The sequence below is a fragment of the Nelumbo nucifera genome, chromosome 1, assembly GCF_055504915.1.
Source record: "Nelumbo nucifera cultivar China Antique chromosome 1, China Antique-T2T, whole genome shotgun sequence".
Taxonomy (NCBI): Eukaryota; Viridiplantae; Streptophyta; class Magnoliopsida; order Proteales; family Nelumbonaceae; genus Nelumbo; species Nelumbo nucifera.
This window is the reverse complement of record NC_142649.1, coordinates 10,620,566-10,764,744: the sequence shown is the minus strand read 5'-3', so window position 1 is coordinate 10,764,744 and position 144,179 is coordinate 10,620,566. Positions and strand designations below refer to the sequence as shown.

Genomic DNA, 144,179 nt, shown 5'->3' with positions numbered 1-144,179 from the left:
GAATAACACGTGAGAGCGCTACCGTCCGGAGGAGAAAGTACTTCGCATAAAACAAGGTGCCAGCGTCTGTCTCACTCAGCAGAAAAGTCACCACTCACGAGGATTTGATTCGAATTTTGAGAAGCATGACGCAGGCCTTGTACGAAGAAAGGACTGATGTTCCCATGAGAAACGCTCCCGCCCGTACTCCCGCGTGATCCCTAGCGCGTCTATCGGTTATTGGCTTTTTTTTAGTTTTTCTCTTTCCGAACCAATGACCGATCGAAACGTTAGGGTAACACATGAGGGCGATCCCGTCAGAGAACCTCGTGTAAAGAAAATGCCAGCACCGGATCTGCCCTAAATAAAGGCTCCATGTACGACCGGCTACTGCTCAGTGGGGGTTGGATTCGAATCTTATCATCATCACTTATTAACTTGCAGCTGACAGCTAGCGGCAGTGATGATTGTCCACCAAAAAAGTTCTTTTCAGACGGATGACTTGGACAAAAGTCCATGGAAAAGTACTTTTCATGGTGGGTTCCTGCTGACATGGCAGAAAGCCATAAGAAATCTGTCATTCAGAGGGATGACGTGGATGGAGATTGTAAATCTTATCTATTTTGAGGGGGGGGGGGGGGGGGGACAAGAAAGATAGGGTTCCTAAAGTTGACTCTTGTGGTTCAGACATCACTCACCTTGATGGTGTTTGCTATCATGGAAGTTGCCACATCAGCACCTTGGACTAGGTTGGATTGGGAATTTATTTAATTTTCAATGGATTCGAGCTTCAAATTGGGCAACCAAATTTGTACCCACTACAAGAAAATTATAATAAAAATCATATTCTGAACATAATGTTATTTTACCAAAAACAATAAATTAATGGGTGATAAAATGAAAGGAAGTAGGCTGAGGTGGTTTGATCACATGTCATTCAGAGGGATCACATGTATACGGTTTGCCACCCATATTTATTGATGTTAGTGGGTCACATCCCACCTTGTCTCACTCCATATGACCCATTTGACCCACCCTAACTTAAACTGTGACATTTTTTTTTTTATTTTTTCTCTATTTAATATCATCAACTAAGTTTTCATAAAAATGATAAAAAGTTCAAACAATATTTTTTAAATAAAAATAAAAATGCACATGACACTGAAAAATGAATATAAAACATAAAACTTATAGGAAAACTAAAAATTTAAATGAAAGTATCATTTCACATTTTTACATAAAAACAGAAAATTATAAAAAAACAAAGAAAATTGCAAAAAATACAAAATGCAGAAATTAAGAAAAATATAAAATATGAAAATAGAAATTACATAAAAACCAAAGAAATTATAAAAATATAGAAAAAAACACAAAAAGTACAAATAAATAACAAAAAATAGGAAATGTATAAGATGCAAAAAAGCAACAAAAAGTTATGAAACATTTAGAAAAATGATAAAATGCAAAGAAAATAAAAAATTACAAGAAACAAAATATTGGAAAAATATAAAAAATGCAAGAAAAAGAAAAAATTATAATAAAGCAAAAAAATGCAAATAAAGAAAAAAAGTACAAGAAACCAAATATAAAAATGTAGGAAAATTATATAAATTTATAGATATTTCCTGAATTTTTCAATGCAAGAAAATAAAGTGTAAAAATGTAGGAAAATTTTTTGATAGAAGTTTTCATCATTTTCATTTTATGAATTAATAGAAAATTTCAAAAAACGTACGAAAATATAAGAAAAATTGAAAAAGTATATCAGATTCCGTCTTTTTTACATGTGAACCCAGATCCGTCTTCATTGTGGAATATGAGTATACGATGAACACAAATTTGGGTTTGAACCAGATCTATTGCGATCTCCTCCCCTCTACAGGTGGTGGATCTGTTTAGCGAAACCAGATCTATATTAACATATGAAGATGATGAAGTTTTGAAACAGATTTGTGATCTCTTCCTTTACAGGCGGTGGATCTATGTTTTCAAACCTAGATCTGTCTTCACCCTATCTTCAATAGAGGAAAACAATGAACACAGATCTGGGTTTGAACCAGATCTAGTGCGAATCTGATATTGAACGCAACCTCTGCTATGGTGGAAAGAGCAGAGAGAGATTTGTTATGCGAACTAAACCCCTCTCATGGCAGAAAAAGCAGAGAGAGAGAGAGAGAGAGATCTGCTATGCGAGCCCAAGCTTTAGAAGAAGAAGAATAAGAAATAGAGAATGAAATGGGTTGGGGGTCAATATGTCCACCCCTAAAGATCTGTTACAAATTGAATATGGGGCTTAAAGAGATAGGGGCAGACCGAACAGGATTTGGGTGAACCTAGTAAGAAATGATTTAAGTGCCCATAATTCAATAATGGATATAACACTTGGTGTAGTTTGAGCCAAACCAAATGGCTTAAACAAGATTCATGTAACTAACACCCCATATAGTTGAGATAAGGCTTAAGTGATGATGTATAATTAATAAAATAAGGTTACAAGGATGAGTTTGATGCCCAAAACAAGGCAGAAAGCTAGACAATCCAATGCTTTCAAGGTTGTACAAACAAAGTAACTTTGCTAGGAAAACAAATTTGCCTTGGTAGTTTTGATACAATTGACCCCATTAATTTGTTTCATCATTGTAATTGCAAATAAGCCTATCACAATAGCACATGGATAACTCCACACAATGATGCTTAACACCACATGAGCCACACTATTGGACATGGATTCCTTCCACAGTAGTGCGCCTCTAGCATCAGTCAATTGCAACAACATTCTTCTAAGGGGGCGCTTCTTTTTTGGATTTTGAGGGGGGGGGGGGGGAGTAGGTCAATGGGATTTTTGGTTCCCATTGACCAAGAATTTCATGTTCTTTTTTCAGATTAATGTGGGGACTAGGGAAAGTTTATTTCCCTAGATACCCATATTCTAGGTGGATAGATAACTATACTTGAATGGGACAAAAATGCCCTTTTTAATAATGGATTTTTATGGTTAAAATGGTCATTTCCTTTTTTACTTGGGAAATAAAAGAATATGGGTAAATACACTTACTTGGGTAAGTGTTTCCCAAGGAAAACTTACCTAGGTAACTGACTAAATAACTTACCGAAAAGTGAATGGGGCCTAAGTAACAATAGCCTACCTGAATAGTTGCCAATGCCAGAAAAAAAGGAAAGAAAAATGATGGTTATGCATGGATTACATACATTATAGTTTAATCAATCTCTTTCTTATGTCTAGAAAGTTTTAATCCATCTTAATTTCTTTTTGTGAGAATTTTATTCATTTGGCTCAGTTTGGAAGGAGTATAAATACAAACATGTAGACTGTAAAACCTTGTATTTTGTATGTATTTGCACTGTATACATATTTGTTTTGTTCTCTTTCCAAACTCAGACTTTAGGATCTATTTGTTTATAGGTGAAGAACTTTTCAATATGCAAAATTTCAAATTTATGGTCTACCTCTTTTATGGTCAAAACTTTGTTTTGCCTCCCTTTTATCTTGAAATGAACAGAACCCTGAGAAAAAGAAGTTATAAAAAAAAAAAATAAAATTCTATGGTTATTAAAGCTTTTTCTTGCAACTGGTCCTCATTATTTGTTTTAATTCCTCCCGTGTTTTGAATTTAAAACAAATGGAAATCATGTCTATACTTTACTGGCAGTCACAAGAAAATACTGCCAAGATAGTTGCAACCAAGGTTCAAAATGTCGCAATGTATTAGTGCATATTATATAATATGTATCAAATTTTGAATTTAATGAAGACTATTTATATAGATTTGGGGGGTGTTTTTGTGTGTTCAAATATAAGAACCCTCCTAATATATTCTTAACCCTAAAACATCAGCTCGAAGAAAAATAGAGTATCGACCTATAAAAATGCATTTATGAAACACAATTTTTTTTGCGTTTCGCACGTATCGATGCTTTGCACCATGGTTGCAACATTATGCTAGCTTATTTTTCCATGCGACCCTCTTTTATATGGCATTTAATTAATTATTATTTTTTTCATATGGAAGATATAGATAATCCTATATCATGAAGCAGAAAACTCTCAGAAAATTAAGGACTATAATTTGTAATGAAAAAGACTATGCATCATGAAGGTGGTAGGCTGGTAGCTAGCATTGTCTACTAGTAAAGTTTGTGCAGAAATTCTTCTTCTACAACCTCCACAATAATATATAATTGCCAGCTAACAGCATTAACATTTGCCAACCACAGAAAATGTGTCTCTCATAGACCCATACTTCGGTTTAGGGTTGATGTGGGGCATGAAACCATACATGACCAGTAGAGGGTCCCTGATCATTAGATATGTTTTCAGCCCAAAACAAGTCACAAAACTCAACGTGTAGTACCTTCACCATTTCTTCAATAAAAAAATTATTATGAGCTAAGAAAAGGAAAAGTTTGGGAAAAAAAACAAAAGGGTATAGGGTTATATATGTTTTTATCTGTTTTGATGGGTCAAGGGTTATATATGTCAGGGTTGAAATTAGCAACTTTCATCACTCTAAAAGGATGATTTAGGGATTAAGAGTAGCAATAAGAGACATGACAATGTTTTATAGGCTGAGGTATGTGCTAGTCAAGTCATTTAGATAAATTGTCCCAAGAGACATGACCAACATGATTGTGTGTTGTTGTCTCCATCCTGAACTCATGTGGCAAGTGCAGTCCTAAAGAATTTTTTTAAGGGTTTTGAATAAGAAAGTAAAGCTTTTAATGGCTAAGATCACTTGCAAATTAAGCTATATCACCTCTTTAAGTGGCAAAACTAAGGTGGGTTGATAGAAGTAGCCTTAGTCATGTAGGGAAAAACTTGCTAAGCAACTAAATTTAACCTATTTAGAATCCCTTGGATTGTCTTGATAGGGACCCTCTAGATCAGTCAATTATTCACTTCCCTATCCCACTTTTAATCAGAGTTCTTCAAACTATATATAGTAATCAATAATTAGAAAATAGAGCTTATTTGGACTATGTGCTATTGTTTCTAAGCTGCAATTCACCTTGTGGCCAAAAAGTGATAATAATTAGATGTCTTGCATTCTAAGGGATTTCTTAAAAGCAAAACAGGGTCAAATGGGTCCAAACCATATGTGAAATTTGAACATTCATAGTTTGCTCAGGGCTATTTTAGATAACTGTTGTTATATATTACTTGAATTAGGAATAAATAGAAAGACATAACTAGGTGGCAGAACTAGCTTGTTCACTAGGGTTTTAATTTGTTGAATCGTGAATAGTGAGATTTTGCAGAGTTTCATCTATATATAGGTTTTGGGTGAATAGTGAGATTTTGTTTTTGGGTGAAAAAAAAAAGAATTTGACACTTGAAAGATCACTGCATACTTTGAATTTCTTCACCACACAATTCAGTTGATTGTGTGTACACTTGGCAGTTATAGGCAAACTTTTGTCTTTACTACATGTACATTACAACTTCTGCCCTATTATATTTTTCTTGGTGTTATAAGGCTTAGTTTGGAAAGAGTACAAATACAGAGTGCAAAATCTTGTATTTTGTATTATTTTGAATGTATTTGCACTGTACATTTTTTGTATTTGTACTCCTTTCAAACTGAACCTAAAGAAAGAAGATTGGAATCAATTCAAATTCCAAAATCCAATTTACTCTTTTAGGAAAAGGAGGGAGGAGTCGATTTTGAGGTGTATATTGTTGTAAAAGTGGGAATTGGCAAATCTTAGTGTTGAGATAGTGGGAGGCGCATCTTTATTAACCCAAGTCCTGAGAGAGAGAGAGAGAGAGGAGTCTTGATCATAAACACTCCTACATGAAGCATATTTTGTGTATGTTCAAAGTTGATTTTGCCTTTTTCATTTGGAAAGAGTGCAAATACAAATGGTGTCATTTTCATCATGAACCTTGAATATTTGTATTTGCACTGAATATATATTTGTATTTTCATTCTTCCCAAATGGAACAAAGGAAACCAAGTTTGACACAAGAAGGGATTAATAACCCATTTATATAATTTATAGCTTTGATTTAAAAATCAATGATATAACTGATTGTATCAATAACATTGACAAGAAAACAATTAGAATAAACAAGTAATCTGTGAAAGGTCTTTCTACATGCACCCTACTTTTGGTATATTTTATTTTTTCTCCTAATGGAATTTTGACTAAATTCCTTGAATGGTGCAAATTAAATTAAACAAAATGCCTTTGAACTACTATTGACCCCAATTTAGGGTTCTTGGAGGGTGGGGGGGGGGGGGGGGGCTTTTTTGGGGATTTCATCAGGTTTTTATATAGTTCCTTTATTCCCCACCTGTCAAACTCACACAGAAAAACCAACCAAACAGTTGAACTCATATTTCAAGCAAAGAAGCTGATTTTCAGTATGGAAGCCGTGGCAAATTAGAGCCAAACTGTTTTATCGGTCATGTGGTCCAGACCTAATTGAGTTTTTGGGCAGTTTGGATTCTTTCAAGGGTGAAGATTCAATGAATCCAGAGATTTTAGAAACCTGAATGAAAAGAGCAAGGTCATGGGGGCTCGTCTTCATGAGCCCCACTAACAATTACATAACAAAGGCAAGTATCATTTGTTGTCATCATCATCTACACCCACAAATGGCTAAGATGGGACATTAATTTCCTCTATCCATCCTTGGCTCTTCTGGTTATTGGAGAGTACAAACCATATCACATCTCTGTACATAGTTTGTTTTTTATATATAGATACCATTTACTTTATTTTATTTGTGGAGAAATATATGCTTAATTTATTTGTTAAGCAGAGCTTATTCCTTGAAAGAAATAGTAGAGAACTGGGTAGAGATAAGTTTAGAACCTACCATTGAATTAATGGTTCCTACATGCTTTTGACCATTTAATTTGATTATTTTTAAGCATGGTGAAAATTTTCCTTTTTCTTCATCTTAATTTCCTGTCATTTGATAATTCTTGTAGTTATAGCAAGCGATCTTAATTGTTTGTTGGATCTAGTTACTAAATAGTTGATCTGATTCTTTATATGTGGGACGAATTAAATCTGAGGAAGGCATCTCATTGCTCTTACATTGAAGATGTGTTTAATTAACACTGTTTAATGGGTTTGCTTAAATAAAAAGTGGAGTTGAACTTCATGAATCATTGAAATTAATGCATTTGTTTCTTTGGTTCTTAGTTCTTACTTGAATTCTTCTCTTTAATTAGAACTGAGAACCCTTAGTGTCTTGTTATACATTGTATACTGCACACAGTGAGTAAAGCTTTGGGATTAAGTAGCTATATCATTAGATGTCTTCAGAAGAAAAAAAATTCAGCTTATTTATTTATTTATTCATTCAAATTTGGGTCGTTACCAAAGTTCAAAGTATCGATACGATATACCCCATATCGAGTGTATCGTATTGTATTTTTGGGGGTCCGATACACCTGTTTACAGGTGTTTTGGGACCCATTCTTTTTTAATAAAAAATATGCTTGAATATCTTCCCAAAAACCAAAATTTGAAAAAAAAACTAATAAAAAATATTTCCGTTTGTATCTAAGTAGCGATACGCCTCTGCCGATACATAGAGGCGTATCAATACTTTAAACTTCGGTTGTTACCATTAACAATAGTGGTAGTGGTGGCTATGGATTTTTGAATGTAAAGCATATAGGGGATTGATAAGGATCACCTTATGTGTTCTTGTAAGTCATCCTCATTGGTCATTGCAAACTCATTTTCTATTCAAAAGAAAAGGTTCGTGAAAGAGATTTAGGGATAGCTGTTTATAGTTTTCATATGGTTATCTTATGCAGATAAGGTTGCCAAAAAAAAACAAAAAGAAAAGAAAAAAAGACCTCACGTGTCTCCACTTTACCCCAAAATAATTCATTGTATTTGCCACTTCCTACCTCTTCCTTCTTATCTCCTACAAGTAATGTTGAATTATTTCTTACTTTACCCCAAAATAATTCATTGTATTTGCCACTTCCTACCTCTTCCTTTTTATCTCCTACAAGTAATATTGAATTATTTCTTATCGTTGGAAATTCAATGACACTCAATCCTTTGATTCTCTGAATATGGATACATTGTTTTCATATCTTCCCTCTCTATCTAGAAATCATGAACTCACTTTGTTATATCTTATTATTACTACATTAGTCTCATAGCATTTGGCGTTTTCAAATTAAATGGTTTTAAGTATGGATATGTCGATATCACCAGAATTATTATTATTATTATTATTATTATTATTTTTTTTGGGGGGGTAGTTAAAGAATAATTAAGTCTATAGAGCTCAAAAAGTCAATAACCCATGAGAAGAATCACTTCTGGATCAAAGCTCACTCTTGAAATATTCAATATAAGTGATTCTTTGTGTTTGAAATGATGCCAACACTCTTGAAATCATCTTTTTTTGTCCCTCTCATGAGAAATAAGCCTTACAAGTTAAACATTATGACTTTATGAGAAAAGAGATGCAACATGATGGGTTATGAATTTGCCTTGAATGAGAAACAAATATATTAATTCCAACTCTGAATTTGATGAAAGGATTGGATTCACTAAATCATCCCTACATTTACCTCACCATGCATAAGTCCCTTCTAAAAAAATTCAGTGTCTGAAATTTCAACTTCATTGACATAAAAAACTTAGAAAGATTGACTTCCTTTGCCACATTTGGCTACAACTAGTCTAAAGTCCTTGTTTTCTGTTTGGTCTTTGATAAAATTACATAATATCTCTTATGATAGTTTTTTATTTACATAAGTTATAAACATATAAACAATGAGGAAATTGAAACTTTGTAAAGATTTAATTAGTGTCTTTGTATTCTTAATTAAGTTTGGTTGATTTAGGGGGTGCTGACTAATATGTATATTTTATTTTTCATGATTTAGGGGGTGCTGACTAATATGTATATTTCCATATACATCAGCAAGAACAATATAATTTTGCTGACATGGCAGTTATTTTTGTTTTGAAAAAACAAAATCATACATACACATGGGAGAAAATTCCCTTTGTTTTGGAAAACAAAATCATACATATAAGTGATTGATAGCTACTGATAGTGATTGCAAAAAAAATGTCTCACCCACCATCCTTAACAAAATTAAGTAAATGTTCTTAAAAAAAACATGTTTCACCTACTATCATCAACAAAATTAATAAGTAAATGATCTTATGAAGTTTCTTGTCAAGAATATCTTTGTTATTTAAAATTTTCCCCTACCTAATATATCATTATATTAAATTATGTGATTATTATTTGCATTGGCTATTGTCTTTGAGCCAAGTTTTTTTTTTTTTCCTTTTTAACATTTTCTAGACCATTTATTTGAAAATTGTTATTATTATTATTATTATTGTTATTATGATGATGATGATGATGATGATGGTGATGTATACTTAATTGTTACACCACATCATTTTGCACATGATCTGACCCTAGTATGTGAAAAGGGGAATGAACTTTGTTTCTCTTGGATCCATGACATAATCAACCATGAACCTCCTATAAATGTAGAAAAGAACAGAAAATGTTGTATCAATTTCTTTAGTTAATCGATGATAATCACCTTTATTACCATATTCTAAACCATGCTTTATTGCCACCAACACTTCAATAGATATATATGGCTTGCTTTTATATTGTTAAACTTTTAAATCTATAATAATTAATTTGTTCCACATCTTTACTGTTCACCCAGTCAGGTAGGTGGTCTCTAAAGTTTTTATCAATTTGATGATGCAGAGACTTACAACCCTCAGTCTCCTCAGTCTGCTATCACCTTAATTAGTTAGCTGCAGGGAAACTCAAGGGCCATACAATCATCCTGTGAGTAGGGGTGGCATTTTTTGGAACCAAATTGATACTACTAGTTTTTTGAAAATCGGTAATCGAAATTGAACTGAAGTCAGTTAGTTAATTGATTGACCAGTTCGATTAACTATCGATTTGATTTATCGGTTTTTTGGTTTTACAATTTTTACAATATATATTATAAAATTATATTAATTAATTGTTGATTTTTTATATTAGTTAACTGAAATCGAATCAATACCTTTGGTTTTTTAAAAACACCAAACAGAAATTAAACCAACCGATTCAGTTTTAATCGATTTTTTTGATCGATTATTCGGTTTTTAGGCTTTTTTTTGCTCAACCCTACCTGTGAGGTTTCATAAAACCTAATAACAAGAAACAAGTTAAAGTTGAAGTATTCCTCTACCCTTCAATTCATTGCTGTTGCTTCTGTTGCTATTGCTGAATTCAGAAACTCGATGTGGGGTGATGGGAACACACCCAGCGCCACATGCATGGTGTTGTGGACAGATCCCCACCACCAAAGTGGAATTTAGGTGGTGGTGCCCACTGTCTGTTTCTGCTGGAAGGATGGGAGTTGGGAAGTGGGAAGAGGTTGACTACTTTGATCAGCCCAGGTGAGAGAAAACATGACGACGCTTACAGTTTCATTTGGGATCAAGTTCGGCCGGTGGAGAATAATTTGGCCTAGTCTGGTCAGATTATTCTCAAGTTGAAGCAACTATATTTTAAGGGCTTCACATTTGACCGGGCCATCAATAAATTTTGGTTCCTGTAAACCTGCCTACTCTTTCGACCGGGCCAGATATGGACCTGATTAGGGAAAGAACCCGACCAGTATGGGGTCTGGGTCAGGCCAAATTATCATCCTTAAATTGCAATTAAGATTTAAAGTATCGATACATATCGATTTTCAGGATCACCTAAATGCTAAAATTGAAGATTTTGGAGGTTTTTATTGGTTTAAACGTTAGAGACCCTTCTGATATATTTACTCGTGAATTAATGGAACTGAAAAAAAAAAGAGTATTGATGGTATTAGATGCTCCATACTGAAAACATCAGTGTCGAATGTATCAAGGGATGGGCTTCCCTGCAAGCACCCAACCACACATTTAGAATATCTTCTCATAAATTTTAGATACATGTATGGAGATATTCCATTATGTGACTGGATGTTATATGCGCAGGGTTTTTTCTTGCAGGAGATTTAACCTTGTGTATCGATACTTTCAAGCATGAGTTCAATGAGTATGGGAAATGACTGAGTTCATGAGTTCAAGGGAAAATTACTAAGTGGGCACTTATAAACTTTAGGAATGTGAATTAAAGTCTTTTACACAAATTTCCTTCACGGAAACTTTTGCTCATTTGATCCTTTTTATATTCAACTTCTGCCTAGCTACTTCTATAAAGGTTTTCATCTTTTTTCTTTTATATTGTCCTTTTCTACAAATCAAATTGCCAAAGTACTTTTTTCTATTTTTCTTTTCGACTTTTCCTTTTATTTGATTAATATTCAATTGGGTTTTCAATAACATAATTCTAGGAAGTTAAGTTTCAATCAGAATAACACAAGAAAAGGAACTTAATAAGTAATTTTCTTTTTATTCTTGACCGATAAAATATTAAGTAATATAAAATGGGGTTTATGCTAGATTTAGGGCTTAATTTTCATAACTTTAGTTTTTTTTTTTGCTGCAAAATTTGCATTACTTTAGTTGGTATAGAGATTAAAATCATACTTTAGTTGGTATAGAGAATTAATGCAAAAAGTTTAATGCACTATTCTTAGTTGGTATAGAGAATTAAAATCATACCTTTTTTAGTAATTTTCCCTTTACCCAAATCTAATTCGATTAAAATCTGAATTTGATAATATCAATTTGTGGATATATCTATTTAAAATTTGACATTAAATCAAAGCCTCACACCGTCCTTGCAGCCACTTGCAGCTGTGCATTGCGAATATCCTATGAATAAAAATATATAAGTATGGAGATATTCTCAATACATGGTTGCAAGTAGATATGAATACGGTACACGGTCTTGTTAGGACTAAATCCAATCTCTAAACAGGTGGGCTAGCACTTCTCCCTAGACCCTAGAACATGTGGGGAAAAATGATTAAATAAATTTTAATTCAAGATGATATGCAGAGTGACATTGGTCCACTCTAACAAAAATAAATCAGAATTTACATCCAAATCATTTTCACAATCAATGTTTAACATCAGTGCAAATAAATTTATGCTTTATAAACCACTTTATTATAGAGGGTGCAAATAATTAATTAATTCAAACTACCACCATCTTTAGACTCCCGATCTCTTGCCCATGAGAACTTGGCTCACATCTACCCACAATACACTACCTCGTGAATTGAAAATATCTCCCCTTGCATAATACTATGTAGGAGAATGAGATATTCTCCATGTGTGACTACGATATTGTATGAGTAGACGTGGGCAGAAGATCCGGACTCCCACCTTTATAGCAGATGGAGTTTCAAATTGAAAATTATGATTCAGTTTCTTTTCTTTGATGGAGTCTGAAAATTAATTGAAGTATATAACTATTCTTTGACCTAAACAGAAGGAATGCAATGCATCTAGACAATGTAGCCTTTTACAACAAATTAATATCAGATGTGTGAACACAAAAGAACACACAAATAGAAAGAGATTGCTGCCATGGAGATTAAATCTCCATGACAAATGTATCTGCAGGTGGCAAATTAACATTCGTGGGTAAATTGTCATCACCCACGTTGAAGTCGATCTCATGTCCTCCTTTCAGGAACACAAGATTCTGCTTCCATGGATATGGTGCCTTCATCGTGGCAATACTCATTAACACTAGGGTTGCTTTCTTTAAGCTGAAATTGTTGAATTGACAATTGATGGGTTTTCAGTATTAATACTAATGTGATCCATTGGAGATTGAGCCTTCTATCTCTGAAATTTTAGTTCTATAAGCTAAGAAATTGACAATGACCTGGTCGATCAGTTGGCATCCTTCCTATTGATGTTGTGAGCTAAGGGACAGTGGGCCATGTATACATCATCCCTTTCACCAACTCCATTAATTAACTTGCTAAGTACTGGTTTATCATATAACACCTTGCCAAAAATTGAATTACATATCACAATGTATCGACGCATATCATATGATACTTATTTGGTTTTCAGGGTTAATTGATACATTCAATACTTTGAATTGATTAAAATGCACAAAATTAAATAAAATTAATAATGATAAAGTAAAAATATATGAATTTTTAGATCAAGAAAAAATAAAATGTCATACTTAAAACATTCAATACTTTGAACCTTGATCTTATTCTACCGGCGTATTAATCTGTATCGATACTTTGAACCTTATATCTACTCACAAGACAATATAACTATACATTAAGAACATCTTCCATATTTATGTATTACCACGGAACATCTTCCATATATATATATTGTGGGAGATGTGTCCTTATGTGTAAGAGATCGGGATTTGCTTTTGACCCCTTAACATAAAATCTTGCCTCTATCCCTATTTATTAAGGCAGTCTGTATTTGCACATTCAGATCTTACTTCCCAAAAATCTTGATATTTTATTAATGTTTTTGATGGATCCAGTAGGGTTGCCAGTAGGGACGCCACATGTCCCAATGGCTTACACAATGTATAGGACTGTAAATGAGTCGAGCCAACCCAATAGAACCGAGCCGACCAAATTGATTCTGTTGGTTTGGTTCTGTATTTTTTTTTTGATTAATTATAATTGGGTTGGACCCAAATTGGTTGTATTATATAAAGATTTTAAAAAATATAAATGGGTTAGACACGATTGTCCCATTAATAAATGGGATGGTTATGGGTCTACAATATGGGGATAATTTTGATTGTTGGGGACCAACAACCTATGTTGTTGATAGCGTTTTTTGGGCCGGACAAGTTTACTCATTTACGCTCATATTTATTTTTTGGTCAAAAGAAAATAGGAGGCAATTACTATTTTATCCCATACTCATGGTAATGTGACATTTACAAGAATATTCTCAACAACATAGGCCGTTGGCCCCCAAGAGCCAAAGTTTTTCCAACAATATAAAACCCATTATTAATCAGTTTGCAATGAAACCGGTAAAGTCTGTTCTGAATCAGACCCAACCCATTAACAGCTCTAATAATATCATATCAAGGGAGAGGTGTTTACCTTTTCTCATGGTTTTAAGCTCAAACTTTTGCTTCCGATCTACTGCCCACATCATTAGCATTTCTTGTATTTGATGTTGCCATTGACATGACGGGGAAATATTTTTGATGTATGGCTGTAATGTCTTGTGGGTAGCAGGTTGTGTTCTTAATTTGATCAAAAGACCTTAATACCCCTCATCTTGTTGTGCAATTACTAGTGGTATCTTTTTTAAATGATCACTTGTTTTGTCTCCCATTTTGGCTAGAAGTGATCAACAAGGATCCAGTAATGCCATATCAACTAATAGGGGAGGTTTTAGTAAATCTTTTAAAAAAAATGGAGAAAATTTTAATACTTATTGAGTGTCTAAACAAATGTTTTAATGTGAATTTATTTATGCCATGAATGAAGTTCTGAAGTTAGTTTCCTGGACAACTGGAAAGGGATGCCATCATCATCATAGCATTAAAAACACCAACTTATTTAACACGAATCAAACACATCAAGTACAAAAATGGATTTTTGCTGACCTGGTTGCACCCATAAATTGATCCTTTAATTGTCACATGGGCCTTTTTAACACCAAAAGAGTCATCGAGGTGAACGGGCTTCAGAGGTCGACGATTTAAGGCCCTGTTTGGAAAGGAAGAAGCTTTGATTAAGTTGCTTTCATTGAATGACCTTGAAATAATTACAAATGAAGTTTCATCGGAAACAATGTATTTGGGCTCACTAGATTCTAGATTTTTCATCAAAACATAACCAAACGGACAATAAGAATGGGGGGGGGGGGGGATTTGGTAGATTGCATAAAGCTTCACATGAAGGGTTAGGAACAGAAAACAATTGGGTAAGAGTGCAAATATAAGTATTTTGTATTTCTAAACCTGTATTTGCACTTTATATATTTGTATTTGTAATCTTTTCAAACAGAGCTTAAGAATCTCAATTTTCACTTGTAACAATGTGTCCTATACTATGTCCACTCCCAATTGCAAGTGTATTGATATACTTTGAGCCTTGGTGAAGGGTAAATCTATGATGGGAGAAAGATATGATACCAGAAGAACTTTGATTAATCAAGACACCTTGCGAATTTTGATGAATATGAACTGATCAATGGCTACCACTTTTATGATATCAGTTGATTGGTTAGAAGATTTTGGACAAGGTAACTGACTGCAACTACTGAATCATGAACACCATAAGCAAAAATCTGTGGTGTCCAAATTTTGATTGGCAGTTCTTCTGTCTGGTTACCAAGAAATCTTCTTGTGGTGGGTTTTTGCCTGTTTGGTTCTCTTCCAATAAACAGCTCTCTTTCCATCTCCAAAATCTGATTTTCATCAACAAGGGTGAGAAGATACTTCATTTTCATTCCATCTCTTCCCTATTTTCTTTGTCCATTTCCTTTACTTCCCTTCCTTTTTGGCCTAAAGGGACTTTTGAAAAAGCCATTTTCTGAACGGGCTTTTGAAAAATAAAAAACACTTTCACCAAACCATCTGTTGGGGTTTTGGCTGCTTCTCCAATCTGAAAAGCCTGAAAAAAAAAAAACTCGTGGAAGAAGCACTCCCAAACGCAGCCCATTTGTGAAGCAGATGGCATAAAACACGAGGATAATCATTCAATTAGTTGAGCTTGAATCTTTTCCACTTAGAATATTGATTGCGTCCCTTCGGAATCTGATATATATAGCTCTTGACTCTTGAAGAATTTGAAGGGGCGCCTCTATAAGCTCCTGATGGGCGCTTTATTTATTACTTTACTTCTGTTTGTGTCATCTTCTTAAATAAACAAAAGATTGATTTTGATTTCTGTCCCCCTCGGCCCTCCCCCAAATGAATTCCTTCACCATTTTTAATTTTGCACTTTCTGCTGGCATCACTGCCTACCTATGTTGTTGTATCAACTGTAGCAACCCTTTTCTTTACTTGGCACATTAATTGCACTCATTGTCACTTTGTCAAAGAGAGATGAAGATTTGTTATCAGTTATGTGGCTACTGGTGGGGAAGATAATTGAGGGAACTTGGTACCAATTCTTTGAATTTTTTATCCTTGGGATTTGTATTTTTCAGAAGTAGGGTGAAGTGGGATTCTCTTAGCTCTCATCACATATCTCATGTGTGGAGGATCAGAGCAATGCATTGAATGGGTCCCTCCTAAGTCCTAGAGGGTGGATTGCTTCTTTATGGATTTATCAATCATCTATGGCTTTTGGTTCACTTATGTGTGCATTTTCTTTCTAGGGAAGGAATGTGGAAGCAATGGTAAGGCTGATGAAAGCATTTGAGGAAAGATGTGGGGAAGAAGATGATGAAGTTTGGAGAAGAAAGAGGAAGGTGGAAGTTCTTTAAGGTTTCTCTTTTTAAGAAATCCAAGATAATGCAGGCCATATGTGGGCTGCAACTGATTCTGAAAGTATTAAATAACAAAAAAATGGTTATGCGTTTAAAACCCCTAAAATGCTAAAAGCTCATTTATCAATGGAACCATGGGGTTTGATTATTTTGAGATTTTTCTCATGGATTCATTAGTGAGTCACATTGGAGCTGATACATAAAAGCCTATAATCTAGGGGGTGCAACTTGGGCAAGCCAAGATGGAGAATTTGTTAAAATTTGAAGGGGTATGGCCTGAGCGCCTAAGCTTGATGTTAAGGGTGCTAGGGCTGCAAGTCTGACTTCTCTAACTTAAAAAAAAAAATGTAACTACATCGGATTTGGATTAGGGTTTGGGTCCATTGAAAATTTAACAAATTTCCAACCTAACCCAACCCAAGTTGATCCACCCCTGGTTTGAGTTTATACAGCATTGGGCCCATACCTTCGGGCAGGGTCCATTCAAGTTTTAATAAATGCTCAATACAAAATTGTCCAACTCGTAGCCCTTCCTGATGTAGAGTAAATTCTTCAAATTAGGTACCTAACTTGCACCTCTACGGTAATTAATCAAATCTTAACAACATTGTGTGAGTGTGCAAGAAACTTTGTGGCTCCAAAGGAGTCATCGGGTAACTCTCTACTTCAATTACATCTACCTAAAAAGTACTTAGCATGTGATTAATGTAACTTATTCTCCACTGATTGATTATTGCCATTTCCTTATTGATTAAAAACCTACCAATCAATCTTATAGGAATCATCTAAAAGTGTAGTATATGTTAGAGAATAAAAACATATTCGGGGACCTCACTAATAGATTAAGCATTTAGGTTGGATGGTTTTTTGAGATGGTATCAGAGCCGATTTGATCAAGTGGTTTAGCATTTGATTTTCATTGGCCCATTATAACTAATTAAATTTCAGCACAAGATGTGAGTGGGCCTGTGCTTGTCTATGCTTCAAGCCCAATAAAAAAAAATTGTAGGAGTGTTCACAGTTCGGTTGAGCTAATTTTTGAAACTGAACCGGGGTTGCCGGTTTTTGGAAAACCAGTAACTGAAACCGAACTGAAACCGATTGGTTAACCGGTTGACCAGTCCGGTTCGTCAGTTTTTTGGTTTTTTATTATTTACAATATTTATTATAGAAAAATATATAAATATATAATAAAATACTAGAAATATATATAATATTATATTTTAAATAATAAATAATATATTGTATATTATAAATATAATGCATATTTATTAATTTATAATGTATAAAAAAAATAAAATATACAATATATATACAAATATACATAAAATATATATATAAATATGTATACCGGTCGATTCGATTAACCACCAGTTTTCTATTTTGATTAACCAAAACCGAACCAGTACCTTCAATTTTTTTAAAATACTGAACCGAAACCGAACCGATTGATTTATTTAACCGAATTAGTTTTTTTGCTCACCCCTACCTGTTTGACTAAGTGATTTAGTATTTGATTCTCTCATCGCTTCCATTATAATTCATTAAATTTGAACACAAGGAATAAATGGGCCTTGCTTATCCAAAATTTAAACCCAGTAGACTTCTGTGTGAGGGGAGTGTACTAATTACCTAACAGCTTAAACTATTAGGTTGAACGGTTACTCGAGAGTAAAAGGTAAAAAGACTTAAATTAGAAGAAGAAAAGGAGCCCTCGTATCCCTTTTGGCTCCCTTTGTGGAATGAATCGTGCTTAATTATAATATGTTTAATAGAACTCCTTTCTTATCAGTTTATTGTTTTGTCATTTCTTAATATATCTATTAGTAAGTTAGAATTAGTACATAGAAACTTATAACCAATCAATCTTAATAGGGTTATTTTAAGAACTCTTCAATTTTCTTTTTTTTTTATTATTTTCTATCAATCAAACACAACCAACTAGTGGCCGAGAGCTCTGTGGACATCTATCCCTCTAGCACTTTCACCATTTCATGGGGTTCGTAGGGACTAATGTGTCACATAGATAGAGTCTTGTGGATAGTACAGGCCGTTGAGTGTAAAACAGTCAATATTATTTCTTTTAGCTTAAAAAGACAAAACTATTTGGCTCTTATATTCATCCAATCAAATGTATTTAAACCCCATTGACAATAAATTACTTATATGCATCTACCCGAATAAATATATTTACCAGTATTTTTTTACAGAGAAATTTTAATTGGGTGAATAAGAGAATTTTCTAAAATATCCTTAATTTTTATTTGATAGCAAAATATTTTAATATTAAGGAGGCACTTTTTTTTTGGGGGGGGGGGATTTTGAGAGGGGGAAAGTTGGTCAATGGGATTTTGGTTCCCATTGACTAAGAATTCCATATTCTTTTTTCATATTTATGTGGGGATCGGGGAAAGTTTATTTTCCTGGGTATACCCATATTTTAAGTGGGTAAATAACTTTCCCACCTAGGGGGAAGGTTGCCAACACTTAAATGGGACAAGAATGCCCCTTTTAATAATAGATTTTTATGGCTAAAATGGTCATTGCCTTTTTTACTTAGGAAATGAAAGAACATAGATAAATGCATTTACCCGGATAAGTATTTCTCAGAAAAAACTTACACAGGTAATTACATTTACTCGAATAAATAACTTACCAAAAAGTGAACAGAGCCTAAATAGTATGACCTAATTTCTCCCTTTATGGATAAATAACCTACCCCACCTATGGGAGATGGGAAAAACTTTCCTAAGTAAATTGCCAAAAAAAAAAACAATTTACCTAGGAGAAAGTTGATCAAATTTCGCCACCTAAACTTACCACCAAATGAACAGTCACCACATGATAGGAATACTACTTTTATTTGTAAATCAAGAGGTACGTAGTCGGACACATTTGATTGTCATGATAGGAATATTATTACAATTCAAAAACAATCACCACATGTTTAATTAATGGGTTTACAATTTAAAAAATAATCACCACATGATTACCTGATAAAAAACGAATGGAAGTTTAATGGCTGTGATCACATAGGGGAAGGTCTTGGCCTGTAGAAGTTAGTGCTCATGCCGGCCCAATTCTTATTGGATCTGAAAAATTGGACCCAAAACCAAAAAGCTTGGACTAGTATGGGTCTCTTGGGTTGACCCCCAGCCCATTAACAGGTCTATTAATTCACTTGGGAGCTCAGATATCTGTCCATGATATTCACTTGGTAGGGGGGATGCTTTTGGATTTGTCTAAGGTTATGTTTGGTTTGAAGGAAAAGGTAGGGAAATTTTTACAAATCTTGTATTGGCTTCCCTGTCTTTCCCTTCCTTTTCCTACCTTTTCCTTCAAACCAAACATAGTCTAAATGTTTGTTGCCCAAGTCCACATTATCTTTGTAAATTATTGCCTCTTTGTTGTAGACACCAATGGCAGCAGTTCAGAGTCCGGATGTAATAGGCATGTTAGGTAAGCGCAATGAATGAGCACATAATAACTATGTGACACGTCCTAGTTAATGTGCCTTTCATTTAAACGTTTTTATTCCGTTAGACAGAAATTATCCATTATTTTATTATTTTTGTCAAAATAATTAAAAATAAAAACAAAGAAAAAGGAAAACCTAAACATGTTGGGAATTAGGACTCATTTACGTTTTGTTTTTTCATTGTTTTTTTATTTTTAATTATTTTGACAAAGATAATAAAATAATGGATAATTTCTGTCTAACGAAGCAAAAACGTTTGGATGAAAAGCACTTTAACTGGGACATGTGTCACACAATTATTACTTGTTCACTTATTGTGCTTACCTAACATGCCTACTACATCCGAATCTGTAGTAATGAGGTTTTGATTTTGGATGCTAATATAGTCTTGTATTCTTATATACCAATGTACTTCGCCTTTATTCAAGTTCAACTGATCAGACCAACCTATCATTTACTTAAAATGCTTGGTGGGTAAAGGTGGGCAAAGGTATAGCCCGATCATTTCTATGTGAAAATAATTTCAGCCACTGAAAATAAATCTAAGTGTCCATTTGGGAGGGGGCTTTCACACAGTGGCTTTTGGCGTTACATGAGTTGAGAAACCCGGAATGCTACGAATCTATGCTTGGTAATTAAAAACCCGGAAATTCAAAAATAGACTTACAGAAGTTGCAAAATTGACTTTTCGGTTAGCTCCTCCGAAGCAGTTCATGCAATGTCGAAACCCTCCCAAACAGCCTCTAAAACAAATAATTGAAGCTTGAGCAACAAAAGCAAGGTTTCTAACAAAAGAATCCAAATACCATCAACTTAGATATTTAAAAGAGGAAAAACAACCAACTCCATTCCATATACATTGGATTCTTTTTTTTTGTGTGTGTGTGGACAATCTTAGATTTCCTGTCTATGTCTCACATACCAATAAGGTGAGGGTACTATTAATTATTTTGAAATTTATTTTGGTTTGAAGCCTTGAAAGCTTAGATAGGGTGGAAGATCTTGCTGTCATTATTTTATTAAAATCTGGGGTAGTTATGGTTTTGCTTAATATACGTACTAATTGTTAAATCCTTTTTTCGTTTTTTACATTTTAAACTTGGACCAAGTTTGCAATCAGATTTAGATTGTAATAAGTTATTGAATTGGGACTTCAGACTTGCTGCAGCATATCTGCTTGTTTGCCCTTCCAATGGAGTAAATCCATTCAACTTATAACATTTCTCCTTAGTATGTCTTGGTTTTTGATGTGGTATTTGCATCAATTGAGTAAACATTTACAAAATTGGCTTTATGCAAATTGAGACCGCTACAAGACATGTAAGAAGTGGAAATGATGGCACCGACCCAACTTAGTAAATAATTACCAAGTTAGCATCATTGTGGAATTTCTATCTTAGTTCTTTTTTACCAAGTTAGCACCATCAAATGATTTCTATCTTAGTTCATATTTACCAAGTTAGAGTTAGGGCAAGATTTTTGAATTTGTATCCAATTAGGACTTTTTTTTTTTGAAGAGATTTGGTAGGATTAAAATGAAGACTGTTTTATTAGATTAGGAAACTTCTTTGTAGGAGGCATAAAGGTGTAAGTTTATATAAAAACTAGTTAGGGCAAAGTTAGGAGGAGTTTTGATGTTGATTTTTCATAATTATTCAGTGAAGAATTCTTCTTCCTCATATTTATTTTGGCCTTTTCTCTTTTCTATGAAACTTCTCTCAACATGGTTTGTTTCTATACTGCGCCAATTTCTTACAGTACTCACAAACAACAACATCCCTATCATCCTCTTGAACCACTCTTCTTAGGATTTAGCTTACTGGGTGGATAGGTCATCTGATCAGCAACCTTCTACTTGAGTTTGAAGATTTAGATTTTAGCTATCATATTCAAGACAGTTAATGATGCATAAACATTCAATGAACCTACTCCATTTTGATTTTAATTGTTTAGCTTTGACAAGTTATTGCTAATGGGGTGGGTTCCATTTTATTGGAGTACACAAGCCACAAGCAACCAGAGAAATAAGGTTGAAAACATGAATTAAGAGAGGATGGAAATGCTTTGATTAACTAGTGTGGCCCTAGCCAATTCTTTCTCTATATATGGAGCATAAGATAAAACTTGTGGCCTATAAAATATCAACTTTTATTTCTTTTGGTACATTAATTGCAATTAAAATTACTTTTTGTTTTGGTAAACATTATGATCACTTTATCAAAGAAAAAGGATAGAAAAAAGGAATTGAATACAAACTCCACCACTTCCAGCATTTATTTTGGAATTTATATATTTTGTTAAAAACAATAATATCTTTTTTTTTTAAGATATAAAAATGCAGCTCTTATCAAAAGAGACAAGAGATTTCTCAGTCACCACATATCTCATGTAGAGAAGATGAGAACTGAGTAATTAAATTACGTGATTCACAATTAAATGGGTCCCTTTCTAAGATACTGGCTATGGACGCACTAAAAAAGTCCAGATGATAAGATCACAATTATGTAATATAAAGTGTAATCACTTAATGGGTGAGACGGGTTTTGCTGGAACTCCAACAATAATATTACAAATCTGATGGCTTAAAGTCATATATATCATGTCTCAAAATAACAGTTAACTTCACTGATAAGACCCATCTAGTGATGGTTCATGACTTTACAAGTTGGGACGTACGATATCACTTTCATTTAGTTCATGTGGTTCATAATTCTTGTAAAATTAATACATCCATCGTTCAAAGTATTGATGCATATCAAGCATTTTAACATTTGGATCTATGCGTAATTCTATGTATTTGATTCATTTGGCGATACACGTGTATATATTGCAATCTGTATTTGGAAATAATGCAAATGGAGTGTAAATATCGGTTCAGGATAAATTTGTATTCTGGTTCATTTTTGTATGTATTTGGCAACATTACATTTATGTATTGACAAATAATAGATTAATGCATATTTATATTGATAATAAGATGTAAAAGTATAATAATAAAAAAGTAAATTTGCATTCAAGTGGGCTTTTGATTAAAAAAAAAAAAAAACACATGTTTTATAGGAATTAATGTTTGCATCCATTACAACTAAAAGTTGTTTGTAAGAAGGTAAATTTATCAATGCAAAACTAACCCAATTTTTCAATTTATATGAATTGTTTTATACTCTACATATTTGCATTCATACTTATTTACATTGTTTCCAAACACTGCCTTAGGCTCAGTTTGGGAGGAGTACAAATGCAAATATGTAGAGTGCAAAACAAGGTTCAAAGTATCGATATGATATTCCCCGTATCGGGCCTATCGTATCGTATCTTTTGATCTCGATACACCTATTTGCAAGTATTTTGGGACCCCCATTAAATTCAATAAAAAAGGACTTAAAAAACATTTCCAAAAATCAAGTTTTGAGAAAAATAAAAAAACATTAAACGGTCGTTTTTTTGTACCGATACACCCTCTGTATCGGCAGGGGTGTATCGATACTTTGTACCTTGGTGCAAAGTATTTGCTTTAAAATAAATATGTATTTACATTTTACATATTTGTATTGACGGCCTTCATATAATGTGTTAGAGTACTCTTCCTATACTTTATTCTACTAGAAAGGTAAGAGAAAAGGACTTCCATATGGAGGTCTAATGGTAATATGCTGATAGTGTGATATGATAGTCATATACATCAAGGGTTGGAGCAATGGATCATCGGTTCAACTGTGTGGGTTAATGGATCAATTCATAATGCTACTAATATAAAAAAATCAAAAAAAAAAAACAAAAAAGCTAATAACCCACTGAATCGATCAATTATTCACTCATCCACGTCAATGAGTTGTTGGCCTAATCAATGAGTTTTTGTAACATAGCAGGTTAGAAGTTGATCCAAACCAACGATGGGTTGAAAACAATGATAATGCTACTAATATAAAAAGATTTAGGAACAGGCCGCCAAGAAAACTTGGATTAAAATAATAAAAAATGATTTAAGTGTTTATAATTTAATAATTTAATGATGGATTGTGACACTAAATAGAACAAAATGATGAAAAAAAGATTCATGTAGCTGATTCCATTTACGTTGACAAGGCTTAGATGATGATGATGACCTGTTGTGAAAGAGAGGCAAGTTTCTTTAATTATGGGCAAGGATTAAGGTATTGATACAATACTCTCTGTAGGGTGTATCGTATTTGTATTCATGGTCATGGATACGGGATATACTACGACTAGATACGTATTCCACGAGTTGTGCGTATTGGCACGATACGCCTTTGTATCAAGCTATATTGCACTGTATCGATGGATACGGTCCGGTATACACCAATGTGGAGGTGTATCTATGCTTAGTTTGACAGAATTGTATATTGACTACTTTTGGATTGTTTTTCATCTTTAATAAAAATTAGAAAATAGTAATATGAAAACTAAAATAAATAATTTAAGATTTAATTTTTCCAATAAATTTAATAAAAACTAAAAATTATAAAAATAATATATTTCATCTACCTTAGATGATTTATATATTTTATTTTACACACAATTATATATTAGAAAATGAAAAATAGTTATTATTTAAAAAAATAGAATTATTATATAAAAGTACTAAATAAATAAGTTTTTCCAAAAAATTAATGGAAAATAGAAAATTATAATTATAAAAACTGAAATGAATGATTTAAGATTTAATTTCCCTAAAAAAATTAATAAAAATTGAAAATTATAAATAATTTATTTTATCTATCTTAAATAATTTATTTTGTTTATTTTATAATTATATGTAAAATAAAATCATTATATGTTAAAATGAAAACATATTTATTATTTAAAAAAGAGTTATTATTTAAATAAAAATACTAATTAATAAACATTCCCAAAAATTAACAACAATTGAAAATTATAATTATAAAAATTGAAAGAGTGATAATTATTGTATGATGTTTGAATGTTTTAAAGTCACGGTATTGTTTATTGTAATATTTCTCTTCATATAACCTATTGAAGTATGCATTCCTCATGTGTTTATATTTTATTCATAGATAATTCAGCTTTTGGTTTAGTATTATTAATATACTTATGTGATTTGTATGCATTTCCCTAACGTATCTAAGCATTTTTATATTTTTCGTTCATATCTATGCGTTTCCAAAATGTATCCGTATTTGTATCCAATTTATCCAATAAGATACCCAATACCGGTATTTTGATCCTTGATTATGGCTGTAAACTGAAAAAAAAAAATAATTATATTTTATTTTATAAAGAGAAATGCTACACGCAAGCACCTCCTAACTTTTGGGATACGCAAAACACAAACACAAGAAAGGATTTTGGTGTTTAATTAAATTCCTAAACTCCATTATTAATCAAAGCATCAACTTTAATTTTGTATTTTTTCTGCTTTCTAAAACCATAACCATAAGAAAGAGGGTCCAGATGTTGGGCAATAATCAAAAGAGAAAGAAGACCATAACCATAATAAAGAGGGTCCAGAGATGTTGGGCAATTCTAGAAAGAAGGGAACCGAGGGAAGTGGATAACCTAGTACACGTGTGCATTTTACAACCAGACACCAATTTCCATGGCTGACCCTCTGTGGGTGATTCCTCTCAATCAAAGAGAGAGATACATAAAAGGAAAAGCAAGTAAAATTATGATTCTAAAAAACGATCCGAAAATGAAATTATTCTGGTCATCGGTTTTTAGGTTGATAGTTCGATCGTCTAATTTGAATGAACAGTCTTTTTTGACAATAAAAATAAAAATAAAAAATGACTAAAAATTATTGAACGAATCAACGGTTCAACCATCCGAATCAATAGATTATTGACCGATTCAACAATTTTTGGCCAAGAACTGAATTTAGGATAAAATGGAATTAATTACCTAAACGATTTCTGGGCCAAACAATCCGACCATCCGTGTCAACAGCGGTTCAAAAACCGTAAGCAAAATAAATTGTTGCACAGATGGATACCTCATACCTCCCTCCCTTGTCTGCAACAAAATAAAAAATAAATGAAAAGAAGACAAATAAAGATTAATAATTATTAGAAGGGCTAATCTCAAAATTTGCCCCCTTTTCTTTTATTCTTCTCTCTGTAATCCTTCAAGATTATTTTGAAAACAAGCTCAGAGTTTTCTACACCTATCAAATCTTAATTAGTGAACTTTATGGTAATCCTTCCTTAACCTTAGTTTATCCGATAAAATTCAGGAAAGAGAAAGAAAACAAAAAATCAATGAACATTATTAATTTATAGGGAAAATGTTAAATATAAAGGATGACGCGGAGTTAAATGTGAATTAGAGAGAGAAACCAATAAAATAGAGTTTGTATTTAAAAGAAGGAAGAATCATTGCCCTATATATTTTGTAATAATTGCTAAAATAACAACAATAAGGAGGTGTATATAGAGTCAGAAGATCTTGTGCCAGACAGACACCCATATTCGCATAATCATTTTAGGAACCATCTATGGTTCAGAAAATCACTTTGAAATCGTGTTTCATTAGTTTATTCCTCAAAATTCAGTATAAAAATGGTTTCTCTTGTTTTTTTTTTCGGTATTTAGTGGAGATGACAAAACCAGTCATTCCTCAAATGTATCAAATTGATTCCTGAAGAATCGGAAAAAATTAATTCCTCAAACCAAAAACCATCTAAGTATATAGCCAAACCTTTTTTTGGTAAGTTAGCCAAATTGGAATGATGTATTGGTGAATGAATTTGGTGGGCCTTCTCCTACCGACCATGAAATCCTCCTTTATAAGACAGAATTGGAGTTGGGGAATTTTTAATCTGTTGCAATGTGAGAGAGAGAGATCATTGCATGTGCAACTTGAGCTGCTTGGGTTAGGTTGAGAGTCAATCCAAGCCCAACCCAAGGTCAAGCCAAGAAAATTTGGCCTGGTTCGGGCTCTGGCTTGTTCAGGCTTAGTTGGGGCTGGCAGGTTGGTTGGGTTTGAAAGTGTTTTTAAATGTGTATATACATAATTTATACATATATGGATGCATATATATCCTTAGAAAAAGTTGTTTTGTAAAAATAAATGCCCCCATAAAGTCAAAATAAATAAAATGCAAAATAAGTGTGCATTTGTATATATTTGTGCATGGGTGTGAGTGTAGGCTAATCATATACATATTATAAATAATTAAAAATATTCTAGTCTAAATATGATAGTATGAGTGTTTAATATTCATACATATACACATATCATAAATACACAATATGCACATCTACATAGATCTGTATATCATAGAAATGTTAGGCAGGTCGGAGTATTCTGGCCCTGGCCCAGGCCCAGTCCAGAGCCTGAAAACTTAAGTCCAACATTGCAAAAGCTCAGGTTGGGTTTGGTTTGGGCCCACCCAAGTTGCAGTTCAAAACAAGAGAAGGATTAGATTTTTTTCTTGGTGTTTAATGTAAAGCCAAGAATTGAGATGCCATTTGGCAAAGCCTTTTTAGGAACATTTTCCAATAGTCCGCATGGCCAAAAGACATACTGAGCTTTTGGGGTCTTGCATTTAAGGATCAATACCATTTGGTAAGTATTTTGGTCTACTGGGCTATTAAATGAAAGATTTTAGGTGCAGAAAAAATGGAAAGCTTCATTGGAAGCTTCTTGATTTTGGGCTATTTCACATGTGGATCTTTCCAACTTCCCACCTATCATTTCCAAACAGATAAAATACAATTATTTGGTGGTGGGTGTCGAATCCAACCAAAGATAAAAAGTTTTGCTCGAAGTGAATAATTTGTATATAGTGATGAGCAAAGTCGTCTCCACAGGGATTGAGTGGATTTATTTCCAAGTAAATGAAGTAGGGGGTTGTGAAGATAAGGAAAATAAGATGAAATAAAAGAAAATAACAGAAAGCAAAGATCAAATCGATGGACGATGGCTTCTAGTTGAAGGGACAAGTTCAACTTTGATTCTTATCATTGATCCTCGATGCAAGGATAAATTCGTATGTTTACGAATAAATTGGTTATAGCCATTAACAAACTCTAACAGTCAGCCTCTACTCGTATTATTCGACAACCAAAACAAATTCTTTGATCGCTTCTCTTATTAATAGATAGTTCTAAACAAACTCTTAGGATTTAATCTATTAATAGTATTAAGAGGGGAAAGACCCAATTCTGGTCAACGATCTTACAAGATCGGACCGTTTAAATCAGATCATATATTTTCCTAACATAGATCGAAAACTTTTTTGCAATCAATTTATGTTAGTTGCCACCCTGATTAAACCTACCACTCATATATGAAATTGGAGGTTCAATCGGCCATAGATTATTCTAATTGAATGAACAAAGGGCCCTTCTTGTTTAATCAATACAAATAATCTTAACAGAAAATCGTAGAAAACATATGAATATCCATAAACAATGAATTGAAATAAAAATCAATTAGATATCACAATGTTATAGAATCAAAGCTTTCTTGACTCTTCAACAAGAAATAAAAACCTTACAAACACCTCATAATGAAATCGTAGCTTCCAGATGAGAGGGGGCGAACTCTGCTTCTTCCTCATTGGTTGCTGATTGCTCTCTTCGAGGATTTGATGCCCTTTGGGTGCTAGTCCGCCCCCCTTTATATAGCTTTGGGAGGGAGCTGTCTCCTGCTCCTCTTAGGAGTTCTTTCTCAAAAATAGAAAGCCCTATTTCCTAATGGGATAATGATTAATTCAGATCTAATCTTATCATTATCTTTAACTAGAAATTTTAACTAAGATAGACTCTAACTCTTTCTTTCCATTTCTTTTTTAGAAATACAACAGGAATTTGAATTTGATAGGACTTTGATGATTCAGCCGAATTCTTATTCTTGCATGCTAAATTCGTATTGGGCTTTCTCAATGATTTGAGCCACAGGCTTCTCTGCGAATTGGGCTTCTGCTACAAGTTTGCTTAGATTTCGGGCCCGATTTTGACCTCGATGCAGTCCGAATCTATCAAAACTCAAAACATGAAAATTGTAGAGTTTTTCCTTATCTTTCCAATGCATATTGAATCATCTCAATCGGAATCCGGATGGGAGAATTATGCCCAAATTACCACGCGGCACCGAAACTATGCAAAATTACCCGATTAGCCTTGTTTTTCTCCTAGCGCCTCCTTTCATGCCCTAAATCAAAACACATGAATAGTGAATCCAATTAGGTACTAAATAAGTATAAAAGACTGAATATTAAGGAGTAAAAATATGATAATTTTCATTCTCATCATTTGGTCTAATAGTCTTCGAAAAGCCCAAAAGATTTTTCTAAAAAATTTGCCAAATAGGTTTGGAATAAAGCATCAAGGTCTTAGGGGGTATTCTTTTTCTAGATTTTGAGAGGGGAAAAGTTGGTCAATGAGATTTTGATTCCCATTGACCAAGAAACCCATGTTCTTTTTTCAGATTTATGTGGAGATCAGGGAAAGTTTATTTTCCTGCGTATCACTTACTCGGATAAGTGATACCCATCTCTTAGGTGGGTAAATAACTTTCCCACTTTGGGGGGGGGGGGGGGGGGAAGAGAAGTTGCCAACACTTGAACGGGACAAAAATAATCGTTTTAATATTGGATTTTTATTGCTAAAATGGTCATTGCCTTATTTACATGAGAAATAAAAGAACATGGGTAAATGCACTTACTCGAATAAGTCTTTCATATGACACATTTACCTAGGTAAATGCATTTACTCGCCGAAAAGCAAACAGAGCCTTATTGTTTTCTTTGGATCTATTTTAGTAACTTATCACGTCTTATTTATGTCATACTGATCATCATCACTAAAATTTTATTCAAACAGATCACCGACTGGGGTGGGTCCTAGTTTTGTGCAAATCCTTGCATTAAGGAAAAAAACGTGCATTAGATGCAGTCTTTTGGTTGTTGGCCTGCATTGAAGTAAGGCAACCGAAATCCTGCCAAGAAAATAATAGATATTGGAACATCAAATAAGCCAATCAGCTTCAATAAGAAGAGGGGAAATGTCTTAGAAAAAGAAGAAAAACAAAATACTCTTGCCTAATTCCAAACTCCAGAAGTCACGGAAGAAGAATCAAAACCACCGAAACAACTTGTTGTCCATGCCACCATCATTTCGTCAACATAGGGTGTGGACATTGTCTGCCCAACTTCACATGATCTTGATTTCCCATTCATCAGCTCAAAAGCCAAACCTCCACCAATCTTATCCTAGTTGGAATTGTGAAGCTGCTAATACATGCATCTTGTCAACCAATTTGTTTTGGGGAGATTTCACTGAAAAGAGCTATTGCCTAGTGCAATGGTAAAATCATTGGGGTTGACATGAATGTACATGTAGGTTGTCTGACAGTGGCCACCTCATGCATAAATTGCTATCCAGTCTACCCGTCCCAAGACTCTGGTTAGCTGGAACCAGAATTGAATAGTGATCCTTGATCCGAAAACTGTGAAAGATAATTTGCTTAATCATGCTTTATGTTTAAACCTTCTAGAAAAAAAGCTTAAATATTTGAACTTTGAAGTTGCATGTATCTAAAATCTGATGAGAGAGTGAAAGATGGAACATGAAGAACATCAACAACACCTGTAAGAAGTGATCTGTTGCAAGTTGGAGGGGCTAGAAGGGCTAGGGGTAGACCAAAAAGGAGATGGGTTGAAATAGTAAAGAAATGATTTTAGTGCCCCATAATTTAACAATGGATATGACATTAAACAGAATCGAATGGCAAAACAGAATTATTTAGAAAATCCAATCACCAAGGCTTGGATGATGATGATGATCATGAGGATGTAAATAACTACCAGTGTTGTATATAGATATAGATTTATAATATGGTATAACACATATATACAGTTTTAACAAAAAAATTGAATTCAATTATAATTCCTCTTACATTTTCTCTTCTTATATGAGTCCCGAAACTTCCCTTTCCCTTTCACACAACATAGTCAGTGATCACTGAAGCTGATCCATCAAGGTGTGTTCTCTTTGATGCTGACAAGGTGAGCATACACAACAGTGTTTTACATGATTTTTTTCCAGTAAGGAACCAAAACATAAAATCATACTTTTACCAAGAGCCTACAACCAAAGAAGCATACTTTTACCAAGAGCTTACAACCAAAGAAGCTGGCAGCGACCTTAGCATAAGCGGGAAAGTAATGACAAGAACAATCACATCAAGGAGTTCAACTGGGCCAAGGATAGCTTGAATCCAAGGCTGATACTTCAAGGATGGTTTTACTGCGGGAGACAATACGTATGGACTAGACTTGTACCTAGCTTTCCAACAAGAACAGCTTAGCAAAGAAGTCCAATGGTCTAGCTCACATTCACATTTGTGCAGTCATGGTATAGTGTAGAAATTGCACCAATCATGCAACTTTATTATGACTTTGGATTGCACTTTTCTACCATATTATTGTGACAGAAACCGATAAATCATGAAATAAATAAAAAATAAACACAAAAGGAATGCACAAAGATTTATTATGATTAAAAAATTTGTGCCTAAAACCACGAATGAACCCTTGTGAAATTTCACTCTTTCCAATTGAAGAATTACAATCCAAGTACACAAGTTGGTTTATCACCAAATTAGGTTGTCCTACATTCTCTTAGTTCAACTCCAACCGAGAATATATATATAGGCAGAACCCCTAAAATTACCCATATTTCTGCTCCCAGAACCCCTTAAAACTCATTTTGCTAGTAACAGATCGCTTGGGATGCAAGACATCTACTCATTCTCATATCTAATAATGTGCTTGCTTAGACCCAATCTTTTTTTTTTTCAGAACTAGTGGAAATGCCATGATAGAAGCTGGGCTGAACATAAGCCTGCCCATGGGTCTCTAGGACAGAATTGGGCTGCTTGCAATCTAGCTTATACCCATTACTGAAAGCATTTGCTGCATATGTGACTGAGGATGCGCAGATGGTGTCTGATTGTTGCCCAATACTATAGGTGTCTGATTTTTCATCATAAACTTGGGTACACAAGATAAAGGGTCTCAAATTATTATCAATGGACAAACTGTTTGCTACAATACTCCACTCCTGCAATGAATTTCTCCAAAGAGAGACTAGGATGTCCACATTTAGCATGCTTTTGGCAATGGGAATAATGGAATAACTTCATAAACAGCTTTGGTTAGGTCAAGATTGGTCCAAGCCTTCCCTTACCTCCCCCTCTCTCAAGATTGAGTTTAACCATTTGATCCACTGTCAGAACTTCATTTCGTAGTTTAACAGGGTGATCTGAGACAACTCTTTGTGTTTTCATTTTAAGACTTTTTGTTAAATAAAATATTGCTAATTTTTCTCATCCTTCTAGCCAATTTCATTAAATGTCTCTATCTCTTCTTTTTAATGATGAAATTACCCAAATGCTCATTAAACATTGCTTGGCTTCCTTCCATTTACTATTCATTAGCTGCTATTGTTAAACAACACCTAGCTTCAGCCTTCCTAAACGAGATCCATATTTTATTTATTTTTGATGGTAAAAAGAAAATTCATTCAAAGGAACATGGAGAACGATACAATCTCCGGTGATGAGGCATCACCAACATATCCCAAAGAACACAAATTGAACTCCATCTTCCTGTCAATACATCATTTCCACAGAAAAAAAGCACCTCCTTGCTGCCCCTTCTACCAATCTTATATTTTGTTATGAAGACCCATTATCAATTTTTCGAATTTATGAAATACTGCTCCATCCTTTATCCCTTTATATTTAAGTGCATTTTTTATCAGTAACAGGAATAAATTTCATTAATTGATGAGAAGAAAAAGAACAATTACAACTCATGGGTATCCTCAGCTACCCCCTGCTGTAAGTTAAACCTTAGAAAACCCAGGAAAACTTTGGCTTTTTAATCTTACAACTGAGCCCAAAAGCACTGTTCCCTATTAACCCCTTCCTTCACTAACTGATCTGCTAGACTATTGGCTGACCTTGGAATCCACTGAATAAACAATTGCATGTCTCTTGAGAGTCTTCTAAACTTTTTGATTTCATTTCTGAAGTATCAAGGAGTCTTTTCGTTCTGTTTCAACCAAGTTATGGCTACTTTGGAATCTCCTTTAATTACCAACTTTCTCACCCCCCCATCTCCAAAGATTTCTGCATCCCAAAAACATTGCACTCAATTCATCTGTTGTGGAATCTCCCATTCAAATAGGGCCGGCCTGACTACAAGGGTGCAGTCGAGCTGAGCCGAGCCAAACTTTTGCATGTCTAGCATTGGTTTGACTAAAATACTATTAGGCTTGAGTTTGATTTGAATAAATATGAACTCGAGTTTGGCTCAAAAGCTCGAAAATGAATACTTTTATATTTTATAATATATATGATATATTTTTTATAATATATAGTATATTCTTATATTATATATAGAATATAAAAATGTTTTTTCATAATATATATTATAAAATATATTTTTATATCTATAGTCTATGTACGTATGTATATGTTAATTGAGCCAGGCTCGCAAGCTTTTGAGCCAAACATTTTGTTGACAGGTGTATTATATGCACTGTACATAGGTTAGTGCCCGCAGGGGTATTTTTGTAATTTTGTAGACCTCTTGTGTTGTACAGCCAATATAGTATAAATACAAATGCTTCACTCGACTGAAGCAGTTCTTTTGAGGCCTTAACTCAGTAGCCTCTTCTTCTTCTTCTTCTTCCTTCTTTCCTTTCTTCTTCTCCTGCTCAACATGGTTTCAGAGCAGGACCGTCCAGGCCTGGAAAACAACTAGCTGAGGTCTCTCTCCATTGCTGTGTAGAAGCTATAGTCCTGATGCTCGAAGAGAAGGAAGAAGAAGCTTTCTCTAGTGCTGCAATTAGTCTCCACTGCCGAGTAGGGTTCTGCTACAAGAAAGCTGACTGTTCAACTTCCTAGCACAGAAAAAGGTTCTGCTGCAAGTTTTTTCTTCTTCATCCTTCATCCTTCAGCCCAAGGTGCTGGTAACTCGAGTTGCTCGGCTAAGAAGCCTGTAGAAAACCATCCCATATGTACGAAGGAGGGTTCTGACCTGAAGAGAAGTTTGAGTCCATGACTGTACTGCCTATTCACAGTTCGGGTGACCTAGGTACTGAACTGATTTTTTTTTCTGTTTGTGGTTCTCTTCTTGCCTCCTTTGATGGACTGTTAATGTCCCAAAATCTGAGTAGGGACTGTCCCTCTTCCTCCGATTGTGTGTTGCTCTATTCAGCTCCCTAAGGGACTGTTGATGAACCCTAAACCCTAAGTGACTGTTTGGCTGCCCTAGAAAGTGGGATATCTGCCGATTAGGTGTGGTGAACCACCACTCGTATTGCTGTTCCTACTGAGTTTTTTTTTTCAGCTGAGAAGCTGCATTAAAGTTGTAAAACTGTAGGTCATTCAGACCTGGTTACACTGCAAGTGCAGTTCGTATATTGTTCTATGGACTCCTACACAGTGTAGGTCATACAACCTAGTACTGCAGCTGCAGTGTTTGTGCTTGGTTCTCTGTGAAACCGAAAATCAGCAAGTGCCTAGTTGTGGACTGTAGCAGCTCTGTAAGGCAGTGTTCTGAACCTAGAAGTATGAATAGTGAAGATTCAGCTACATCTGGAATCTCTACAATGCTGAATGGAATGAGTGGGAGCAGTGATCTATCATTCCCTATGGCTGTTGTTCCTCTTGATGGGTTAAACTACCTAGAGTGGTCAAGGGGGATCAAGCTATACACAACTGCAAGGGGAAAAATAGGCTACATAAATGGAAGAATCAAAGAACCACCTTCTGGAAATACAGAACATGATAGATGGGATCAGGAGAACAGTATGATTATGTCATGGCTTTTGATCTCCAATGCAACCACAAATAAGGAAGAACTTCATGTGGGCTGAAACTGCATATGAGATTTGGGAACAGGCAAAATCCACATATTCTGAACTTCGACACTATGCCAAGATTTATCAACTGCAAGCAGCTTCATCTACTTGTAAACAGGGGGAGAGGAGTTTATCAGTTTATTACTCTGATTTGTCCACTGTTTAGAAGGAGTTGGACCATTACCAGAATATTGATTGGAAGTGTGATGAAGATGCAAAATTGTATAAGAAACTTGTCTCATAGCAAAGAGTGTTTGCTTTTTTACATGGTCTCAATCCTATCTATGAATCCATCAGAGTACAAATTCTAAGTTCTAAGGATCTTCCTTCAATTCAGGAGGTCTATGCTCTTGTCCAGTCTGAAGAGAGCAGGAGAAACTTGATGAACAGCACCGGAGGGGATGCAATTGTATTGGCGGCAAAGGGGGGTACCTCTACTAGTGGTGGACCTTCTTCCAAGAGAGGGGATCTCCAGAAGAAAGCAGAAGATAAGGAAAAATTGTGGTGCACTAATTGTCAGAAGCCCCGGCACACCAAAGATACTTGTTGGGATCTCCATGGGAAACCAAAGTGGGCTCAGGATTTACCTAAGAAGCAAGGCTCAGATGTAATTAGAAGACTCGGGCAACAAGGTACCAAGAAACACCACATGACCAACATGGTTACTCGGTAGAATCAGCCCTCCACTTCTACTGTGACTCAAACACCACATGACCAACATAGCTACTCTGGATCTGACCCAAGGGACGATATTGTAAACTCCTTCTGTGACCATTTAGAGCTTTATGGTAGAGCAATTCGCCAGATGGATGCTCCTCCCACCACCTCTTTTGCATCCACATCAGTTTATCTTGCCACAGCTTTCCATGTTGCTTCTCACGACCTTGACTCTCCATGGATCATTGATTTTGGAGCGTCAAAACACATGACTGGTATGTTCTCTTACTTTCAAACTTATCACCCTCTTTCCGGAAGAGATAAAGTGAGACTAGCTGATGGATCATACACTTCCATAGCTGGTCAAGGAACTCTCTCTCTTCCCCTCGGCCTTACTCTTTCTAATGTTCTTCATGTTCCAAAATTCCCTATAAATTTGTTTTCAGTTAGTAGTGTTACAAATTCCTTAAACTGTTCTGTGACTTTTTTCCCTTCCTATTGTGTGATTCAGGATCTGACCTCGAGGAGGACGATTGGTAGGGGACGTATGGTTGATGGACTCTATATGCTGGAGAATACGGCTGGCCTTCATGTTACAGAGTCTATGAGTCAGTTCAGAAAGAGTAAAATGTATTTGTGGCATTGTCGTCTAGGTCATTTGTCTTTTGAGTCCTTGAAAGTTGTTTTCCTAGAACTGTGTAAGTCAGTGTTTGTTTCTAATTTTTCTTGTCAAACGTGTCAGTTAAGCAAGCATTGTAGAACTCAATTTCCTCAAAGAAATAGTAAATCTGAGTTTCCTTTTCACATTGTGCATTCTGATGTGTGGGGCCCTGTTACTTTACCTTCTGAGAGTGGCTACAAGTACTTCATTACCTTCATTGACGATTATTCCAGATACACTTGGGTATATCCAATGCGAACCCATGAGGAAGTACCAAAAATTATCCAAGATTTTCAGCGGATGGTCTTCACCCAATTTCATACTGAAATTCAAATATTTCAATCAGACAATGCAAAAGAGTTTTTTCATAGTGACCTCACAGAGTTCTTTGCTTCACATGGCTCACTTCATCATAGCTCTTGTGCTTGCACGCCACAACAAAATGGTGTGGCTGAACGGAAGAATCGTCACTTTCTTGAAGTGGCACGGGGTTTACTACTCCACATGAATGTTCCCAAACGATTTTGGCTTGAGGCCGTCCTTTGTTCTACATACCTCATTAACCGAATGCCCTCTCGTTGGTTAGAGTACAAAGCCCCACATCAGCTTCTCTTTCCGAAGGCCCCTCTTCTTTCAATTCCTCATGTTTTTGGTTGTCGGTGCTTTGTCCAAAACCTATGTCCACCCGGGGGAAATTGGACTCTTGTGCTATCCCGTGCATATTTCTTGGCTACTCATTCTCTCAGAAAGGGTATCGTTGCTTTGATCCTGTTTCTCGGAAATTCTAGGTCTCCATGGATGTTACCTTCTTTGAAGATGAGCCCTTTTTTCCTATTTTTCCTTAGGGGGAGTGTAGGCATGAGTTGAAACTGGTTCAACTTCCTCCTCTTCCTACTACTTCTTCTCCCCCTTCTCATTCTGATCCTCCACCTTTCCGTGTTTTTTCTCGTCGTCGTAAAGGCCAACTAGGTTCAAGTGCTGTGGAGAATCCAGAAGCCATACCTCAAGTGCCATCAAATTCCTTGGGGGAATATCATACTCACTCAGGTAACTTGACTCCCAACCTCCCTATTGCTAATGATCTTGACCTTCCCATTGCCCACAGGAAAGGTGTTAGGTCGTGCACCACTAAACACCCCATTTCCAACTTTGTTTCCTATGATAACATCTCACCTTCATTTCTTGCTTTTCTTACCTCCATTGACAATATCCCTATTCCCAAGAATGTGGCAAAAGCTCTCTCAGTACCAGAATGGACAAAGGCCATGAAGGAAGAAATTGATGCCCTTCATAAGAATGGCACGTGGGAACTTGTTGATCTCCCTAAGGGAAAGGATCCAGTTGGATGTAAATGGGTATTCACTGTTAAGCATGGGGTTGATGGAACCGTGGGGAGGTATAAAGCTCGTTTAGTGGCAAAGGGTTTTACTCAAGTATATGGAGTTGATTATGCAGAAACCTTTGCCCCTGTTGCCAAAATGAACTCTATTAGAGTCCTTTTCTCTCTTGCTGCCAATCTGAATTGGGATCTACATCAGCTCGACATCAAGAATGCCTTCTTGAATGGTGACCTTGAAGAGGAAGTTTATATGGTTCAACCCCCCAGTTTTTTGGCTCAAGGAAGTGAACAGAAAGTGCGCAAGTTAAAGAAGTCTTTATACGGGCTGAAGCAATCACCAAGAGCTTGGTTCAGCAGATTTCATACTACAGTTTAGCAGAGGGGATACAAGCAATGCCAGTCAGATCACACACTGTTTGTAAAAAGAGTAGAAGGTAAAATGGCTGCCCTAATAGTATATGTGGATGACATAATTGTTACTGGTGACTGGAAGGATGAAATTCAAAGTTTGAAGGGCTTCCTTGCCACTCAGTTCGAAGTGAAAGATCTAGGACCCGCCAAATACTTCCTTGGAATTGAGGTTGCCCGATCAAAAAAGGGTATCTTCATCTCTCAAAGGAAATATGTCCTAGATTTGCTTAAGGACACTGGAAAGATTGGGGTTAAACTAGTTGACTCTCCCATTGACCCCAACCATAAGTTAAGTGACAACCAAGGTGAACCTCTTAAGGATGTGAAGCAATTTCAGAGGCTTGTAGGGAGATTGTTGTACCTCTCTATGACTCGTCCAGACATAGCATATGCTGTTGGTGTCCTCAGCCAGTTCATGCATGCACCTAGGTCCACTCATCTTGAAGCAGTGGAGAGAATACTGCGGTATCTTAAGAAGTTCCCGGGTGGTGGCTTATTATTCCAGAAACATGGACATTTAAGAGTTGAAATTTACACAGATGCGGATTGGGCTGGATCTCAAAGTGACAGAAGGTCTACTAGTGGCTACTGCACCTTTGTAGGAAGGAACCTTGTTACTTGGAGGAGTAAGAAGCAAACCGTGGTAGCTAGATCCAGTGCTGAAGATGAGTACCGCGCAATGGCACACGGAGTAGCCGAAGGTATGTGGATAAAGAATCTATTGGGAGAGTTGGGTTTTCTAGTTGATAAACCCATGACTCTACTCTATGACAACAAGGCAGCTATAAGTATCGCTGCCAACCCGGTACTACATGATAGAACAAAGCACATTGAAGTTGACAAGCACTTTATCAGAGAGAAAATCATCACAGGTGAAGTATGCACTCCATACATCAGCTCTGAAGACCAACTAGCAAACATCTTTACAAAAGGGCTAAACCATTCTAGACACCAAGGTCTCTGTGACAAGTTGGGCATGATTGATATCTATGCCCCAACTTGAGGGGGAGTGTTGACAGGTGTATTATATGTACTGTATGTAGGTTTAGTGCCCGCAGGGGTATTTTTGTAATTTTGTAGACCTCTTGTGTTGTACGACCAATATAGTATAAATACAAATGCTTCACTCGACTGAAGCAGTTCTTTTGAGGCCTTAACTCAGTAGCCTCTTCTTCTTCTTCTTCTTCTTCTTCTTCCTTCTTTCCTTTCTTCTTCTCCTGCTCAACACATTTTATTGGCCGAGCTTGAGTTCAAATAATTAATTGAGCTTACCTTGAGATTCAAACTCGATTAGAATTGAACTCAAACTGAGCCTAATTACTTGAGCCAAACTATTCAATTAGAGCTAAGTTTGATTGCAATCCTACACACAATTATTCCATTTTCATTTCTTATCACCCCTCCTACTCTAGAAGGTCCTGGATTACCAAAGCTGCTTCCATCAAAATTTAATTTAAGAAAGCCATTCTCAGGAGGATTCCAAGCCCTTATATTTTCTTCTCGGAAGAGAATGAGGTTGTGACTGTTCCCCAATTCCTGATTACATCATTAAAAGTAAAGTATGAGAACAAACTCAAAGACTTTACCCAATGTTCCACCTTTACCATAATCCCTTCTATCAAAACTTCCTTCTTTTCTTCCCCTCAAAGATTTTCAAGTTTCTTACCTCCCATATTTTCCAAATCACTGATGGCCTCGTGCACCTCCATAGTATTCTCCCCCTTCTTTTTGGCCACCTGAAAGTAGAAGTGTCAAAGAACCTATCCAAGCTGTTAGAGGTGTTCAACTTGCATCCAAAGAGAGAGAAAACCACTCTCAAATACAGCAAGAAAAAGGGTAGGAAATGAGAATATGATAATCGGATTTACAATTAGACTCACACAAAAAACACTTGATGTAATTCTTGGTTTATGTGCCACAAGGCAGTGTAGTCTTTTTTCTTCTTTTTGTAATTTCCACCCTAAATATGAATAATATTGTTGGTGCCGCCAGCCAGAACTTTTTGGCCTTTTACAATTTATTCTCTCTTCTTCTTCTCCTGTCTCTTATCTCTTTTGTTTTTCCTCATTAAAATAAGAGCACTGATTTGGGATAGGCATCAGATAGGTCTCTTCCTTTGCAATAAGTCATAAGTATTAATTTCACCATGGAGAACCTCCCAACAAAAAGCACCCACTTTGGGGGTGATAGAATAGCACCAAACTTCTTTGACTGAGAATAGCACAACAGATTGAGTAGAAGAAGACAGGGACTTAAAGTGTTAGGTACTGCCTAACTCAGGGACTCTTTCGAGGGAGCCTGCCTCCTGAATGAGAGAGAGAGAGAGAGAGATTGTATTCCCAAATTGATAATCCCCTCCTGACTTCCTTTCCTTATTTATATACTGCTGTTACAATTCTGTTACACCAGCCTCTCTACTTGCCCGGTTCACTTGTCCAGTTTGTTAGTTTGTTCTAGTGGTTGGCTGTTAGTTACATTCTTTAAAGGCTGGCGTGGCCTTTTCTTGTACACTTGTATTCCCTTTATTTGTGTCTCAACAGTCCCTCCTCCATTGAAAGCGACCTTGCCCTCAAGGTCAAGATGTGGGAATCTATTATGTAAATCCAAGTAAGGTTCCCAAATTGCATCCTCAATTGGGAGACCTGACCATACCGCCAATGCCTTTGGTTCGATGTGATTCCCTTTGCGTATGCACCTTAAATCTGTTATCTGAGTGGGCTCAGTTTGAACTTGGCCATCTTTTGAGAATGATGGGAGGGTGGTTGTTGTTATTGCTCCTTTTTTTGGCCATTTCTTCAATAGGGATACATGGAATACAGGGTGCAATTTTGATGTTGCTGGGAGGTCAAGCCTGTATGCCACCGACCCAATGCGTTCCACAATCCGAAATGGGCCGAAGTACCTAGGGCTCAGTTTGTTCCACCTATGGCCTGCTACTGAAACTTGCTTGTATGGTTGCAATTTAAGGAAGACTTGTTCCCCAATCTGGTGTTGGACAAGCCTATGCCTTCTGTTGTAGGAGTCTTCCATCCATTGTTGGGCTTGATGGAGGTGGGATTTGAGATCTTGTAACACCCTATCTCATTGGAGGAGTTGGACTTCTACTGCTGCTACTTCTGTAGACCCTTTCTCATATGGGAGTAGGGGAGGTGGGTCCCATCCATATAGAGCCCGGAAGGGAGTCATTCTTGCTGCACTATGATATGTGGTATTGTACCACCATTCTGTCCAATGAAGCCACTTGAGCCACTGACGTGGCCTATCCCCTGCATAGCACCTTAGATAGGTTTCCAAACTCCGGTTGACCACCTCAGTCTGCCCATCTGTTTGAGGGTGGTAGCTGATAGATTTGAAGGGTTTCACTCCCTGTAGTTGAAAAAGTTCTGCCCAGAAACGATTCATAAAAATAGGGTCGCGGTCTGAGACAATAGAGTTAGGGGTACCGTGCAATCGTGCCACCTCAGTAAAATTCTCAGCCATCATTGAGGCTGTAAAGGGGTGGGACAGAGGGAGAAAATGGCAGTATTTGGTGAATCTATCAACCACTACGAGAATGACGGACTTGCCATAGGAAAGGGGGAGCCCCGTTATGAAGTCCATGGATATATCTGCCCACACTTGTGTAGGAATTGGGAGTGGTTGTAGCAGTCCTACTGAAAACTGGGTATCCGCCTTATTTTTCTGGCAAATGACGCATTCGGCTATGAATTTTTGGACTGAATTTCGCATGCCTTTCCAATGGAATTGGGTGGCTAGTCTATTGTAAGTGCGCAGGATCCCTGAGTGTCCTCCTGCTGGTGATGAGTGGAACACTTCCAAAAGCTGCTGAATATGGGCTGGATCCTATGGTATCAACATTCGGCATTTATACAGCAGCAAGTTATTCTCCACTGTGTACCCTGAGTGGCTAGTAGGGTCCTCTTGGACCTATGAACGCAGCTTGCTCAGTTGTGGGTGCCTTTCAACTTCTTCCCTTAGAAAACCCATGATGGAACATGTTGGTTGTCCATTGCCCCCTAGTACCAGTCCGGTTACTCTCATAGTTTGAGAAGAAGCAAGGCCAGTCAAGGCTTGCAGGGATACTTCCGGGTATTCCTTTGTCCATTGCCCCCATTCTTGGTTGTCCATTGGCTCTTCAATATCTGTTGATTGCTCGACATTTTTGGTTTCAGGTTGAAGGAAGAAAACTTGAGAGATCTTAGCAATGAACCGACCCGAATTTGTCTCCACATGCATAACAAAGGCGCTTTTCCTGTTGGGCTTGCATCTCAGCCCAGGTTAACCTCTTGGCTGAGCCGGGGCCTGAACCAGAGTTGGCGTCCTTGCCTGTGATTCCTACTCCTGATCTGGGCTCCGATTTACCCAAGATACCTGGTTCTGGGTTCGGTATACCTGGTCTGATCGCACCTTCCAGAAGTCGATTAATCCTTCTTGCCTGATTCAGTTTGTCTTCATGTAATCGAGCTACTGCTGCTGCTTCAGGAACAGTGGTGGGCTGCATGGCTTTTACCTCTAGCCGCAATTCTTCCCTGAGTCCACCAACAAAACTGTTGACAAGCGCGTTTTCTGGCCAGCCTTGCATGCGCACAGCTAATCTTTCGAACGCCATCTGATATTCTTGAATGGAGCCGGTCTGTCATAGCTTAGCAAGGCTTTCATCATAGTTCTCAAATGCCAAGACTCCAAATCGCATCGGTGAAGTCTGCCCATGTGGCTCTTGGGTGCCGTCGCCGGTACCACTGGTACCAGACGATCGCCTCTCCTTCCAAGTGTGCAGAAGCTAATGGAACACGATCAGGTCCTTGTGTGTCATGGTAATCGAAGTATCTTTCTGTTTGCAGAAGCCAGGATGTGGGATCTCCCCCTGCGAAGATGGGAAACTCGATTCTTGCTGTTCTTGATCCACTTCGATGACTGGTGTCACTGTGCTCTTCCTGATTCGGCGCAGGTGGTGCTTGTGCCAGTCGTTCAAGCAAGGATGCAAAGCTTTCTTTGATTTCTTTGACGTCAGCCGATATTCTTTGCATTTCTCCTTCCATGTTGTTGACTTTGTTCTCCATTGCGGATGACCTTGTGCTTGGCATCTTGGCTCTGATACCAACTTGTTAGGTACTGCCTAACTCAGGGACTCTTTTTAGGGAGCCTGCCTCCTGAATGAGAGAGAGAGAGAGAGAAAGAGAGATTGTATTCCCAAATCGATAATCCCCTCCTAACTTCCTTTCCTTATTTATATACTGCTGTTACAATTCTGTTATACCAGCCTCTCCACTTGTCCGGTCCACTTGTCCAGTTTGTTAGTTAGTTTGTTCTAGTGGTTGGCTGTTAGTTACATTCTTTAAAGGCTGGCGCGGCCTTTTCTTGTACACTTGTATTCCCTTTATTTGTGTCTCAACATAAAAAAGGAAGCGCAATTGGAAAACCCAGATGGATGAATCCAAAGTCTATCGTCTTGTTAACTAGTATCAAGGAAAACCCAATCAAGAAAGATAAAGTTTTTGGTAGAAATAAGATTCAAAATGAAGGGAAAGTCTCGATACTTAGGCTGGTTGAGACACTTGCAATATATACAATGACAGTCCTGATAAGTTACAATAGTGGGATGGTGAAGTTGAGTAGGATACAATAACTTAGTGATAAGGTGATAGAGATACAATATAACTAAAACAGGTTACATGAGATAAGTTGATAGAGTTGTCGCATTCTACATAAGCTCCAATATGCCCCCTCAATCGAAAGGTCCAGGAGGGACATGAAGCTTGGTTTGAAGATGCATAAATCAAGATCCACTGAGAGGTGTGGTCATCACATCAGCAATCTGGTCTCCCGAAGAGATGTACTGAGCACAGAGAGATTTGTGAAGAACCAAGTCATGAAGGAAGTGAAAATCCACTTCTACATGATGGGTGTGTGCATGAAAAACGGGATGAATCACCAAGTAGGTTGCACCAATGTTGTTACACCAGATAAGAGGGGGTTGAGGGAGAGTGTCCCAAATCTTTGAGAAGACAAGACGGCCACAAAACCTCAGTAGCAACTTTGGCACAAGAAAGGAACTCGGACACTATACTGGACTGTGCAATGGTAGGTTGTTTCTTGGAGCTCTAAGTGACCAAGCTACGACCTAAATGTTGAAGAACTGAAGGGTAGTTTTGTAATTCTACTGTATTTTATTATTTTTTCTTGTACTGTATTAGGCATGTACTTTAGCGTACAGCTCTTTTATTCTCTTTGTAAGGACAATCTTGTCCATTTACATAAGATTAATATAAATATCTCTTTTCTGGATTGGTTCGATCAGATTGATCAACCCTAACAGATTTGAACCTCTGTCACATCTCTCTCTTTCGCCTTCTCACGAACTGACATGGTATCAGAGCAGGCTGCTCTCTGATCCTTTTCTCTTCCCTTTTGATCAGTTTGAAAACTTTAATCATTGCTGTTTGACGCTGGATTGTTTCGATCTCTCCAGAGACCTGTTTCTTGTGTTTTGTCCATCTAGGGAGAGAGATTTCATTAGATCTCTCTCGTATGAAATTAGTTTGCAGTAAGAATTGAAAGGAAGTGCGGCCTAGGCCCTCTCATCATATTCTGAATTTTTCATCGAGATCGGAGAAGTTTTAAGAGAGATCTATACATCTTCTCTGGGTGGCTGCATCCAAACTTTCCTTTTATGGACTGTGTATCAAGTTTTCTCCATTTGCTGGAACTTGGACAATTTCTGGTGATTGTAAGAGGTTTCTATTATCAGTTTCTTTGACTCTCATAGTTTGATTACTGCTATATTGTTTGATATGATCAGTCTTTACTGTGTTTCCTTTTCATTATGGCTTTGGAAAAGAATGAATTTATTTTTGTTAAGTTCGATGGGAGCAACTATGCTCTTTGGAAGTTTCATTTTCAGTATTTTGTTGAAGGGAAAGGCATGTGGGGTTATATTGACGGTTCCTCTTCCATGCCTAACGCCAGTGATGTCAAAGGGCTGAAACAGTGGAGAATTGAGAATGCTCAAGTTACTTCATGGATACTTGGATCTATCTCAATGGATGTCAGTATTCTGATGAGAGGTCTCAAATCTGCCCATGACATGTTCGAATACCTTGAAAAGGTATATCAGCAATCGAATATGTCTAGGCAATATCATATTGAAATTGATATCTTCTCCTATGTTCAAGGGGAGAAGCGGATTCAGGAATACTATGTAGGATTTGTAAATCTCTGGATTGAATATGAAATGGCTCATTTTGGGGATCTGTCTACAGACTATTGTGTGAAGACTATGAAAAAGCATCTCAATAAGAGAAAGATTATGCACTTTTTAATGCACCTCAGGCCTGATTATGAAACTCTACGCTCCAGTATTCTCAGTAGAGAACCAGTGCCTGAACTTGATGCAATCCACGAGCTTGGTTTGATCGCTTCCGTAGAATAGTGTTGGAGGCTGTTTTTCAGTAGAATGCTTCAGACTACTCTATCTTCACTCTCAAGCGAGCTTAGGGATTGACTCTTCTTTTGGTCTATGTTGATGACATTCTTATTACTGGAGATGATGTGGATGGAATTAATAAGCTCAAACTTCTGCCTAGTAACTCCTTCAAGATGAAAGATCTTGGACCAGTAATATACTTTCTTGGACTTGAAATTCATAGATGTCATCGTGGTTACTTTGTCAACCCACAGAAATATGCTTCTGATTTGGTGACTCTTGCTCACTTGATTGACTCCAAACATGTTGATGCACCTCTGGATCTTAATTGTAAGTTGAGTAAAGATGAGGGTGATTTCCTTTCTGATGCTACCCTGTATCGACAACTTGTAGGTAGTCTTATCTACCTAACCATGACTAGACCGAACATTTCCTATGCGGTTCAGATTGTGAGTCTGTTTCTGCTCCACGTCAGCCCCACTATTATGCAGTTCTTCGGATTATTCATTATGTACAGGGTACACTATCACATGGCCTTTTTTCTCATCCTCTTCATCCACACAACTCTGAGCTTATGCAGATGCAGACTGGGCAGGTTGTTCTGACACTCGTCACTCTACAATTGGCTGGTGTATATTCTTTGGTGATTCTTTGATTTCTTGGAAATGCAAGAAACAACAAACGGTTTCCAAGTCATCTACTGAAGCCGAGTACAGAGCCATGTCTTCAGTATGCAGTGAAATAATTTGGCTTAAGGCACTACTTCCTGACATGAATATTGATCACTCATCTGCTATTCCTCTGTTTGCTGACAACATGAGTGCAATCAAGGTTGCAACCAATCCTGTATTTCACGAGCACACTAAACATATTGAGGTGGATTGTCACTTCATTCGTGACCTCCATGTGGGTCACATCTCTCTCCCACATGTTTTATCGGGTCTATAGCTTGCGGATCTCTTCACCAAAGCTATGACCAAAGCCCAACATAACTTTCTTGTTGACAAACTGATGCTTATACCCCATCATCAGTTTGAGGGGAGTGTAGAAGAACTGAAGGGTAGTTTTGTAATTCTATTGTATTTTATTATTCTTTCTTGTATTATATTAGGCGTGTACTTTAGTGTACAACTCTTTTATTCTCTTTGTAAGGACAATCTTGTCCATTTACATATGATTAATATAAATATCTCTTTTCTGGGTTGATTCGATCAGATTGATCCACCCTAACAGATCTAAACCTCTATCCCATCTCTTGCTCACCTTCTCACAAATTGACACTAAATAGATAGCAAAGCATCCAGTAGAGCACTGGTCGTTGGGACAGTTGACCCAATCGCATCGGGATATGCCTGAAGTGATGGAGAACTAGAGGCATAAAAATACAACACATGTTCAAGGGTGTGTTTTAGAGTGGAGAGCTTAACAACGGCCAATGATCAGATGTGGGAGCTTGTAAAAATTGGCACACCTTGTTGAATGAAAAAGAAAGATCCGGTCATGTAATGGAACATACATGACAAACTAACTTGCAACTTGAACCGTAGTCGATGAGGTTGATGAGAAGAAGAGACAAACTAACTTGCAACTTGAACAACATGAGAAATATCAGGTTGGGTCATAGTGAGATAAATAAGAGACCCCACAAGCTATCTATATAGAGTGGAGAAGAAAAACAATCTTTTGAAATAAAAGGACTGTTTAAAATGTTGTAGAGAATCAATAGAAAGTAGTAGAAATCAGGTTTCAAGAAGAGAGAAGAGGAAGAAGAAGGTGGCAACAACTAGGGTTCAAAGAGAGATTTTCGAACATAATCTCTTCTTATACCCCTAATCCCATTTCATTAAGTTAAACTTTAGTAATTTACAGAGAGGCCCCTGGTTGGGCAGAAAATTAAAAACATAACATAAGAAAAATAAGAGCCCAAATTAAGGCCCATTACAATAAAGAACACAAAAAGATAAAAAAGGATAAACAGCCTATGGGCCATTTGGCCCATATTCTCTACACTCCCCCTCAAGCTGAGCATAGATGTCAATCATGCCGAGCTTGCCAGTATCATGCTGAAGTTTAGCCTTGGGAATTCCCTTGTTGAGGAAATCAGCTAAATGTCATTTAGAAGTGATGAAAGGTAGACACACTTCTCCAGAAGCCACTCTTTCTCGAATGAAGTGTTCGTCAACTTCAATATGTTCGGTTTTGTCACGTTGCACTAGACTGTGAACAATGTTGATGGCAGCCTGATTATCACAGTATAACATCAATGGCTTATCATGCTCAATACCCAGTTCCTCCATCAAGGATCTAAGCCACAATAGTTCAAAATCTCCATGAGCCATGGCTCTGTATTCAGCTTCGGCTGAAGATTTGGCAACAACTGATTGTTTCTTGCTTCTCCAAGAGACAATATTACTTGCCACCAAGATACAATATCTAGAGGTAGATCTTTTGTCATCAATATTTCCGGCCCAATCAGCATCTGTGTAGGCTTCAAGTTTCATATGACCATGCTTAGCAAATAGAATTCCCTTTCCAGGAGAACCCTTCAAATAACACAGAATCCGCTCTGTTGTTTCCATGTGAGTGTCCCTGGAGCATGCATGAATTGACTAATGCAACTGACAACATATGCAATGTCTAGTCAAGTCATGCATAAATAGAGAAGTTTCCCGAGTAGCCTCTGGAAGACTCCCTTATCTTTCAACAATATTCCATCTGAAGCAGAGAGTTTATGACTCATATCAATAAGAGTAGCAACTGGTCTAGCACCCATCTTCCCTGTTTCAGAGAGCAAGTCAAGTACATACTTTCTCTGAGAGATAAGGATCCCATCCTTAGATCGAGCAACTTCTATGCCAAGAAAGTATCTCAATTCCCCCAGATCTTTGATCTTAAACTCTGTATGAAGGAAAGATTTGAGATCATTAATCCCTGATACATCATTACCAGTCACAACAAGATCATCAACATACACAATCAGATAAACTGCCAAGGATCCTCTCCTCTTCACAAAGAGGGTATGATTAGATTGAGTCTGTACATAGCCAAAGGTAACAAGGGCAGCCCTAAACCTTTCAAACCATGCCTTAGGGGACTGTTTAAGTCCATAAAGAGATTTCTTCAGCTTACAGACCTTCCCTTTCATATCTATTTCATACATTCCTGGAGAAAGAGACATATAGACCTCCTCATGTAACTCTCCATTTAGAAATGCATTCTTTACATCTAACTGGTAAAGTGGCTAGTCTGAATGTGCAGCCAGAGATAGCAGAATTCTCACAGAAGTCATCTTGGCAACAGGAGCAAAGGTCTCTGTTAAAATAATTTAGTTGCTGATGTTAGGGTCTGTTTGGCTAGTTAAAGTGTTCTTTATTTCGTTTTTTTTCTGTTATGTTTGTTATTGTACTCAGGGGCACAAGGGTCTTTTCCCTTGTTATTTCTGCCGCCCTATATATATTAAAATAAAGGCTGGTGCCGCCAGTACTGTTACATTGCAAAACCCTTCTCTCCTCTCCTTTCTCCTCTTCTCTTCTTCTCCTCTTCTCTTCTCTTCTCTTCCTCTTATTTCTGGCCGGCCACACCGTCAAGATGGTATCAGAGCGGGAATACTGATTAAAGAGAGCAGATCGAACAACCTTACTGAGAGAACAGATCGAATAGACTTGCTGAACCTGGGCGGAACAGAAATCTAATTCTGGACTGAAAAAACAGCTCTACAACTGGTACAGTTCTCCCTGTTTTTCTCTTCTTTACCCTCCTTGGTCATGTGCCGAGTGAAAACCCTATGAGTCTGGGCGGCTGAATGCTGTTGAATCTGTATACCCCTATTTTTCTTGGATCGTGTGATCCTGTTCATGTGTTAAGACAACTGTAGGTCAAGGATGACCTATCTTCTCAATGATTTGATTTGATTATAAGTAATAAGGATCTCTCCTGCTAATTAGTGGCTGTTAGACATTCTGGAATTCTGGTAGGTTGGGATTGTTAAAACTATACAGGTCTGAAATGTGCCGAATACTACCTCTGTTTTGTCCTGAATTTGGTACTATTTGTGCTCAACCTGGTTGTTAAACCCAAGTGTGGGGGTGTGGACTGAGTGGAGCATTGTTTTGTGGAGTAAGGAGGGGTCCCAAGTCCGGTGTTTGGGACTGATTATCTGTTTGACCATGTCGACTGAGAATTCTGCTACTTAAGAGATTTTAGGGAGCCACAATGGAGTGAGTGGGGGAATGGATATGAGCTTTCCCATGGCTGTTATTCCCTTTGATGGTCTGAACTACCTTGAGTGGTCTAGGGGAATAAACTCTACATCACTGCTAGGGGGAAAATAGGATACATCAATGGGAGAGTGAAGGAACCGAAGTATGGAAGTGCTGAGCATGATAGGTGGAACCAAGAGAACTGTATGGTGATGTCTTGGCTCTTGGTTTCAATGCTGCCACAAGTAAGGAAGACTTTTATGTGGACTGAAACTGCTTGTGAGATATGGGAACAAGCGAAGTCCACCTATTTAGAGCAGAGACACTATGCCAAGAAATATTAACTGCAAGCTGAATCCTCTACTTGCAAGCAGGGGGAGAGGAGTCTCTCGATGTACTATTCTGATTTGACATCAATATGGAAAGAACTTGATCACTATCAGAATGTGAATTGGAAGTGTGATGAAGATGCAAAGGCCTATAAGTCACTTGTACCTCAGCAATGAGTGTTTGCCTTCCTTCTAGGGCTGAATCTTTCGTATGAGTCCATCAGGGTGCAGATCTTGGGTAGTAAAGACTTGCCATCAGTTAAGGAGGTGTATGCCTTGGTGCAGTCAAAAGAAAGCAGAAGAAGTGTGATGAATGGTGTAGAAGGGGAGTCAGTTGCCCTAGCTGTCCGGGGAAATTCAGATACAAATGTCGGAGGTGGTTTTAAAAAGGGTGATACTCAGAAAAAACCAGATGATAAGAGCAAACTTTGGTGCACTCACTGCCAGAAGACACGACACACAAAAGATACATGTTGGGATCACCATGGAAAACCAAAATGGGCACAGGATTTGGGTACGAAGTCAGCACCTGATTAGGGCAAGAAACCAGGCCAGCAGAATAAAAAAAGGTATAACTCAGCTAATATGGCATCGACAGAGACTAGTCCTTTGGTAACTCAGGAGAGGCATCCCAGTTCTAACCCTAAGAAAGATATTATCAACTCCTTCCGTGAACATTTGGAATTGTATGGTAGGACTCTTCGCCAAATGGATTCTGGTCCTACTCCCTCTACCTCGTTTGCGTCTACATCAGGTGATGCCACAGCCTTCCATGTGTCATCTCATACTACTGATTCTCCTTGGATTATTGACTCCGGAGCCTCAACCACATGACCGGTAAGTCAAATTTGTTTCAGACATATAACCTTCTCTCTGGGAGAGATAAGGTAAGACTGGCTGATGGTTCTTTTTCTACCATAGCTGGCTGAGGCACCATACCTCTCCCACTTGGCCTTACTCTTCCTAATGTACCGCATGTTCCGAAATTACCTATTAATTTGCTGTCTATTAGTAGTCTGACTCACTCCTTGAACTGCTCAGTCACTTTTTTTCCGTCTTCATGTGTGTTTCAGGATTTGACCTCGGGGAAGACGATTGGTAGAGGAAGCATGGTGGATGGTCTCTACGTGCTGGAGAATAATGCTGGTCTAGTGGCGACAAAGTCCATGAGTTCGTCAAGTGAGAGTCAAGCCTATTTATGGCATAATCGTTTAGGTCATCTTTCTTTTGAGTCGTTAAAAGTTATGTTTCAAAAGTTGTTTGAGTCCTTGTCAGTGAGTCAGTTACAGTGTCAAATTTGTCAGTTGAGTAAGCATTGTAGAAGTTCTTTACCTTTATGAAATAAAGGATCTGAATTTCCATTTCATATTGTTTATTCTAATGTTTGGGGCCCTGTTACTCTACCTACTGCGGCTGGCTATAAGTACTTCATTACCTTGATTGATGATTATTCTAGATACACTTGGGTTTACCCTATGCGATCTCGAGATGAAATGCCACAAATTGTGAAAGATTTTCAACGCATGGTGTTCACTCAGTTCCAAACGGAAATCCATATCTTCCAGTCGGACAATGCGAAGGAATATTTCCATAGTGATCTCACGAAGTTTTTTGCTTCGAGTGGGTCACTTCAGCGAAGCTTTTGTGCCAGGACACCCCAACAAAATGGTGTGGCTGAACGGAAGAGCTGTCACCTTCTCGAAGTCGCTCGTCACTTATTGATTCATATGAATGTGCCAAAACGGTTTTGGATGGATGCAGTCTTGTGTGCGACATATATCATTAACCGCATGCCCTCTCGGCTACTAGAGTATAAGGCCCCACATCAGCTCTTGTTCCCTACAGCCCCACTGTCCACCATTCCGATGCGTGTTTTTGGGTGTTGTTGTTTTGTCCATAACCTGTCCCCTACTCGTGGTAAGCTTGATCCTCGGGCTATTCCTTGTGTTTTTCTTGGTTACCCTTTATCTCAAAAGGGGTATCGCTGCTATGATCTCATTTTTCACAAGTACTATGTTTCCATTGATGTCTCATTCTTTGAGAATCAACATTTTTTCTCGATTTCTCCTTAGGGGGAGAGTAGGGTTGAGGAAAAACAGGCGACGACTCAAATTCAACTACCTCCTTTACCTGATCCTCCTCTATTATGGGTTTTTCATTGTCGCCATAAGAGCCAACAGAGTTCAAGAAGGAGCTTGACACTATGCAACCAACATCATCGGATTCACCCGAGGCAAATCCGTCTCATCAGCCAGGTACACTTGCTCCCATTGATATGTCTTTTCCTCTAAATGTTGATTCACTTGTCACCAATGATCTTAATATTCCTATTGCTAAGAGGAAGGGTGTTAGGTCTTGTACCACTAATCATCCTATCTCTAATTTTGTGTCCTATGAGCATGTTTCGCCTTCATACCGTGTCTTTCTCTCTTCTGTGGACAGTGTCCCCGTTCCTAAGACTGTGGCAGAAGCTTTGTCTAAACCTGAATGGACAGATGCAATGCAGGAAGAAATTGATGCTTTACACAAAAATGGCACTTGGGAGTTGGTAGACCTTCCTGAAGGGAAGGAACCAGTGGGGTGCAAGTGGGTGTTCACAGTGAAACACAAGGCTGATGGAACTGTTGAAAGGTACAAGGCTAGACTGGTAGCAAGAGGCTTTACACAGGTATATGGAGTGGACTATGCAGAGACTTTTGCTCCAGTAGCCAAGATGAACTCTATCAGGATTCTTCTTTCCTTGGCAGCAAATCTTGACTGGGACCTTCACCAATTGGACATAAAAAATTCCTTCTTGAATGGTGACTTGGAAGAGGAAGTGTACATGACCCAACCTCCAGGGTTCTGTGCCAAAGGCAATGAACAAAAGGTGTGCAGGTTAAAAAAATCTCTATATGGGTTGAAACAATCACCTCGGGCTTGGTTCAGTAAGTTTCATTTAGCAGTTCAACAGATGGGGTTCAAACAATGCCAGTCAGATCATACTCTATTTGTGAAAAGGGGTGAAGGTAAAATTGCAACTCATATTGTGTATGTGAATGACATAGTGATCACAGGAGATTGGGAGGCTGAAATCCGGAGACTGAAAAAATTCTTAGCCACTAAATTTGAGGTGAAGGATCTAGGCCCCTTACGTTACTTCCTTGGAATTGAAGTTGCCCGCTCTCACAAGGGCATCGCTATTTCCCAACGGAAATATGTACTAGATCTACTAGAAGATACAGGCAAGTTGGGGGTAAAACCATTTGATTCACCTATTGAACCTAATCACCATCTGGGAGACAGTCAGGGAGAGTTTTTGAAAGATGTAAAGATGTTCCAGAGACTCGTGGGGAGACTTTTGTATTTGTCTATGACCAGGCCTGATATTGCCTATGCAGTGGGTGTCCTTAGTCAATTCATGCACAGCCCTAGGACAACTCACTTTGAGGCTACAGAGAGGATCTTGAGATATCTCAAGAAGTTTCCTGGAGCTGGGTTGTTGTTCCAGAAACATAGTCACTTAAAAGTGGAAGTATATACTAATACAGATTGGGCAGAAGTAGTTAATGACCGAAAGTCTACCAGTGGGTATTGTGCCTTTGTAGGAGGAAAACTTGTCACATGGAGAAGCAAAAAACAAAGTGTGGTTGCTAGATCTAGTGCTGAAGCAGAGTATAGAGTGATGGCTCATGGGGTTGCGGAAATCATGTGGATAAGAAATCTGTTAGGTGAACTGGGTTTCGTAGTGAGCAATCCTATGTCACTCTATTGTGACAATAAAGCTGCCATCAATATTGCTGCTAATCCAGTTCTGCATGATAGGACGAAACACATTGAAGTGGATAAGCATTTTATTAGAGAGAAACTTGAAAGTGGAGAAGTGTGTACACTGTATGTCAGCTCAGAAGAACAACTTGCAGATATCTTCACCAAAGGTCTTCATCATGTGCGGCACAAAGATTTGTGTGACAAGTTGGGCATGATTGGCATTTATGCTCCAACTTGAGGGGGAGTGTTATAATAATTTAGTTACTGATGTTAGGGTCTGTTTGGCTAGTTAAAGTGTTTTTTATTTTGTTTTTCTTTCTGTTATGTCTATTATTGTACTCAGAGGCACAAGGGTCTTTTCCCTTGTTATTTCTGCTGCCCTATATATATTAAAATAAAGGCTGGTGCCGCCAGTACTGTTACATTGCAAAACCCTTCTCTCTTCTCTCCTCTCTTCTCTCCTCTCCTCTCTTCTCTTCTCTTGCTCTTATTTCTGGCTGGCCATACTGTCAAGAGTCTCTAGATAATCAACCCATATGTTTGTTGTTGAGCAAGAGAAGAGAAGAGAAAGAGAGGAGAGGCGAGAGGACTGAGAGCCCAAAAGAATACTGCAGGCGTGTGCAGTAGGTTATTATTTATACTAGGCTGGTCGTACAACATAAAGTATGAAGAAATTACAAAAGTACCCTTGCGGTACTAAACATGTGTACAACAACATCTGTCAACACTCCCCGTCAAGTTGGAGCATAGATATCAATCATGCCCAACTTGTCACAGAGATCATGATGCCTGGAATGGTGTAGCCCTTTTGTAAAGATGTCTGGAAGTTGGTTCTCAGAGCTGACATAGGGAGTACATACTTCACCTGTGATGACCTTTTCTCTGATAAAATGCTTGTAAACTTCGATGTGTTTTGTTCTATCATGTAGCACTGGGTTAGCAGCAATGTTTATAGCTACTTTGTTATCACAGAATAGAGTCATAGGCTTGTCCACTGGGAAACCCAACTCACTCAACAGATTCTTTATCCACATACCTTCAGCTACTCCGTTAGCCATTGCACGATATTCAGCTTCAACACTAGATCTAGCCACCACATTTTGCTTTTTACTCCTCCATGTAACAAGGTTCCCTCCTATAATGGTGCAGTAGCCACTAGTAGACTTTCTGTCACTTTGAAATCCAGCCCAATCTGCATCTGTATAAACTTCAACTTTCAAATGCCCGTGCCTTTGAAATAACAAGCCAGCACCAGGAAACTTTTTTAGATATCGGAGGATTCTTTCTGCTGCTTCAAGATGAGTGGACCTAGGTGCATGCATGAACTGACTGAGGACACCAACAACAAAAGCAATGTCTGGACGAATCAGAAAGATATAACAATCTCCCTACAAGCCTCTGAAACTGTTTCACATCCTTGAGAGGTTCACCTTGGCTCTCACCTAATTTATGGTTGGGGTCAATGGGAGAGTCAACTGGCTTCACTCCCATCTTTCCAGTGTCTTGAAGTAAATCTAGGACATATTTCCTTTGGGAAATGAAGATACCCCTTTTTGATCGGGCAACTTCAATTCTAAGGAAGTATCTGGGAAGTCCAAGATCCTTCACTTCAAACTGAGTGGCAAGGAAACCCATCAACCTCTGGATTTCATCCTTCCAGTCACCAGTAACAATTATGTCATCCACGTACACTATTAAAGCAACCATTTTACCTTCTCCTCTTTTCACAAACAGTGTGTGATCTGATTGACATTGCTTGTATCCTCTCTGCTGAACCGCAACATGGAATCTGTTGAACCAATCCCTTGGTGATTGTTTCAGCCCGTATAAAGACTTCTTCAACTTGCACACTTTCTGTTCACTGCCTTGAGCCAGAAAAACCAGGGGGTTGAATCATGTAAACTTCCTCTTCAAGGTCACCATTCAAAAATGCATTCTTGATGTCAAGCTGATGTAGATCCCAATTCAGATTAGCAGCAAGAGAGAAAAGAACTCTAATGGAGTTCATCTTGGCAACAGGGGCAAAAGTTTCTGTATAATCAACTCCGTACACTTGAGTAAACCCCTTTGCCACTAAGCGAGCTTTACACCTCTCCACTGTTCCATCAGCCCTATGCTTGACAGTTGTAAAGAAGATGGGCCAAATGGCCCATAGGCTGTTATTCTATGTTATATTTATGTTATTCTCTATAATGGGCCTTATTCTGGGCCCATACACTTCTATGCTGTGTTTTTGTAATTTCTTGCCCAACCAAGGGCCTCTCTTGTAATTATTCAAGAAATAACTTAATAAAATTGTATTAGAGTGTTAGAGGGAGAGTTAGTTCGAAACTCTCATCCTCTAACACTCCTTGCCACCAGCTCTCTCTCTCTTATCTTCTCCAATCTTCTCATTTTGTTTGTTTTTCTGGTTTTCATCTAATCTTACACAGTCCCATACTACAAAGGGCTGTTTTCAACTTGGTATCAGAGCAGGCCTGAGCTTGGCGTGACTCTCATGTGGGTATAGTTCAGTCGACTGCATGAGGGTGATCTAGGGCTAGAAGTTTAGACTAATTCGCCTGATTCTTGGAGGTCATTGGAGGGTGCCCAAGGCTCTATTCGCTTGAAGAATAGTTCGGTGACTAGGAAGAATCAGAGAGAAGGATTGGTCGGCCTGATTTGAAGCTCAAATCAGAGATTTATACAACTGTAAGTTGCTTCAGTTATTACTGGGTTGTTTTTCTGTTTGGATGTTGTTGGCCTGATTTAACTCAGAGATTTCTGGGTTAGTTTCTCATCTTGTTGGACTGCCAAGTGGCCGAAACTTGTTTGGACTCAGTGGTACGAGTTTCTACTTCAGTTCAGTTGCTTCTTGGACCTATAGTGTTTGTAAAAAAGCGGTTCTTGAAGTGGTTCTTACTAGTTAACAGTGGGGTGTTCACTACTGCATACATAGTGTTTGTAAAAAAGCCTCTTAAGTACTGTGGACTGTGTTTTTGCTCTCTTGAGGGCACTTATTGTTGGGAACCTAGAATCCCTAACTAGAAAGGGACTCCAATCGGGTACATAGTGTTTGGAGGTCTGCTGGTTGTCTCTTGAAGGCTGAATTAGGCCTTCTTCTTCTTGAAAGAGCTGCCACTGAACTTGATTCTCACGGCTGTCAGGTATGAACTGGCCTTGTGGGTGGCTGTGTTTGTTGCTGATTTAACTCAATCTGAGTTCATCAACAATCAGTACACTAGTGGAAGCTTACCAAAACCTTAATTGAAGCCTTTACATGATGGACTTCTCAGATGTTGAGAGTAAGAGTGTTGCTGAATATGGACATTCTTTGGGAACCCCGCTGATTCTTTGTTGACTGTAACCACAGTTAAACTAGATGGAACCAACTACTTGGCATGGTCACAATCTGTGAAAATTCATATTTGTAGTAGAGGAAAGTGGGGATTTATCTCCAGGAGCAAGAAGGCTCCCCTAGAGGATGATCCCTCTTATGAGAAATGGATGCAAGAGAACTACACCATTATTGGGTGGCTCGTGAATTCAATGCAGCCACAAATTAGTCAACATTATCTCTGGATGAACTCAGCTAAGGAAATCTGGGACAGTGTTGCAGAAACCTACTCCCAGAAACTAAATGTAGCCAGAGCCTATAAACTAAGGAGTGATGTGAAGAATTTAAGACGGGGGGAGAAATCCCTTGCGGTATATTTCTCAACCTTGAAATCTCTGTGGTAAGAAATTGATTTGATAGAGGTCGTGACATGGGATACTTCCAATGATGCATAAACTTACAGGAAATTGGTTGAAAGAAACAGGGTTTTTGAATTCCTAACTAAACTAAACCCTGAATATGACATCACAAAACAAAATATTTTGTCCAAGGAAAGTGTCTCATTATCACAAGCATATGCTTTGGTCAGTAGTGAAGAGAGCAGAAGATAGGTACAGGTTCAAGGGGTTGGCACTAATGATCACTTTGCAAATATGGGGATTAAGCCCAAAGGAGTTATAGGGGCTCCTGGTGGCACTGGAAAGAAGGAGGTTGTCTGTGAATATTGCAAGAAGCCGAAGCACACCAAGGACAAGTGCTGGAAATTACATTCCGGTCTTGTTCCTGCTCGATTCCAGAAGAAAAATGATAGTAGAAAGACAGGGAGTGCAAATGCAGCCACAAGTACAGATGCTGAAGTTGAGTCTGCCTGTGCACAGTTGGCGGCCATGAAGGCTGATTTCGAGACGTACAGTCGCACACAACACCACCTCCAGTCCTTCCATTAGCTCCGGCACAAGGCCGCTCTCCTCAGTGGTTTCTCTCATTTTAGGGAGGTATGGGAGAGGAGAGGAAGTTCAAGCTGGCGAGGAAATGGAGACTGGATTTGTCCATTGAAGCAAAATCTTTCCTGTTCGAGAAGGGAAGGACAAAGGGGAAGGCTCTCTTGAAAATCAGAGAAGGGAGCAGGGTGCCGATTCTCCTACCAGAGGAGGCCTGTGTGTGGTTGAAAGGTTTTGTAGATGGAGCTGTAAATTCCTTTTGGGAAGAAGGTTGGAGAAACTCGATGACCTGTGAGAACAAGAGGTTCGAATCCGTGCTAAAAAGGAATGGAAAAGGGTGGTTCATAATGGTCACTGAACTCTTTGGTATTAACAAAAAGCAAGTGATGTGTATTCCAGAAGGCCTGAAGCGGAGAGGGTGGGCTTCTTTCGCTTCTAATCTTCAAGCTTTTCTCTTGGAGGTCGAAGGTAGAGTAGAAGAAGCCCCTGGCTCGAAGGTTTTTTTTGTGCCCCGCCCAAAGCTTTACCCTGGAGTCTTGGTGTCCAGCTCGTCTGTCCTCCGACGAGTAGTAGTGGAAGAAGGGAGTGGGAGCTAGGAGAAGAGGGTGGTCTTAGTGGCAAAAAGGGTGATAGAAGATTGGACGAAAATTTTAGAAGTTTTAGCAGAGAGGTTGGGATTAGAGGAAGATATAATGTTGCTGCCTTTTGCTGAAAAGAAAGCCTTACTAGATATTGGAGATAAGAACTGGGCTCTAGATTGCAACGAAGTTGAACCCAGAGCCGGCAGTTTTTTGATTAAACTTCTCGGTCTTCCCTTCAACCTTTGAAATGATCTTATTCTGGGGAAAATTATTAGAGCGTTGGGTGGAGTTCTATTTGAGGCTAACTTAAGAAACTAGAGAGCGGTGGAACTTAAGGTTGCTGGGATCAAACCGGAGAACTTGCCGCGGTTCTTCGAAGTTCTCTCAGAAGGTGCTTGGTACAAGGTCTGGTTAGCTTCAAAAGTTGAAGCCTTGCTTTGGGGAAGACGACCAGAGGTTGAAGGAACTGACAAGCTCGCAGGGGGGTGTACACGTGACCTTCAGGGGCTGGTAGGAAATCCTGTTGTGTGTGGGCGATTTACAGAGGAAGGGGAACAGTGGCAGGGGTGCCCCAAGTCTCGAAGCCTTCCTGTTACGGCTTCTTTTTCAAATTTTTTTGAAGAGGGGTTGTTTAAAGAGGGTGGCCCATCCTATGCTGATGTGGCTAAGTTGGGAAAGAGCCGTTTGTGCTCTAAGTCTCTCTCTGAACCGGCTTTAAGAAAGGTCGAACCGGTCGGGCCAGTGGTTGAGCATTCTTTCGGTTTTAAAAGCCCACGTGACAACTTAAGTCATCACGTGGGGCGGGGCAGGCATGGGGCGATGATAGATGACAACTTTCATCTATCCTCGTCTAAGTCTCGCCCTCTCGACTATGGAGGGGCGAAGTTAGCGAACAAGGTTGGAGAACGCCGGCCTCTGTACTGGGTCAGACGGGCAGTCGGCGACGAGCAAAATCTCAGCATTTCTGATCGCCCGAACCCGCGCTATTCGAGAGACAGACCAGAAGAGAAAGAAGAGGCTGATCAAGGTTGGTTGAGCTGCGGTTCAGATTCTGATCATGATGAAAATTCAGATGCCTGTGGGAGTTTAGGCAGTGCGACAGTTGAAGCTCTTTCTAAAGGTCAGAACAGGGATTCATTTAGCCTGGACTGTTTGTTCTTAGGAGATTCAGTGGGGGAAGGAAAGGTGGAGGGGGAGGAGTGGGAGTTTGATTTTAACCCAATACTGGCTGAGCCCCCCCTCAGTTCTAGTGCTTTGCAAGAGGCCGAAAAGGAGGTTGCTCGGGTCTTCTCAGAGCAGAACAAGGGTACTTCACAGAGAGGTACATACATGGGTATAGAAAGAGGTCTTTGTGTTGATATAGTGACAGGGATTTCCCTCCCCCATCTCTGGGAGACAGAGTGCTCTATTTTCTCAAACAAGAAAGTGACTACCTCTCCTTCGCCTTTGCTCTCTCCTCACTTCTCTACCTCAGGTAAATCCCTCAACTCTGTCAATTCAGTTTTGGATACTGATGAGCGCTCTGTATCTCTTGTACTAGATTCTCTTCCCAACCAAGAGTCAGAAGCCCTTGGTCTGAAAGCCACAGTGAGTCTACAAGGGGGGGAAGTGGGTGAGGAAACTTGCAGAGAGACAATAATTTGGGAAATCTTAGAAAGCCTCTTGGGTGAAGTGGAAAGGAAGGACTTGCAGAGAGGGAGCCTGGAGGGGACAGACAGGGCTGTGGTTGGAGGTAATGTGAGAAGGAACAAGAAGCTTCCTAGGAGTGAGGAGAGTGCTTCTTTAGAAAAAAATGAAACTTTTGGGGAAGAGTCAGTTGCAGAGTTTGTGAAAAAGTTGGGGTGCAAGCTAAAGAACCCGAATGATCTAAAAGCCTACATGCAAATTAAAGAGGACAGCAAGATGAAGTTTAGAAGGCTAAGTGAAGTGGAGAGATTAAAAAAGATATTGAGGGGGACAAGAAGTTCGAAGTGAAAGGGATTAGAAGAAAAGGGTCTAAATAGTTCTTGGAGGAGTTAGGGTTAAAGCTTATAGTTTTCAATGAGAATCGTAAGTTGGAATGTGAGGGGGTTGGGCAGCATTAGGAAGAGAGCAACAATCAAAGAGGTAATTAAGAAGTTTAATCCGGATGTGGTTATGCTTCAGGAGTCCAAAAGAATGGATTTCGATTGCAGCTGGGCAAGGAGTGTGTGGAGTTCTAGAGGTATTAAGTGGGTGGCTGCTCCTTCGTGGGGTTCCTCGGGAGGGATTGTGACCCTGTGGAAAGAAGAGATACTCTTAGGTGTGGAGGAGCTAATTGGAGATCACTCTGTCTCCCTGAAGTTCAAACAGGTGGCCAATGGGTATGAATGGGTACTAACAAATGTGTATGGCCCCAATGACTATAGGCAAAGGGAGAAATTATGGGAAGAATTGAGTGACATTAGAGGCCTTTGGGATGGACCCTGGTGCGTGGGAGGGGACTTTAATGTAGTGAGATTTATGGAAGAAACCAACAACCCCAGATAGAGAGTGACAACAAGTATGAGGAAGTTCAACCAATTTGTGGACTCTTTTAATCTCAAAGAACTTCCTTTCCTAAATAATAACTTCACTTGGTCCAACCTTCAATCTCGGCCAATTTGCTCTAAGTTGGACAGATTTTTATTCTCAACAGATTGGGAGGAACATTGGGGCAATATTACTTCTAGGGCTCTCCCTAGACTTACTTCAGACCACTGGCCAATAGTTTTGGTCAAGGAGGAATTAAGAGGAGTAGGGCCTACCCCTTTCAAGTTTGAAAATATGTGGTTGTCTCATCCGGGTTTTACTGAGAAAATCAGAGAGTGGTGGGAGCAAGCTAATCCGGTAGTTGATTGGGAGGGAATGAGGTTCCACAAGAAACTCCAATACCTAAAATCTCAATTAAAGGAGTGGAATAGGCTGGAGTTTGGAAGACTAGAAGAGAGAAAGCAAGTTCTGGTGGAGCAAATTGAGGATTTGGACCTGAAGGAAGAGAGAGGCCCCTTTGGAGAGGAAGAAAGGAAGTTGAGATGGGCTTTAAGGAGGTAGATGGATAACATCCTGATCAATGAGGAAATCAGTTGGAGGCAAAAATCTAGGTGTAAGTGGCTAAAGGAGGGAGACAGAAACACAAGGTTTTTCCATTCAGTGGCAAATGGAAGGAGAAAGAAGAACTACATCTCTAACTTGGAAGTTGATGGAGCAGTATTGTCTCACCCGGCTGAAATTGCAGAGGCCCTAGTAAACCACTTCAAATCTATTTTTAGAAAGCCTATGAATGAGAGAGTATGGTTGGAGGGTTTGGATTGGCCGATTCTAAGTGCAGAGAAGAGAGAGTGGCTAGAAAAAAGGTTCGATATGGAGGAGGTAAAGGAAGTAGTATTCTCTATGGATAGGACAAAAGCTCTGGGTCCAGATGGGTTCACAATGGCCTTTTACCAGGATTGCTGGGATATTTTGGAGAATGATCTTGCTTCGGTTTTTGAGGAGTTCCACAGGAGGGGTGTAATAAACCCGGGCTTGAACTCAACTTTCATTGCCTTAGTCCCAAAGAAGAAAGATGCTTCTCAACCAAAAGATTTTAGACCTATTAGTCTGGTGACTAGCTTGTATAAAATCATTGCAAAGGTGCTGTCTCTCAGGATAAAGAAGGTGCTCCCCTCTATTATTGCTCCCAACCAAAGTGCTTTTGTGGAAGGAAGACAGATCACCGATCAGATCCTCATTGCAAATGAGAGCTTGGAGAGCTTTAGAAAATCAAAGAAGAAGGGAGTGGTCTGCAAATTGGATTTGGAGAAGGCTTTCGACTTGGTTGATTGGTCTTTCTTGATGGAGGTGTTGAGGAGTTTTGGTTTTGGTGACAGGTGGTGCAAGTGGATCTGGGGCTGTGTTAGGACTTGCCATTATTCTATCCTAGTGAACGGGGCTGTAGTTGACTTCTTTCCAGCGTTGAGAGGTCTAAGACAAGGAGATCCTCTTTACCCTTTTCTTTTCACCCTTATTGTTGATGTGTTTGGGCGATTAATCCATAGAGCAGACTTCAGGAATCTGATAAGAGGGTGGAGAGTAGGAAGAGAGGAGGTTCCCTTGACTCTTCTACAATTTGCAGATGATACTATCCTTTTCTGTGAAGGAGTGAACCTCAGTTGGATCCGGAATCTAAAGCTGACAATACAACTTTTTGAGCAGATATCTAACCTAAAGGTAAACTTTGACAAGAGTTGTGTGGCGGGAGTGAATGTAAACGAAAGAGATCTGAGGGAATCTGCAGACGAGCTAGGTTGTGCTATTACGGTTTGGCCCCTGACTTATTTGGGCCTTCCTTTAGGAGATAATCCTAAGAGTGTTAGCTTTTGGGCTCCGGTAGTGGAGAGGTTTGAGAAGAGGCTAGCAGCCTGGAAGAGGAGTTACCTTTCTTTAGGTGGAAGAGGCTAGTCAACCTTCCTGTTTACTTTCTATCAGTGTTTAAGATCCTCTCAAAGGTTTCAAATCTTTTGGAAAAATTAATAAGGAACTTTCTCTGGGAGCCTGGAGAGGAGAAGAGAGATCATAGGGTGAGTTGGGAAGTGGTCTCTATTTGTAAAACACAAGGAGGTCTTGGGATTGGTAATTTCAAGAAAAGGAACATGGCTCTTCTGGGGAAGTGGTTGTGGAGGTTCTCTTTGGAAAGGGATAAATTGTGGACTAAGATTGTGGCTAGCATTCATGGACTGGAAGACAATGGCTGGGATCCTGGAATCTTGGCAAGGGCTTCAGCTGCTTCTCCTTGGAAATCCATCCACAATCTGCTTCCAGTTTTCTCCCCTTGGATCAGGTATGGTCTAAACTCTGGTAACCGAATAAATTTCTGGGAACATCTTTGGGTCGGGGATTTTCCTCTGAAAGACATGTTTCCTTCCTTGTATGCTCTTTCAGACTTGAAAAATGAACCCATTTCTTCCTTCTTAGTCCCTTCAGCTTCCACTTCGGGCTTTGGTTGGAACCTTGGCCTGCGTAGAGCAATTAGGGATACGGACTTGGATAGCCTGGTAGCTCTGCTAGCCTCCCTTGAGGGTGTCTTCCTAAACCTTGCAAAGGAAGACACTAGATTTTGGACCCTTTCTAGCTCTAGTACCTTTTCTTGTGCTTTTTTCTTTGAAACCTTAACTCGCCTCCTACCCCCCCTGGGGTTGTCCTTTCCAGTTAAGGAAATTTGGAGCAAACCTATTCCTCCTCGGGTGGGGGTTTTTTGTTGGGAAATTTTCCTGGAAAGAATCAACACTTTAAACTTACTCCAAAGAAAGAGACCCAACTATTGTCTACTTCCTAATAGATGTGCTCTTTGTAAAGCTGATGGGGAATCTAGCTACCACCTCATGGTCTCTTGTAAGGTTGCTAAATCTATTTGGGAGTGGGTTTTCTCCCGTTTTGGGCGTTCTTGGTATCCTCCAGAGACTGTCCAAGGTTTGTTTTCTCCTTCTTTTTTCAATTGGCCTAAGAAGCAAGGGAAGACTATGTGGAGGTGTATTAGGGCAGCGGTTTGCTGGTCTTTATGGGAAGAAAGAAACTCATGCATATTTTTTGACAAGGAAAAAACTTTGGAAGATTTGTTAGATCGAATCCTCATAAGAGCGGTCCACTGGCTAAAATCTTTGGAGTTGTTTTCAGATTGTCCTATGGATGACTTACTAAGAAACTGGAAAGAGATTGCTTTCACTACTAGATGCAAGAGGACTCTTTGTCTGTCCTGGTCCCCTCCCCCCTCGGGCTTTATAAAGCTGAATTTTGATGGAAGCGGTGTAAGGAATCCAGGGCCCTCTAGGATTGGAGGAGTCTTCAGGAATGAGAAAGGGATTGTTACTGCTTTATTCTCTGGCCCTATTGGAGAAGGTGACTCTCTTAGGGCTGAGATCCTTGCAGCGCTTGAAGGAATTCGAAGAGCAAAAGATCTAAATATTAGCTGTTTGATTCTGGAAGGTGACTCGAAGGTTGTGGTTAATTGGTTGAAGACAGAGGACAGTGGTTTGTGGAACTTTAACAATGAGAAAAAACAGTTCTTATGACTAGGTAGGGACATTGAGATTCAGTACAGCTGGGTGAAGAGGAGTGCCAACTCATTTGCGGATGGGTTGGCCAAGCAAGGAGTGAATAGGGAGGCTGTTTTTTGGGCTAGTTTTTAATTTTCTTTGCATTCCCTGTGTTATCTGTTTTTGGGGAGCTAAGTTATTTTATCTCCCTTTGTATTCTTTTCCCAAAAAAAAAAACAAAGTTGAGTATGAAAAGTTTGGGAAGATGATCAGTCATCACGAAGGTGTAACTTCATCATCCAACCCTTCAGGAAGTTCAGCCACATTTGCTCACTTAGGTATAAGAGCTTCTGCTAACCATGCAACCACCTCGGGTAATCCTAAGACCCCTTGGATTATAGACTCAGGTGCTTCTGATCACATGACCAACCTTTCCACTTTGTTTGTTTCATATGATTTACTTCCTGATCGTGACAAGAGCACCTTAGCAGATGGCTCTCCTGCCTCTATTTCTAGCAAGGGAACTGTCAAGGCTACAGACTCCTTACTCCTATCTTCCACTCTTCATGTACCTAGATTAAATACCAATTTGTTATCTATAAGTAGCTTAACCAAGTCATTAAATTGTTGTGTAACCTTCTTTCCTTCCCACTGTGTTTTTCAGGATCTGGAGTCTCGAAAGGTGATTGGGAGTGGCCATGAAGTGAATGGAATATACTTGCTCGACACTCTTGGACAATGCCTTGATCATCCTAAGAATGCTGCTTTTGGTTCTACCTCTTTAGAGTCTGTCAGTCGAATTATGTTTAATCATTGTCGTTTGGGTCATTTGCCTTTTTCTGCTTTAAGTCATCTATTCCCTGAATTGTTTAAGGGAATCAGTGTGTCCAGTCTTAATTGTAAATCGTGTCAGTTATCAAAGCATTGTAGAAACAATTACCCATTGAGCAATAAAAGATATTTTCCTTTTAATATTGTGCACTCTGATGTGTGGGGGCCTTACCACTTATCTTCTATGGGGGGCTACAAATACTTCATCCTGTTTATTGATGATTTTTCTCGATTCACTTGGATATTCCTAATGAAATCTCGTGATGAAGTTCCAAGACTTGTGAGGCAATTTCAGGAATTTGTTTAGACTCAGTTTGATACCAAGATTAAGATTTTCAGATCTGACAATGCAAAAGAGTATTTTGATAAGAGTTTATCCTTTTATCTCTCTGACATGGGGGTTATTCATCAAAGCTCCTGTGTTAGAACCCCTAAACAGAATGGAGTTGTTGAAAGGAAAAATGGGCATATTGTTGAAGTTGCAAAGAGCCTTTTGTTTGCCTCACATGTTCCCACAAGATTTTAGGGTGATGCTGTTCGCATTGCTACCTATCTCATAAACCGTATGCCATTCAAGGTTTTAGGGTTTAAATCCCCCTTCAGTCTTCTTCATCCAGACAAGGATCTCTTCCCTATTCCTCTTCGTGTGTTTGGCTGCACCTGTTATGTACATATTCCAAGTGCCCAGAGACATAAGTTTGAACCAAAAGTCCACAAGTGTATCTTCTTTGGTTATTCCCCCACACAGAAGGGTTACTGTTGTTTTGATCCAAAGATTGGCTCTCGATATGTCTCAATGAATGTTACCTTTGATGAACCTTCTCTTTTTTATGGTTCCTCTCAAGAAGGACATTGTCCACAGGGGGAGAGTTTATCACAAGTGTTTGCTCCTCCTCTCCCTGTCCCAGTTGAGTCTCTTGATGAGCCTGTGTCCTCACCAAATGAATCAAGGGAGGATCAATCACTACATTCTCCTTGTCCTAGTGCTCCTATCTCTTTACCTCCTCGTCCTACCCACAATCCCAAGGTGTATCAAAGGCAAAGATCCAGGAATGAACAGGTTGTTTCCCTTACAACAAGTGAGCCTCATGCACTACCAACCACAGATGAGACAACAGGTGTTGTTCCAACCTCTTTGGAACCATCTTTCCCTGATCTTGATGTTCCCATTGCTGTTAGAATGGAAAATGGAAGTGCACTGCACATTGCATTTTCAAACACCATTCTTATTATCTACTTTCTCCTTCATACTTTGCCTATCTCTGTTCAGTTGCTTCTAATCCTATTCCTAGGTCTGTGTCAGAAGCTCCTAAGATTCCATAATGGAGAGATGCCATGGAATCTGAAATGGATGCCCTACACAAGAATGATACTTGGGAAGTGGTGGATTTTCCAGAAGGGAAGGATCCGGTTGGTTGCAAGTGGGTTTACCATTAAATACTGGGCTGATGGAACTATTGAGAGGTACAAGGCTAGACTGGTTGCAAAAGGCTACACACAGACGTATGGGATTGATTATCAGGAAACCTTTAAACCAGTTGCTAAGATGACATCTGTGAGGGTTCTCTTATCTGGCAGCTCACTTTGATTGGCCCCTTTATCAGTTGGATGTAAAGAATGTGTTTCTGAATGATGACTTACATGAGGAGGTCTATATGTCTCTCCCTCCAGGAATGTATGGAAGTGATATGCAAGGAAAGGTATGCAAATTGAAAAATCTCTTTATGGCCTCAAACAGTCTCCTAGAGCATGGTTTGAGAAATTTAGAACACTTGTTAAATTCGGCTATACTCAAACACTGTCAGATCATACTCTTTTTGTGAAGAGAAGTGAATCTCTGGCAGTATATTTCATTGTGTATGTTGATGACATTGTTGTGACTGGTAATGATGCCTCAGGAATTCGTGCTCTTAAGTCTTTCCTTCGTACAAAATTTGAGATTAAGGATTTGGGGGAGTTGAGATACTTCTTTGGCATAGAAGTTGCTAGATCCAAGGATGGGATTCTTATCTCCCAAAGGAAGTATGTCCTTGACTTGCTCTCTGAAACAGGGAAGATGCGTGCTAGACCAGCTGCAACTCCTATTGATACGTGGTCTTTTAGAGACTTCTTGGGAAGCTCTTGTACCTGTGCATGACTCGGCTAGATATTGCATATGCTATCAGTTGTATTAGCCAGTTCATGCATGCTCCCCGAGATACTCATGTGGCAGCTGCAGAATGAATTTTGTGTTATTTGAAAGGTTCTCTTGGAAAAGGAGTTTTGTATACCAAGCCTGGCCATCTGAAATTTGAAGCCTATACTGATGCTGACTGAGCTGGAAATATTGATGACAAAAGATCTACTTTAGGGTATTGCAGTTTGGTCGCTGGTAATGTTGTCTCTTGGAGGAGCAAGAAACAATCAGTTGTGGCTCGATCCTCAGCAGAAGCAGACTACAGGGCCATGGCACATGGAGTCTCTGAACTGTTGTGGCTAAGGTCATTGATGGAAGAACTTGGGATTGATCATTACAAGCCAATGATGTTGTATTGTGATAATCAGGCCGCCATCAACATTGCCCACAACCCAGTACAACATGATAGAACTAAGCATATTGAGGTTGATAGACACTCTATTCGAGAAAGAGTCTCTTCGGGTGAAGTGTGTCTTCCATTCATCACTTCTGAAGGACAATTGGTAGATTTTCTCACAAAGGGCATTCCCAAGGCAAGGCTTCTGCATGACACTAGCAAGTTGGGCATGATTAACATCTATGCTCAGCTTGAGGGGGAGTATAGAGAAGATGGGCCGAATGGCCCATAGGCTGTTATTCTATGTTATATTTATGTTTTTATCTGTAATGGGCCTTATTCTGGGCCCATACTCTTCTATGCTGTGTTTTTGTAAATTCTTGCCCAATCAAGGGTCTCTCTTGTAATTATTCAAGAATTAACTTAATAAAATTGTATTAGAGTGTTAGAGGGAGAGTTAGTTCGAAACTCTCATCCTCTAACACTCCTTGCAGGCCAGCTCTCTCTCTCTTATCTTCTCCAATCTTCTCATTTGTTTGTTTTTCTGGTTTTCATCTTAATCTTACACAGTCCCATACTTCAAAGGGTTGTTTTCAACTACAGTGAACACCCATTTACATCCAACTGGATCCTTTCCCTTAGGAAGATCTACAAGTTCCCATGTACCATTTTTATGAAGGGCATTAATTTATTCCTTCATGGCATTTGTCCATTCAGGTACTAAAAGAGCTTCTGCCACATTCTTGGGGATAGGGACACTGTCAATAGAGGTAAGGAAAGCACGAAATGATGTTGAAATGTTCTCATAGGAAACAAAGTTGGAAATGGGATGTTTAGTGGTGCACAATCTAACACCTTTCCTATGAGCAATAGGAAGGTCAAGGTCATTAGTAGCAGAGGTATCAATTTCAATAGAATTAGGAACATCATTGGGAGCCAAGTTACCTGAGTGGGTATGATCCTCCCCCGAGGAGTTTGATGGCATTGGAGGTACAACTTCTAGATTCTCCACAGCTCTTGAATTTGGTTGGCCTTTGCGACGACAAAAGAAGACACGAAAAGGCGGATGATCAGGAAGAGAAGGGAGTTGAACCAGTTTCTCTTCATGCCTACACTCCCCCTAAGGATAAACAGGAAAAAAAGGCTCATCCTCAAAGAAAGAAACATCCATGGAGACATAGAATTTCCGAGAAACATGATCAAAACAATGGTATCCCTTTTGAGTGAAGGAGTAACCAAGGAATATGCAAGGAATAACACGAGAATCCAATTTCCCACAGGTGGGAGACAAAGTTTGGACAAAGCACCGACAACCAAATACACGAGGAGGAATGAGAAGAAGGGGGGCCTTAGGAAAGAGAAGCTGATGTGGGGCTTTGTACTCTAACCAACGAGAGGGCATATGGTTAATGAGGTAGGTAGAACAAAGAATAGCCTCAAGCCAAAAACGTTTGGGGACATTCATATGTAGTAAACCCCGAAACACTTCAAGGAAATGTCGGTTCTTTCTTTCAGCCACACCATTTTGTTGTGGTTTTCGGGCACAAGAGCTACGGTGAAGTGAACCACGTGAAGCAAAGATCTCCGTGAGATCACTATGAAAAAACTCTTTCGCATTGTCTGACTGAAAAATTTGGATTTCAGTCTGAAATTGAGTGAAGACCATCCGCCGAAAATCTTGGATAATTTTTGGTACTTCCTCTCTGGTTCGAATAGGATATACCCAAGTATATCTAGAATAATCATCAATGAGGGTAATGAAATACTTGTAGCCACTCTCAGATGGTAAAGTAACAGGGCCCCATACATCAGAATGAACAATGTGAAAAGGAAATTCAGATCTACTATTTTTTTGAAGAAAATGAGTTCTACAATGTTTACTTAACTGACACGTTTGACAAGAGAAATCTAAAACGGACATTGAATTAAATAGTTCTGGAAATACAACTTTTAAAGACTCAAAAGAAAAATGACCAAGGCGACAATGCCATAAATAAACTTGACTCTTACAGGACTGACTCATAGACTCTGTAACATGAAGACCAGCCTTATTCTCCAGTATGTAAAGTCCATCAACCATACGTCCCCTACCAATCATCCTCCCCGAGGCCAGATCCTGAATCACATAATGGGAAGGGAAAAAGGTCACTGAGCAGTTTAAGGAATTAGTAACACTACTAACAGGGAACAAATTAATGGGAAATTTTGGAATATGTAGGACATCAGAGAGGGTAAGGCCAAGGGGAAGAGAGATGGTTCCTTTACCAGCTATGGAAGTGTATGATCCATCAACTAGTCTCACCTTGTCTCTTCCAGAAAGAGGGTGATAGGTTTGAAAGTAAGAGGACGTACCAGTCATGTGTTTTGACGCTGCAGAATCAATGATCCATGGAGAGTCAAGGGTGTGAGAAGCAACATGGAAAGCTGTGGCAGAGTTACCTGACGTAGATGCAAATGAGGTTGAGGGAGGAGCATCCATCTGACGAATTGTTCTACCATAGAGCTCTAAATGGTCACGGAAGGAATTCATAATATCCTCCTTCGGGTCATATCCAGAGAGATGTGTCTGAGTCACAGTAGGGATGGAGGACTGATTCTCCCGAGTAGCCATGTTGGCCATTTTGTATTTCTTTGTACCTTGCTGTCCGGACTTTTTATTCACATCTGAACCTTGCTTCTTATTCAGATCTTGAGCCCATTTTGGTTTCCCATGAAGATTCCAACAGGTATCTTTGGTGTGTCGGGGTTTCTGGCAATGAGTGCACCACAATTTGTCCTTATCTTCTGTTTTTTTCTAGAAATCTCCTTTCCTAGAAGATCCCACACTAGTAGAGACACCCCCTTTTGCTGCCAACACAACTGCATCCCCACCAGAGTTGTTCATCAAATTCCTTCTGCTCTCTTCAGATTGTACAAGAGCATAAACTTCCTGAACTGAAGGAAAATCCTTTGAAATGAGAATCTGTACTCTAATAGATTCATACATAGGATTCAGACCATGTAAGAAGGCAAACACTCTTTTTTGGGAGACAAGTTTCTTGTACAGTTTTGCATCCTCGTTACACTTCCAATCCACATTCTGGTAATGGTCCAACTCCTTCCAGACAGAAGTCAAGTCAGAGTAATATACTGATAAACACCTCTCCCCCTGTCTACAAGTAGACGATTCTGCCTGCAGTTGATAGATCTTGGTATAGTGTCGCAATTCTGAATATGTAGATTTTGCTTGTTCCCATATCTCATTTGCAGTTTCAGCCCACATGAAATTCTTCCTTATTTGAGGTTGCATGGAGACCAAGAGCCAAGACATAACCATACTATTCTCCTAATTCCATCTATCATATTCAGCACTCCCAGAGTGTGGTTCTTTAATTCTCCCATTAATATAGCCTATCTTCCCCCTTGCAGTGATGTATAACTTGATCCCTCTTGACCACTCTAGGTAATTTAAACCATCAAGAGGGACAACAACTATAGGAAAGGATAGGTCACCACCCCCACTCATTCCATTCAACATTGAAGAAACTCTAGATGTGGCTGAATCTTCACCACTCATGATTTCAGGTTTAAAAAATAGCACCCAAAGAAGGAGCATTGCCTCACAGAGCTGTTACAAAAAGCACTAGGCACTTCCTGACCTTCAATCCACTAAAAAACTGCTATTGCAGCAGACAAACAGGTCCTTATGACCTACGGTTTCACAGGGATCCAATAACAAACACTGCTGTTGCAGCACGTAAACAGGTCTGTATGACCTACGGTTTTATAAGAATCCAAAAGACAAACACTGCTGTTGCAGTACATAAACAGGTCTGTATGACCTATGGTTTTACAGAGATCATATGACCCCTCAACAGAATGGAAGATGCAAGGTGAAGTTCACCACACACCTAATCGGCAGACCTGGTACAATGCCAACTTCAGGGCAGCCGAACAGTCAATGAGATCAAAGTGAAAAGAAAGAGCTACTTCAATCCATCAACAGGATAGCCGAACAGCAGTAACACAAAAAAAGAACACAATAATCGAATATTAGGGCATCAACAGTCCATCAATGGGTGCAAAAAAACACAAAAAAAACTTCAGTTGAATACCAAGGCACCCGAACAATAGATGAACATTAGATAATACCTTCTTGAACATCAGATGATAGCCTCTCTACAGCCGAACAGTCAATGTTGGCAGACTTCTTTGAACATCAGATAGAAAACTCTCTATAACCATAACTCTTTTCTGTGCTAGAAGATGAAAAGTCAAGCAGGCATCTTCTTGCTTAAGGTTGAACAGCAGATGGATACGGCTGGGAGATGAAGAGACTGACTGCTCGACATTGGAGGATGAACAAAACAGATTAGCTTGACATCACCCTTCAGGCCTGGACGACATGCTCTGATACCATGTTGAGCAAGAGAAGAGAAGACAGAGAAAGAGAGGAGAGAAAGAGAGGAGAGGCGGGAGGACTGAGAGCCCAAAAGTATACTGCAGGCGTGTGCAATAGGTTATTATTTATACTAGGCTGGTCGTACAACATAAAGTATGAAGAAATTACAAAAGTATCCTTGCGGTACTAAACATGTGTACAACAACATCTGTCAACATCTGTGTATAACCTTTTGCAACCAGCCTAGCCTTGTAACTTTCAATGGTGCCACCAACATGATATTTGATGGTAAAAACCCACTTACAGCCTACTAGATCCTTCCCTTCAGGTAAATCAACCACTTCTCAAGTGTCATTCTTGTGGAGGGCATCAATTTCTATTCTTATAGCATCCTTCCATTCTGGAATAGTAAGAGCTTCTGACACAGACCTGGGAATTGGGTTAGAAGCAACAGAAGAAAGGTAGCCAAAATATGGAGAGAGCAAACTATAAGAAAGGTGTTTGGAAATGCAATGTGCAATACACTTCCTTTTTCCTTTCCTAATAGCAATAGGGATATCAAGGTCTGGAAAGGATGACTCCAAAGGGGCTGTATCAGTACCTGTTGTCTCTTTCGTGACTGGAAGTGTAGGAAGCTCATGTGATGTAGGGGAAACAATCTGCTCACTTCTGGTTCTCTACTGTTGGTACAACCTGGGATTAAAAAGAGGATGAGAAGGTAAAGGAGGAGGGATAGGAACACTAGAATGAGAATGAAATGACTGATCCTCCACAAACAACTGTGACAAATTCTCCCCCTTTGGACAATACCTCTCCTGAGAAGAATCATAAAAGGAAGAGAGCTCATCAAAGGTAATATCTATTGAGACATACCGAGTTCCAGTCTTCAGATCAAAACAACAATCACCCTTTTGTGTGGGGGAATAACCAAGGAAAATACACTTGTGAGCTTTTTGTTCAAATTTATGTCTTTGGACACTTGAGATACGTGCATAACAAGTGCACCCACAGACAAGGAGTAGAATAGGAAAAAGGTCATTGCCCGGATGAAGAAGGCTGAAGGGAGATTTAAACCCCAAAACACTGGATGGCATACGGTTGATTAGGTAGGTTGCAGTGAGAACATCACCCCAAAATTTTGTAGGGACATGTGAGGCAAATAGGATACTTCTTGCAACTTCAACAATATGCCGATTTTTTCTTTCAGCAATTCCATTATGTTTTGGGGTCCTAACACAGGAGCTTTGGTGAATAATCCCCAAATCAGTGAGATAACAGGTCAGATTTTTCTCAAAATATTCTTTTGCATTGTCGAATCTAAAAATTTTAATTCTGGTATCAAATTGAGTTAGAACAAATTCATGGAATTGCCTCACAAGTCTGGGAAGTTCATAAAAAATATCCAAGTGAACCGTGAAAAATCATCAATGAACAAGATAAAATATTTGTAGCCACCCATAGAAGGTAAGTGGTAAGGCCCCCACACATTAGAGTGCACAATATGGAACGGAGAAGATCTTTTATTACTCAAAGGATAACTGCTTCTACAATGTTTTGACAACTCACAAGACTCACAATGAAGACTGGACTGACTAATTCCATTAAACAGTTCTGCGAATAAATGACTTAATGCAGAAAAAAGAAAGATAACCCAAACAAAAATGACATAACATGACTCGACTAATAGACTCTGTAGATGTAGATCCAAAAGCAGCTTTTCCAGGTTGTTCATGGCTTTGTTCAGGAGTGTCCAATAGATATATTCCATTCGCCTTATAGCCACTCCCAATCACTTTTTGAGACTCCAGATCCTAGAAAATACAATAGGAAGGAAAGAAGGTTACACAACAGTTCAAAGACTTGGTTAGGCTACTTACATATAACAAATTTGTATTTAGCTTGGGTACATGAAGAGTAGAAATAAGTACTAAGGAATATGTAGCCTTCATGGTTCCCTTGCTAGAGATAGGAGCAAGAGAGTAATCATCTAGGGGATTTTGTCACGGCTAGGAAGTAAATCATAAGAAACAAATAAAGTGGAAATGTTGGTCATATGATCAAAAGCACGAGAATCAATAATGCAAGGGATCCTACGATTACTTGAAATAGTTGCATGATTGGCAGAAGCCCGTATACCTGAATGAGCAAATGTAGAGATGAAAAACAGCCCTAGAAGTATGGGACTGTGCAAGAAAACCAAAAAGAACAATCAAGAGAAGATTAGAGAAGCTAAGAGAGAGAGAGCTGCGGCAAGGAGGGTTAGAGGATGAGAGGTTCGAACTCAACCTCCCTCTAACACTCTAATACACTTTTATTAACTTAATCTTTGAGTAATAACAAGAGAGGCCCTTGGTTGGACAAGAAATTACAAAAACAGAGCATAGAAGAGTATGGGCCCAGAATAAGGCCCATTACAGAGAAGAACTAAATATAACATAGAATAACAGCCTATGGGCCTTTCGGCCCATCTTCTCCACACTCCCCCTCAAGCTGAGCATAGATGTTAATCATGCCCAGCTTGCTAGTGCCATGCTGAAGCCTTGCCTTGGGAATACCCTTGGTGAGAAAATCTGCCAATTGTCCTTCAGAAGTAATGAATGGAAGACACACTTCACCCGAAGAGACTCTTTCTCGAATAAAGTGTCTATCAACCTCAATATGTTTACTTCTAACATGTTGTACAGGGTTGTGGGCAATGTTGATGGCAGCCTGTACAACATCATTGGCTTGTCATGATCAATCCCAAGTTCTTCCATCAATGACCTTAGCCACAACAGTTCAGAGACTCCATGTGCCATGGCCCTATATTTTGCTTCTGCTGAGGATCGGGCCACAACTGATTGTTTCTTGCTCCTCCAAGAGACAACATTACCAGCCGCCAGACTGTAATACCCTGAAGTAGATCTTCTGTCATCAATATTTCCAGCCCAGTCAGCATCAATATAGGCTTCAAGTTTTAGATGTCCATGTTTGGTAAACAGAATCCCTTTTCCTGGAGAGCCTTTCAAATAACACAAAATTCGTTCTACAACTGCCATATGAGTATCTCGAGGAGCATGCATGAACTGGCTAATACAACTGACAACATATGCAATATCTGGCCAAGTGATGCACAGGTACAGGAGCTTCCCAAGAAGTCTCTGAAAGATCCCTTTATCTTCCAACAGTGTTCCATTTGAAACAGAAAGTTTGTGACTCATATCAATAGGAGTTGCAGCTGGTCTAGCACCCATCTTCCCTGTTTCAAAGAGCAAGTCAAAGACATACTTCCTTTGGGAGATAAGAATCCCATCCTTGGATCTAGCAACTTCTATGCCAAGGAAGTATCTCAACTCCCCCAGATCCTTAATCTCAAATTTTGTACGAAGGAAAGACTTAAGAGCACGAATTCCTGGGGCATCATTACCAGTCACAACAATGTCATCAACATACACAATGAGATATACTGCCAGAGATTCACTTCTCTTCACAAAAAGAGTATGATCTGACTTTGTCTGAGTATGGCCGAATTTAACAAGTGCTGTTCTAAATTTCTCAAACCATGCTCTAGGAGACTGTTTGAGGCCATAAAGAGATTTTTCAATTTGCATACCTTTCCTTGCATATCACTTCCATACATTCCTGGAGGGAGAGACATATAGACCTCCTCATGTAAGTCACCATTCAGAAACACATTCTTTACATCCAACTGATAAAGGGGCCAATCAAAGTGAATTGCCAGAGATAAGAGAATCCTCATAGATGTTATCTTAGCAATAGGAGCAAAGGTCTCCAGGTAATCAATCCCATACGTCTGTGTGTAGCCTTTGACAACCAGTCTGGCCTTGTACCTCTCAATAGTCCCAACAACCTGGTATTTAATGGTAAAGACCCACTTGCAACCAACCGGATCCTTCCCTTCAGGCAAATCCACCACTTCCCAAGTATCATTTTTGTTTAGGGCAACCATTTCAGATTTCATGGCATCTCTCCAATCTGGAATCTCAAGAGTTTCTGACACAAACCTAGGAATAGGGTTAGAAGCAACTGAAGAGAGATTGGCAAAGTATGAAGGAGAAAGTAGATCATAAGAAAGGTGCTTGGAAATGCAGTGTGCAGTGCACTTCCGTTTTCCTTTCCTAACAGCAACGGGAACATCAAGATCCGGGAAAGATGGTTCCAAAGAGGTTGAAACAACACTTGTTGTCTCATCTGTGATTGGAAGTGTATGAGGCTCATCTGTTGTAAGGGAAACAACTTACTCATTCCTGGATCTTTGCCTTTGATACACTTTGGGATTGTGGGTAGGACGAGGAGGACACAAGCTCATCAAGAGACTCAACTGGGAAAGGGAGAGGAAGAGGAAGAGGAAGAGCAAACACTTGTGACAAACTCTCCCCCTGTTGACAATGTCCTTCTTGAGAGGACTCATAAAAAGGAGAAAGTTCATCAAAGGTAACATCCATTGAAACATATCGAGTGCCAGTCTTTGGATCAAAACAACAGTAACCCTTTTGTGTGGGGGAATAACCAAGGAAGATGCATTTGTGGACTTTTGGTTCAAACTTATGTCTCTGGGCACTTGGAATGTGAACATAACAGGTGCAGCCAAACACACGGAGAGGAATCGGGAAGAGATCTTTGTCTAGATGAAGAAGATTGAAGGGGGATTTAAACCCTAAAACCCTAGATGGCATACGGTTTATGAGATAGGTAGCAGTGAGAACAACATCACCCCAAAATCTTGTGGGAACATGTGAGACAAACAAAATGCTCCTTGCAACTTCAACAATATGCCTATTTTTTCTTTCAGCAACTCCATTATGTTCAGGGGTTCTAACACAGAAACTTTGATGAATAACTCCCATGTCAGAGAGATACAAGGATAAATTCTTCTCAAAATACTCTTTTGCATTGTCAGATCTGAAAATCTTAATTCTTGTATCAAATTGAGTTAAAACAAATTCATGAAATTGCCTCACAAGTCTTGGAATTTCATCATGAGATTTCATTAGGTATATCCAAGTGAATCTAGAAAAATCATCAATAAACATGATGAAATATTTGTAGCCCCCCAAAGAAGATAAGGGGTAAGGCCTCCACACATCAGAGTGCACAATATTAAAAGGAAAAGAGGATCTTTTATTGCTCAATGGATAATTGTATCTACAATGCTTTGATAACTGACACGACTCACAATTAAGACTGGACACACTGATTCCGTTAAACAGTTCAGGAAATAGATGACTTAAAGCAGAAAAAGGCAAATGACCCAAACGACAATGATTCAACATGATTCAACTGACAAACTCTGAAGAGGTAGAATCAAAGGCAGCATTCTTAGGATGATCAAGGCATTGTCCAGAAATGTCAAGCAAGTATATTCCATTCGCTTCATGGCCACTCCCAATCACCTTCCGAGACTCTAGATCCTGAAAAACACAGTGAGAAGGAAAAAATGTTACACAACAATTCAATGACTTGGTTAAGCTACTTACAGATAACAAATTGGTATTTAATCTAGGTACATGAGGGGTGGAAGATAGGAGTAAGGAGTCCGTAGCTTTGACAAATTGGTATTTAATCAAGGTATTTAATCAACTGACAAACTCTGAAGAGGTAGAATCAAAGGCAGCATTCTTAGGATGATCAAGGCATTGTCCAGAAATGTCAAGCAAGTATATTCCATTCGCTTCATGGCCACTCCCAATCACCTTCCGAGACTCCAGATCCTGAAAAACACAGTGAGAAGGAAAAAATGTTACACAACAATTCAATGACTTGGTTAAGCTACTTACAGATAACAAATTGGTATTTAATCTAGGTACATGAGGGGTGGAAGATAGGAGTAAGGAGTCCGTAGCTTTGACAAATTGGTATTTAATCAAGGTTGAGAAATATGCCGCAAGGGATTTCTCCCCCCGTCTTAGATTCTTCACATCACTCAGTTTATAGGCTCTGGCTACATTCAGTTTCTAGGAGTATGTTTCTGCAACACTATCCCAGATTTCCTTAGCTGAGTTCATCCAGAGATAATGTTGACTAATTTGTGGCTGCATTGAATTCACGAGCCACCCAATCACGGTGTAATTCTCTTGCACCCATTTCTCATAAGAGGGATCATCCTCTGGGGGAGCTTTCTTGCTCCCAGAGATAAAGCCTCACTTTCCTCTACTACAAATATGAATTTTCACGGATTGTGACCATGCCAATAGTTGGTTCCATCCAATTTAACTGTGGTTACAGCCAACAAAGAATTAGTTGGGGTTCCCAAAGTATGTCCATATTCAACAGTACTCTTGCTCTCAATATCTGAGAAGTCCATCATGTAAAAGCTTCAATTAGGGTTTCGATAAGCCTCCACTAGTGTACTGATTGTTGATGAACTCAAATTGAGTTGAATCGGCAACAAACACAGCAACTCACAAACTCAGTTCAGACCTAACAGCCGTGAGAACCAAGTTTAGTGGCATCTCTTTCAAGAAGAAGAAGGTCTGATTCAGCCTTCAAGAGACAACCAACAGACCTCCAAACACTATGTATCTGATTGGAATTCCTTTCTAGTTAGGAATTCTAGGTTCCCAACAATAATTGCCCCAAAGAGAGCAAAATACAGTCCATAGTACTTAAGAGGCCTTTCTACAAACACTATGTATGCAGTAGTCAACACCCCACTGTTAACTAGTAAGAATCACTTCAAGAGCACTTCGTATAGGTCCAAGAAGTAACTGAACTGAAGTAGAGACTCGTACCACTGAGTCTAAACAAGTATGGCTTTCGCAGCTCCCCAAATCAAAAAAAATAACCTAGTAAAAACTAAAGCAACTTACAGTTGTATGAATCTCTGATTTGAGCTTCAAATCAGGCCGAACAATCCTTCTCTCTGATTCTTCCTGGTCACCGAGCTATTCTCCAAGCGAATAGAGTCTTGGGCACCCTCCAATGACCTCCAAGAATCAGGCAAATGAATCTAAACTTCCAGCCCTAGAACACCCTCATGCAGTCGGCTGGACTATAACCACATGAGAGCCACACCAAGCTCAGGCCTGCTCTAATACCAAGATGAAAAACAGCCCTAGAAGTATGTGACTATGCAAGAAAACCAGAAAGAACAATCAAGAGAAGATTAGAGAAGCTAAGAGAGAGAGAGTTGCGGCAAGGAGGGTTAGAGGATGAGAGGTTCGAACTCAACCTCCCTCTAACACTCTAATACACTTTTATTAACTTAATCTTTGAGTAATAACAAGATAGGCCCTTGGTTGGACAAGAAATTACAAAAACAGAGCATAGAAGAGTATGGGCCCAAAATAAGGCCCATTACAGAGAAGAACATAAATATAACATAGAATAACAGCCTATGGGCCATTCGGCCCATCTTCTCTACAAGATTGAATTTCTTGGAGGGTTGGAAGAAGAGGCCACACCCTCTAGGTAACTGATCATCCTTCCAAACTGTAGAGATGATGGGCCGAATGGCCCATAGGTTGTTTATTCCTTCTTGTTATTTATGTTTTTCTGTAATGGGCCTTATTCTGGGCCCGTCCTGTCTATATTAAGTTCTTTGTAAATTCTTGCCCAACTAAGGGCCTCCTTGTAATTATTCAAATATATCTTAATAAAATAGTGTTAGGGTGCTGAGAGAGTGTAGGTTCGAAACTCTCATTCTCAGACCCTCATTGCCGAACTCTCAAGCTCTCATTTCTTTAGTTTTCTTCATAGTATCAGAGCATACCCCAACTTCAATATTCTCAGGCTGGAAGCTTAGGCTCGTATTGCCTGATTCTTGGAGGTCATTGGAAGTGCCCAAGACTAGAATCTCTTGGAGGAGTGGTTCGGTGGCCAAGAAGAATCAAAGAAAAAGGAAAGGAAGGGGAATAGCTCGATTCTGTTTTGAAGCTCGAACTGTAAGTTGTGCTCAGTTTTCTGGTTGTTCTGTATTACTTTCGACTGTGCTTAGACTGTTGAAGTGTCCGAAAAATCTCTGGTTGTTCTGTATTACTCTCGGCTGTGTTTGGACTGTTGAAGTGTCCGAAAACTCTGGTTGTTCTGTACTACCTTAGGCTACCATTGAATCTGGTTTAACCCAGAAATTTCTGGGCTGTTTTTCACTCCTTCTTGGACTGTCAAAACTGCCGAAACATCCTTGTAACAAGATTGTGGATTGTTACTTATATTTGGCTGTTTTTGGGGGGCTGTACGAACTGTTCTTGAGGTCTTTTTTCTTTTTGACAGTGGGGTTGTTTCAAGTTCTGTATCTCTAAGCTCCAACTTCCTATAATGATGATATTATCCACATATACTATCAATACAACAACCTGTTCCTGACATCTTTTCACAAAGAGTGTATGATCAGGCTAACATTGTTCGAAGCCCATCTGTTGAACTGCCATGTGAAACTTACTAAACCAGGCTTTGGGAGATTGTTTTAAGCCATAAAGAAACTTTCACAGCTTGCACACCTTATTTTCACTCCCCTAGGCACAAAATCCAGAGAGTTGAACCATGTATACTTCCTCCTCTAAGTCACCATTCAGAAAAGCATTCTTTATGTCCAATTGATGCAATTCCCAATCAAGATTAACAGCTAAGGACAGAAGAACCCTAATTGAGTTCATCTTAGCCACTGGGGCAAAAGTCTCATCATAGTCAACCCCGTATACTTGTGTGTACCCTTTGGCTACTAATCTTGCTTTGTACCTTTCAACTGTTCCATCTGCCTTGTGCTTAACCGTGAACACCCATTTACACCCCACAAGGTCTTTCCCCTTTGGAAGATCCACCAATTCCCAAGTCTAATTTTTGTGAAGAGCATTAATCTCCTCCTTCATGACATCTGTCCATTCAGGGCATTTTAAGGCTTCTGCATCATTTCTGGGAACAGGGGTGCAATCAATTGCAGATAGGAAGGCACGGTATGAGGGGGAAATGTGATCATAGGAGACAAAATGGGCAATGGGGTGTTTGGTAGTGCATGACCTGACTCCCTTTCGTTGGGCAATAGGAATGTCAAGGTTGCTCAGTGTTTGGCTACTCCATATCTCTATCACACCGCTGATCTCTATGACGTGTACGTTGGAAGACACGAAAAGGAATAAGGTCCGAAATAGAACGAAGAGATACCTGAACCTGTTTCTCCTCTTCCACACTACTACTCTCCCCCTGAGGAGAAGGGAAGAATGGCTCAGACTCAAAGAAGGACACATCCATAGACACAAAAAACTTACAACTAACTGGATCAAAGCACCGATACCCTTTTTGAGAGGAGGGATACCCCAGAAAGACACAAGGAATGGACCGAGGGTCTAACTTACCTCGGGATGGAGACAAATCATGGACAAAGGCACAACAACCAAAGACTCTCATGGGGATGGAAAATAAAGGAGACTGAGGGTACAATAACTGATGAGGGGCCATGTAGTTCAGCACTTTGGAGGGCACGCGATTGATGACATAAGCAGCTGCAAGTATAGCATCCACCCAAAACCTTTATGGAACATTCATATGTAACATCATCTAGTGAGCTACCTCAAGGAGGTGTCTGTTTTTCCTTTCTGCAACACCATTTTGTTGTGGTGTTCTGGCGCATGAGCTCTTATGAATATATCCGTGGGAGGCAAAGAACTCATTGAGCTCCCCATGGAAGTATTCCTTTGCATTATTGGATTGGAAGATCTGTCTTTCACTATCTTTGGAACTTCGTCTCTGCTACGCATAGGAATTACCCATGTATAGCGAGAGTAATCATCGATCAATGTGATAAAGTACTTATATCCGCCCTCAGAGATTACATTGGTAGGCCCCCATACATCAGAATACACAACATGAAAATGAACATTTGATCTTTTATTACTTGAGTGAAAAATTGTTCTACATTGTTTGCTCAACTGACACGTTTGACACATGAACTCTGACACTGAACATGACTTAAATAAAACTGGAAACAAAGACTTTATTATTTCGAAAGAAGTATGACCTAAATGACTATGCCACAAAAAAATTTGACTCTTATTTGACTGGCTATGTGACTCTAAGGATGGCACCGAGAGACCAGCTTTGTTGTGAGAATGTAGAAACCATCCACTAGGCTTCCTCTACCAATCGTTCTCCCAGAAGTTAGGTCCTAAAAAACACATGAGTCAGCAAAAAAGGTTACACTATAGTCCAAGGAGCTTGTAATGCTACTAATTGAAAGCGAATTTATAGGAAGTTGAGGGATATGCAATACACAATTCAGGTTAAGTCCATGGGGAAGAGATATTGATCCTTGGCCTGCAATGGAAGAAAAAAAAACCATCTGCAAGTCTCACTCTATCCCTTCCTGACAAAAGGCTATAAGACTGAAACAAGTTTGGCTTACCGGTCATGTGGTTGGAGGCCCCTGAGTCAATGATCCAAGGGGAATCCGTGGGAGTGACATGGAATGCAGAAGCCGTATTACCTGAAATAGATGCAAATGAAGTAGAGGGAGTACCAGTGACTAAGTTGTCCATTTGTCGCAAAGCCCTACCATAAGATTCCAAGTGCCCTCTGAAGGAATTCATTATATCTTCCTTGGGGTCAGACTTATTAGGGTGGTCCTGGGTACTACCGGCAACCTGAGTATCTTGGGTTGCCACATGTGTTGTGTTCATTTTCTTCTGACCTTGGCCTTTACCCTGCTCTTGATTCTTTGCTGCCCACTTGGGTTTCCCGTGGATGTCCCAACAAGTGTCACGTGTATATCGTGAATGCTGATAGTGGGTACAGAACAACTTATCTTTATCATCAGTCTTCTTAGTGTCACTTTTCTTTCCCGTGGAGTTATTATTCATTGCAGCCAAAGCAACTTGTTGCTCCCCCTCAGTTGTAACCATTACATTCCGCCTGCTTTCTTCCAATTGAACAAGGGAGTATACCTCGTGAACCGTAGGCAATTCTTTGCTTCTTAGTGTAACCAGCTTTACCCCTTGGGTTCTTTCACCCTTCCAATTGAACAAGGGAGTAACCCTTGGGTTCTTTCACCCTTCCATTAATGTAACCAGCTTTACCCCTTGCCGTTACATAGTGTTTTACGCTCTTAGCCCACTCCAAGTAGTTCAGACCGTTTAAAGGGGTAATTGGCATGGGAAAAACCATGTTTTCACCTCCCATACCCGCTGTGCTACGGGTTGGTGTAGCCCCCGATGAAGTTGATTCATAATTTTCCATCGGATACTACTGAAAAACAATCCAAACACCACCCAACTACACAGCAGCCACAATCAGAATACCAACCCTCAAGGAATTTACTTCTAGGATGTGAGCAAGAGACCAAAAAACACTGCTGAAAACAACTCTGAGAAGGTTTAGTCAACACAACCAGTCATTAAACCAGCCCGGTAATCAGTTCAACACCACCAAGACAGACATTACTATCAGTCTGACTGTAGTTTATACAGTCTAACCATCCAACATCCAAACAAATACCTATATAACAAAGGAATGAGCCCTACACACCATCGACCAAAGAAGACTGAAACAAAAAACACACCTGTTCAGCACTTGTACGAAGGTGCTAACCTGAACTTGACTTCACAGCATCGAACAGAGGAGGAAGGGAGTCTGTACCAACATTGCCCTTCTCCGACTAGGATTTTCTTGGTATTACGACCAAGGAAAAAACCACAGAAACTGCCGCCAGAAAACTGCTAGGGTTTCCATAGAGACTGCTGCCAGAAAACTGCTAGGGTTTCCACAGAAACTGCTGCCAGAAAACTGCTAGGGTTTCCACTAGTAACCTACTAGGGTTTCCCTGTCTTCCACGTCCAAAACTTTTAAAGAAGGAAACCTTGCTCAAAACAGGAGGGATCGTAGGTCTTTTACAGCCCAGAAAACCTACTCTGATACCATGTAATGATTTATGGAGAGTGGGAGAGAGAGAGAGAGAGAGAGAGAGAGAGAGAAAGAAAGAAAAGAAAAAGAGAGGTGCGATTGAAAGAAGAAAGATGCTATTGGCTGCCGCCAGTCTTCTATTTATATTAACTTAATAAAGGAATAGAAATTACAAGTATGCCCCTAGCGGCACACCCTAGAACCAAAAATAATAAGAAAAAAAAACAAGTAACTAACTGACAGTATCCTAAGAAGTCAGCCTACTAACAGCAGCTATAAAGTAACAATTAAATAAGCCTTACAACAGTAATTTAATCTGAGCTGAAATGAAGGTTCCACTTCATTGCCTTAGGCTAATAGTTTCTACTAGTGTAGAGTGTGTGATGGTGGAGGAAAATTCATGGATTGACGTTGGATACTTAAGAGATGATGATAAGGGGCATTGAGTTCTTAGGCTTCCAAAATGATCAACTTGTGTTTTTGATATTAAAGTTTCATTGAAAATTCAAAATGGGCACCATACCCATGTTTGATATGTGCGACCACTGGCATCACCATAACATTTGAGGGGACTCTTCTCCTTGGCGATTCCATAGTATGTGACTAAAGAGCTTTGTAGTCCTAGGGAAAAATTTAGACATCAATTGTCAATCTGCAATGCACTAAGGCTTGCCTGGTTTAATATAATCAATTATATATTATTTTGATTGTTTAGTGTTATTGTATTTAGTTATGCTTTCCCACTCCAGCACAGATGAAGTATCGAATATCTAATTCTGACTTTCCTTGTATTCATTATCATTTAATAGTACACTAAATGCAACATCCATTTCACCTCCAGCAGCAAGTTGAAACCATGTATGTGATGTACACATGATTGTAAAGTATAAACCATCCTTTCATGTTGGACAGGACAATACCTTATATTCTGATATGACTTCAGATGCTTTGTGGCACTTCTAGAGTATAATTTACAGAATGAACATGTATAGAATGCATAGATGGCACATTTTAACAAATCGTACTATAAAAACCTTTTGAACATACATGTATTCAAATACCATATAAACTAAATATAACATGTTAAATGGAGAATTGTATCCATATCCATGCCCTGGATCTCCAGAAATGGTAATTGGTCCTATATTCATATCCATGCAAGGTTGCATTCTTTCTCAGATAGTTCAATGAATGAATGAAATACTTTACCTTTTCTCTCAAAAGAAAATGTTTGCATCTGTATCTTGGGCATCTTAAAAGACAGGGAAAATTACTTAAACCTCCCTTGTGTTTTCTAACAAATACTTAATATTCCCCTGTACTTTGATCTTTGCAATAACCTCCCTTCATGTTTCAAATCAATATGTAAATGCACCCTCCTTGTTAATTATCCTGTAATGGAGATGTTAAAATCATGACTATTCCCTTGTTATGAATGTTCACCTAATCACCTTGAACACCATTTTCTCTCTTAAGATTGCCTGAGTATGGCATTTCTGCTAATAGTGGAGGTTTAAATTCAACTCCAACTTGGCCTTTCTTGTTTACTCAATGAAGTGAACGATGGAATCTACTTAAATAAAACAAATAATCACTTTTTGGAGGTAATTCATAAATCTTCATCCAAATAAAGTTTTTCCAATGGAAAAAAAAAAAAAACAGGATTCTAAAAATTATAAAGCATTATGTCAATGCTTTATGTGAAGACAATTAATGGAAAGGGTGTGTTTGCATACTTTGTTGAAACATGAAGGGAAGTTTTTGCAGAGGTCAAAATGGAGGGGAAGTTTAAGGTTATTTATTTATTTTTTTTTTTTCAGAAAGCACAGGGGAGTTTTAAGAATTTTCCCTAAAAATATAGAAGACATCAAAATATTTGGCAATTTGGAACTCGCCTCTTGGTAAGACAATGACACTGGTTTCCAAAAGGGGTGCTTCAGCATGGTGTGGCCTAAAGGGGTCCCTGCCAAGTCAAAAGATAAAAAGATGATAAGGGTGCTCAGTGAATTCAACAAGTTGAATAAGCAACAAAAATGTATACGTAGAATCAGCTCACCATAATTCCTTGAGAAGTTAATTGGTCCAAGAATCTCCAAAGCAACCTTTTGGTCTACTAATACTGCATCCTGGCATATTCATCTATAGAATGTTCTCTAACCTAATCAAGAGCCAAGCTGACAAGAAGGTGCCATACCTCCTTTTGGAATGAAGAAGTTATTTTTTGATTAAACCTCTTAGTTTTTCCAGCCTGTGCAATTTTCTCCTCTAATTCTTGCCTAAAAGATATTTGAGGATCTGGGTGTTCTATGCTTCAACCACTGATTCACAAGATCAACCTGAGAAGCAAACATGATCCTCCCTATACTATGAAATCTTTTGCTCCTCACATTAGAAAAGAAAGTCTTGAGTCATTTGTCCATGAACAGCATAAGACCATGCTATATTTCCAAGCTGATACCTATTAAAATTGAGCACATAAGAGTCTAAAGGCCATGCTAAATTTCATATCTGATCCCTGTTTGAACTTTCCAGGCTTCTTTCTTCTTTGGAAGATGACCTTTCTTCTTCTAAGAAACATTTGCATTTGGAACTGTCTGCATTCTCTAAAACTTGGTCAAGGGTTTAGCAAAGGGTCTGCAGGCTCATAAAGAGAAGCAAAGGCCCACAACACTTGAGCAAGTTCTTGCTCATGAAAAGTGTCAATCGTATTTAATTCCCTTTGCGATAATTCTGAAAAGAGATGGGGCAGAGTGCTACATTTAAGCAGAAGCACTTGCTACGTTAGCCATATTCTGTAAATTAACTTCCTCAACCTTGGTCACTGTCACCTATGCAATTATAGCCATTTCTGATAAATAAAATAGCTCACCTGCTAACTCTGACAATAGCCAGGATGCTCCTATCTTTGACAAGCAAATGCCAACCTACGGGTTTTCATCGGTCACATTCTCCATATTTTTGGCAATTCGGTGAAGAGCATTTGCAATGTTCAAAAGGGGTGAGAAGGGATGCATTCAACACCTTCCCATGCAGCCAAGATCGTCTCAGCAGCTACTTCTACTACTTCTTCTGCAATATAAACATCTACAATTGCTTTGTTCTAGGTTATTTCTTTCTTCCAGTCAGAAGGTCCAGCGAACTGGAAGAGCGTCTGCACAAAGGTTTCTTTTGTTTTCTACTTACTTTCATCAAACATACAGCGTGCAAGAATACTGTCTGCCCCTCTGAGATGGCAGGTACCATCTGCAGGGTCGATAACCTCTACCAAATTCTTCATCGCCACCACTATCATCATCTATAACCTCGTTGCTATGCATGCTCTTCTTTTTTCTTACTAATGGTATTCAAATCTTACACGAAATGAAGTCCCGTGCCTCGACAGATTTCAATGCAACTTCCTTGCCCACACACCAATCCATTCCATGTCAGATTCCTGTCGATCCTCCTCAACTCTTTTAACACCAACCGAAATACCCACCCTATATGTCTGCAACTTAGAAACCCATCTCAAGTTTTCTACTAGAAAACCCAGCTCCTAGTTTCATAATTGGAAGCTTCTGAGATGTTTTTGGAACAAAATTCAATGGTTGCAAGCATCTCTGAGACTCTGAGGCACAAATATGTTAAATAACCCCTTAAGTTTTCTGCAAGGAAAGAAGAAATAAACAACTTGGAGAACTCAAAACCACAACTATGAACGAACCAGAAGAAACAGAGACAGTTTAAAAATAAGAGAAAGAAAGGAAAATTCCAAGACTGTCTGCCCCTTCCTATTGAATTTGTAGCCATTGCATGACAAATGAAACGAAACTGAGATCTCCCCCTCTCATTCTCCGCTACACCAAGAACCAAATGTTGAGCCGGTGGTCTGCTCTTCTCTCCGGCAACCGGATTAATGGAGAAAAGAACGGAGCGGAGGCCGGAGTAACAGAGGAGTGACGGAGGGATCAAAATCATTCATCGAATGGCTCGGTTTTCTGTCTTCTGGATTTTTATTTGGAATTCAAAAGCACGTGCTTTACACGTGCATTTCTGACGTGGCGAAAGATTCTTGGTTGAAAACTTATTCGGCAGAGCAAATTCTGTTCACCATTAATAACTGTCAACGACCCTCTCTCTCTCTCTCTCTCTCTTTCCCCCGCTTCCCCTCTCCTCTTCCTCCCCACAACGGCCGATGCCAGGACCGGCCGTGGACGGAAGAGGGAGGAGTACAGGGAGAAAATGACGGAAATTGCAGAGACCAGCGTCTACGGCTTCGGAAATGGTTCGTGGGTTCAACCAGAACCGATGTGTCAAGAATCTTACAGAATCCACTCCAGAGGCTTCTGGTTCGGAGACAATCCTCTCAAATGCAGCCTACCTTTCGTGCTTGTCCAAATCGCCCTGATTACTTCCATCACTAATTCCATCCACTTCTTCCTCAGGCCTCTCAGACAATCCAAGTTCGTCTCCGAAATCATTGTAAGTAATAATCATTCCTATTATATCTCCATTCCATTGCACCCTTTAATGTCTTCTTCATTCCCTAGCTAGCTCTAGCCTAGCTCCCTGTGCATGAAATCTGGGCAACAGTTTGGATTAATAATCTTTCTTCTTTTCTGGGTTTCATTTGATTACAAAAGGGTGGTATAATCTTGGGTCCCTCCGTCCTAGGCCGCAGCAAGAAATTCATGGAGACGGTATTTCCGATGGAAGAGAAGATGCTGATGAATATATTATCGTCACTGGCATCAATCTATTTCTTCTTCCTGGCCGGCGTCAAGATGGACACGAATTCGATCGTAAGGCCCAGTGTGAAGGCATTCAAAATTGGCTTCGCATGCTTCCTGATTCCTTTCGGAATCATGATGTTTGTCAACCTCAAAATCAGGAAACTCTTCTGGGAGCTAGGCCCTGAACACTTTCTTTTCTCTGTGTCAATGCTGATATCCACCACTCCCTTGCCCAATCTGGCTTACACCATGAATGAGTTCAATCTCCTGACCTCTGAGTTGGGCAAGCTTGCCATGTCCAGCGCAGTTGTGGGCGATGTGGTGGTGTATTACATCGTGACACTCTACCATGTTTTTTGTCAGGAAAGCTTTTTTGACTCGCTTCGATTTGCAGCGTCCTTGATTGCAGTGTTCGGTTTCTTGCTTTTAATCTTGCGGCCTGCCGTGTTACGGATTAATCGGAGAACGCCGGAGGGGCGGTCGGTTGATCAGGTATACGTGGTAGCTCTACTGGTGGGGGTGCTCGTCCTGGTATTCCTCTGCGACATGGTGGGCATAATGCCCACCCACGGAGCTCTTCTGTTGGGGCTGATTGTACCGGAAGGGTCGTCCCTCGGCGTCGCCATTGTTGAAAAGTTCGAGACCATGGTCGAATTGTTCCTTCTTCCTTTTCTGGTCATACACTGTGGGATCTCCACCGACGTGTTCAAGATTCAAAGCATGAGTTCCTTTGCAGAATTCCTGTTCTTCCTCTTCACGGGATTTGTGGGGAAGATGATGGCAACGATCTCAATCTCAGTCTTCTGCAACTTCAGCCTTCAAAATGCATGGTTCCTTGGGCTTATCATGAACATCAGAGGCATCATAGATATAGCCACCTTCATACGTTGGAAAGAAAACACGGTGATGATCATCACATCATGCACATACTCAACTGATCAGTTCCATTAATGCATATATATATATATATATATATATATATATCCATGCTTGAAATCTTGATTTCTGGGGCTTGATTAATTTAATTCTCTGTTGGGTTGATTATTTGCAGATGGTGAACGAGCAAGCCTTTACTGTGCTGGTTCTCACGGCGGTCCTGTCGACGGCAGTTGTGACGCCATTGCTGACAATCTTCTACAAACCTCCGAGATATTTCGCAGAAAGAATCAGGGGATCGATCCAAGACGCTCGACCCTATTCCGAATTCCAAATTCTTTCCTGCGTCCACAACGATCAAGACGTCCACCCCATGATCACCCTCCTCGAAGCTTCCCATCCCAACAAGGACAGCCCCTTGTCCGTCTACGTGCTCAACCTGATCGAGCTGATCGGCCGATCTCTGGCTGTGGTATCCGGCCCCTCTGAACAGGAAACGGCGACGTGCCACCAGCCAACCGGCAGCAAACAGCATATCGAAGGCGCCTTCAGGAACTACGCAGACAACTCCGATGGGCTAGTCAATGTCCAGTCTTTCACTGTGATTGCCCCATACAAAAACATGCACGAGGATATATGCAGTCTAGCTCATCAGAAGTCTGCAACTCTCATCATCATGCCTTTCCACAACAACGACGCCATCATGGGTGGAAAAGTCGGTGCCTTATCCAGCCTTAACCATAATCTAATAGCTGTTGCGCCTTGCTCTGTGGGGATTCTTGTATACCGCAATCATGGCGTCCACCATTCGTCTCTGCATTCCGATATTTATCTGAATGTAGCTCTGATCTTCATAGGAGGAGCAGATGATCGTGAGGCACTGGCGTATGTCAACCGCATGTCTGAGAGCCCCAAGCTGAGAATTACTGTGATTAGGTTCCAATTGTCGCATAACATCAATGGGGATCAGGATGAGAAGCAGCTGGATGACTCGATTGTACGGGAGTTCAGACTCAAGAACATGAACAATGAGCGTGTCACGTACCAGGAGGTGGAGGTGGAGGTGGAGGATATAGAGAAGTTGCTCACTGCAATGTCTGCTCTACAGAACGACATTGGTTATGATCTTTTGATTGTGGGACGAGGAGATTGGACAAATGGAGATGGGATGGATGGGAGAGAGCATCCGGAGCTGGGTCTGCTGGTTAGCCATATGCTTCGGGAGGACTTCGATAGGGGCTGGTCCTATATTTTGGTAGTGCAAAGATGTGGACTACATCTAGATGGGAATCGTAGGCCTAATTTGCCCTCTTCAATAGCCAATTTAAAGCCTAATTTGCCCTCTTCAATAGCCAAATTAAAGCCTAATTTTCCCTCTTCAATAGCCAAATTAAAGCCTAATTTTCCCTCTTCAATAGCCAAATTAAAGCCTTGGAATATTGGTTTTTGAGTTGGTGATGAATTGGGGCGTTGGGCTTAGGGATGCCACTTAAATTTCTACCCTATCCGTTGAAGGATGGATCTTGTGGGGAGGATGGTTTTGGGATTCTACAACTGTATCGGTATGGGTAGGGTATAGTATTAGGCTAAATCCAATCCTCTCTAATTCACATATTGTTGGAATTGGTAATTTATATGTGATGGATAATTGGTAATTTATATGTTTTTCTTATATCTTAATCAATTATAATTGGAATTTTTGTTGTTTGTTCCTATTATTTTACTTATTTATCGGTTGTATATAATAAGAAATAATAGAAATTTTGATGTGGATTCGAAACCCAACCGACCCTACCCTTGAATAATGGGAGGGCTAAGGAAGAGTTTTACATTTTCATATGTGGAGAAAGGGTTTGGATTCTCAAAATCCAACCTGTTATTGGTTTTGGGGCAGGTACCGATTGGGAGGTTTAAGGAGACGGGTACAATTTAGAATTTACAAAATCCTCCTTAACCCTGCCCTGTTGCCATCCCTAATTGGGCTGCCTTTTCCTAGCTTAAATTCCTCTCCATTTTCTTTTCTTTTGGTTTCATATCCTCCCCATTTTGAATAGGGGTGCAAATGGATTAGTTTTAATCTCATTCATTTAATATGTTTAGACAGAATTGAATCGAATGGGTTCTGAAAATATGATCAGTTTATACGTGCCCTAGAGGGAGGGGCATAAGAGGTAGAGGCAGGTCATCGGCCCATGGGTAGAAGAAAGTGTCAAGACCCTGCTACGTACTCTCCCCATCAGGGGTGTTCTTGCCCTTATGCCTTGGTGGACTAGTGGTGTCTTGTATTGTATGGTTTGGCTCGGTGGGTTGTGGGCTTTCTATAATTCTTTCATTTATATTGTTTGTTGTTGGGTTTAGCCTGGACCATTCACTCGTGGGTGAGTTGGTAGGCTTTCTTTATCTTACTTGGCCTTGTCTATTGTTCTCTTAAGGCCTAGAGAGTAGCTTAGCTTTAGGGCTAGTATCTAAGCCTATTTTTGGGGTTTTAGGAAGTGTTGTTTCTGGAGCTTCTTGTTTTGCTCTTGGCCATATACACCTTGTATATTGTGCTAGCGGAGACCTGGCGATGCATAAGATTTGTCAAGGGGAAGTGAAACAATTGAAATTGATAACTATTATAAGAAAGGAATGTGATGTTGTTTTAAATAATTAATCTTTATTTTACTAGTTTGTTACAAAAACAATTTAGTAATTTAGTAATTTGGATTAATAATATTAATATTTTTTAATAAAAATAATAAATTATTATTAATTACTTAATAAATAATAAAATTTTCCATATTATTTGTTAGTGTTTTTTATTTATTTTACTTTATTAATGATTAAATGTTATATTTTTATAAATATTACTTAAATATTTAAAATACTTAAATTTAGTAAATATATAAAATTAGGTTGTAGTCATAATTAAGATTAACTTTTTTAGTCATAATTAAATTAATCTAAGCCAGAGCTTGAGGTTTAAGACTTTGGGTTGGGCTTTGGTTGATCCTTAACTTGACCTAACTCCCCAAGTTTTGCACACTTAAGAGCAATGTAACATTCATAATTAGACCGAACCAAACCAAATACCAGCCATGCATACTTTATTTCTGGGCTTTTAACTATTTTTAGATAAAATTATTAATATTGAAACCGAAGTAGCTGTGGGGGATGGGCTACCCCCATTGTGTAGCCTAATGAACCAAAAAATAAAAAATAAAAGATCTTTTGCCTAATTGTGATAGTGTATTAACAATTTTTAAGGTTATTACATAGCCTAATTTGGCCCACACCCCAAGCAAAATAATATTTATTTAGGCCTAGGATAGGGATAGGATTGCATGTATTAATTATAAAACTATGATTTTTTCATAAATTAATTTTTTATTTATTTTTAGTCTATTATAGAAATATATAAAAACTTTTACCTATATATTAATATAAAATTTGTTATCTAAATATATATGTATATAACTTCCAAGTCGAGCTTAGGAGTTGTTTAGCTTGGGCCCTACTTGCTAGGGTTGTTAATGAACTTTGAAAGTCTAATACCCGATTTGACTCCAAATCTGAATATCCTGGATTTAGATGTTACAATTTACATCCGATTAATATTCCAATAGATGTGGATTTAACCCCATCTGATTCGACTAAAATCCGAGTCAAATAAAAAATTATTATTTTATGTATATATGTAGTATAACTATCTATACATATAAATATTTTGCATAAGTATATAACTTTATAATTGATAAGTTTAATATTTTTATTTATATACATTTATTATACTACATATACACTTCAAAATATAATTAGTTTTTTTTTAACTTCTTTAACTTTGTGGTCATTTTAAACACAATAAGATGGTTTTAGATTAAATCTGCATTCAATAATTAGTGTCATAATTTAATGCAGAAATGGATGCAAATAGGGCCGATATCAATCCGATTTGTTTACAGCCCTACTGCCCGCATTATGTGTGGGCTTAGTGTAAATTTAAGGCAGATCTAGCTCAAAAGAAAATAGTTGCTTGAGGCTAGAAATTTGTAAGTCTAGGTAGGTTGGGCTAAAAATGATCATCCCTAAGTAGAAGGAGTCTTATGACATTTCTAATTGGGTTATGAGTAGTTTTATTATTTTAAATAATTTTTATAATTTTTATATGTAATGCAAATAGTGTATTTTATTACTTTTAATGAAAACTTGCTAATTTGTATAACTTTTATAATTTTAATGTTCCAACATTAGTTTTATTATTTTAATTATTTTTTATAACTTTTTATGGAACACAAATGGTTTATTTTTTTTTACTTTTATTATTAATTTTAGTTATCCTATTAGTATTGATTATTTTAAAATAGAATTCAAATGTATTTTAATTTTTAATTTTAATTTATGAAGTAATAATTTTATTAATTACTCAATTTTTAATTTTTTATTAATTTTAGATATTAGGTTTCAAATAATATTTTTTTGACAATTAACCAATTAAATAGATTTTGAATATGAAACAAATAAATGGAATTTGGATGAGAGTGAAATTCTCTCTCTTTCGAATGCAATAGGCTAATAATGGAAGGGGCCTATAGAAATATGATAAAATATGTTAATGATGGAAGGGGTGGAAATTATTTCTTTGAATTCTCTCACACACACACACTCTCTCATTATTTTTAGGTGATTTGACTATTTATGATATTTATATTAACTAATTTTTAAACTATTATTTGTTTATAGGTTGGGTTGGGCTCGCGTTGGCCTTGAAATGAGAAAGAGAATAGAGAGAGAGTTAATGGTGAGTTAATGAGGAGACATAAAAGTGGTAAAGACTTAAAATTGATTGGCTACTTGAGTAATTTTTTTCAATTACAAAAATAAAGATTTAAGAAACCACAAAATAGATAAATGGTAAGGGAGAAATGAGAGCCATGCTGACATGGCACAACCGGAGTACTTGAATTCCTGAAAACTTCAAAGCTCAAGAGCGATGACCAAGAAACTGAAAGAGTTTACTTGACAATTCGTTTTACCAATCAAAGTCTTTTAATGGGTTTGCTTGTGAAAGATTAAAATAGGGAAATTCAAACCACTTAGTTGTTCCTTCCTCTATTATTTTTTTGTTCATGTTGTTAATACCATTACTAATTATGCTCCCCCTTATGTGTCCTCCCTGTTTTTGCAGCTTCATCTTCTATTCAAGGTCTTGCAATTGCTAAGGTTCAAACATCTACTATGCCCATTCACTCGATTGAAGAAGAAGAGATTTTTGGAATGGTGTTGGATAACTTAAAAATTCTAGTGCTAGAGGATGGAAAAGGAATCACAGAAAATGAGAATATAGAAAAAAACTTATAGGAACCAGGAGGTGGAGGTATTGGAAATTCAGATAGAAACAACAATGAAGGGGCAAAGGATAAGAATTTGTCCTCATAAAAGAGGCTAATTTAAGCAAGAAGAAAAGGAAGGCTATTGCTAAAAGCTAGAGAGGGGTGAAGGTGTATTCAAAGAAGGATAAAGGTCTGGAGATGATAAGGAAAATGAAAAAGAGTAAGGCTTAGTTTGGAAGCAGTACAAATGCAAATATGTACAGTGTAAATACATACAAAATAATACAAAATATAAGATTTTGCACTCTATATATTTACATTTGTACTCCTTCCAAACTCGGCCTAAAGTGGAGAGCTTGATGAGCAAGATAGTTTATGATAGGGATGAAAACAGGAGAAAAGAAAGAGGTGAGGGACATTAGCCTAAGGACTAGGGGTTTCGGTTACATCTATTTTAACAATGAAGTTAATCAGTTGGAATGTGAGGGGATTAAGGTGCCATGAAAAGGAGATTAATAAGGGATACTCTTAGGAAGGAGAAGCTAGATTTGGTTTTGATTCAAGAAACAAAGCTCTTAGAGGTCTACATGAGATGGATTAGAAGCATTTTGGGAATTAGGTACTTTAGTAGGTCATTTGCACCTTTGTGGGGTGCATTTGGAGGAATCCTTACCATCTAAAAAAATTGAGGAGTTGGAATGTTTGGAAGAATTAGTGGGACAATTTTTTGTTTCAATAAAATTAAGGAGATCAAATGATGATAGGGAATGGACTTTGACAAATGTTTATTGGCTAAATTCCTTTTAGGACACGGATTTTTTCTAGGAGGAATTAGGGGGCAGATAAGAGATTTTAACGTCATAAGGTTCACTTCAGAGACCAATAAACCTAATCAGAGGATAACAAGAAGCATGAGGAAATTCACTAAAGGAGCTCCTATTGCTACAAGGCGAGTATACCTGGTCAAATTTTTAGGCGCCCTCCACTTGCTCTAAACCGGTCAAATTGGGAAGAGATGTGTGAAAGTTTATCCTCACGAGCCTTGCCTAGTGTAACTTCTGATTTGTTCTATTAGCTTAATTCAGGAGTTGTCCTATAATGGTCCTTTGCCTTTTAGATTTGGAAAGATGTGATTGGAGGACCCCACTTTTGTAGAAAAGGTTAAGAGTTTGTGGGTAGAAGCCAGTGGTAGTGGCACAAAGAAGGAGATTTGGGAGGTTTGTTAAGAAAAGAGGAAATTTCCTTGAGATAAAAGTTGAGATGTAGATGCCTTGTGGAAAGTGATGGAAATACAAAAATTTTCCATTCTCTAGGTAGTGATAGGAGGAGAAAGAATCAAATAAATTAGGAGAAAACAAGGGAGGAGGAAATAGATAAATTTTTTTGGGCCACTTTAAGGGCTTATTTTCCACCTCAGGGGTGAGGAGATAAAATTTCCCGGAATTGACCAAGTATAGAGTGCTAGAAGACATTGTTGCAAATATAGAAAAAATGTTTACACTTGAGGAGAAGAAAGAGATAGTGTTTTTGATGGAAAGATTTAAAGCTCGAGGCTAGATGGATTTTCCATGTTTTTTTATTAGGAGTAATGGGAAATATTAAAAGATGGTCTATTGGAAGCTTTCAGTGAGTTTCTTTTATGAAGAGGAAATTTCTCGAGGAGCAAACTCAACTTAAGTCAGCACTGGTCACTCTCTCACTTAAATCAAATGTGGTGGTGTTTATATTGACTAGTAGAATAGTCCGTGTGATGTATGGGATATTTGAACCAATGAATGATACCGCAATCAGATATAGATCTTAACAAAGTTGGGTGTAGCCACTTGTTTGATTCTTCACTGCTTGTGTTAGTGCCAATCTGTTTGATTGTACTAAAATGAAATCATACTTCAATTACTTCATCCTACTTGAGTGTGAGTGGTAATGTTAAGAAAACAAAAATGACTTAAAACATGATCAAGGATTCCATTTGACATATAATGTAATGTGTGTGTATATAAGTACGCAAAAAGCTCCATATTGCAATATTAGCACAATGTCTCAGAAGGTTGTGGAACCAACCATAATACTTCATGCCATTCATAAATTAAAATCCAAGGACTGATCCTAGTTGAAACGGTGTGGCATAGATTCAGTTCAATTAAAGAGCCTAACAGTAAGGGGGTTTGCTCTCAACTTTCCAATGTAGGATATTGAAACCAAACCTAGAGGATGCCAAAAGCAAACCAGCACGAGGGTTTTGCTCTTAGCTTGCAAGTGCAGGATATTGAAAGCAAACAACTTGGATCTTCATGTAGAACAAACATTAAGTTTGGGTATTTTTATGGTGTCTTTCCCTGATGGTTAAGAGAATTAGGTGTGTGAGAACTTACAAATTACAAAACACCAGAAAAATGCTTATTAAAAATTACAAATACAAACTTGATTTGGGCAAATGTAAGTCTGCTAAAGACATAGGATTAAACACTGAATTAAACCCAAAGATGAAAAGTTCTTGCAACTTATATATCAAAAGTTATTAAACCAAAACCATAATTGCTTAAAATTAATTAAATATAAATAATTATCAAAGAAACTTAATTTTAAATTAAAGCATGATGTGAAACCAAAACTCCTATTGCATTTTCACAACTTAAAAGAATGAAAGAGATAATAGAACTTTGCAATTGTGATAAAGATGATATTGAGTACGGTTTTGGAATATATAACTGTTGAAACTTCTTGAGATGAAAGGCAAAAGAGTGAATATGATTGAAAATGAAGAGCAAAAATACCTAGAGCTCCATTAGTTCCAAGCGTCTAAAAACCTACATTATTTTTGTTCACATATTTTTCCAATCAATCACCTAAAGGTGTAAATCGGGCTACGGTGGACCGGCAAGGCATGACCCGCATGCGGCCAGTGCAAAGTGCATGCCATTCTGTGTCGGCCTGCGATCCGTGCTTCCCTCCCCTAGGATATTTTGGGGGATTGGCCCGTACCGTGTTGTGCCTTGGTCCGAGCCTTGGGCCAGGCCGGGCCAAGTCATGTTTTTTTTAATTTTTAAAAAATAATGAAAATTTTAACATAAATTAAAATTATATACAATAAATTAAAAAAAAGATCTTAAAATTTTATTTTATATGAATTTTAATGTATACAATTGTTTATATATACAACAATAAAATGAAATACTATAATAAAATTGAAAATAAAATTATATATATTAATATATTATATAATTATTATATTATTATATACATATTATATATTATATATAAATATATATATGAATCATGCTAGGCCGTGCCAGTACATGGGCTGTAGGTGGCATGGCCCGCTCGATTCTGCCATGCCGGGCCGGGCCAGCTCAATATCATTCTGGGCCGCAAGCAACACAGCACGATTTACACCTCTATAATCACTCTTTATTATTGGTTTTTAAAAAAATAAATTAATAAACATAGTTACAGGAGTAAAGCATATAAATAGTATAATAAATAGTGAGAATAATTTTGAAATAAAAATCAGAGTTTCCAAGATGTTCTGAATCTTCTTTATTTATAAATTTAAAATTCAGTGGAAAATTAAAAAGAAAAACTTTGGTTGTTAATATCTTGTTCTTGTAAATGCCGGCATTTGTGTTCCCAATGGATGATGCCCAAAAGACTGGATATCTTTTTATTCATTAAATCATCTCATCATCTATTGCTTTGTTATGAGCAAATTAAATTATTCATTAATTATAATCAGAAAAGTCCTATAGAAGTTAGTCGATTCAACTCACTGTTTAGCCGAATTAAAAATGGAGTGCAATCCAACTAACGTCTTTTTTTTTAATTAAATTAAATATGAATCCATGAAAAATTTTTACATATACATCTATAAGTGTATTTATATATCAAAAATGGAAAAATAAGAGCATTTCTAAGGGTGAAACAGTACAGTGAACAATTGAGATGCCAATAAATATGACAAGAAAAATTAAAATTTAGGGTGCAATTACTAGTACATGTTAATAGCACCATAAATCTAGATATCAACCAATTACATTAAAGTCTACATACTTTTCATTAATTCATATTTCATAAATTATAGTATCACATTTAATTGCATGTGTTTTGCCATGACATTTAACCAATCTGTCTTTTGTTGTAGGTGCACCATGGATAGATGTCAAATCCACAGGCAGGATGTGGTTTACAGGGGGGCTACCAATAGACTAGGAGGGGTCTATAAATTCAAATTTCTGAAGAGCAATACAGTCTATTTATACCTTTTATAAGCTACTCTCTCTCTCTTTCTACCTTAATTTCAGAAATAATGTACCCAATAAATAATTAAAAACCTATTTCTGCAGCCATTTCGACATGAGATTCTCACCACTATTATTAGATATAAATTTTAATTTATTTTAAGTAAATTTTTTTCTAAGATACTTTCACTAAAAATATACCTTCTCAACTTTTTTTTTCTATACAATAATTTAATTTCTCCAAGTAGGGGCCCCTCCGCTAATAGACTTTTGTTATGGGGGAGTTTGGCTTCGATCAGTACAAGCCTGTGCTCACACTATTTGAACAGCCTCTTGCAACCTTGCATTGGAAATATCTCCCAATGAATAAAATACACATACAGAGATATTTCGAATGCAAGGCTGTTTGAACGGTAGTACCGGATTCATAATGGGTAGGGTTTATTCCCCTATTTTCTCTCCCTCACCCACTCCATCATCATAACCGAATATAGGGTTGGTTATAAATTTGAATTCCCATTCAAAAATCAAAACCCTTGTAACCATAGACCTCCTTCTAATTAAGTGGGAGATTTCTAGTCTCAACCGCCTACCATATTAGCTCCATGTAAGGCGGTTGGGATTAGGACTTCTCACTGTGGATCTTGGCGACTATGATGTGAGTCCAGGGTGCTTTGATACCATGAGCATGATCAAGAGACAGTTGATGAGTAAATTGCTGTATATATTTTCATTAATTAGGCATGACCTCCTACTAAGTACGGGTTAGTATTCTGATATATTTTATTACTCATGTATGCTTATTATTTTTGTTTAACGCCCCTTTTTTATTATTTAATTTAAGAGCTTAAATTATGTTTTATTTTTATAGAGGTGAAAGACGATTATTTAGTTGTTTTTTATTTAACTACCCTCGTTTTTGAAAGAATTAATGGTTTGAAAGTGGAGTACTTAACCACTCTCAACCTTTTAGAGTGATTTGAATTTTATTTAAAGTTGGGAGAAAATCACTTCTGAAATGCTATTTCTTGAAATAATAAGCTAGAAGCTGTGTCTGAACAGGGGTGCATGCTCTAGTCTGACCACATTACTTAATGGTTATATTGGTATGAGCAAGCATGAGATACAACCTAGTTGAAGTTTGGATATCTGTTGGCATGTAAACCTTACGTTGGCTAGTACTTCAAGAGCGGATAGAAGGTGAGTTCCCAAATTTACAATTGAAATGCTCCCCATCTACCATAATACATCGTTGTACCACCAAAATAGAATCCACACCAGCAGCTATGTCTAATGACTCAAGCATATGACCAATCACCCCAAGCTCAGAATTCTCCAACCAATCTTCCATGGTCATGTCATTCATCAAATTGGTGCTATGTTGTCGCCCCACCATCACAAGATTGCAATTCTCATAGTCCAGAGCTCGAATTCCATAAAACACTTGCTCCATGTCTTCCACCACTTTCTCATAGTACATGACACGTTGATTTTTAACATTGTTGTGCTTGAATTCATGCACAATCAAGTCATCTAATTGCCTCTCGTTATCAATGTTCTTGTCTCTGTTCTTCTCCCGTAACAAAAACCTTACCACAGTGACACTCACACCAGGGTGTGTTGCCATTCGGCTACAATAGGCCAGCGCCTCACGGTCATCTGCTCCGCCTAAAAATATCACAAGTACGTTATAAGAGAAATGGTCATACACTGTGAAGCGACGGTTGTTATTGTTTCGATGGACAAGGATCCCCACTGAGCAGGGTGCATTGATGAGTACATTCCAATTAAGTTTATGCAATGAGGCATTAGTCACCCGTTCACCAGTGATGGAGTGTTTCTTCTGGGAAGGAATGATAATGAGAGCTGCCATTTTCTCAAGTGCAAGCATGCAGATGTCCTCGTGCATGGTCTTGTAGGGTGCAATCACGGTGCATGGTTGGAAGAAGAAACACCCATCTGAGTTGTTTAAATAGTTTCAAATTTGGTCCGGTTTCAGTGTAAGAACGATTTTAGAAAATGCAGTTTTCTAAAACTGGGAATACGATTCTTAGAAGATTGCAACAAATTTTTGAAATTTCTCCCAACCATTGAGTATAGTTCGGCCATTCATATAATGGATTTTCCCTTCCTTCAATCCAACTCAATTCAATATAAATTCATTACACATAGACCAGGTCCAAATCCAATCCAATAAATACTTTGGACCATTAAGTCTAGAGTGATCCAATTCAATGTCTTGTTGGTCCATCCAATCTGGGCAAATTAATTTTGGTCTAGACGGGTCCAATCCAAGGTGGTAACGTGAGAATCCTAGTGATCCAAGAGCTTTTCCAACCCAAGATCTCCAACAATTGCTTCAAAGTTTTCATCAAGCAGAATGTCAGCTGCCTTTACATCACGGTGAATAATTTTTGGGTCACACTGTTCATGCAAATACAATAGGCAATAGCCCTCTTGCAGTCCCTAATGCTATCCTCTTTCACCTTGACCAGTCCAAAGCTGGCTTTCTAAGGATGTGATCTCTTAATCGAAAAGCAATACTTCCATTTGGCATATAGGCTTAGTTTGGGAGGAGTATAAATGCAAATATGTAGAGTGCAAAACCTTATTTTTTTTATTATTTTGTATGTATTTACACTGTATATATTTGCATTTGTACTCTTTCCAAACTGAGCCATAAGGATAGTGGTTGATCTGGTTTGGTCCCTGCAAGGATAGAGGAATGGCAAAAAAGCTATTGACAAGCAGGAACCAAATGCTTGGCATGAACTTCAAGAGCAGAATGATTTTGAATGCAAAGAAGGTTTTGATTCTCTCTGATTTCATGCATCTCACCATCTACAACTTACCATCTTGTTTTATCATCGCCTTCTTCATCGTCACTCTTTGAAATGCCAAAAAGCTGGAAAAGATCACTGCTTCAGTCTCAAGTAAGAAGATGGTGAACAGTGTCTTCTTCTTATGAAAAGTAGTTTTGACATTTAAAAATAATTAGTCACACATGTCATCATGTGATACAGATAACTGATGGACTATTAAGAATGGACCAAATTGGCAGTTTTCAGGTTTGGGTACTAAAGTTAGACTAATCTCAAAGTACAGCGTACTAATATGCAATTTACCCATACAAATATTAAGAGAAAAAAAAAAAACACAAATAGTGTAACAAATTAATGGAAGTGTGTTATACCCGAATAGTTTTTAACGGTTCTCAACAATTTTGGACAGGTCTGCTGGTTTTTCAAAAAATTGAAAAACAAGGTTCTAAAAACCAAAATGGTTGCTGGTTCCCAGCTTTCACGATTTTGACCGTCCAATCGAGTCAAAGTCTTCCAACAATGATTCAAACTAGTCCTCACTTGTTCAAAAGAAACTCCCTGAAAAGTAAATATAATTCAAGAATGCAAGTCTCCTTTTCCTAGCGGGATCTTCACATACATTTTGACAGAACAAAGGAGGCCACCCCCCCAGCTGACTGACTTGCAATGAGTGCCCGCATCTCTGATCATAACCCTAGTTTAATGGTTCTGGAGTTGGACACTTGGACCTAACTCGACTGTGCTTGGTGATTTGGTTTACCATGACAACAGATGTATATAGTTGATTCTTTTTATCCTTGTTTCTCTTTTTCTTGCACTCTGTTTAGACTTTAATAGAACTTTTTCTCTTCCCCTTTATTATTAGGCTATGTTTGGTTTGAAGAAAAAGGTAGAGAAAGGAAGGGAAAGACAAGAAAACCAATACAAGGGTTGTAAAAGTATCCCTACTTTTCCCTTCCTTTCCTTACATTTTCCTTCAAACCAAACATAGCGGAAAATACTATTAATTAGTCATTTTATACTTTCAAAAAATCAAAATACTTAAGTCTAGTCATCATCAGCGTTCCATCAATTACCTAGAGTGGTTGATCTCGTGCAATTTGAAATATTTGAAATTTTCCAAAATACCCTTTGTATATTTATGAGACCATTTAACCCTTTATTTTCCATTTTCTTTATGCATTAACCATATCCATTTCTATCATTCTGCAATCTTACTCTCTCAGCTACGCAAACCATGAATGGGCATTTTGCTGAATTTACCACTCACAGTAACATCAGTTAATGTACTTGGACTTGAGTGTAGATTTCTGAAAGTATGGGCACCTCGTTGCCAAGTAAAAAAGTTGAGGCCCACAAGTGTCACTACCCCCCTCCCCTGAAGCACAATGCACCTATAATTTTTCCTTACTATTATTAGAAAAAATATAGATGCTTATTATACCTTCAAGAACAAGTAGATAACAAGCTACTCAAGAAGAATAATCTAGAAGTGTTCCTCAAAATTTATCTAGATCTTCAAAATTCAATGTGTCCAGTTAGGGGGGGTGTTCGACAATATGAATGCTTTTGTTTTCACTTGTTCAGAATTGCCATATCAACAAAGAAACAGAAACATGTTCACTGATTTTGTAAGTGAAAACAAGATGGTTTTGTTTCCAAAAACACAATAACCATCAAAATTATGTTTTCTAAAATAAAAAGAAATTGAACGTGTTTGTTTGTTTGTTTTTGTTTTGAAGAATCTATTTTCAAACCAGATGGTTTATATTTGTTCTTAGAACTGGCAACAAGAAAAACAATTCACGTTGGAAAACACCCCCTCAATGTTTTCCTCAGGAAAGATCCATAAATTCCATCCAATACGTTTTGATATGGACATTCAATATCTGATCATGTCAAACTTAGACATTTGATAAGAAATTGCAGTAGTTTATGGAGGAGCCTTCAGCATATTCAGGTAGAACACATTTATTTTATGTCCAAACACATATCATTCTATAAGAAAACTGGTACAGTTTTTTAATGTCTGAAGTGGGTGATCAGTGCTTCCAGGCAAAGCTCAGTTGCTAAGGTTGACAATAATAGACATATAAAACTTTCTCCTTACATGGAATACAAAGACAATAGTGCACTACGGAGTTGAAGCTGCAAACAAATACCCTGCACTTTCTAATACTAGAAGTCTAGAACTGTTAAACCACAAAACAACAGCTACTAATATGAGATGCTGGCAAGAGCCTTCTCTATTCCTGCATGGTTTAAGGAAAAGGAAAGGTTAGTTTGGGTGCAAGTAGGAAAAACCCATCTAACTGAAATACTTGCATTGCTCTAACGCTCATGTCATGTCTATTAGTCTGTTTTGATGAAGAAAATCGCATTGAGCATCGCAATAAAGTGGATAAAGACAAGAATAAATAAATCATTGTAGGTATTTACTTCAGATGATACCAAGGATAGAATAAGATGGAGACACGGATAAATCCACAGAACAGATTTGGTAATAACACACAAATTACAAATATATAATGACAAATAGCTGGATAAGGGTTTGGTTATATTTTTATTATCATTGTCATTTACATTGTTGTTATCAGTAAATTAACCTTAATTCCATTCAGCTACCAAACACACCAGAATATTAAAGGCAGCAAACTACAAATTGCACCTCTTCTAGAAGCTCTTTTAAGGCTTTCAACCATGGACGAGAGATCAAGAACTAGAACCACCGTTCAAACCACATCTTATGAAGTCTTATAATGTTCAATGTCAATATTTATCAGATTCCTGCTTATATCCACATTCAACAATACTTGTATACATTTGACATTTTCAAGAAAGGTGTTATAGTTTTATACAGTGTTATCAAAGTACCAACTAGGCAAACCAACTAGTCAGCTGAGGACCAGACTGACTGCATAACCAACTAGCCAGTTGATACACTCATGATGTGGCCGCTTCAGATGAGTAAGCATCAACTATGTTGACCAGCAGATTATCAACTACTAAGCCTAGTCAACCACAAATGTATATTTTAAAGTTTTGTTTGTATTTGTATGCATCTCTTATTATTTGACACAGAATATATTTATTTTTATGAATCACAGAATGTATTTTTTTGGTTATATATTATATTCATTCTATTGCTTTAAATATTTGTGAAACAACATGATTGACTGATGGTATATAAAATAGAAAAAATGCATAAAATAAATGCAGTCGAGGAGTTCCCTTAAGGCTTCTGGTTTGCTGACACAGATTTGCCACAAATAAAGGACAAATTGAATGGCTAAGGTTTAATTCTTCTTTTTAGAAAACAAAGGTTGTAATTCCTCTATTTTAGCCTATCCAGCCCGACATTTTATGTTTGCAAAACAAGGATTGTAAAGTAAATGTTTAATATCATTTTTTTATTGCTTATTTGCAGTCTTTATTAAGTGGGCCTTGGCGCAATGGTTGGGTTGCTCCATTGCGACCTGGGTGACCAGGGTTCAAATCTTGGAAACAGCCTCTCTGCATGTGCAGGGGTAAGGCTGCGTACATCTATCCTTCCCAGACCCTACATTGGAAGGAGCCTCATGCACTGGGCTGCCCTTTTTCTTTATTTGCAGTCTGTATTAACTTTTTCATGAGATTGCATTAATATATTAAATTTAAAACATATATTTTTTTGATTGAATAGTCAACACCAAAGCACTGACTAGTAATTGAATTGACTAAAGAGGCCAAAATGACTAAGCATCACCTGAACGCATTGATGATATTGATTTTATAAGTAATTTAACATGTGTTTTTAGTATGACCTTGAAATAACTTCTTACCATGTCTGCTTAGTGGAAAAAGTTAAGACAAAGGAAAAAGCATGCTCTATGCCTCTATCAGTTAACTCCTAACATGAGTTCTATTTGCCATAGAAGTACACTATGAGACTTCTATGGAGGATACACTAGGATACACAATTGATAATTCACCAGAACATAAAACTAAATCATTATTACAATGGACACACAGACATACAGGCATTAATTGACGCCAAAAACAATATAGGCATTAGACTTCAGTTGTTCAAAAAATCTTGAGTTGCAATGAACAATTGATTGACTATATTATACTAAATACTACCTCTTATGTTAACTCAAATAAACCATAATAAAAGACTTTGCTCCATAGTATGGTATGAATGAGACTTCATGCACTGTGGATTCTGATGACGGGACTTCCATGGATGAGGATTACCCCAAGGCGTAGTGCTCAAAAGGAATGAAGTGATTGAAAAGGAGGGTGAGGGAGGTGGGAAAAGGTGGTTGAGGATGATACAGTTCTAGCCCTCATGCTCGGAGGTTTCCATGGTGGTCAAATCCAACTCCATATCAGAATAAAGAGCGCATTGAGTTACACAGAAGAAAAAGAGTTGTATTGGTGGAGGAGAGTGCTAAGATTATTGGTTAGAGGATGGCTCTAGATAGAAGATTAGAAGTTCTCTTACTAGGAGTATGGATGGCTGACAAATATCTCAGATGTTTGAGGATAGAGACCATGAAGCATGCCTTCATCTCTCTGGATACATAGCACAATCTTTGGACGAAGAGTATCTGTGGCTTTTAAATGGGAGAAATTGGATGATTCAATTGAAAAGGGCAAGAAGAAAAGGGGGAAAGGAAGAGGAAAAGGAGATGCTTTGAGAGGGAAAGGGAAAGATTGATGCAGGTAGTAGTACCACATCAAGTCCATAGAAATAAGTTCCATGCTGTGAGAGGAGGTTTAGGTATCCTTGGCAGACATGAGGTAGATGGAATAATGGGGTTTGTGGCGCATCTCACTTGGAGCATTGGTTTCTTTTCTTGGAAAGGGTTTAATGTTGGGGTTTCCTTTGCATATAGTTTTGACTTGGTTTGGGATCATTGGATTCTAGACTATTTCATTTTTTTTTCCAAGCTCATTCCTCAAGTCTGTACATATTGTATACTCTTTTCATTATAATTTAATACAACACTATTATCCAATAAAATGATGGTTAAGGTGGGAATTATGGGAAATGAATTACAATTTACAACTACTCTTTAACCATTTCCAAAAGAACTTAGAAGTTTAAATGGTGGCTTATGCAAGTTTACACCCAGAACCTGCAAAGAATTAGCAATTTGAGCAAGTACCATCACAAAAATTTTCTTGAGAGAATATGAGGGTAATTATAGGACTAGTAAAAAGAGACAGCACAACACAAATATCATTAGCTAATTCAAAGAAAGGGAAAAATCAAAACAAATGGTGAAATCTACTGGAGATCATTGGACAGCTTAAACAATATAATCAACAAAAATTTATAAAACTTTTCTAATCCCATTGTTTACAGGTGTACACAGCATACATGAACACACTATTAGCTATCTCATCACCATCTAAAACGAGAATCACATAAAGAAATATGCAATTATACACACACTTAAGAAGCATACAATTTTTTATGGTTTATTATTTCAACTACAATCAGTCAATCACATCTGCATACGGAAGTATGAGAGAAAAAGAAAGGTGGTATAAATAGCCTGCTGACTAAGCAACAGAGTTGGCATACCTCATCATCATCATCATCATCATCACCATCTTCTTTGTTTTTCTTGAGCTGGGTTGTACCACCCTCCTTGCTGATTGGTAACTTCATTGCCCCAAAGGGTGTGTCCACATTGATATGTCCTTTCATTGAGTAACCAGTTCCCTTCCCTCTAATCATATCCCATAGTGCCGAACCAAAGTCCTTAGGCCTAAATGTAATGGGAATATCAATGTAACTAATTCCATTTTTGTCAATTTTAGTCGATTTAGTGAGTTCAGCACCTCCAATGCTCACATCAGCAAGCCAAACCTCATAATCCAATGCATTGAGGCCCAAGTCAAAGTCATTCTTATTTTCTAATTTCAGGTGAAGAACAGCAACAGTTTCTTCAAATGAGAAACTCTCAAAGTGTATCTTCTCAAGATCAATATCTGGCTTGTAGGGTATGGGAATTTCACCAGTCTTCTCCAGTGGTAGAGTTAACCTCCCAAATACAGGTACATCAACAATGAGATCGACCTTGATTTTATAAGGAATTATGCTTCCAGGCTTGATATCATCATATGTGCTTTTAATGTCATCATATATCAGAGTAACTGGTACCTTGACAGTCTCCGAACCATGTGCATGAATTGTCCCTGCATCAGGGATCAGCCCAGACACAAGCTTCCTCCCATCACTCTCAATTAAGTAGTTTATATCTATCAGAGGAATTGGAACTGGATTTGGGTTTGTTATGAGCAAATCAACAACAATTTCAGCTTTATGCAGATCAATTGAAGGAATATGAACTCCGGAGACATCTGCAGTTGGCTTCCCAAATCCAATTGCTTCCTCAATCTTTTCTCCAATGTTGTGAATGAAATCCTTAACCTTGTCTATAAATCCTCCTTTTTCTTCATTTTTGTCTTCTTCCTTGTGATCCTTCTCTTTGGTACCCCTTTCAATTACTTCTGGATTATCAGAGGATGACATACCTTAAGAGCATAGAATTACAGATGTTAGGGATTCATGTTGTAAAAACCATATGCCAAAAATATCAAAAGATACAGGAATTAAGCTACACAAAGTAAATCCTACATATTAAAACTAATAACTCTCATTAAAGAGTGAAGCCAATGAAACATTTTGATAACATCTTTTAATTTTTTTTCTCTTTTTCCTTCAAAAGAAATTAAAATACTCAGAGCCAATGGGTAAAAACCAATTGATGTTTCAGAAACAAATGACAGACAGGCACCATATTAAAACTAAATAATGACATTAAATCAATGATCAATCTATTTTGGCAGATCCAGTGTATCAAATCCCAAATTCTATCAATTGATCCCTTAAAACAGAAACAGAAGAAGATGAGGGAACTTCAAACTGTCCCTTTTGCATGTCAATGTATAAAACTTATCATGCAACTCAAAAATGATAATATTCATATTTTCAAATTCTTGTAGGCTCTGAAAACAATTCATAAATAATATCATGTTTAAACCTAATCATCAGAAATTCATGTACTTCTAAGAAGCTGGACATTAACTTTGAGTGCCAGTTAAGATTAGCATTTTAAGGACATTGACCTACAAATGACCAAAGAGTAAATGTAAAAATTATTGACCCTGTTGGAATCAGCAAAGGCAATTGCCCAGATATGCCATTCTAATGGCTTGAGATATCAAGGAAGCAGTTCTTCTTTTACTTTTATATAAATTGTAAGAAGAACCTCAGAAACAACAAGTAGAAGAATATTCAGCTCATTAATGCATCTATAGGTGTTTGGATGTAGAAATCTAGAGCCAAAGAACATGTATACTACGGAAGAAAGTACATAACAGAGGTTCCCACCGTAGACTCTAGATATTCCCATGTTAATGTATCAGCATTTCCCAGATCAGCATACCGAAGATTGGAAAAGAAAAAAAAAAGACAAAAAGAAAGAAGCCTGAAGGACAGCAGACCATTAAATTTAGTATACATATTAAAAGAAAAAAAGGAGAATTGAGGGAGGCTCATGAAATTTCAGTTTCTGAGGTATTTAAATCAAGATCCAATCAGGGGAACCTGCTTCTTAAAAGCCCGCCCAAAAAGAGTATGTCTGACTACAAAAACAAGAACTGATCGGTTAAAAGCAAAGAGATCAAGCGATCAGAAAGGATGCAAAAACCGAGACATAATAGGTTAGGATTCAGTATTTGCATTGACTACAAAAAAAGGGAAGGGAAAAGAAATGAAGATCAAATAACCACTTGATCAGCATAAAATGTCTAATTTTTATGCGCAGTAGATGATCAAAGAAGTCGAATAGAAAGAAGTACGTGAGCATAAATCAGATCCTTCAACATCAATGCCATTCTCGCAATCGAAATTAAGTACACAAATAAAAAGGAAGAAAGGAATGCAATATATATCTCGATCAATCAAGTAACCAGTGTTTGAATGACAAAAATCCAGATCATAATCATTAAAAGAACTGAAAACAGAGTGATCAACAGAACGAATCAACAATCTCGTAAACCCCAATGCGAAATTTAGATCCAGATAAGTTCCAAGATAGAAGATTGTGATCTGCTCTTAGAATTAAATCAATGTCAGGAGGCGATCTTAACAATAGTAAAGTAGAGTGATAAAGAGAGAGATATACCTGCGGATCTGAAGAAATGGGATTGAACAAATCAGAATTTGCGGATGGAAAGAGAGAGAGAGAGAGAGAGAGAGAGCAAAAGAGCAAACTGAGCAAGTAGAGAGTAGAGACCAGTACAAGCCCTTTTTGTTTTATGTGTGGACGAGTTCGGACTTCGGACAGGGAGTCGAGATTACCGAGAGTGGATTCATTTGATCAAAAGTCAAAATAATCAAAAACGGTTATCAAGAACCACGCGACTACGCGGCTTTTGGGTTGAATTTGGATTATCAGTACTTAGGTTGGGCCCGGTCCTAACCTAAGGTAGCCTGACCCGGCCTGAGATCAGCCTGACTATACACATTATTACATACATACACAAATTTATGTGCATATATACATACATATATGCATACATAAACATTATATATATATATATGCACGTACATATTTATATGTATACATAAACATCAAATTTTAGAGTGAAATTATTGAACAACCCGAACTTAGCACAGGCCCGAGCCCAATTCGAGTGCATAAAATTATAATGTAGGCTGGGTTTGAACTGGAAAGACCAGGCTTGACCTTGGGCTAAATCTTAGGCCCAACTCTTAGGATTGGGCCTGGGTTGACCATAAACTTAACCCAACCTGACTTGCACCTCTAATCAGGGTTTGAGCATTATTTGGTTAAAAATGAACATTTCAGTTTTGGTCTTTTGGTTTTAAGGAATTTTAGTTCAATTCATTCAATTTTTGGGTTAATTTGGTTTTGATTTCAACTTTCAGATTCGAAAGTTTGATTAGTTAACCAAACCGAAAATTTTTAATCTAGTTATTTCGGTTTTAGCTTATTTGGTTTTGGGTTAATACGGTTTTTCCTCTTAGGCATTCAAATATTATTCGGTTCACCTCTAGTTTGGATAATAACTAGGGCATGAGCCCCCATATTAACTATGGGGCCAGTATTCAGATTTTTTTTAATTTATATATTTTAATAAGTTTTGTTTGACACCCATTTTTATATTATAAATTTAGGTAATTATTTTATTTGATTTTTTTAATGTATAAATTTATTATTTAATTAAGAGATTAAATCAAATTTTATTTAAAAATAATAACCTACTTTATGGATCTTACATTATTTGAAATAGCCACCGCCACTTTATGGATCTTTTTGAAATGATTTGAAATAGCCACCGCCACTTTATCGATCTTACATAATTTGAAATGATTTGAAGTAACACCGCTAAAAGGGGTGAGCATTAAAACAAGTTTTACAATCAACTCCTCAAACCGATAAAATAATTGGAGATTCGACTTTATGATCTTACATCATTTGAAATGATTTGAAGTAACCACCCCTAAAAGGGGTGAGCATTAAAACAAGTTTTACAATCAACTCCTCAAACTGATAAAATGATTGGAGATTCGAATGAATGACCAGAATAGATGGAATGAATGGAATGATCCCCATTCACATCATGAACCCTACTATATAGATGAAGGGAGGGGTTCACTTCATGCATGGGCAAAGATCGAAAATTCCAAAATATTCTTTGGGCAATTAAGGGATCTAGTCCCTAGACTGCTCCGATGGGGACATATGTCGGGCTACGATGCAAGGAACATATTTGCTTTGATTCCAATTGAGGCAAGCGCCTACTATGTGTTGTCTCAAGGGAGACAAGATCAGTCGTACAAACAACTTAACTTTTCAGTTATTTACCCTGTAGACCATGGCTTGTTTAATTTACGTTGTCTTGCATCTCATTGGGCTATTCATAAGAAGACCCAACCCGACCAAACTGACCAACTCGGATCGATCTAATCTAAGCCGGCCAAGTTTTCTTCAGTACCGATCGGTTTCGGATTATAAAAAATCATAAACCGATGATTCGGTTCGGTTTTACTTTTCATGTGTGAAAACCGAAATCGATCCAAACTGAACCGACTTAGTAGTTAATTCTTAGTTAGTAGTTACAACCTACTTAGTTCCTACTTAACTAAGTTGTCTCTATCCTAGTTATAACCTAAGTTAGGTTGTACAACAACTAAGTCACCACTAAGTAGAGCCAAAACCGACCCAAACCGTCAGAAACCGATCAGGTCGGTTTTGCTTAACATAGGTCGGTTTCGGTTTCAATTACAGGTAACTCGACCAGGTCGAATCGGTTGGAAAAACATCAGTAAACCGACCCAACCCGACCCGTGAACAGCCCTAGCTTCCCATGAAGGGTATCCGTGGTTTAGGTCTAAGTGTAAAGAGTATCCTCCTTGGATATAAGCATGTAGTTTTGCTATACTGGCTAGTTCGTGGCATTACTTTAGTATTATATAAGTCTATTCCTTTACGGGTAGATAAAATATTTTTTTTTATAATTTTTAGATTTTAGTAAATTTTGGGAGAAATTAAATATTAAATTATTTATTTTAGTTTTTATAATTATAACTTTATTTCAGTTTTTATAATTTAATTTTCAATTTTTATTAATTTTGTTGGGAAATTTTATTTTGTTAGTATTTTTTATATAAATAATAATTTTATTTTTTCAAATAATAAATTTGTATTCCTTCTTAACATAAAGTTTATATGTAAAATAAAATATATAAATCAGCTAAGGTAGATAAAATAAATTATTTTAATAATTTTCAGTTTTTATTAAATATTTTTAAAAAAATTAAATCTTAAATTATTTATTTCAGTTTTTATAATTATAATTTTCAATTTTTATTAAAGTTCAAAAACAACCCAAAAATGATCAATACACAGTTTTCCATATATATCACTGCCTATCAAACTGTATATATTCATCGATATCACACAATACGGCTTAATACAAAGACATCATGCAATAAACATGCTCATGGGATCATTTCTTGCATGGCCACTTAGAAGAAGATCTCTACATGAAGCAATCTATTGGATTCGTTGATTTAAGAAACCCTAATTATGTGTGTAGGCTTCACAAAGCTCTGTACAGACTCGAGTAGGTCCCTAGAGCATGGTTCAAACACTTTTGTCATTATCTTCTCACTTGAATTCTCTGACTCCAAAACTGATGCTTTATTATTCATTCTGCGTACAACCAATGATATAACTGTCTTTCTCGTAGATGTTGATGACATTTTGATAACAGAATCAAATCCTACAACCATTCAGAACATCATCTTGGATCTTACATCACAATTTTTTCTCAAGGACCTTGGTCAACCACATTTCTTCTTAGGCATTGAAATTCATTGCTCCAATCAAGATATCCATCTCTCACAACACAAATACATAGAAGACCTTCTAAGATGCATGAGGCAAAACCTTGCTCTACCCCCATGGCAACTTGCATTCACCTCACCTCCACAAGTGGAGATCCCATTTCCAATGTCTTTGAGTATTGAAGTATAGTTGGCGTACTTCAATACGTGATTCTCACATGACTAGAACTTGCATTACTTACTTTGTCAACAAAGTATGCCGATTTCTAAAAACTCCAACCATTGGATATTGGTCTGGATTGTCCAATTTGTTTACATTTGTTTTAATTTAGATTAATTCTAACCCAGACTTGATCCATTGACGACAATTTTCTTATCTTCTACCGATTGACTAGATATTGGCTTAATCCAACTCAATCCAACATAAATTCAAGATGAACCACGTCCAATCCAATCCAATAAATACCTTGGACCATGCATTAAATTTAGACTGGTCTAATTCAATATGTCTTGTTGGTCTATCCAATCTGTCCAAATTGGTTTTGGTTTGGATAGGCTCCAATCCAAAACCAGTCCATTGACACCCCTATTTGGGTGGTAGTAGCGGCATGGTTCAATCGTCGGTTGTAGTTGTGATGAAGAGTGATTTGGCGCGACCTAACGAGAAGGGGACACGTGGACACGACCTGACTAAGGGATGACAGCTCAGCTTAGCAAGACTAATTCGCAACGTTTGAGCTCGGGTGTTCGTTCACCTCGGTACAGAGTCACCTCGGCACAGAGTCACCTCAGAGCAGAGTCACCTCGGTACAGAGTCACCTCGGCACAGAGTCACCTCGGCGCAGAGTCACCTCGGCACAGGGTCACCTCGGCATTCAATCCAGTTCGGAACTAAAGAACCGAAGTATCAGCTCAGGGCTATCAACCCGAACCGCCACATAACGACTCCAGAAGTTTCTTCAGTAGAACCCGAACCTCACGGGATCACGTCGCGTAACGACAGGCCTAATCTTCTCGCCGCCCGGATCGGGCGGAATTGATAAAATTTATTAATTGATACGTTACTCCCCAATTAAAGCGGAAACGGATCCCCTCAGGACGAAGATCCCGGAACTGATCCGCAAAACCCACGAGAGCTCAACTATATAAAGGCACCAACCCTAATGACACAAGGTACGCGTGATTTTTCTACTCTCTAGCTCTCTAGGTCTCAAGCTCTCAAAGCTTTCAGCTCGCACTACAGTACACTAACTTATGCATCGGAGCGACCTCGCCGGGTTAGTCACCCCGAGTTCTCTGATCCACTGTTTTGCAGATTCACCTAGCTCACTGCTCGATTGGAAGCTAGATCATCCTCCAGCAGGGAGTAGTCAGATCGCGCTATATCAATTGGCGTCGTCTATGGGAAACGACCGAAAAGTCATCTCCTTTTTTATAGTCATCAACCTTACTCTTACGTCAATGGCATCTTCCAGTCACGCCGAACAAAGTAGCGAGATGAACGTCTCTAGGGGACAACCCCAACTACCTTCGGTGTGCATCGGCCAGTTCACCATCCTGCTCACTGCGGCTGGGGTTCCAACGTTGACCGTGCCACCGAGCACCACACAGGTGAACACCCCACTTCCCCCAATGGTAGGCGCAACCTTTTCTGAGCCTTTTGTGGTTCCCCCCAGAGTTGGATAGTCCTAGTTCAACAACCTAGTGTAGTGTGTTCGGGCCATCCAGGTCCAGATGCAGCAGGTTTGGCAATTCCAACAATACCAGTAGTACCAGCAGCAGTTCCCTCCACTGCCACAGAACCAACAACCGGTTCCACCAAGGCACCCAGGGGCCTAGTAGAATCAGAACCGACCTCGCGTAAACCAGGATGTCACCCGATCTCCCCATCGAGGTGAAGAGACTTCCCAAGTCCCTGTTCCTCTCAGAAGTTAGGTCTCACCCCGTGGGAGGAGAGACGATCAGATTACTCCACCTGCCTCACAAGGGAACCTCGGAAATAGATCCGGGGATACTCAACCTAACAGGGCCAACCTTCCTCGGCATTCACAGCAAGAAAATGATGGTTCGCTTGCAGGTAACCAGCTCGAGGTTCGGGGTGTGAACTCAAGACAAGGCCTCTCTGTCCGCAGTAGCCAGCCCCAGAATCCCTCAAGGAACCGGGAGCTACCTCACGGCAGAACGGTACCAGAGCACACTGAAATCAACAGCACCAGTGTCGATTCGGTAAAGAGGCAACAACGGAGGCATCACAAGGCACACCGTACTTTAGCTCAGAACAGCCAGCCAGCAAGACCAAACCAACAAGAAGGGCAAGCTAAAGGTAAGGAAGAAGCGAGTTCGGTAGCTACAAAGGCCGCTCCTCCCCTACTTTCCAGGTCGTCTCCCCTGTCTCCCGAGCTCTTGGCGACCCCGATGCCCAAAGATTTCAAGATGCCTCCCTTGGACAAGTATGATGGGTCCTTCAATCCTAATGATCATGTGGACTCTTTCCAGTCCTAGATGCACTTAGCCGGGGCTTATGAGTTTTGTATGTGTGTAGCCTTCTCACTACCTTTAAAGGGGTAGTTCGGACCTGCTATCGGAACCTCACGCCAAGATCGATCAAGAGCTGGTCGCAGTTCGCAGATTTGTTTACCTCGCACTTCATCACCAACAAGAAGTGTCCGAGGTCGCAGGAAAGCCTCCTCAATGTGGTTCAGAGAGGAGAGTCGATTAGAAGCTATATTAAGCGCTTCAACGACACCTACCTGTAGATCCCAGACTTAGACCCGGCGGTAAGACTCACGGCTGCTAAAAAAGGAATAACTCACAAGGAGTTTAAATGGCATGTGGTGGACAATAAACCAAAGGACATCACCGAATTCCTCAAGCTAGCCGATCAGTTCATCGGTACCGAAGAGAAAATAAACCAGAAGACTGACAACCCGACAGAAAAAAGAAAAAGAGACAATGATGACACAAGGAATGGCGGACACAAAAGAAGAAAGAGCAAGTCCCCGAGCAGGGGAAGAAAGAACTCCGGAAGCCGATCTACTTCGCGAGCTTGCAAATCAGGTCGGCGCTGCAGGACCCCACCTGTTGAAAGGACGAACTACACACCGCTCAACGCTAAGCGAGGAGAAATCCTAATGGCCACCAAGGACTCCTCCTTCGTCAAGTGGCCTCTCAGGTTGAGGGGAGACCCTGCAACAAGGAACCGGAACGTCTACTGTCATTTCCACAGAGACCACGGACATAGCACGGAGAACTACAGGAACCTCCGTGATGAGATCGAGGAGCTCATCCCCCATGGATACTTAAAAAACTTTATACAGCGAGAAGAGAGAAGCTAGGCATATCGGAAAGCAGACCGGCAGGGGGACCAGAGAAGGAATGCCCCCGAGACCAGCAGCAGGCAGAACAAGCAGCTGCCACGACAGTTGCCCGAGGAGAGTGCTCCGCAGGGTAATCAATATGATTACTAACGGGTCCATCATCGCGGGGTGTACATTGGCAATTGAACAGACCTCAGTCCGTGAACTACAAAACGAAGAGGAAAACCTGCCAAAGCGACCTCGGCTTGAAGAATTGATATACTTCACAGAGGACGATGCGCGCGGGATCCAGTATCCTCATGATGATGCTCTAGTGATAAAACTGAGGCTCAACAACTTCGAAGTCAAGCGCATCCTGGTGTACTCGGGTAGCTCGACAGATATACTATTCAATGACACTTTCGACAAGCTGCAGCTGTAGAAAAATGACTTAAAGCCGGTAGACACTCCCCTGGTAGGCTTCAGTGGCAAGGTCAAACCTCTTGGGCGAGTTACAGTACCCGTAGAGGCCGACACATGGCCAAATATCGCGAGGTTCGAGCACACGTTTCTGGTGGTTGTGACTCCCTCTCCCTATAACACCATAGTAGGTCGACCCATTACGAACGTCCTACGTGCGGTAGTATCCACCTATTATCTGGCTATGAAGTTCCCAATGGACTATGGAGTAGGATTTGTGCGAGGTGACCAGCTCAAATCTCACAAGTGCTACGTAGACGCCCTCAAGGGGAAAGCAAAGCTAGCAGTTGACATCGAGCTCGAGCGACCATCCGAGTATGCCGATGAGTGAGCTGCCCCAACAGAGGAGACTGTCTACATCCCGGTCTCAATCGATGACCCGACCAAGACTCTCCAGATCGGTGCTTCGATCGATGAGCCACTTCGCTCCCAGTTAGTAAGTTTCTTACTCAAAAACTTAGATATATTTGCTTGGTCCACGGCAGAGATGCCCGTAATAGACTCCAAAATTCAAACTCATAAATTAAATATCGTCCCCTTCGTCAGGCCAGTTAGACAGAAGAAGCGCAACCTTGCCCTGGAACGTTGGAGGGTAGTCGATGAAGAGGTCGGGAGGCTCCTAGCGGCAGACTTCATCTAGGAAGTCCATTACCCAAGCTGGGTAACTAACCCAATTCTGGTAAAAAAGGCCAATGGCAAGTGGCGCATGTGCGTCGATTACACCAACCTAAATAGAACCAGCCCCAAAGACTGCTTCCCGCTACCCAAGATCGACCGCCTAGTGGACGTGACCTCAAGGCATGAATTTTGAGCTTCCTGGATGCCTATTCCAGTTACAACTAGATTATGATGGACCCCACCGACGAAGAAAAAACTACCTTTATAATTGAGCTCGAGTTGTATTGCTACAAGGTCATGCCCTTCAGACTAAAAATTGTTGGGGCAATCTTTCAATGCCTTATAAATAAAACTTTTGAGCCGTTAATCGGCAATAAAATCAAATGTTATGTTGATGACATGGTCGTGAAGACCCAATTTTCAAATTTTTTTGTTGGATGATTTACAAAGTGTTTTTCAAATTTTACGAAAATATAATATGAAATTAAATCCCAATAAGTGTGTCTGTGAGGTCACCTCGGGTAAATTTCTGGGCTATATAATCAAACAATGTGGCATCGAAGCCAACCCAGAAAAAATAAAGGCCATCGAAGTGGGCAGATCGTTGCCTACCCTTTTTTAAAGCCATAAAAAAGAGTAAAGACTTCGAATGGACTGCAGAAGATGTTTTAAAGTTGTACCTCTATGCAAGTGACGAGGTGGTCAACTCAGTACTAATCAAAGACGTAGATCGGGTCCAACGACCCATCTACTATGTTAGCAAAGTTTTGTAGGATGCGGAGACCAGGTACCCCGAGATCGAGAAATTAGCATACGCGCTAATCATAGCAGCTAGCAAGCTTCGCCCATACTTCCAAGCTCACACTATCGTCATCCTCACCAACAAGCCTCTGAGACAGATTCTGCTCAAGCCCGAGGTGTCTGACAGATTGACGAAGTGGGCTATCAAACTAAGTGAGTACGACATCCGGTATGAACCTCGGACGGCAATCAAAGCCCAAGCCTTGGTCGATTTTGTGGCGAAATGCACATTCAATACTACAACTCCCGAGCTGACCGAGCTCGAACATACGATGGAAGCTTAAACCAGCGCAGCGCCGGTCCCGGTCAGAGCAGGTCCGACCTGGGACGAGGAGCCCTGGATTCTCCACATTGACAGCTTTTCCAACTAGCAAGGAAGCGGTGCATGAATGATTTTGTATGGCCCAAGCGAGGTGAAGCTAGAATACGCACTCCGGTTCAGGTTTGCGGCATCAAACAACGAAGCAGAGTATGAAGCATTGGTCACCAGGCTAACCCTAGCAAGGGAAATGAAGGCAAAGCACCTCATCATATGCAACGGCTCACAGCTCGTGGTCAACCAAGTCACTGGTGAGTATGAAGCCCGCAACCCCACTATGGCTGCTTACTTTGCCAAAGTTAGAGAGATCCTGCGCGGCTTCATTTCCTACTTCGTCAGACAGATTCTGAGGTCCGAGAATGCTGAGTCCGACACCTTGTCCCGATTAGCCAACACAAGCAGTAACACCATGCGGACCGTGTATATAGAGGACTTACCTCGACCTAGCATTCTCGGGGGGGGGGGGGGGGGGCAGGAGAGGTCACTCCTGTAGTACAAGCAGAACTGAGCTGGATCGACCCATTTGTGAGTTACCTGCTTCACAGGACCCTCCCTACAGAACGCAATGCGGCCCGAAGGGTAGAGCGCCAGTTAGCTTTTACATCCTTATAGATAGACAGCTGTACAGAAGGTCATTCATGCTCCCCTACTTTCGCTGCTTGCGACCCTCAGAGTCCGAGTACATACTCCACGACACCCGTGAAGGCTTGTGCGGCGGACACTTGGGGGGCAGGACTCTCGCACAAAAGGCATTGCGATAAGGCTACTACTAGCCCACGATGAAGGCAGATGCACTCGAGCTCTTCAAGAAGTGCAACAAGTGTCAGAGGCATGCCAACATCCACCACCGACCTGCGGCCGATCTAAAATACCTCACTAGCCCATGGCCCTTCGTGTAGTGGGGAATCGACATCCTTGGCCCATTCCCACCAGCGACAGGATAGATGAAGTTTCTGGTCGTAGCAGTAGGCTACTTTACGAAGTGGGTGGAAGTTGAACCTTTGGCAACAATCACAGCCCACAACATACAAAATTTCTTTTGGAAGAGCATAGTATGTTGCTTCAGGCCACCTCAGGTACTCATATCCGACAATGAAAAGCAGTTCAAGGATATTAAGTTTCATAATTGGTGTGCTAAAATGAGAATTCAGCAAAATTTCACCTCGGTGGCACACCCCTAAACAAACGGGCAACCGGAAGTCACTAACAGAGCCATACTTCGCGGACTGAAAGCTCGCTTAGCTCGAGCCAAGGGGTTGTGGGTAGACAATCTACCCAGTGTCCTCTGTGCCTACCGGACTACCATTAAGACTACCACAGGTGAGACTCCTCTCAACCTCACTTACGGCACAGAAGTGGTGATCCCAGCAGAAATTGAGGTGCTCACACTATGCTTGGAGGCCTATGACAAAGAGACGAATGATGATGAGCTTCGTACCAATCTAGACCTGGTAGAAGAGGTACGAGACCTGGCTTACATCCGGACTGCAGCTTACCAACAGAGAGTAGCTCGGTACTATAACGCGCGGGTCAGAAAGTGACACTTCTGCGTCGGCGACCTAGGTCTTCGGAAGGTTATGGTACCTGAGCCCGGCATTGGTAAGCTCGGACCGAATTGGGAAGGTCCGTACCGAGTAAGACGAGTGTTTGGGAAAGGTACGTACGAGCTCGAGACTTTGGAAGGGAAGCAAGTACTTCGAGCGTGGAACATCGGCAACCTAAGAAGGTACTACTCGTGATCACCGAACTAGAGAGAGGACTGTGAGTCACTCCCAGAAAACTAAGGGCCATGATGCCGAGCTGACACAAGACCTCGACACTATGATAAGTCCTAGTCGCCTCCTTGTCATAGGCAGATAAGCCCCAGTCGCCTCTTCGACATGGGCAGATAAGTCCTAGTCGCCTCCTCGACATAGGCAGATAAGCCCCAGTCGCCTCTTCGGCATAGGCAAACTAGTTCTCACGCTTGAGGCATAGACAGTTCGAGTACAAACCCTACTATGTCTAGCCCACCTTGGCATATAACAACAGGTTGATCCCATTTGAAGTTAGCCCGATGGCTCGGCATTAAGGGATAACCGACACCTAAGCGAGTAGCCCATGTGCAGACAGGTCGGGTATATACCCTACAGTGTCCACCCACCTCGACGTACATCGATGCGAAGTTATCCCTACTCGTAGTCCAGCTCGTTAGCTCGACAATTCGGGGTAACCAACACTTAGAAAAAGATCTACTCCTATTTTTGGTTTAGTTCACCAGTTTGGGTGTTATTTACACTTAGAAAATTTCTACACAAAGATTGCCAAAATACTTGTATTTCATTAATGTGAAGCTTTGAGTACAAGAGAGAAAGAAGAAACTATCACTATGAACCGAGCTTGGAGGCTCGGGGTATACATCATAAAGGTCCAAGAAAAGAGGCAACAATCATGCGTCCGAACTACCGGGCAGGTTAGTCTCCATGCGATCCTCCTCCGTTTCCTCTCGACCTGACGGGCCCGCCTCGGGGACTTCATCGTCACTTTCCTCTTCAGAGGAGCCGGGTTCTTCGTTGGCCGCCTTCACCATCTCGGGAGTGAGGTTAGACATGGAAACAACTCCGATGTCCAGCTCAAGAAACTTCTGCTGCATCAGCCTTTTGCATAGCTTAAAGCTAGACCGATAAGAGCTTGATCCATACTCGACCTAGAGATTGTGGAACTCCGGAGACTCTTTGAAGCCTTCAATGGTGCGCTCTCTCTCCTCAGCTCACGCCTCTTGAATGGCGGTCTCGAAGATCTCGGTGCGCTCTTTGATCATCGGATCGAGGTTCTCATTCTCGTGCTGGAGCTTCTCCTTCTCCTCAGTTAGCGCCATGATCAGCTCCTATTGACTCCGAGATCCTTTCTTAGCCCAATAAACCTTACCTCGAGCTAAGTCCAGCTCGCGGTTAAGTTTTCGAGCATTCTCTTCCGCTTCTCGAGCTCGCTTCAGGCGAACCTCGGGCTGGTAGACTAGCGAGTGAATGGCGGAGTTCATCTAGCAAAAAGAAAGCAGATGTAAGTACCTTTAAAAAACAAACAAGGAAATTAAGTATAAAGGTAAAGTACTCACCACCATATAGTAGCTGGCAGCCCGGCCTCCGAGCTGGCTTGAGGAGCCCGAGCCGAGGGTTCATTATGCTCTCTTTCGAGAGATGAGGCTCGAGCACGGAAGTGCTCTCCGATTCGCGAGGCGGAGCTCCTTTGTCCTGGTCCACGACAGGAGGTTGGGGACAGACCTCCTCCTACGGAAGCTCGGCAGAGATCGGCTCCGACGTAGCGACCTCGAGCGGAACGGGGGCAGAAGGACTGACCTCCCGGTGAGACTTCTTTGAGGCCTTCCTCTTTCTCCCTCTCTGGAAGCTCCTCAGAAGGTTCTCCGTATCGACCTCTGGCATGGCTACTGCAAGAGAAAAAAGAAAAGGTTAGTCACGAACTGAAGAAAATTCAAAATAAAAAAGAATATGAGCACCGAGGTGGAGGCCTAGTAGGAGGGCTCAACCCAACTCGCACAAGCTTCTCCTCGACCAAGAAATCTCTCATCTCCAGGCCGAGGTCCCTCCAGGAGTTAACGACGCCTTGGTCTCCGCATCTAGCCTCACCCCGGGGTCTTTAATGGTCACCCGCTAGTGAGTCGGGAAGGGCCACCGCTCAAGGTTCCAGACAAAAAAGTATCTCCTCTTCCAGGCTGGTATTTTGTTTGGGCTGTCGAACAAGATTTTGAACTCGTGGCGAGGGGAGATGTAGTAACTCTACCGGATGTCCCCGCGCAGGCAAGCAAAGTTCTTTTTGATTGAACAGATCGAGCTAAAAACATCTAAGGAAAGAGGTCGATTATACTCGTGGAATAGGGAGATTGTACCTACTAATGTTCGGATAGAGTTCGGGTGTAATTGGTCGATGGTGATGTCAAAGAACTTAATTATTTCTACAATGAATGGGTGGAGCAGGAAGCGCAGCCCAGCTACGAGCTGCTCTTCAAAAACCATGAGCTCATGGTGACCATGAACCCAAGGGAACCGACCCAAAGGAATACTAAATACAAGGTTATCGGGAAGACGATAACGAGCTACCAAGGGCTGTAGCTTGTCCAATGTCATAGTGGAAGGACCACAGTCATCTGGATCCCGACCCCGAGAAGAAGACGGGACCCCCTCTCTAGAGGTCGGTCCCTCCTCTCGAGCAATAGACTCCTCAGGCCGAGATGGCCTGACTTCGGGTAAAAGAATTTCTCCTAAGGGTGAGGGGGAGAACTGCCTAACAGGCCCAACCAGCGGTTCGCTCTTCAAATTGTCAGACCCCGCCGCGCCTAATCCACTTAGATCGTCCATGAACTCCTCACACCGGGTTGGGACCCCTGGCACAAGGAGTGGGGGCAATTGATGAAAGGTGATTTGGCGCGACCTAGTGAGAAGGGGACACGTGGACACGACCTAACTAAGGGATGACAGCTTAGCATAGCAAGACTAGTTCACAATGTTTGAGCTCGGGTGTTCGGTCACCTCGGCGCAGTCACCTCAACATAGGGTCACCTTGGCATTCAATCTAGTTTGGAACTAAAGAACCGAAATATCAGCTCGGGGCTATCAACCCGAGCCGCCATGTAACGACTCCGAAGTTTCTCCAGTAGACCCCGAACCTCACAGGATCACGCCGCATAACAGCAGGCCTAATCTTCTCCCCGCCCGGATCGGGCGGAATTGATAAAATTTATTAATTGATACGTTACTCCCCAATTAAAGCAGAAACGGATCTCCTCAGGAGAAAGATCCCGGAACTGATCCGCGGAACCCACGAGAGCTCAACTATATAAAGGCACCAACCCCAATGACACAAGGTACACGTGATTTTTCTACTCTCTAGCTCTCAAGCTCTCAAAGCTTTCAGCTTGCACCATAATACACTAACTTAAGAATTGGAGCGACCTCGCCGGGTTAACCACCCCGGGTTCTCTGATCCACTGTTTTGCAGATTCACTTAGCTCTCTGCTCGATTGGAAGTCAGATCATCCTCCAACAGAGAGTAGTCAAATCGCGCTACATCAAGTAGTGTTGGAGGAGGTTGCAATGGCAAATGGTAGCAGTGGCAGTGGAGGTTGCAATGGCAATGCCAATGGGAGGATTTGGTTGCAGATCCGGAGGGAGAGATAAGAGGGAGACAGATAGAGAGACTAAGGGAGATCGAAGTGATATATAGTGGCACAAGGGCATTTAGGTAGGTTCATTGTTTTAAAAGGCTTAGCACAAGGGCATTTAGGTAGGTTCATTGTTTTAAAAGGCTTAAGCCTTGAGACATGAGGCATATACCTTGAGGCGAGGAGCACAGATTTTTCCTCAAGGCTTAAGTCTCACAACTTTGATGTGAGGCTTAAGCCTTAGTCAGAATGAGGCGTAAGCCTCAAGCCTCAAGGCCTGAGCTGTAGTTTGAGGCATAAAATATCAATGATTAATTAGTAATTTAATGCAAAAAAATATGTATTTTTATAATTTAAAACATAGAAAAAACACTTCAATAATAATGGACCAAATAAAAAAGTAAAAATCAAAAATAAAAAAGGCAAATCAAATTCTATTAATTTTCTTATTGTTTTAAGAGAGTTCAATGCAAAAAGGACTAATCAAGTTCTTAGTTTCTTTTGGATAAATGGAGTGAGATTTTTCTTATTATTCTAAATGATGTAATGTCCCAAATTTGTTATTTTTCTCGTTTATTATTATTTGCATGGATCAAATCCACCAACTTTTTTCATTTCTTATGAACTATTGGATGGACATAAATCTAATATCAATTATATGGATGGTTCTTCTTATGTTTCCTCTCTTCTAAATTGTTTTTTTATATAAAATGTAAAATGTTTATAATATTATTAGTTGATTAGTTATTACTTTATTTAATTCTTAAATGTAAAAAACTATTGCTTATAAAGGATATGTGTACCTCCTTCTACAATTTTAATTTGATATATTATATCTTATTTTCATCAATTTACAAACTTTAATTATTTTTCCCTTAAAACTTTTGAGACTTACACGTTGCAATACCTTAAGGTTTATGCCTCACCTTTTTGGGCCATTACATTTGTAACCTTTTAAAACCTTGGGCGGAGTCCAGATGCCCATTAAATCTGGACTCCGTTAGTTGTAATGCATTTAAAACTTTTAAATGATTGGCCTCTTCTTATTGGCAGGTGCAAAGGACCTTATATTGTAGTCTGGTTGTGTGGTGGAAGTTGGGGAGGTGGACTTTAGTTGGTCCAATGGCTGAATGATCATTTATGAGAGATGGGCTTCCATTAATTACTTTCATGATAAGCCGTAAGCGTAGCCCCCGGCCCATTTCTTTTCTACAATAACAATAAAAAAGAAAAGAATTCACCACTTCTTGTTTTCGTGGTAGAAGTTTTCTCCCCATTCTACTCATCTCCTATCTCTCTTCCCCTCTCTCCCCCACCAATGAAATTTCATCAAAATTCACTGAGTGGTTTTAATTGGTTAAATTCTAGAAAAACATGCCCTAATGCTGTGTTTAGTTTGAAGAAAAGTATAGAAAAAGAGAGGAAAAGGTGGAAAAACCTATACAAACTTTATAACCTTAGGAGATCAAGACTGCATCTAATATTAAGAAGCTAATCCTATATCAGTGTAAAGTTTGCTATCAGGGTAATATGAGACATCTCTGTTGGTCCTTCCTAAGCCATAGCTTTTTAACAAGTAGGACTACCTTTGGGAAGTATTTCCAACCCATCCTTGACATGGTCCGTTGGGTCATTTAACCTATCACCTAATCATGATTTTGATTTAGGTTAACCCTAAACTTACCCTTAACTTAAAAAACCGTTGACTTGATCAACAACCCATTGGCCCATATAGGATAAGGTTGCTGCCGGACCAGTTGATGATGATACTTGTTTTGCCGGCTAATGAGGTATGTTTTTTCAACCGGGCAGTTCAGAGGACAGAGGAATGGGATTAACTTTGTCTGTTGGGGCCCAATAGCATAGGCTGTTGAGACAGTTTCTGGGTTGGGCACGTTCAGGGCAGTTAACCTATTCACACCCATGTCTTGGTTTTTAGTCAAAATAAATTAAGATGTAATTACTAATTTACCCATTCTCATGATAACATGGCATTTACAGAAATTCTCTCAACAGCATAGGCTGTTGGCCCCCAACCTGCGCCTTAACCCCTCTGTGTTTGGGGGGTGATAGAAAATATTGCTTCGATTTCTATCGAGGTGGCTATAAGGTTATTGGCAAAATTTAGGAGTCAAATCTGATTTGGTAGGAGGAAGTCTAAAGTTTGCCACGTAAATGGGCCTCATAAAGCAGAAGTTGGAATAACGTGAATGGATTACTTAGTCATCATCTCCAATCCTATATTAGATATTGCAACTTATGTATGACGAAAATTGATCCATAATCCATATTTTTGACAAATTTTACTTCACAATTATATAATTATAAAATTATATAATATTACGTCCTATTTTTTATTAAAAAAAAGTAAAATTTTCATAAATAAACAATTAGATTAGTAACTAATTAGTTAATTAACTATTCAATAATTACATTGATTGACCAAAGCCTCTCGGGTATCATGTTTAATTTCACTACAATTTATAATATCAGAATTATAAAAATGGTTGCCGAAATTATTAAGAAATCAAAATTAATTACTTTAAAATTGCCATTTAATTAGGAGAGATGAAAGTCTTAAAGGTGATTATTTGAGTTATTTTGTTCAATTTTAAAATTTAAAACATTAAAAATCATAAAAGAGATAAGTGTCTTTCAAAATTATATGACATAAAGTAGGAAAGTACCACCTTGGCATATATATATAACTGAGGATGCAATTAAGTAGTCCTGTCAACTGGATGAGACCGAGGTGGAAGGATGAAGTCGTACACCAAGATTTGCAATCACAGGAAAGAATTAGAGGCCCAAGGAGTTATTCCCCAGGTAGGCTCTTTGATGCTCAAGTTAGTAGTGTGAAAGGATTGGTTAGGATAGCAAGTTGAGATTGTGCTAGCTTCGAGCCGAAGAGGTGGTGTGAAGAGATGTTAGGTGAGTAGAGAGTTTAAAAAGTCCCTTACCTTGAACAGGGAATACCTATTTATAGTTTAATATCCATGTTCTAGTTAGATAGGGCTTCTGGATTGTCGGGATGAGGTTGTCCACCGAGATTTTTGGAGGGTTCTCTCTTCCTTGGTGAAGTCCGCTTCCTCGTTCATGTGGGACACTCCTTCTTGGTCGTGCTCTTCCATTACACGGTTGATGTTGACGCGGTCTGAAGAGAGTGGCCACGGAATCCGCCACGTGGCATCCTTGGACAGCATGGAAATCACCCAAACACCACTCCCCTAGTTCCAAAGTCGAGGAGTATAGTGCTCAACCGCGGCTGAGAGGAAGAGTTCTAAGGTCCTTGGCTGAGGAACTCTATTTTGTTTGAGCCAACTGGCCCAGGGTTGGACTAGCTTAGTGGGCGGACCGATTGGTTTGACACTCGTATCTTTTCCGTTACGAGTTGGTAGATGCGTCATTTCGTCTTACTGAGATTACATGCGTGCAAAGTGCGGTGGCAAACCTACGCCATTAATCTGATTTGGTCTGAACCGTTATCTACCTTCATATAAAGGGAGGTAGGTGAACCATTTCACCTTTTCATTTGGAGAGTGTCTACGCCTTGGAGTTCAACTAATGTCTCATGCTATTTCCTTGGTGTATCAGGTGTTCCAAGATCCTTTTTTTCCTTGATAAGATGTCTTCCACTCCATCTTCCCTTTCTTCTCTTTTCACTAGGTACACATCGGGGGATGAGAGTGAGGGTAGTCCACGATGTGGGGTGGCCAAGGTTAGGGCACCAGAGACTAACGCCAACATAGCCGAGGTCAATGAAAGGGGCAATGCCAAGGTCCAAGAAGTTGGTGCTCAGGAGGCTCGTGCCAATGAGGTTTCCATAGCCGACACCAAGTCGGGAAAGGAAGTCTTCAAGAGGAAGTTTGGTAATTGGTTCGCCTCGGCTTCGTGTAGCCTTTCTTAAGTCGATATGGCCCGAATCCGAGAAGCTTATCACATACCAAAGGAGTTCGAGCTGAGGTGTCCAGTGATAGGTGAAAGGGCCACTTTGATTCATCCTAGGGAGATCTGTGTATAGGTCCATAGTTTGGCCACTAGCCTTAGGTTCCCTCCAGATCCCAGGGTAGTGGTTGTGCTAAGGTGGTACCGGGTCCTGCTTATTTAGTTGATGTCGTACTCATTTCAGTACATAGTCGGGTTGTTCTACTACTTCTCTCTCAAGGAGATTGAGATTACCCTACCGATGTTTAGGTACTTTCTCCACCTAAAGAAGCACAAGCAGGGTTACTACTACTTGTCGGCTAGGTCAAACACCAAGGTGCTCATCGGGGCTCCCTCTTCCATCAAGCACTGGAAAGAAGGCTTCTTCTTTGTCAAGTGCCATGGAGATTGGCCATTTCCCCACACCTTGTCTGCTCCGACGGCGAAGGATAAGGACCCTTTCCAAGCTAAGCTATCAGAGGAGGAGGTGGTTGTTCTAAGGAGGGTGGGTAGTGCAGGTGCATATAGGGGAGTACATATCGTCCCGGAAGTTATCTCTTGCTAGGCTGATGCATCCGTCGACAACCAACCTCACTCCAGTCTGTAGATTGCATTGTCCTCCTTGGTGAGCTTCTTTCCATTATTACTTTGATTGCTTTAGATTGTTTGTGGTGATTTGTGTAGATTCCAGTATGGCTGGAGCTTGGCGCTGAGGACAGAGTTTGGCATATGCAAGTCATGGCCGCGAGGAGGGCCCAAGCGGCAAGGGCCTCAAGCTCATTGTCGGGGGCCATGGAGACCCATTACCATTCAATGAAGGGTACTCCTCGAAAAGCGAAGAGGCTTAGGTCGATGAAAGAGGTGGTGGTGGTCGATTCTAAGGAGGCCACTACTCAAGTTGGGCAGTCATCATAAAGGGGGGATGCCTCAAGGAACGCTTCAGTCGAGGGTGGCGAGATGGATGATGTCTACATGCCGCGCTAGTCAGTCTGACCAAACGGCACCCTTAAGACAGATGGGTTGGCTGAGCAGCTTGCTCGAGGTATGATGCTTCCTGGCATTAGGAGGGAGGCCGGTAGACATACCAGTAGCTTCATGGAGAGCTCGGCCATACACCAGATTATGGGATTAAGAACTGCTTCGTCTTGTTTTGTCTAGTTTCTTTTTCCTCTTTTGCAAATTATACCATGGTCTACATTCAATGTGCTTAGTCGTTGGCCTAGTCGACCGTCTTCGGGGGCTACTGTGGTTGTCTGAGGTGAGTGAGGTTGATAATGCTCAATTAAAGGCTATGGTACTAGAGCTAAAGTGGGGGATCGAGGAGAAGGACGAGACTGTTCGCAACATAGTTGTCAAAGTGATGCCTAGGCGACTAGGCAGTTTTTCATGGTCGCCTCGCCAAAACCAAGTATACAACCTTTTTTTTCTTTATGTCATAAGGGTTTTTTTGGTTCGATTGGAGAGGAGGAGAACAGAAGGCTTCAAGCCCCATCCGAACTCCATCGCACCTCAGCTCCTGCAAGTAAGTTATTCTGATCTTCTTCTTCTTCTTCTTTCTCTTTTCTAGATTTCAATCGAATCAGTCCTGAGTTCTCTCTTCTTAGCTCAGACATTTTTTTCAATTTTTTTTCGAAAAAACAGGGGCTCTGCCCCTATACTTCCCAGTCCTCCCTTTCTCCACTCGTCATCATCATCATCTTTTTTTTTTTTTTGAAAAAGCAAGGGCTCCGCCCCATACTCCTCTCCTCCCTTCAATGATCCAATCATTGTTCTCACCTCTCACTTCAGTTTTTAATAGTCGAACCTATCATTAATATATGAATATGATTATATGGCTGAAATCTATAGATTTTATATTTATAGATTCCATCGCCTATGCACCTGGGCACCCCATGGTCGCCTAGCCTCACCAAGTCGCCTTGACAACTATGGTCTGCAAGTTGAGGAGCCGCATTCATGACCTAAAGGAAGCTCATGAGTAGCTGAAAAAGGGGTTGGAAGAGGCTAAGGCGATGGTAGATCGAGTGAATGAGGAGGTCATCACCCAGTATAAGGCTACAGAGTCCCATAAGAACGACTTGGATGATTACGCCACCAACTCCTTGGACAGGGCTTTGCTCTCTCCCAAAGGCGAGTGATGCACCGACTTCCAGAGTTGGCGAATGTAGTGCAAGGGTTTGGCCCCTTTGAGTCCGACGAGTCATCTTAGGAGGCTGCTGGAGTGATCAAGACTGCGGTTGTTGACAACCAGGTCCGGGTTGATGACCCCCTGGCGGAGAGTTGATCATCGATCCTTCACCCCTTCATTTATTTGTTTCCAAGCTTAGCGTGCCTGGATTTTTGCATTGTACTAAGCTCCCCCTTTTTTGTACGATTCAAGATGTCAAGCTCACTTTATGTATAACTCGTTTTAATTAATGAAATGTGAATTTTTTCTCTACTCTTGTGCATTAACCGCACTTTTACACTTGTTGTTTGCTGAGTTGGGTGCTAAAGTGTTTCTACGCTCGGTCTCTAGGGGGCTTTACCTCTTTGACGTCAATCTTCATGTTTGGGCGGGGTGAGGCCTCGGTCTTAGTGGTCGAGGTCGTAGTCCTCATGGCCTCTGATGAGGGCAGATTTGGCCCTCTAGTGAAATTGTGACACCTGGCACCTCATGCCAACTAAGTGTAGCCTATTGACAATTAAGCAGCTCACCATAGGCAGCTCGCCATAGGCAACTCGCCATAAGCAGCTTGCCACAAGCAGCTCACCATAGGCAGCTCGCCATAAGCAGCTTGCCACAGGCAGCTCGCCATAGGCAGCTCGCCATAGGCAACTCGCCACTAAGCAGCTCGAGCTCGCCACAGGCAGTTCGCCATAGGCAGCTCACCACATGCAGCTAGCCACAGGCAACTCGCTACAGGCAACTCACCCTTAGCCTGGCAACTTAGACAACTCGGCATTGCATAGGCAGCTCGCCACAAGTAGCTCGCCACTAAGCAGTTTGTCCCCAAGTATCGCAGGAAGATCTCCTGCCTGACAACCTGGCCCAGACACCGACCCGCCGACTGACACAGGCGCCGACCTGACAACCTGGCCCAGACACCGACTCGCCGACTGACGCAGGCGCCACCCTGACAACCTGGCCCAGGTGCCGACTCCGGCCGCCTGACACAAGCGCCAGCCTGACGACCTCGAAGAGTTGAGCACCGTACCCCGGTTCTGACGGGATGTGATGAGTCTTACCGTTTGGAGGCTTTTTCACCCACCTAACCCGCGAGGACTCCGGTATATAAAGACCTCACCCCCCAAAGGGGAGGGGGAGAGGAAAAAGGATGGTAAACCTTGCTCTCTAGCTCTCTCATTTCTCTCCAAGCTCTCTGTAATCAAAATGCTAACTTAGGCATCGGAGAGTCCCCGCTGGGAAAATACCCTCGGGTCCTCTGATTCAGTTCCCGCAGGTCCCTCAGCTCCCGCCGCCTACAAAGGAGAGGAAATCACCTCACGCGGAGGGTAGTCGGGTTGCGCTGCACCAGGGAGCTCCACCATCCTCTGAGTCGCAAGCCACCTAGGAGCAAGTCAAGTGACGAGTCCACCAGGCAGTTCACCACCAGGCAGTTCGCCACCGGGCAGTTCGCCACCAGGGAGTTCGCCACCAGGCAGTTCGCCACCAGGCAGCTCGCCACCAGGCAGTTCGCCACCAGGCAATTCGCTACCAGGCAGTTCTTCACCAAGTAGCTCTCCACCAGGGAGCTCGCCACTGGGCAGTTCGCCACCAAGTAGCTCATCACCAAGGCACGTCACCACCGGGTCAAACAACGAGGTACTTAGCCAAAAAAATTTATACATCACAAAAATTGGTACGTGACCAGAAACGGTTACATCAATTGGCGCCGTCTGTGGGATCACGCTACAAAAAGCTAAGTTCTCATCCTACAAAAGCTAATTTCTCATCTTACCAAAGCTAAGTCCTCACTTTTTAGAAATCGAAGCTATCGCTTTATAGTTTACATTTTTTATGAACTCAAAGACTATGCAGGGAGATAACAAACTAAGTAGCTCTACCAACCTTACTTTCAATTCAGATAATGTCTCATCAGTTCTCTCCGCAAGGTCCCCCCTACAAAGATGAGCTCTTCGTGGCTTCCGCGAGAGTTGATGGCCAACAGACTACATAGGGGCCCTTACCGGTCGAGCCTTCCAAGGCTCCCGTGTGAGCTGGCGACCTAAAGTTAGTAGTGCTACCCCCGAAGGTCGAGCTCCTAGTAGCTTCTTGTAGGAGTGGGTGACCGGCATTACGAAGCTGATGCAACACAATCATAGCTCGACACCTCACAAGCAAAGCCTATAGGCCACATTACTACTTAAGACCCGGTCGCCTCTCCGGCACAGGCAAAGTCAAAAAAGAGTAGACTACGAGTCACTCCCAAAGCCTACGGGCCACATTACTACTTAAGACCCGGTCGCCTCTCCGACACAGGCAAAGTCAAAAAAAGAGTAGACTACGAGTCACTCCCAAAGCCTACGAGCCACATTACTGCTTAAGACCCGATCGTCCTCTCCGACATGGGCAAAGTCAAAAAAAGAGTAGATTACGAGTCACTCCCAAAGCCTATGGGCCACATTATTGCTCAAGGCCCGGTCGCCTCTCTGACACGGGCAAATTCAAAAAAGAGTAGACTACGAGTCACTCCCAAAGCCTACGGGCCACATTATTGCTCAAGACCTGGTCGCCTCTCCGGCGCAGGCAAAGTCAAAAAAGAGTAGACTATGAGTCACTCCCAAAGCCTACGGGCCACACTATTGCTAAATATCTAGTCGCTTCCTCAGCAGGAGCAAAATTAGCAAAAGTGAACTATAAGTTGCCCTAGAGCCTAAGGGTTACACTACTGAACTGGCGGAGACCCCCTCACCTTAGTGGCAGCTCGCCACATATAGGCAGCTCCCGAAGCCTAAGGAATTGGATCAGCACCTACTAGCTCGTCGACTTACGGGCCAAAAGAAATCTACTCCCTTCGCTGAGTTACTCTCAGCTCGGGAGTGGGGGGCCAATTGATGAGAGCAGATTTGGCCCTTTAGTGAAATTGTGACACCTGGCACCTCATGCCAACTAAGTGTAGCCTCTTGACAATTAAGCAGCTCACCATAGGCAGCTCACCATAGGCAACTCGCCATAAGCAGCTTGCCACAGGCAGCTCGCCATAGGCAGTTCGCCATAAGCAGCTCGCCACAGGCAACTTGCCATAAGCAGCTTGCCATAGGCAACTTGCCACAGGCAGCTCGCCATAGGCAGCTCGCCATAAGCAGCTCGCCATAGGCAGCTCGCCACATGCAGCTAGCCACAGGCAGCTTGCTATAGGCAGCTCGCCATAGGCAACTCACCCTTAGCCTGGCAACTTAGACAACTCGGCATTGCATAGGCAGCTCGCCACTAAGCAGTTCATCCCCAAGTATCGCAGGAAGATCTCCTGCCTGACAACCTGGCCCAGACACCGACCCGCCGACTGACACAGGCGCCGACCTGACAGCCTGGCCCAGACACCGACCCGCCGGCTGACACAGGCGCCGACCTGACAACCTGGCCCAGACACCGACCCGCCGACTGACGCAGGTTCCGCCCTGACAACCTGGCCCAGGCGCCGACCCGGCCGCCTGACACAAGCGCCAGCCTGATGACCTCGAGGAGTTCAGCACCGTACCCCGGTTCTAATGGGATGTGACGAGTCTTACCGTTTGGAGGCTTTTTCACCCACCTAACCCGCGAGGACTCCGGTATATAAAGACCTCACCCTCCAAAGGGGAGGGGGAAAGGAAAAAGGATGGTAACCCCTGCTCTCTAGCTCTCTCATTTCTCTCCAAGCTCTCTGTAATCAAAATGCTAACTTAGGCATCGGAGAGTCCCTGCCAGGAAAATACCCCCGGGTCCTTTGATTCAGTTCCCGCAGGTCCCTCAGCTCTCGCCGCCTACAAAGGAGAGGAAATCACCTCACGCGGAGGGTAGTCGGGTTGCGCTGCACCAGGGTGCTCCACCATCCTCTGAGTTGCAGGCCGCCTAGGAGCAAGTCAAGTGACGAGTCCACCAGGCAGTTCGCCACCAGGCAGTTCGCCACCAGGCAGTTCGTCACCAAGTAGCTCTCCACCAGGGAGCTCACCACTGGGCAGTTCGCCACCAAGTAGCTCATCACCAAGGCACGTCACCACCGGGTCAAACAACGAGGTACTTAGCCAAAAAAATTTATACATCACAAAAATTGGTACGTGACCAGAAATGGTTACATCAGCCTCGTTGTTATGCTAGTCGGGGTCTTGGGCTTGACGCTATATGGTTGAGGTCTTTAGCTTCGTGGTCCTAGTCTTATATTGGCCAAGGTATCAAGATTAATGCTAGATGGCCAAGGTCTTTGGTCTCATGGCCTCAGATTTACGCTGGTCGAGGTCTCGAGCTTGATACTAGATGACCGAGGTCTTTGGCTTCGTGGCCTCGGTCTCATGTTGGATGAGGTCTTGAGCTTGATTCTAGATGGTCGGGGTCTTTGGCTTCATGGCCTCGGTCTTATCTTGGCCAAGGTCTTGGGCTTGATGCTAGATAGCTGAGGTCTTTGGCTTCAAGGCCTCAATCTTATGCTGGTCAATGTGCTTTCAAGCTTTCAATGTCATTGGGGAGCTTGATGGCACCTGGTCTTGGAGAGCTTCACACTCTTTGACAGGGCTAGCTATGGTCCTCGGCTAGCTCTACTCTGATTGTCAATTGACTGAGCACACGGAGTTCAATGGTCGTCCTCTTGCCATTATGTGGTAGGGATGTCACTCCTACAACGCCCATTGAGGGCTTGTGCAAGTTTTGACATTTTGTGGCCGGTTGGGTCTCACGTGTAGTGATTGTTAGGCCTCAGCCGTTTGAGGTAGGTTGTTGTTGTGTTGTGGTGGGTCAGTATTTTTGGGCCGTTTAGAATTCGGTCGGACTATGTGCGGTTATTTGCTCGTTCATGCTTGAAGAAAACCTTTTATTTATTTTGAGTTTGTACAATGTTATTCGATCGCCATTAGAGCTCAACGCGGGTTGTCAATGCGTTTCTAAGTTCTCAACATTCTAGCTCCTCGGTGGGTCCTCTATGCCTAACTGGTTTCAATCCCGGAGGTCATCCCACCCAAGATGATGACAATGACCCTGACGGGGGGAGCTCAGGCTGGGGGCACGTCGCTGTGGTGTGGCTCTTCTCTAGGCTTATGATCTTTGATGTCAATGAACCCACGGAGGTATACGCACTGGACGAGGTCTTCCAGGTGGTGGCGAAAGTCGTGGCAACTTTTAGCTTCGTAGTTGTGGTCCTGATGGAAATTGTAGTACTTGTCCCAATCCCTCTTGTTGCCATGGGTTTTCATCTTTTCGGGCCACCTGACGAAGGTGCAGTCTTGGATTTGCATCAATATTTTGGCCCATGGTGTGTTGAGTGGAGTGAAGCTACGATACATCGACGGCAGGGTTCTCGGCCTATGGTCAGCTCAGATGTCTTTTATCTTACCTTCTCAATCTAGCTTTCGGTCGTCATGTTCTTTTCGCTTCCATGCATCCTAGTCTTCCTCCTCCTTGTGCAGCGCTTGGGCTTCTTCAGCGTTCATATATTTCCGTGCATGCTTCATGAGCATGGTCAAAGTGGTCGGAGGGTTCTTCTGTAGAGAAAAGCTGAACATTAATGAACACAACCCATTCATAATGGCGGCTACGACCATTGGCTGGTTCAGGGATAGGACTTGAAGGGCTTCGATGTTGAATCTCACCAAATAGTCCCGTAAAGTCTCTCCTCTCTTCTGGCGCACCTGAATGAGGCTAGTCGAGGCCTTCTAGTGCCTCTGGTTGGTAGTGATATGTGCTAGGAACTACGTCTCTAGCTACACCCAGGAGGCTATGGATCATGGCGAAAGCAATGTGATCAGGTTCTGGTGACTCTGTGTAGGGTTGCGGCAAAAGCCTCGCACATGAGACCTTTGGATGAGTCATGCAACATCATTATTGCCTTGAACCCCTTGAGGTTGTCATTTGGGTCCAAGGTCCCATCATACTTATCGAACTGAGGTGGTTGCCATTCGGTTGGGGGAGATCGTCTATAATCTCTTGCATGAAGATGGGCTCTTTCGCGAGGTGTGGGTCACGGTGCGGTTTTGTCGGTCGGGCTGTTGGAGGAGCTGCACTACGATCTACCTAGCTATGTTCTTGTTCAACCAACCTTTCTCGTAGATTTTTTATCTCGGCGATACGACCAGCTAGTGCCACATTCATGGACTTCTCCCATTTTGGGACTACATGGCAATCCCACACTGAACTGGATTTGGCTATCAAGATCAAAGGCAGCAACAAGTGTTGGCCAAGCCGTTCTCTCGCCAGAACTCGAACACCGGAGCGATGGTATCTACCGTGGGCGTCGTGTGCACGATGTCAAGCTAAGGGGTTGGACCTTTGAGATGGCTATGGATGTTCGTGGTTGGATTGGGCCTTGGGCTGATCTGTGTAGTGCCTTCCAAAGTCCTCAGTATGAGGATCAGCCATGGTAGGCACCTGCACGGTAGGGTGATTGTCTTGGGGGGCCTATGCTGGTTGCCCTAGTATCTTCATCATGGCAAGGATAGGGTCGACCTTTTGTTACATGGTAGGGAATTGCACAAGGTCGACCGTTGTCTGATGTTGGGGCTCTTGAGGTGGAGATCTGCGGAGTGAATAGGATCCTTGAGATGGGAAAGGGCTCTAGAGTGGTTGGGTGCATTGTTAGGCATGATCGCTATTAGTGTATGGTAAGAGGTTGGGTAATGGATTTTTGAATGTTTCCCATAGACGACATCAATCTGATACTATCTAATCTGAGATGTTCCGAACTGAGAATGCAGTCAAACTGGGCGAGGCCGAGGTGGAAGGGCGAGGCTGCACATTGAGATCTATAATCATAGGAAGAGTCAAAGGCTCGAGGAGTTATTCCCTGGGTAAGCACTCTGATGCTCAAGTTAGTAGGGTAAAAGGGATGGTTAGGATGAGCAAGTTGAGATTATGCTAGATCCAGGCTGAAGAGGTGGTGCGAAGAGATGTTAGGTGAGTACAGAGTTCTAAAAGTCCCTTACATTGAGCGGGGTATACCTATTTATAGTTGAATATCCATGTTCTAGTCAGATAGGGCTTCTAGGGTTTTTGAGATGAGGTTGTCTACCGAGGTCTTCGGGGGGTTCCCTTTGAAGGAAGGGGAAATCCATCATATGGATGTCCGAACCATGCTAGATGGCTGGGCGAAATTTCAAAATTTTTCTTTTACCCGTCCGAGAATCGTATTCCCAGTTTTTGAAAAACTACATTTTCCAAGGACCGTTCTTAAACCAAACCGGACCAGATCTGAAACCAAAAGGAAGGGAGAAGTATACTTGATACAAAATCCACAAGTGTAGCTCCCAAAGTGGTAGTTCACACCCAAAGAGGGTACCAAAACCAACTTCCACTGAAAATGACGCAGCTTAGGTTGAAGCCAGTTCAACAATGTAGTCCTTTAGTAAGAACCGCAATCCAACATCTTGGATCGAGCAAGGGACGTAAGCCTGAATTTAATCTGATTTTCCTTGCAAAAATCAGAAACCAAGACTAATCAAGATGAGTCACAAGATTGAGAATGAACTAGGGTTTTGGGCGTCAAGAGCAAAAGGAAAGAACTGAAAGCAGATGAGTGTCTAGAGCAATTCACCCCCTCCTCCTTTTATAAGCCTTAAGGATCAGCACTCCTAATCCAATTTGGGGGAGTCTAATCTAAATCTTTGTTTGGATCTGAACTCTTTAAGTGGATAAGACTTATCCTCTTATCCTATTACTAATCCAAACCCATATCCATACCCATATTCGCCCATGTCACATAACTACTTAAACAGTCATGTGACCACTTGATTAATCTAATTAATCATGGGCTTTAGGCCCATTAAGCAAGTGGCTCACGACCCTAATTACTTACTGGCCCATTTGGTTCTCTTTGTATGGTATGAGACCCCAACAATGACCTCACATAAGCCCATATGGGTTCACCCCAACTTCTATGAAAAAGCTTGGCCGAATTCATTGTCAAGTACAGTGAACCCCTGAGTCCATTAGTATAGGCTCTTAATGGACCCAACATTTACATTAAATGATCCTTGAATCCAGCCATCCTATGAAGGCCCAAGGATAATGAACTTAAGTGAGATATATCCCATCAAGTAAAACAATCATAAATGCTCTCTTGCACTTAACCTCTTAGCCCTTAATGATCAAGCACTACCCGACAGGGAAGGACCTCTCCCCTGGTTGCAAGGTGCAGTGTTGCATTTTCTGCTCGGATGGATCCCGAGAATTAAAACCTTTTGCAAACATTTTTCTTAAAACATATTATATATTATCATATAAATATATTTTACAAAACAAATCTCAAAAAAGTTTGAAATCAACTACCAGCAATTTTGGTTTCTATCAGAGAGAATGCAGTCCCGATCATTCACTTTGTCTGACAAAGGGTCTGATCTTGTCACTATGATCACCCACTCAAGTGAATTCTTAGACTGCCCCAACATAACCAGGTTTTGACCCCCAAAGGAATTCACTGATTGGCATATCAAAGACAGCCCAAACCGACACCTAGTGAAGCACTATAATTGAGTCTAGGGGTTATGTATAACTTTCCAATTTTGCTCACCAGTCTCCACGGTCCAGGGCATAACTGGAAAATGGTTCGGGTTCAGTGTTTCAAACAAGAACACACTACATGTGCTTCGGGTTTAACCTTGGCAGCTAAGATAAGCTACCCCAACCTACTTAGCAGCACATTAGTGTCGGCCTTGGCAGGATAAACTTCCCCAAGTCTATCCAACAGCTAAGAACATTCTAAACTAACACGAGTCTCATAAATGTCCAGTTTAAGGGCAATTACACAGAAACACACCAAATATAACATGAATCAATTATGTACTTTTAATCAATTACAATAAATGGGTATGTACATTAATCTGATTGGAGCTAAGGGCATACACTATCAAACACCCTCTTCCTCGGTGGAGTCTGCTTCCTTGTCCATGTGGGACATTCCTTCCTAGTCATGCTCTTCCGTTACACGGTTAACACTGACGTGGCCTGAAGAGGGCGACCATGGAATCCACCACACAACATCCATGGCCAGCTCGACAATCACCCGAACAGAATGCAATGTTGTTTAAAGTAATTAATCTTTATTTTAGTAATGTTTTATAAAATTAATTTAGTAATTTAATAATTTTGATTAATATACTAATAATTTTTTAACAAAACTAATAAATCAATGCTAATTACTTAATAAAATAACTATATTTTTCAGATTATCTATAAGTTTTCTATTTTATTTATTTTACTTTAATAATGATTAAAGGGTACAATTTTTTAAATATTAGTAAATATATAAAATTAGGTTGTAGTCATACTTAAATTAATCTAAGCCCGAGCTCAAGGCTTAAGACATTGGGTTGGGCTTTGGTTCATCCTCAATCTGACCCAACATCCAAGTTGCATACCTCAGAACCATGTGACGTTTGTAATTAGATTGAACCAAACTTAGTGCAACCCATGCATGTATTATTTTTGGGTTTATAACAATCTCTAAATAAAAATTATTAATATTAAAGCTAAAGGAACTATGGGGGATGGGCTACCCCCATTGTGTAGCCTAATGAACAAAAAAATGAATAAAAGATAATGGTCAAGATTTTGATTGTGTATTAACAGTTTTTAAGGTTGCTTGGCTCAATCCGACCCACAAGACAAAGACATGCTAGCTTGTGTTGATTATAAAGCTATGACTTTTTTACAAATTAAAAATTTTTATTTAGTCATTGATGGTACGTGATCTGGATCCTCCTAGCTATAGGGCAGCTCGGACGTCTATTGCCAAGTAGGTTGCTCGAACTGCAAAGAAAGGAGGATCAGAGAACCCAGGTGGCTAACCCGGTGAGGTCACTCCAATGCTTAAGTCAGTAACTTTGATATGCAAGCTGAGAGTTGAGAAATAGGAGAGCTAGAATACACTTAATCGCGCATACCTGGGTCTTGGGGGTCGATGCCCTTATATAGTTGAGCTGCCATGGGTCTCACGAAATAGCTCCAAGATCCTCGGCCTGCGTAGGTCAGATCTGTTTCGCTTTAGAAGGAGAGTAATGTATCAGTCAATGAAGTTTTTCATTACCTTCTGATCTGGGTGGGAAAAGGATAAGGCCTGCGGTTACACGACGTGATCCTAGGAGATTCGGAGTCCATTGAGAAGCTTCTAGAGTCGATTACGTGTCACTTCGGTACTCTAGTGCCAAAGTAGCTTTGGTACTGAGGTGCCTGAACACCCGAGCTTCCGAACTACTAACAAGGCTCTCCTTACTAAGTTGTCATCCTGTTGGCAGGTCATGTCCACGTGTCTCTTACTTATTAGGTCAGGCCAAATCACCCCTCATGTCCACGAGCCCAGGTGGACTTGGCACGATGTCCAAGTGGTGCAGAGGGCGGATCTTTGGTCAGACCTGTATGACCCACTTGGCTCGACCAGGAAATGACCCAGACTGCATATCAGGTATGTGCAAACGTCACACCATTTATAAACTCCATGGACGTCAAAACATGTGCTCAACTAATTTCAACCTTGGGTGGCGTGCAACAGTTTTCATAGGATTCGTTGGACTATGTAGATCTTGGTCGTTGAACCTCAGATATGGTGGCTATAAATAGAAGCCGAAGGGCCCATTTTCTTTGCCACAAACTGCGTGATTGAGTTTCTTCAGATCGTGTCCAAGTCTCCCAACTCGGGGTCAACTATCCCCGTGTCCGAGTTCGTCCTTCTTTCTTCAGTCTTCTTGGTGAGTTCGCCTTTCCTTATTTCCAATTTTGTTGTCCTATTCCTTTAGCTCAGCATGTCTAGTGTTAGTTTAGATAGCCTTTTAGATGGAAGTGGCAAGTCCGTTGGAGTCGAGGTGGGCACCTCAGTGTAGGCCGCAGAGTCCTGTCCTACTGAAGTGGATACCTCAGCATAGGGTGTGGACTCCAACCCGTCCGAGGCGGACTCACCTTGGAAAGAATGCGAGGCTTCCAGCAAATCTGCCTCCACTTCGCATCGGGGTCAGTCGTCAGACAGCTTCGGCCCATCTTCAATGACAGCTAATAGACTCTTATCACTAGTAGCTTGGTATAGGCTGCTCGATAATCTTGTGTATAGCATTTCCTTGGGACACGGCCATGACGACATTGTGTTCTTTGAGGAGCAGCTCGTAGCTGCGCTGCGTTTCCCACTTCACCCCTTCATAATAGAGATCATCAAATTCTTCGACATCGCCATAGACCAGCTCCATCCCAACTCGATCCGTAACATTGTAGGTATGATCTCCCTTTTCCACAACTATAACCGGCCCTTAGACCTAGACACCTTTTCCTCAATATTGTCCATAAAGAAGAATTCAGTCTATGTTCCCCGCACATAGGCGAAATTATTATATGTCTCCTCGCCTCGGGTACAAACAGTTGCACGAGCTCCCAAACAAAGTCCCGGCCTGGAAGAGGTGCTACTCCATAGTTATTAAAAGTGCGGGGTGGTTGTTTCCAACTCATTGGAGGCCTGCCATTCAGGACTCCAACGTCAGATTGGAACAAAAGACACGAAAGAAAGTCTGATCTTGGGTGAACCTTGGGCTGAAGTTCAAGAATTTCGTGACCGAAGAGAAGCTCATACAAGTCGGGCTAACTCCTCCTGGCAGGTCGTCATCACAATTGTCGTACTTGCTTTCTTTGTCTTGTTTTTGTCTTGATCTTGTAACTTACTTTGTTCATTTCCTTTTGCAGTAGACATGGTCGATATTCCTTCCGGCAAGCTCTTCGGTAGTATGAAGAAGGGGAAAACGAAGAGGGCCTCCAAAAAGGCTCATCTCCACGAAGGCACCACCTCTGCTTGCATCAACACTGCCGTCCCCGTGCATCCTCCGGTTGCCGAGCATCCACCAGTCATCAACTTGGTCGAGGAAGACCAAGGCAAAGCTTCTCTACCCCACCTACCCGAGGAGACCACGACATCCGAGCCTCAACACACTCAGGCAGCCACCCCCTTAGGTATGGACCACCATGCAATGAGTCATCGTAGTCTTCTTTTGGCATGTGAACTCCGCGATCCATGCCCTGGCCTACCAGTCTGAGGTGAACCTGAAGAGAGCTCAGGAGGCCGAGGAGTCCTCTCAAAATCCTCACACCGAACCGAACCAAGCTCGCAGTGAAATCAACAAGCTGCAAAAGGATGCACGAGCTAAGAAGGAATTGTTGACTCTACAAATGGCGGAGAAGGAGTTGTAGGAGCAGAAGGAGGCTCAAGAGGGAGAACGAGAACCTCGGAGCGCTTGCGAAGGAGCGGATTGATATTCTACTCGGGGCGATAGAGAAGACCAAGGTCAAGGCCATTGAGTTGTACAAGTCTTCAACTGAGCAGCGTGAGTTGTTGGTCAAAGCCGGGACAGCAAGCTACCACAAGGGCTTCAAAATCAGTAGATGGTTGACCCGGTGTGAATTCCTCCATCTCGACCTTAGTGCCATCACAATGTCAAAAATCACCAAGGAGATGGCTTCCGAGGCCGCTAATGACTCAGACTCCAAAGAGGAGAGTGATGACGACCTCCTTTGTGATGAGGTGACAGAAGAGGGAGAAGGAGATGGTGCTGCCAAGGACCGCATGGAAACTGACCAGCCAGCTAATGCTTCCGTTGGAGATAAGGAACCCCAGGTTGATTGATGTAACTTGCCTCTTTTCTTGGACCCTCTATACATACTTGATGTCCCGAGCCTCCGAGCTCGGTTAAATGGTTGTAGTCTCTTGTTGTTTTTTTTTTGCTATGTACTCGAAGTATCCCATCAATGAAATACAATAGTTCAAAAATTTCTTGCGCACAAAATTTTTCTAAGTATAGATTACTCCCAAAGCGTCGAGCTGATGAGCTAGACCCAGGTAGGAATAATCCAATGTCTTTGTACATCGGGGTGAACAGACATTGTAGGGTATATGCTCGACTTGTCTATGCCCAAGCTACTTTTGTCTTACCCATGCCAAAGCGACTAGGGTTTTCGATTGCCTCTACCGAAGCGACTAGGTCTTAATAAGCCCATACCAAGGAGGCGGTAGGTCCTATATTGTGTCGAGGTCTCTTATCGGCCCAACACCATAACACTTAGGTATCCTGGGAGTGACTCAGGGGGGTCCTCCCTCTAGTTCATCGTCCTTTGGATCAGCTCAGTGATCTTGTGGGCTTAGTAACTTTTTAGTTGCATTGGAGTTTCACAGATAGTATCTCCTTAGGTTGTCAATGTACCAAGCTTAGGGTACCAATTTTCCTTCCATGGTCTCAAGCTCATAGGTCCCTTCTCCAAACACCCATCTCACCTGGTATGGACCTTCCCAATTCGGACCGAGCTTACCCACGCCGAGTTCAAGTACTATTACCTTACGGAGGACAAAGTCGCCGACTCGGAATAGTTGCTTCCTGACCCAGGCGTTATAATACCGAGCTACTCGTTGTTGGTAAGCCGCAGTTCGAATGTGGGCCAGGTCACGTATCTCTTCAACTAGGTCTAAGCTGGTTCGGAGCTCGTCATTGTTCGCCTCTTCATCGTATGCTTCAAGCCGCAATGTCGGTACTTTAATCTCTGCCAGTGTTCTTTAGGCTCAAAGGACACTGGGTAGGTCATCCACTCACAACCCTTTAGCTCGCACAAGTTGAGCTTTCAGTCTATGGAGAATAGCCCTATTCGTCACTTCGGCCTATCCGTTTCCGTGCGGGTGTGCTATTGAAGTGAAAGTTTGTTGAATCTCCATCTCGGCACACCAGTTCCAAATTTTGAAGTCCTCAAATTGCTACCCGTTATCCGATATCAAAACTCTCGACAGTCTGAAATGGCACACAATGTTTTTCCAAAAGAAACTTTGCATGTTCTGGGTTGCTTACTAGCGGTTCGGCCTCCACCCACTTCATGAAGTAGTACATTGCCACGACCAAGAACTTCCTCTGCCTGGTCGCCAGTAGAAATGGACCAAGGATGCTGATTTCACATTGTGCGAAGGGCCATGGGCTAGACAGGTACTTCAGATCGATGGCAGGCTGATGGAGGATGTTGGCATGCCTCTGACATCTGTCACATTTCCTGACGAGCTTGAGTGTGTCTGCCTTTATAGTGAGCCAATAGTAGCCCTGCCTTAGTGCTTTTTGGGCGAGCGCTCTGCCCCCCAAGTGTCCTCCACATAACCCATCATGGATGTCACGAAGTATGAGCTCGGCTTTTGAGCATTGGAAGCAACATAGGTAGGGGAGCGTGAAGAACCTCCTATACAGTCATCCGTCTATAAGGATGTAGCGAGTTGATTGACGCTCTACCC

The 144,179-nt window shown here is 40.1% G+C and overlaps 3 protein-coding genes and 1 pseudogene across 4 annotated transcripts; 1 reads left to right on the top strand and 3 right to left on the bottom strand.

Annotated features, from left to right (window-relative positions):
* Nucleotides 1-28,235: 28,235 nt before the first annotated feature.
* On the bottom strand, nt 28,236-87,950 carry LOC148802903 (RAP domain-containing protein, chloroplastic-like; annotated as a pseudogene). The gene is made up of 5 exons (XR_016077244.1): nt 85,921-87,950; nt 85,760-85,827; nt 29,862-30,268; nt 29,486-29,758; nt 28,236-28,972 (listed from the first exon to the last, which is right to left on the bottom strand). The product of XR_016077244.1 is annotated as an RAP domain-containing protein, chloroplastic-like (transcript).
* Nucleotides 87,951-87,968: 18 nt separating this feature from the next.
* LOC104612232 (cation/H(+) antiporter 15-like) lies at nt 87,969-91,111 on the top strand. Its single transcript, XM_010279580.2, has 3 exons — nt 87,969-88,325; nt 88,487-89,479; nt 89,628-91,111. The coding sequence occupies exons 1-3, from the start codon at nt 88,086-88,088 to the stop codon at nt 90,900-90,902; spliced, it is 2,508 nt and encodes an 835-aa protein (XP_010277882.2). The 5' UTR covers nt 87,969-88,085; the 3' UTR covers nt 90,903-91,111.
* Nucleotides 91,112-100,179: 9,068 nt separating this feature from the next.
* LOC148802902 (cation/H(+) antiporter 15-like) lies at nt 100,180-100,905 on the bottom strand. Its single transcript, XM_088901269.1, has one exon. The coding sequence runs from the start codon at nt 100,903-100,905 to the stop codon at nt 100,180-100,182; it is 726 nt and encodes a 241-aa protein (XP_088757395.1).
* Nucleotides 100,906-103,788: 2,883 nt separating this feature from the next.
* LOC104612204 (Late embryogenesis abundant protein, group 2) lies at nt 103,789-110,247 on the bottom strand. Its single transcript, XM_010279552.3, has 3 exons — nt 110,005-110,247; nt 107,394-108,349; nt 103,789-104,070 (listed from the first exon to the last, which is right to left on the bottom strand). The coding sequence occupies exons 2-3, from the start codon at nt 108,345-108,347 to the stop codon at nt 104,065-104,067; spliced, it is 960 nt and encodes a 319-aa protein (XP_010277854.1). The 5' UTR covers nt 108,348-108,349; nt 110,005-110,247; the 3' UTR covers nt 103,789-104,064.
* Between the last annotated feature and the right edge of the window lie 33,932 nt (nt 110,248-144,179).

Coding starts and splice junctions, on each gene's coding strand:
- LOC104612232 (XM_010279580.2), top strand. CDS start 88,086: ATGACGGAAATTGCAGAGACCAGCGTCTACGGCTTCGGAAATGGTTCG. Junction 88,326..88,486: donor AGTTCGTCTCCGAAATCATT/GTAAGTAATAAT, acceptor TGATTACAAAAG/GGTGGTATAATCTTGGGTCC. Junction 89,480..89,627: donor TACGTTGGAAAGAAAACACG/GTGATGATCATC, acceptor GATTATTTGCAG/ATGGTGAACGAGCAAGCCTT.
- LOC148802902 (XM_088901269.1), bottom strand. CDS start 100,905: ATGCACGAGGACATCTGCATGCTTGCACTTGAGAAAATGGCAGCTCTC.
- LOC104612204 (XM_010279552.3), bottom strand. CDS start 108,347: ATGTCATCCTCTGATAATCCAGAAGTAATTGAAAGGGGTACCAAAGAG.